Source organism: Chenopodium album, chromosome 24 (assembly GCF_948465745.1).
Source record: "Chenopodium album chromosome 24, dcCheAlbu1.1, whole genome shotgun sequence".
Classification (NCBI taxonomy): domain Eukaryota; kingdom Viridiplantae; phylum Streptophyta; class Magnoliopsida; order Caryophyllales; family Amaranthaceae; genus Chenopodium; species Chenopodium album.
In genome coordinates this window covers 201127-302741 of record NC_137857.1, presented here as the reverse complement: position 1 = coordinate 302741, position 101615 = coordinate 201127, and the positions used below count along the sequence as shown (strand labels likewise).

Genomic DNA, 101615 nt, shown 5'->3' with positions numbered 1-101615 from the left:
CTAAAATGAAAATGTCGCAATAGTTGCAACACGTAATAAAAGGAAGGTTTTTATGGTGAAAATTGTACTATTATCTTTAATTAAAGCACATGGCCCACTTGATTATACTCTTAACAACCTTTTAACTCCATTTTATGGGTAGTATAACATGTGAGGTCTACTTTTCTTAAATGCCGTGATAAAGTGTGTGTTGCAAGAAACAGAGGAAGTAATAGATATACTATTTCTCATTTCCCTAAGTCAAGAGCTAGGAGAACCCACCAGGTGTTGAGAAAGATGATTTTGAATTTTTTTTTTTTGCATAAAATTGCTCTTATGTTCTTCCTATTCTTCCAAAATGTCTGGCTTGCTAGTATGATATATCAACTTCCTTTAATTTTTTTTTTCTGAAATTAATCCTTCAGGTTATCTTTTGTTGACTGTTTCTCTACCGATGATAAAACAAGAATAATTGGATTTCATTATGAAAAGAAAAATCTGAAATCCTAAATATAATTAAACACATAAATTGAAATCCTAAACGTAGAGAATTAACAGACTATAAATTTGAAATCCTAAACATAACAAAATCTGTAAGAAAATCTTAAACAAATTAAATAATCTGAATTGAAATCCTAAACATAGAGAGTTAAGAAACTATAAGCTACAGATTAAAGCAAAGGACATATAGGAGCTCAATTATCTGATGCTTTCATTTTACTGGTCCTTGTGATTTTAAGACCAATTATTTGCTTAATAATAAACCCAATACCTTTTCTAGTTCGCGTATCAACATCTTTTCCTCTTTTAGACAACCCACAAAATTTTTAAAATTGGTGGTTTTTTGCAACATTTTTTTTAAAAGGTGGTTATTTGCAAAACACAAGATTTAAAAGAGGGTTTTTTTGCAAAATTTCCTACATTTGAAAAGTTATACTTTGTATAAAATTATGATCAATCTATCAATACCAATAATTATATGCAACAATAATGTCTAATATAATATATACTTACTTTCATGTAATTTGTTAATTTATAAATAATTATGATATAGTATAATTAATTTTAATTTAATTTGAAGCAATTTATTATAAAGGTTTTTCATTGCATGTACATCCAAAAAATATGATAGTATTGATGCAAGTTTGTTATTAATTTACATCATTTTTAACGATGCTCCTCGGTATTACGTATCATGGAACTATGGGTTTGAAGGTAACACCATATACTAGAGAACCCGAAAGGTCAAGTATCACTTATTGAAATACGGGGACTCTTGGGGGAGCTAAAGTTGGTTAAAGAGTTTGATTTCACTGGATTGCGTGTTTACAACGGCATTGGTACCCTAGACATTGATGAGAGAATCGGCAGACAGAAAGTCATGTTAGGCCCCATTCACTTTTTTTTTTATTTTATTTTTTTTAATGGAATAGGAAGGGGTGATTTCATTAAATAATAATAGCCATTTGACACTTATAATCATCCCTTAAGAGATCTAAATTCGCAATACAAGAGTTAAACACCCCTAAACTAATGTCATCGCTTCTGAACTGCTCTGGATAATTTTAGATGTCTTTGCATCATTTTTGGCGGAGCTCCATTGATGTATAGTCGCAAAATTGGTAAAACTTGATTGGTTATCAAGGCTCCATTCACTTCATCTTATTTTTGCTGAACTGAAATTATTTTTACTGAACTGAAATTATTTTTGCTGAACTGAAATTATATTTACTGATTTTATGTTATTTTTGTTCTTTGAGGTTACTGATTTTACTGAACTGAAATTATTTTTACTGAACTGAACTTATTTTTATTGAATTGAAATTATATTTGCTGAACCGAACTTATTTTTACCGAATTAATTTTTTTTATTTAATATTATTTTTACTGAAGTGAACAAGGGCCTTAATGTCAAAACTATTAAAAATACTATAGTTGTTTATACAAATATATACTCCCTCCGTTTTTAAGTAATTGCTCCATTTTTTCATGCGCGGAGTTTTAGGAGAAATTAGAGAAAGTAATAAAATATGGAGGTAGTGGGGAAGGTGGAAGAATAAAAAATTGTAAAAAACAAAAGTAGTTGAGAATTGGAGGATAAAAAAATATAAAACTAATAAAATATGATTTATGTTGTATCCATTATTAATAAGGTGGATTGAATTAAATTTTGTAAAATCTTTTCAAATAAGGAAATGGAGCAAGCATTTAAAAACGGCCGAAAATGGAAAGTAGAGCAAGTAATTAAAAATGTAGGGGGTAGTTGATATTCCCATTTAGGGCCTGTTCATATTTACTTAATTTCAGTTCAGTTCAGCTCATAATTTTCCTTTCTCATAAAATATTCATTTCAGCTCAATTCAATTCAGCTCCAATCAGTTCAGTTCAGCTCCAATCAGGTCAGTTCAGTTCAGCTTAGTTCAAAATGTGAACAACCTCTTAGTAGTCATACTGTTTAATTTTAATTATCAGATTTTTCACCATATATTCCTAAGCTTTTAGTTTATTCACCATATACTCCTAAACTTTTTAAAATTCATTATATATCCTTGAATTAAATTCACAAAAATACACCATGATACCTTGATGAATTATTACACGTGTACTGTGTAATGCGTCTATTGATTATGGAGATCCCTACACTCGTTTCTTGAATGTCTCATGTTCGTGCTTTCTAGGCAAGTATACATTAACCTGTTAAACTGTTTAAACTATAGGGCTTTCTTTGCTTTATTTCCAATATTTCATAAGCTAGATATACTTATTTTTCTCATTTCCCTGAGTCGACTCAAGAGCTAGGAGAACCAGCAAAATGTATGTTCAAAAAGACGCTTTTAAACAATATGTTCACTGTTCTTGATATTCTTCCATAGCATCAGGCTTGCTAGGTTATCTTTTGTTGATTTCTCTACAAATGGCTGAATCTTTGGAACCAATGCTGCCACTATTTGGATTTTGTAGCTACGTTGATAGTGTAATATGGAGTTTAAACTAGCAATTGCACGACACGGAGGGAGTAATCAACACTCTAGAACCTGCTACGTTCTTTAATAATCACTTCAAAGATCAATGCACACTGCCAACTTAAACTGGACGAAGTATGTAGTTCATTCAACTTACTGATTTTAAGTTGCTGCCAGTAGTATTAGAAGCCGGAATATAATGCATCAGAGAATGTACACAACTATATTTACCTTGTATCTGCATACTTAATGGATCAAGCTTAATTTTATGATTGACATTATGTTTTCCTATCACATGTGATCAAGCTTAGCTTTTTATTTCAAAATTAAAACTCTCATTTCTTTGACTGTCACATTGCAACTTCACTCTACTACAACATAAATAATAATCCCCGGAAGCTTGAAGCTATCAATCACTTATTCAGAGTCAATAGCAAATGATCCATGTTCTCCGCGTTTTTGTCCTTGAGCTAGTGATGTCATTTGATACCTCTTAATAGATGTTGGCTTGATCCTTATGTTAGCAAAGTAGACAAACTTCGACAAAACTGTTTCAGAACATATCAAATATAGCAGTTCAGGATTTTTCAAAGATTATCAAGTGATCCTGAGAATAGTTCACAGTTAGAATTCTGAAAATACCTCTTGATATAGTTCTGATTCTCCAGCAGGTTTTGATACTTCCACAACACAATCTGTTGGTGCCACTTCAACCACCTCTGCCAATAGATTAAAGAATGAACGGAATTTCGATTTTAGTTTTATTTGCATCCTGCTGTTATTCATCCTTTCAACTGAAAGACTTGCATTGCTTGCAGCCTCCTCTATCTTGTGTACAGTTTCAGTGATTGTATATTTAGATCCCAGCATTATTCTGTTCTCCTTGTCGCCCTGTATTTCGAGTTACCAGTTAGTATCACAAACATGATGATGGATGAAATATACAGTTAAGTGCTGAAAATTTTAACTACAATATATAATCCATTAAGCACATTTCATCTTTAGTTTAAAAAACAGCATGCTAACCTTCATTAACAGTTTTGCTCAATCAAAATCAACTTAATCAACAAAAAGCGGTTTGAATCAGTAAAAGAAGTTTCAGTTGAGTAAAATTAAGGGAAGAGAACAAGGCCTAAGACTGCTAATTTACAGTTTCTTTATGTTTTTTGAAGGATTTCTTGCCTACTTCAGCCAATAAGAAATATGCATTTTTTTTCGAATCATTTTCTTGCTCATAGTGTTAGTGTAGATGAACTTGCCTGCTCTTCAAACATTGCTGATAGATCAAGGTCACATGACATTGCTATTAGTTGGAAGGCATTGATAAATCCCTGAGTTTCAGCAATGGTTACATCTTCTGAGCTTTCCTGCAAGGTAGCATTGGCAATTAGCTAGTGTGTTCAATCTTATGATTATAATTAGCCAATCGTGTTTCTTGTATTGGCATAGTCATTACCTTTTGTGACTCGAAAAACTCTCGAACAACATCATCGGTGTTGTTCTTTCCTTGGAAGTCAATTCCTACAGTAGGCTGATAATCTTTCTGAAACCACTCATCTTCTAAGATTTCTGCTACTGTAATTCGCTGTAGATGACAGAAGACGAGGCTGATTAAATTGACCTTTTGTTTTCAGTGCTGATATATGAAAATAAATCCACTTACCTTCTTTGGACGCGGATTCAACAATCTTCCAATAAGGTTCTTATGACTTGGTGTGAACCATTTTGGACATTCGTACTCAGCTCTCAATATCTATGCAGAGGAAAATATGTCAGATGAAGATTTCTTATGTACTATATGTAAGAACTTTCATTCTTGCATTTCCTATTTTTCTTCTTTGTGAGGGAAAATACCTTTGTGTACAAATTCAGTAGATTGGCGTCAGTGAATGGTAGAAAACCAGCGCGCAGCTCAAATAAGATCACTCCACAAGCCCAGACATCTGCAGCTGCCCCGTCATAGGTTTTATGGTTCAGTAGCTGTCAATTAGACAATGTTAGAAATCGTTCTTTCATTCCCCTTTCTTTCTTTTCAACTTTGTTTGAACAATTTATCTTATCAGTCATCTTTTTGTCTGCTACGTACATTGATAATTGTAGTAGCTTGAGGGGTTCATCTCCTGAGAAGGGTTTCCTAATGTTTTTCCCTTATATTTGTTTGTTTGAAAAATTCTATCTTAGCATCAGAGGTATATGATATTTTGCTCTTACCTCAGGTGCAACATAGCTTGGAGAACCACATGCTGTTGATAGTAAGCTTCCAGGCTATCAGCATTAGTTAGAGCTTTAGTAAGTTGAACAACTCAAACTATAAATTCATAAATTCTAGAAAAAAAACTGACGAAATTCAAGTATATACCTTTTGCAAAGCACTAAGTCCAAAGTCTGATACTTTGAGGTTTCCTTGGCTATCCAAAAGCAGATTTTCTGGCTGCATAGTATATGAAGACATGTCAAACAGGTCGGTTAGGTTCGAGTACATATCAGGATCAGCTAATATAATTTTTGGGATTTTGACAGCATTATGTACAAACTTATGCTATTCTTTTCAGGTCAGTATCATATCAATCAATCTCAATTTCTGGTTTAACATGAATTTTCAATATATCTTTCATGGGAATTCAAGCTTTAAATCAGTTTGGCGAAATTTTTATTTGAAAATACTGATAGTTTTCAGAGTTCAGGATAAGGTACATCTTACAGCTATTCGCGTTACCTTTAAATCTCTGTGATATACCCCTCTGGAATGGCAATAGTCTACTGCATCAATCAACTGCTGGAAGTATTTTCGTGTTTCCTCCTCAGTCAAATTCTCCGCATAAGTCTTAACAATCAAGAACAGAATCAGATAACCTAAAAACAGTCGAACTGAGAACTAATATCCAAGTTAACTAAGAAGTATTCTCACCAATTTGTCTGAGAGCTGCCCTCCTGCAACATATTCCATGACTATGTAAATCTTTGTCTTTGAGCCAATAACCTGTGACAGATGGTTGGTGAGTTAAAGCTTTGTTCTTTTCTCCTAGGAAAAACACATGTAATTAATCATATGATATAGAGGGTGTGATCCAAACACTTGCCTCGTGTATTCTTACAATGTTCGGATGATTCAAGAGCTTCATCGTTCTAATTTCTCTCTGCACCTGTTGCAAACATGTTTAGAATATCATAACTAGTACTATAAACGTAACGATTCTTGTAGATATTATGCAAGATCCAAAACTTTGTTAGGAAATTCACCTGAGACATAAGTTTCTTTGACAGGACCATCTGCTTGTCAATGATTTTAACAGCAACAATTTGGTTATTTGTGCTGTTTCTACCAAGCTTGACCTTAGCAAAAGTTCCTTCCCCAATCGTTCGGCCAAGTTGGTACTTCCCTATAGTCTTTGAGACCACCATCTTCTGTTATGATACCGTGAATTTCTCTCCTTACACTTCCTCCTGCTCACTTTTCTGTTACAGTTTTTAAGCGCGATTTTCCCTCTTTGTTGAGTAGCTAATGTTCAATGTTATGACCCTTATATTTGAAAATTTTCTCTGTTGCATTGGCCTACTAACCATTTTAGAATTTTGGCTTTAAGTTGAAGTCTAATTAAGCTATTTTCTTGCAATTTCCTAGTCAATTTCATGATGTTTATGGTGGTAGGGACTATTTAAGGAAGTTTCCTATATAGGTGTAATGAGAGATTTTTGCATGAAAGTTGAAAGGCCGGTGACTTTGTTTGGCTCAGTGTTAGTTTGTCTTCACTGCATTGAATGGAAGGTAAGGGTAGCTTCTAGTTTTCGCCTCGTACCAAAATTTCCTCACACTGTTTTAACCAAAGTTATATTTCTTGTTTTTAGAGGTGGTTAACCAGTCGTTTGATTCTTCGAATTAGGTCAAATCTAGGTTAATTCAATTTGTGCCGTAATAAGGTGAAGAGGAGTACTCAAATTGAAATCATAAAAATATATGGCATTAGAAATTAAATTGGTAACTATATTTTTTATGTCATGTTTTATTTTTTTTGTAATAACTATATTTTTTATGTCATGTTTTATTTTTTTTGAAATACAAAATTAGATTTTATGTAGTAATAATTTCTTTCAACTAAGTTAGCTTTTATTTTTAACTTTCTTAACATACATTTTATATAAAATTATTTATTATGGAATACATTTCTTAAGATTATTGAAACAATTACGGAGTATATTATTTTATTATGGAATACAACCATAATCTAGATGATGTCCTAATATAAATGAATTTTTTATTCTTTCTAAATTCAGGATTCAAGATATTCGGAGTATTGATTTTGCTACAATTAGTCAATTTAGGTTATTTACATATAAGTTAATTTTTTGTTACGTCATTAATAATTTACTTGACAGATATAATTTACAAAGAGGTTTATTTACAATTAATTCAAGCATCTTTTTTTTTTTTTTTATAACTTTCCTATAGACAATTTCTCAAACATAATATAAAAATAATATAGAGTATAAATTTTTTTAATGTAGTATAAATGATATTTTCCTAATATTAGTGATTGCTATTTTATTCTTTCTAAAACTCGGGTTTTGACATTATTATTAAGGCTATTTACATTTAAATAATTAAAAAACATATAACTAATTAACGGAAGACTATCCAATAATTAACTATTTTGACATAATGACATTTACCATTGTCATTGCTACCATTTTTTTTTTTTTTTGAGAAAGTGAAGAATAAGGACACGTCTTTCACGACATGCATAAAATCGTAGTGTTGCTTTCGAAGTCTTATGTTTTTATTTATCTCTAAACGCACATAGATTAGGCTGTTGGAAGTTTGGAACAAGACCACCATGTATGGTCATATTATTTTAATATTTTATATTGCCCCTAAAGAGGATTGGGGGGGGGGGGGGGGGGGGAGGGGTGGGGTGATAAATAACAATTGGCTTTGAAATTTTCAAAACTTTTAAGGAATCTTCCTAATATTAAAATGAAAAATGATAATTATAGCTCTTACAAAAAGTCTAAAATGGATATCATAAAGATAAGTAAATAATATTACACTGATTTATGCGTATTATTATGAATTAACTTTATTCCGTCTTTAGAATTTTATTGAATGTTTATATGAATTCTTAAAGCAAATCTAATAGTTGTAGGCTTGTAGCTAAAAACGTGCTTGTAATTTTTAATAATTGTTAGCTACTAGTGTTGGACCTGAGTCACCGGCCTTATTGGGCCGCACGCACACTCAGCTCATCTCCACATTAATATGATATTGTCCGTTTTGGGCCTAATTATTGGGCCGTACGCACACTTAGCTCATCTCCACATTAGTATGATATTGTCGTTTTGGGCCTAACCTGCATGAATTTGTTTTTAGGTACCTTCCCAAAAACACCTCATAGTATTTAGAGAGCCACAAGGGCAGGGGGTGAGAATTTATCCTATAATCTCCTGGAATCTAGAAGGAAGCTCTAACCACTTGAGTTATCCCTCACCCTCAAAGACCTTATAGTAATTGGAGTGTGCACTCACTTATCAGGAACTCATTTCTTCCTTATTTTTTCCATGTAGACTTAGAGTTTGTTCCCATTTACTTAATTTCAGTTCAGTTCAAGTCCAATTAGTTCAGTTCAGCTCCAATCAGTTCACTTCAGTTCAGTTCAGTTCAACTCCTAATTTCCCTCTCTCATAAAATATTCATTTCAGCTCAGTTCAGTGCAGTTTAGCTCCAATCAATTTAGTTTAGTTTAGCTCTAATTCGTTCAGTTCAGTAAATGTGAATAGGCCCTTAGATTGTCACCCAACAACTAGCTTAACCATTGAAACTAAAAATGTAATTAGCTTGGTCAAGCAAATTGGGTTTGCCGAAAAAAAAACTTGCCAAAATAGCATAAATGAAATGAAATATAAAAAAATTAATTGAGGAAGTGGGGTTCTTTAAAATAGTTAGCTAATAGCTTACCCTTAGAGCTTAAAGTAGCTAAAATGACAATTAGCTTAAAAGGCTTATGTGGCATGTAGTTGCTCTAAGATCCTGTTTTCTTCACTTCATTATTGCTTATGAATCGAAATTATTTATTTATTTTTGAAAGAAAATTGAAATTATTTTTAATAAAGTGAAAATGTTTTTACTAAACTTAAAATTATTATTACTAAACTGAAATTATTTTTACTGAACTAGAATTGTTTTTACAGATTAAAACTTATTTTTGTTAATTCTCTATTATATTTATTCTTTAAAGTTCCCGATTTTTACAAATTAAAAATTATTTTTACTGAGTTGAAATTATTTTTGCTGAACTAAACTCATTTTATAAAACTGAAATTATTTTTATTAAATATTACTACTATTTTAAGATGAAGAGAATATGGTCTTATATGCTAAAGTTTATCTAAAGAGAGAACCAATAAGTCAATATATAAAGGAGGGTTTGATTCACAAAGTTAAATGAGGCTAGAACCATAAATGAAATCGTAATGGTACGAATGATAATTTATTCATATCATATTTTCATTTTAATATTGAAATATTTTTTTTTCCTTTTATTGAATACCTAAAAATATTGATAGGTTAAAAAAAAAAAAAAAGATGATTTAAGTCAAACCCATCTGCCCGTAAGAAATATTGAATCATACTTGTGAGTTCAATATAAGATAAAGCATTGTCATTTGTAATCATTTTTTTTTTAAACATTTGTAATTCTAAAAGATTCATATCAATCTTTCAATATAACTTTTAATAATTTCACCAATACATCATTAAAGAAAATAGTAAAAGGGTTGTTCAATATAATCGGTCCAAAACCTACTTGGGCTTGACAAAAAAGACAAGAATTATGATAATTCAAACTAAATTATGCTAGTATCAAAATCAAATTAGTTGTAGAATTAATATTTAGTGTTTCTATAATAATTAAAAAAATTATAGAAAAGTACTATAAAAGTTTTTTAACACATCAATGGAAAGCATAATTTTTTAATTTATTTATTTATTTTTTGAAACCAAGTTAAGTACGGAAAAGCGTAATTATATTAAAGTTAATGTGCATAATTTTTATACTAATATTAATTTCGAATCCAATTTAATTTTTTAAAAAGTTTTATGCTAGGCCGAATTGAAGATCAAAAATTAAAGTTTAAAGGCGAGCTTTATTAATTTCTTATTCAAAAAAAAAAATAATAATAAAAAAATAAAGAAAGGCAATGATAATCATTAATAAAATGGTATGAAATCTATGAATTTATCATCAAAGCTGCCGAAGGATATGTGTGAACTTATCCACGTTTGCATTAAGGGATAAACTCTGTTTTTTTTTTCTTTTTTATAAAAAAATGAAATAATTAAGAGTAATTGATAAACTTTCGGATTAATATAAAACTTTCGGATTGATATAAAACTATATATGCCTGATTAATTGGTTGAAACTGATAAACCATTTTTATCTTTATAAATTCTCTCTCTTTCTTCTCATAATCTCGTTTCATAATTTTGTTTCATAGTTGATTATACATTTAATTTTGCTGATTGGTAAGTTTTGCCATTTTTTTTGGTTAATTATTTCTATTATTGGATTGTAAATTTGATTTTGCAGTGGCTGATTCTTTGTGGGTTTATTTAATTTCTGTGTTTCTCCATGATTTATCTTTCCGGGTATTTGAAAATAGAAATTTCTGCAAACTTTATGAGTTGATTCCATAAAAAATTTAGTCTTTTTATTGAATTTTTATACCTTCTTGTTTCCTTTCAGCTTTTTCAGGTGGTTGATTTGATTAAAATCACCATCTTGTTCCCTGTCTAGTGTGTACATGTTCCCTCCCCCAGAATTAATAATAGTCACTTTGGTAGTATAATTTGAACTATTAACGTGATTATAGTCGTGTTGATAGTATAATTTGATCTAGTAACGTGATTATTTGATAGTATAATTTGATCTAATAATGTGACAATGTGACCGAGTATAGAACCATCTACTTCTTGTGGGGGTTTGTTAGGTTCAGTAAGCAATGTTTCTAATTTAAGGGTTTTAGAGATATTTCTTTGTTGTAATTGATTGGCATCATATCCAGTTATGAAGATTAAGGTAAAAAAGTATCTTTGTTTTTGAGAAAATCCAAGTTCATCTTTTTCATCCCTTTCTCTTTTCTCTTTCTAGGCTTTAGCTGCACTTTGATTGTGATTCAAGTACTATGGAGTAGTTGTTATTGGTTCTTATTTAGAATTGGACTGTTTTTTCGCTTTGCTTGATACCGTGACATTAACAATTCGAAAGCGAGTTTATTGGAATTATTGTATGAGTTCATTTTCATGGTATAAAGGATTATAGTCTGTAGTGCAGACTTACTCAATGCGGCTGAAATGTAGTTGTACCAACTTTTATACGTTCATAGTTTTGATCTTTTGATGTTATAGCTTTTATTATTTTCCTTTTTTGAATCATGAGGAACTGGTACACCTTTTTTCTTTTTAGCATACTGTTCTTAATTCACACTAAGGTCACCTAAGAGTGTAGGATTCTTGTCTTTGTCCAGTTCTTGTCACTATAATTTCCTGTTTACTGCAACTTAATTTGTGATAATTGTATTTTTCTGATGGATTCTTGTTGCTCTTATGGCAGAAGTGTGCAAAGCAATCAGAATGGGGTTGCGAATGAATTTATTGCTCCTATGTTGTTTAAATCTGGCTTTATCTGCAGTGGTAAACATGCTTTAAGCACTTTCACTTTAAACGTTTTATATGTTTTTCATTTTCAGATTGATTAGTATAGCTATCTTATTCGCCGTGTTTAAATTTGTATGTAGATGGCTGTTGGTCCACCAACTTGTCCTGCTGAAGGCAGTGGGTGTGATACTGATGAGTGGGTAGGGGAATTCTTCCCTGAAATTCCCAAGATTAAGTATGAGGTAAGTTGTTAGTATTTGTGTAAATGCAAAGCTTAGATATCATAATATGTCTATAAGTTGTTCTTCACTCACCTGTTATGATAAACAATGCCTTAAGCTCTTTGTATTTGCGCCACTTTTAGGGACCTAACAGCAAGAATTATCTGGCATTCAAATATTACAATGCTGAAGAGGTGATCCTAGGAAGGAAAATGAAGGTTGGTATGAACTATCTTCCAAATTTAGCTTTAGATGTTATAAAAAGAAAAATTTTATGTAAATTATGTGCTCCTGACTATTCTTTACTAATCAAATCACAGGACTGGTTTAGATTCAGTGTTGCATTTTGGCATACATTCCGTGGAACAGGAGGTGATCCATTCGGAGCTCCCACTAAACATTGGCCATGGGAAGATGGCACCAATTCTTTGGCCATGGCAAAGAGAAGAAGTAAGATTGATGCACTCTCCGCCTTCTAATTTAGATCCTAAATCAGAGGTGAAATTAGGTTAACAGGGCCGTCTTTCTTGCAGTGAGAGCTAATTTCGAGTTCATTGATAAGCTTGGAGTTGAGTTCTGGTGCTTCCACGATAGAGATATAGCTCCAGATGGTAAAACTTTGGAGGTATGCTAACTTTCTTAGACTTGGATATGAAGTTGAGTCTATGGCTTGATACTAAAAGGGTTGTAAGTGCTGTGCCTGGAGTGATACAGACCAAGTTTGATGTGCGATTTTCTAAGATCAATAATAAAAGCCTATATGCTAGTTAATTTGGAGTTGCTGTATTTTTTTTCTTCTGTTAGTTTCTCTGTTTCATTTGGAGATGTAAAGATTCAATTGCCTGTTGCAGGAAACTAACAAAAATATGGATGAAGTGGTAGCTTTAGCTAAGGAATTGCAGGTATGTTATATTGAGTCTCTGGCCCTCTTTTTCTGTATGCGAATAGTATATGAATCAGGGATAACTAATGTTATGCAAATTGGTTTTCAGGGTATCATGAGAAACATAAAATGACTTGAGGATACACATTATGGCAGACTAAAGGAAGTTAAACTTTTGAATCCTTTTGTCTGATGTCTTAGTCTGTCCATCATTGAACCCTGTACCAGTTTGCACATTCCAAAAGTGATTTACCTAGGGACTGGTAGTGTGTGAATGAATTAGATGACTAGGAGCTACAGTTGGCTCCTTTGTGTATTTCCCTACAATGTTATCTACCATCTTACAATCATTGATCCTCAGTGAAAGCAACAGGGTCTAGTAGTTTACTACTGTGCTGTAACATTAAATCCATCACCATGTGGAATTTTATTCACTGATTAATTCATCTAGGCATCTAGCATCCTAAACTTTGATGCGTATAGCTGTCCAGAATCCATAATTATAACAAATCTCTTTTCGACAATTTGATTTTTCATGCTGGTCTGCTACTACCAATCTCCTTACTTTATTAACAAGTTTTTGATATATTAGTTTCTTTGCATCATCAATCTTTGGCTCTTATATCTGTATTGGAACCATTAAAAAATGTGCGATCTAGCCAACAGCTTAGTAAATACATTCGGAGTGTTACATTTTTCGCTTGCTGATGGAGAATCGTATCAGTGCTTACTGTTGTTATACTGGTCTGTAAGTTCCCAATGATTTCAATGATCATTCCTAGCAGGGTCATTAAAATCTATAGCAATTAGTCTGTTTTGAAGATTCTTAAACACAGAATCTCATTTTATTTCTAATATGTCAAAGTATTACTTCGTATGTTATAGTCTTTGTTGTGCATGTCCTCAATATAATTTTGTTGTGTTAGAGTGAACTTTTCCTCATACTGTTGTCTTGTGCAAAATACCTGTATACTGTTATTCTTGATGATTAAATAGTAAGGGCTAGTTGGGGTGTCTAGTTGGAATTCAAAAGCTGTGGGTTCTGATTGACTTGTATCTGAAAAGCAGGGTTCCAAGATTCATCCCTTATGGGGTACAGCTCAATTGTTTCATCATCCTCGTTACATGCACGGAGGGGCTACTAGGTATGAATAACAATCTTCCTCGTTTATGTTTGTTAAAGATATTTTCTGCTACCTTTACAACTTTGAGCCTCCCTTTGCAGTCCTGAAGTTGGGGTATACGCATATGCTGCTGCTCAAGTAAAGAAGGCAATGGAGGTGAGTGATTGGTATTTATTGACAGGAGAAGTAGATAGGTTTCAATTTGGAGAATTGTGCTAATACTGCTTTACATAATACAGGTGACTCATTACTTGGGTGGTGAAAATTATGTTTTCTGGGGTGGTCGTGAGGGTTATCAGACACTTTTAAATACGGATATGGGAAGAGAACTTGATCATATGGTATGAGACATAATCTGATCATCAACTTTTGTTTCTACCCTCTTTAATGTCTGTTCTTTTATCTGCACATATTCTTCACCTTTTTTTTTTTTCATTCTTTTGTGTAATTTCATCAGCATCCTATTGTTTTTCCATTTTCAATTACTCACTGCGGGAATAGCCATTGATGCACAATAATCTCTGTTTGACAGGCAAGGTTTCTTGAAGCTGCTGCCAACTATAAGAAGAAGATAGGGTTTAATGGTAATGTTTTGTTTGTTTACATTTTTTAGTCTAGAACAAATGAAGGAGTTATGTTGGATAAATATATGTAATTAATATTTTTATCTGTACATCATGTCTTGCATTTGCTTTATCATCAATAATGATTTTCATGCTTGCCTTGATGCCATCTTTTTTGTTTTCTTTTCTGGCAGGAACTTTGCTTATTGAACCTAAACCTCAGGAGCCTACCAAGCATCAGTATGTTTTTCACCTAGACTTGTATATCTTTTTTTTCTTTCTTTCTTTTTTTTTCCCTGGCATCTAAACAAAGTTATTCTTTAGGTATGACTGGGATGCAGCAACTGCAGCTAATTTCTTGCGTAAATACGGCCTTATAGGTGATTTTAAGATTTTCTTTTCTTTCAATCTCTGGTCTTTTGGCTTCTTCTCATGCAGAAAACTAATATAAGGGTTCTGCTTTGCCATTGAAGATGAGAAATAATCGAATTTTTCTGCCAGTTTCTGTGCTTGTCTCTGAATCATACTTAACCTGTTGCTTTATACTTGAACTAGATTTCATCTCTATTTTTTCTTTGTTTCTGATGTCTGTCATGTCCTAATTTTTAAACAAAGAAGTAGGAAGTAGTGAAGTACTTGGTCAACTAATCTTAGAAAGTTTAATTTGGTTTGGATCTGGTTTTTTAGTGGTTTGATGGCAATGAAAATTACCATTGCATTTATGTACATGACTTGCCAATACTAATACACGGATAATATCATTTTTTGACAGATGAGTTCAAACTTAACATTGAATGCAATCATGCCACACTATCTGGTCACAGGTATTACATGATTTATTGATTGATTTTTTTCTGTAAGAGTGTAAAATTTTATTTGTCCTTGTGAACAGCACAAAGGCATCAATAGATTTCTTGCTCTAATATAATTGAATGTTTGCAGCTGTCATCATGACCTTGAGACCGCTAGAATCAATGGCTTGCTTGGAAATATTGATGCAAACTCTGGAGATCCTCAAACTGGTATAGCTTCTTTTTTTTTTTTTTTGATTGTTTGTGGGGGAGGAAGGATGTGAAGTGTGTTCTACCCAGCTACATATATATGTAAAGATAATTTTGTTGCTGCCTCACACTCTGCATTGGGTTGATACAGGCTGGGATACCGATGAGTTCATGACAGATATTGCAGAAGCTACCAAGGTTATGCTCACTGTTGTAAAAAATGTAAGTCAAATGCCTCCAAGACAAATTCATGTAGGAATTAAGACCTGTTAGTGATCTGACCTTTATTTTCTTCTGTAGGGTGGGTTGGCTCCTGGAGGATTCAACTTCGATGCTAAACTGTAAGTTATTCTTGTTTGTTTTTCAAAAGTGAACTTTTGTATACCCTTCTTTGTTGAATTCAAGACTATGTTGCACATAATAGAAACGTGAAGTAATTAAGATCTAAAACTGAACTGGAGGCGCATCATTTTCTAAATTTATAGGTGACGGAAAGTTCCTGAAATTGGTTAGTAGGGGAAATAAGGTTTATGCAGTACATTAATTGTATAATAATTTTTAAAATTGACTTTAGTAGTTATTATTATTATTATGACTAAGAAAAAGACAGAGAAGGAAAAAGTGAATACAGGAGATCAAGCGGTCCATGTAAAGAAAGATTTTCCGTGCATTGTTATGTTTTATATTTTGGCCCATCTTAATGATGCTTGATGATTTTTTGTATTTTCAGCCGAAGAGAGAGCACGGATGTAGAGGACTTGTTCATTGCGCATATTAGTGGAATGGATACAATGGCTCGTGGACTCCGAAATGCTGCTAAGTTAATTGAGGTAACTGTGAAATTTTGCATTCCACTAATTCCCTTGTTCATTTTCTCTCTTTACCTGCCACATTTGAGCAAAACTTGGTTCATATTTCATAATGAAGGATGGAACACTTGACAACTTTGTGAAGAAGAGATATCAGAGCTTCGACTCAGAGATTGGGGCTTTGATAGAGGTAATCTTTCTGCTATTATTGTTAAAATGGCACATATATTCTGTACTATGAATATGCATCATTCAGACATTAACTTGACAATCTCTCCACCAGGCTGGCAAGGCTGATTTTGAGTATCTTGAAAAGAAGGCCATTGAATGGGGCGAACCTAAAGTTCCATCTGGCAAACAGGTAACTAAGCCGTTACAGTACGGAGTGATATTTTTGTGGTTCTTTAATCAGTCATAACTTTTATTCTGACATGTTGCTCCTCTTTGTTATGTTGTCTGTTATGGCAGGAGTTCATTGAGATGATTTTCCATTCCGCGTTGTAGAGTGTATAGGAGAGGCCGAAAGAGCATTCTACACGTTGTCTATTTAGAATAACATATACGTAAGGATTAAGGATTTAGAAGAGGTAGGGAACTAGTTCTTGTCTGCATTCAGTGTAATGCATCGAATGTATTTTCAGAGTCTGAAAATTGTTTATGATGCTGAATAACATATACATAAGGATTAAGGATTAAGGGTTGATTAACATTGCTCTTGGCAGGGTACTGTGAAATAAATAATTATGTTTGCTGGTTTCAAAAAAAATATATTTATGTTTCAGCTCAAAATTGTTTATGATGCTGAACCTTCTCAGTTTTATCTTGATTTATAAACATAAATCGAGGGTCTCAGAACACAGAAGCAACAATTCATGCAACTCTTGAATTGGTGTTTAGTTGTTTACACATGTAAAGGGCACAAGGGTTTATAAAAAAGGCTAAAGTTGAGATAAGTTCATGTAAGTGAAAGTTGGGCAAATAGGATGCACCCTATAGGCTAATTAGACTACTTAGTCGTGACTACAAATTTTATAAGCATCAAAATATCAGATAAACTACTGGGTATAATTGAACCCACGAAAGTTACAATTCATAAATTTGATAAACAGCACAATATCAGTCAGATGTATGACTGATCAAAGACCTCTCATATAGCTAATGGCAAGTTATGGCCCGGATAATTTGGTTGGGTCATCCACTGGTACAAAGACCTCTCATAGTACACTACTACACTCATAGTACACTACTACACTCGAATACTTGGATGGACTTCAAGCTCCATTGCCAGCTCTGAAGAGAACTACGAAAACACACTACACACCTTATTTTGAGACTATATTAGATGATTCTGGACTAAACCATATATGATTGTGCACTTTGATAATACGACATGAAGGATACCAAGATCAATGAGCCAAGTTTCACAAAATTTCATACTTTTATTCTTTATTCAACACAGAGGAAACTGGGGAAAAGAGATCAAGCTCGCCAATGATCACAGTACATAGGCTTAAAAATAGCAACATAACGACTGAGAGAAAAAAAAGTTGCTCAAATCAGATATCTAAACTTCATTAATCCATATATATGTTATTTTTTTTTTTATCATCCCTATAGAAGAGCTGCTTGAGACGTTATAACAGATCTCTAGAAACCTAATGTCATCTGTATATAGAGCTCTGTATCAGTTTACAGTAATTTCATTCCGACTTCTCTCATATTATCAACCACTGCTTTGATCTTACCATGATACTTCTGTTTTCTCTTGAAGAATATTGAAACAGCAGGAATGTCGTTAACAAGCAAGCGCTCGCCAAGAATCTTCCCAATTTTTGCGGCAGCTGCCACATCACGTATATTTGATCTTAAGGCCTTTTCCTGTGAGCTTGCAGAAGCAGCCACTGTGGCTGTTGGAGAGTGAATGACTTGAGCATGAACAAATTTGTTCGTCAAGTGCATTTTTAGCATGTATGGCTTCAAATATTCTATAATTCTTGGAGCTCTGACCGGTGGCGGGATCACCATCTTTTCCTGCAATAAATTGTGCTACCCATTACCAGTATATTTTCTGGGAATTGAAAAGAGGATGTGACATTCCATGAATATGAAAAACTTGTGACTGTATCAACTATCAACACTAATGCTGCTACAGCAGTAGAGTAGTTAAAATACAGAATGTAGAACTCTCAAGTCTCAACTAGGCCTTTTCAATGAGACAGAACCGAGCCGGATCAAGTAAATGGCTGATCTAGGAGCTTTACTATTTCATTATTCATATGCCACGCTATGTTGCAGCAACAGAATACACTAATTACAGATTGAAGCGCTATTCTTGGAGTAAATAGCTAGTAATGGTGGCTCCACCAGAAGATGAGTGTAACTGGGTTGACTGAGAAATGGAAGAATCAAGGGTGCGTTTGGTTCGCATATCACAAAATAGATGCTAAATTGTACGCACGAGTAACTAGTAAAATTGTACGTAATAATTGACTAGTGATTAGTGATTAATTACCATAAACAAAGCAAGTACGAGACTACGATTAGATGCTAGAAATTTTATTAGTGTCGGTCATTTTGTGTAGTTATCACCGACGGTTATCGTTTAATTATTCTTCTTACCAATAGTCAACTAACCAAGCACTGCTTAGTGTAGAGATATAATTAGTTAGGAATTCACCAAAGTCAAATCCTTCCAACTACAACTGCGACACTTGGGGGGTGAAGACCCCTTATCCTTTCCTCTTACTTTTGATTTGTAATGGTGGATACCAATTTCTTTTAAAAAGATTAAATGTCACATTCTATTCCCTACTCTTAACATTTACGCACTTGTGTTTATTTCTTATATGATTTTTCTATTGATAGACAAACTAATAAAAATGAACTATGATTTCATAATCCAAGTTTTTTATATTGACATGATGTTGATCAACCAAAAGTCAAATAAGTAAGTTTCAACACGAGATTTATTATAATGAGGAATCCTACCCACCATTATCAAATAGCTTTTTACATTTTTTACCGAAAAAAAAAAATATTTGTAGTTGTTACATTGGGATGGATCGCGAGTATAATTATATATTATCCTTCGAAGTTCAAATATATTATCACCTATTATATATTATCATGCGAAGTTTAAATGTAATTCAAGCACGAATAGTCGAATAATGTATTTCGAATTATTTTATTTATTTATTTTTTTTTGAGAAGGGATTAAATTGAATATACCGGTTTAAAAACACATGTTAAAAAAAGGGAAAATAAATTAAAGAATTAAGAGAGGGGAATAGAATAGAATATAGAGGGAAAGGAAGAATTTGGCATTTTTCCACACTTCCTTCCATCTTCCGATTCTATTTTTCCTGCTGTGCGTCGAATTAATTTCTATGATTTGCAGACTTCTTCTGCCCAGATCACCAGTCGCTGTCTCTCACTCAGGCACACCCTTTCTCCTTCAACATTTTTCTCATGCAATTTTATTAATCTCCTTTATTCTTCATTCTCACTTGATTGCTTTCTATTGATTTTGTTGCAGTGGCAACAAGATAAGATACCCAAAAAATTCTGCAATTTCTTAGATCTATTCCCATTTGATGCACTGATTTTATACCTATTTACAAATGGGTATTTTGTTTACTCGCCTCTTTTCTTCTCTCTTCGGCAATAAAGAAGCTCGAATCCTCGTCCTTGGTCTTGATAATGCTGGCAAAACCACGATTCTATGTATGTTTTTTCTTAATTTTTTGCAATTTTGATTTCATCCCATGTTCTAATTTTCAATTTTGTGATCTGGGTAGTTTTTAATTGTTCATATTTTGATGTTTTGTGTTTGATCTCATAACCCCAGATCGGCTTCAGATGGGTGAGGTAGTTTCTACTATACCAAGTAAGTGTTCTGCTCTTAATTTATCATGATTCTTGCTTTGATTTGAGTGTTTAATCTTGTGATTAGAGTGTTTATTGAGATTTGGTTTTTTTTTTTTGGGGTTTGTCATTTTCAGCTATTGGATTCAATGTGGAAACAGTGCAGTACAAAAACATTAAATTCCAAGTGTGGGATCTGGGTATGTAACCTGCTCTATCTTATTATTATGTTATTATGCCTCGTATCGTTGCATTGTTTAAGATGGGTGATTATGGCTTATCAGTTCACAATTTGAAGTTCTTTGACCTGCCTTTAATCTTCATGTATGATTGATTTAACAAAGTAAAGGAATTGTAATCCGAAATCGTTATTTATTGGCTTCATGAATCATGTGTGTATCAGTGAAGTATTATGCTAGGGTAGTTATGTATAAGATGAAGCTATTGTTGTTCTTGCTGAGGTTTTGTCGTATTGATGAGAAGCTTTAAGTAGCTAACCGTGTAAGTTGTATACATTATGTAGTGACTGAGGAATAAGAATAAGAAGTATACATTCAATGGTATTTGATGAACATTTACAGCTCTTGTTTTTCTACCAACATACCAAGCAGTAGTTATAACCTTATTGCACTATTTATCTTGAATTCTTGAGTGTTTGAATCCAAACATTTACTCCTGTTTCGTTTTCCCTCTTTTTGAAACTTGTACAATTGTACCCTCCGATAATGTAATCTCAATGCCTCAAACATATTGAACCAGTATTTTTGGGATTAGTATGCTGCATAACAGTGGATGCAATATATGGTGTAGTAGGAGAATTGCGGAAAATATATCAGCTTGGTATATGGGATATTTTTCATATCTGGGATGTTAGCTGACACATTTTCAAGGATTAGTAGAAAATGACCACTCCTAAGTGAGGACTAATTTCAAAATCACCCTTAACTGAAATGTGTTCAAGTGGAGACAATAGTGGGTGATGTGGGATGGAAGTTGACTTTGGAGTAGATCGTCAAATTAATTGTTTTGGATGGAAACTATCATTCATTAAAAAGTTTCAGTGAAAATTTAGAAATTAATTACATTGTCATTAGAGATTTCCTCTGGTTTTGATCTTTTATTGGCCTGTCATTCTTTTTATTTCTAAACTAAGTTTCATCACCACCATAACTAACTTGGAACTTAGTCATAATTTAATCATGTATTTTGAACAACAGTGTTTCGATCCAATGACTTTTGCATTTTGCATTTTCAATTTAATTGTTCTCTTTGGGGATCCATATTATTAGTGTGCATTGGCATTTGTAAGCTGCCATGACTGAATGGTTTTTGGAGCTATAAAAAGTATAGGTAGGAGTGGTTATGATGTCTGTATCTATGGTGATTTTAGCATCATATATGGAAGCTTAACAGTAGGAGAAAATGAGGGAGCTATTTATAGAAGAGATCCTGACTAAAAATGATGGGAGAGGACGGATAGGAAGTTTTCATGTGGGGGACCGGGGTTCTTTTTTAATAACTCAAACTATGTGAGGATTATGGTGTTGAGAAAATTAGGTGTTAGGGTTGGGTGAATGACCATGGTGGATGATCAAAAGTTGAGTTGGTAAGGTTGATAGCTTCAAGGTTTGGCTATTTTGGAGTAACAAGAATTATTTTTTTTGACAATCATTCATGAAGCATATATATACAACCATGCCATCATAACATGGTTTTTATTATAAGCATGCTATGTCACTATTTGCAAAGAGAGTAGCCGTGTTAATTGGAGAGTGAAGGTAACAATCTATTTTTTATTTTTCCTTGGGGGGAGGAACATAGGCTATAAGGTAACAATCATGATGTTTGGATAGAAATTCAACGGAAAGATTTAATTGCTACTCCAAATTATAAATGGTGTTTTGGCCTATTGGGTTACCAAAATAAGTATTTGTGGAAGGGTTAATGAGTTTGTGGTTATTAGAGCTGGTATCTTAAGCTAATTTATGGTGTAGATGAAAAGGAATCGATGGAATTTGAGGGGAAAACCAGTATTAACCAAGCATTGCAGCTTTATTGTTTGAGGATCCTTTGATTCTTGGTTTGGAATACATGACCAGGCATGACTTTATAGATTGAGGGGTTTTGGTTTGAGAGACTTGTAAATGCGTTGAGGTCATTAATATTCTGATTCTAGTTCCCCTTGTGCATATGGTTGACAGTTGACACCGCCCTTGGTGTAATTGAATAATCTGTATAAGTCTTTTCCTTCCAAATTCTTGATATATAAGGAGGAAAATGGTGGGTATTGGTAGGTAATACCTTGGCAGTTTTTTTTAATCAGCACAAAACAAGCTCCAAGTATGTATCTATGAGGGTAAGTAATATGGAAGCACTCGGTACAAACATGAAAAATTATTAGAGCCTACCCCAACTTCTCGTAGTGATAATTGTTCAAGATCTTAGTAAATATTTTCTTTATTCTTTTCAAACACGACTTTAAGCCAAGTAAACTATATATTAGTCATAGCCTTGCACCATAGTGAACTAAAGTTACATTCTTTAGTATCAAAACCATGATCACCAAGATATAAGGGACTTCACCTGACTTCATATGATCTTGGTTGTTTCAAATCAGAGCAATAATACTTTTAATGCTTTTTGACATTTTAATTAAAGTTGAAAATAATGTGTTAATATAGCCACATTTGCCTCATGATGTCAAGGGTCGTTGTCTAATGTCTAATTAGCGTTTCGAATGAGCTAGTAGAATTGGGGAAATAATGATGTCTATTTTATTAGTCATTGATGAAAATTTGTGATGTGGCCATGTGGGTATAAATAAAAATTGCAAGGAAATTTGTTTCTCCTTTAGTTGGGGTATCATTTTCTAATTGGAATGTTAATTTGGTTTCTATGTCCGTGAATATTATCTACTAGAGTATACATTTTTCTGGATGGATTCAGAAACCTCATTCACGAATCAGATGGTCCTTAATATCTACCTTACTTTTGCACCTCCATGATTGGCACACACGCACAAGACATTAGATCTTTCTCCTTTGTGTTTGTGTCTTCCAAGACTTTCATTATGAACTTGATTTTTTTCCCTATCAGTGTGATATTGTGGTTTACTTGGCTTTTGCAAGAATGTCACATGGATTATTATTATTAATAACTCCGGGATCAAGTTTTTAACATAATCAACTTCATAGTACTATCCTAAATTCCTCGAAAAGCTAGTAGCCTTCAATTTTGGAATTTGGACTTTTTTTTGACCCAAAAATAAAAATTATCATGATGTTTACCATGGTCCCTAATATTCTCCGGGAGTCCAATTAGGTGGGTGGAACCATCCAATTTGCCTTTAAAGGGTCAAGTTACCCATTCGCAACTTGCACCGATTTCTTGAACTCAAGCCTACCACGGACATTTATGTCAACATACAATGGTCATATATGGTTACAAACGGCATTATATGACCGTAAGATGTATCCCCTAGGGTCTGAAGACTTTTCGCCACCGGGCCCCGTAACCTCCAATATTCCTCAAAAAGCGTGGATAATAAGTCTTCAATTATGGAATTTTTGGACCTTTTTTCGCTCAGATATAAAAATTGTCGAGATGTTTACCATGGTCCTTAATAGCCTCCGGGAGTCCATTTTGGTGGGTATAACCATCCAATTTCCCTTAAAACGACCAAGTTACCCATTCGCAACTTGCACCGATTTCGTGAACTCAAGCTTACCATGGACGATTATGACAACATATATTGGTCATATATGGTTCCAAACGATATTATATGACCCTAAGATGTATCCCCTAAGTTCTCAAGACTTTTCGCCACCGGACCCCGTAACTTCCAAAATTCCTCAAAAAGCGTGGATACTAATGCCTTAAATTATGGAATTTTTAGACCTTTTTTTGCCCGTGAATAAAAATTGCCAAGATGTTTATCATGGTGGGTGAAACCATCCAATTTGCCTTAAAACGACCAAGTTACCTATTCGCAACTTGCACCGATTTCGTGAACTCAAGCCTACCACGGAGATTTATGACAACATGTAATGGTCATATGGTTCCAAACGATATTATATGACCCTGAGATGCATCCCTAGGGACTAAAAACTTTTCACCACTAGGCCCTGTAACCTTCAAAATTCCTCAAAAACGTGAATATAATAGCCTTTAATTTTGATATTTGTAGACCTTTTTTCGCCTGGAAATAAAAATTGCCGACTTGTTTACCATGGTCCCTAATTCACTTTGGGAGTCCAATAAGGTGGGTGAAACCATCCAATTTGTCTTAAAACGGTCAAGTTACCCCATTCGCAACTTGCACCGATTTCGTGAACTCAAGCCTACCACAGACATTTATGAAAACATGTAATGGTCATATATGGTTCCAAACGGCATTATATGACCTTGAGATGTATCCTCTAGGGTCTCAAGAGTTTTCGCCACTTGGCCCCGTAACCTTCAAAATTCCTCAAAAAAACGTGGATAATAGCCTTCAGTTTTGGAATTTTTAGACCTTTTTTTTAATCCTGGATATAAAAATTGCCGAGATGTTTACCATGGTCCCTAATACCCTCCGAAAGTCCAATTGTGTGGGTGGAACCATCTAATTTGCCTTAAAACGGCTAAGTTACCCACTCGCAACTTGCAACGATTTCGTAAACTCAAGCATACCACGGACATTTATGACAACATATAATGGTCATATAGGTTCCAAACGGCATTACATGACCTTGAGATGTATCCCCTAGGGTCTCAAGAGTTTTCGCCTCCGGGCAATTCCTCAAAAAACGTGGATTATACCCTTTAATTTTAAAATTTTTGAACCTTTTTGGGTCCGAAACTAAAAATTGCCGAGATGTTTACCATGGTCCCTAATACCCTCCGGGAGTCCAATTGGGTGGGTGGAACCATACAATTTGCCTTAAAACAATGTAATTACCCATTCATTGCAACAATTTCGTAAACTCAAGCCTACCACGGACATTTATGACAACATTTAATGGTCATATATGGTTCCAAACGTCATTATATGACCCTGTGATGTATCCCCTAGGGTCTCAAGAATTTTCGCCACGGGGCCTCGTTACCTCCAAAATTACTCAAAAAATGTGGATTATAGCCTTCAAATTTGGAAATTTTGGACTTTTTTGGGTCCGAAACTAAAAGTTGCCGAGATGTTTACCATGGTCCCTAATACCCTCCGGGAGTCCAATTAGGTGGGTGGAACCATCCAATTTGCCTTAAAATAGTCAATACGGAGTACTCTTTTTATCCTAAAAATTCCTAAATCCTAAAGTTCGGGTTAGTAATAGGTCGAGTTTAAATTCGGGTCGGGTCAATAACTAGTCGGGTTGAATTTGGGTCGGGTCAATAACAAGTCGGGTTGATTTCAGGTCGGGTCTGTAATAGGTCGGGTTTAAATTCGGGTCGGGTTAGGAACGGGTCGGGTTGAACTCGGGTCGGGTTAGTAATAGCTCGGGTTGAATTCGGGTTTTGACGGGTTAAATCGGGTTTGGGTCATTCTCGGGTTTGAGTCGGGTTTGGTTCAGGTCAATAATTTACGGGTCACATTCGGGTCGGGTCATCTGTAGGTCGGTTCATGGTCGGGTTCGGGTCTCAAATACTCGGGTCAACTCGGGTCTAGGGTTGGTTTCAGGTCGGGTTAGGTCGGGTTCGGGTCACCATTTTTTTCGGGTTCGGGTCACCATTTTTTTCGGGTTCAGACGGGTTAGGGTTAGGGTCGGTATTTCGGGTCGGGTCAACTTTTGACTCATATAGGTTCCAAACGGCATTATATGACCTTGAGATGTATCCCCTAGGGTCTCAAGAGTTTTCGCCTCCGGACCCGTAATCTTTAAAGTTCCTCAAAAAACGTGGATTATAACCTTTAATTTGGAAGTTTTGAACCTTTTTGGGTCCGAAACTAAAAATTGCCGAGATGTTTACCATGGTCCCTAATCCCCTCCGGGAGTCCAATTGGGTGGGTGGAACCATACAATTTGCCTTAAAACAGTCTAATTACCCATTCACAACTTGCAATAATTTCGTAAACTCAAGCCTACCACGGACATTTATAACAACATTTAATGGTCATATATGGTTCCAAACGTCATTATATGACCCTGTGATGTATCCCCTAGGGTCTCAAGAATTTTCGCCACGGGGCCCCGTTACCTCCAAAATTACTCAAAAAACGTGAATTATAGCCTTAAACTTTGGAAATTTTGGACCTTTTTGGGTGCGAAATTAAAAATTGCTGAGATGTTTACCATGGTCACTAATACCCTCCGGGAGTCCAATTGGGTGGCTGGAACCATATAATTTGCCTTGAAACGGTCGAGTTACCCAATCGTAATTTATACCGATTTCATGAATTCAAGTTTACCACGGACATTTATGACAACATATAATGGTCATATATGGCTCCAAACGACATTATATGACCCTATGATGTATCCCCTAGGGTTTAAGAGTTTTCGCCACTGGGCTCCGTAACCTTCAAAATTCCTCAAAAAGCGTGGATAATAGTCTTCAATTTTGGAATTTTTATACCTTTTATCGCCCGGAAATAAAGATTGCCGAGATGTTTACCATGGTCTTTAATATCCTCCGGGAGTCCAATTGGGTGGGTGGAACCATCCAATTTGCCATAAAACGGTCAAGTTACCCAATCGCAACTTGGACCGATTTCGTGAACTGAATCCTATCACGGACATTTATGACAAACTATAATGGTCATTTATGGTTCCAAACGTTATTATATGACCCTGAGTTGTATCCTCTAGGGTCTCAATACTTTTCGCTACTAGGCCCCGTAACATTCGAAATACCTCAAAAAGCGTAAATACTTTAATTTTGGCATTTTTAGACATTTTTTCGCCCGGAATTAATGCCAAGATGTTTACCATGGTCCCTAATACCATCTAGGAGTTCAATTGGGTGGGTGGAACCATCTAATTTGCCTTAAAACGGTCTAGTTACCCATTCGCAACTTGCACCAATTTCGTGAACTGAAGCTTTCCACGGACATTTATGATACTATATAATGGTCATATATTGTTCCAAACAGCAGATGTATCCCCTATGGCCTCAAGAGATTTTTTATTTAGCCCCGTAACCTTCAAAATTCCTCAAAAGGCGTGGATTATAGCCTTCAATTTTGGGATTTTTAGATCATTTTTCACCCGGAAATAAAAATTGCCGATATGGTTACCCTGGTCCCTAATACCCTCCGAGATTCCAATCGGGTGGGTGGAACCATCCAATTTGCCATTAAACGGTCAAGTTACCCAATCGCAATTTGCACCGATTTCGTAAACTCAAGCCTACCGCGGACATTTATGACAACGTATAATGGTCATTAATGGTTCCAAACGGTATTATATGACCCTAAGTTGTATCTTCTAGAATCTCAAGATTTTTCGCCACTAGGTCCGTAACCTTCAAAATTCCTCAAAAAGCGTAGATAATTGCCTTTAATTTTGGAATTTTTAGACCTTTTTCGCCTAGATAAAAAAATTGCCGAGATGTTTTCCATGGTCCCTAATACCGTCCGGGAGTCCATTTTGGTTGGTGAAAACACCTAATTTGCCTTAAAACGGTCAAGTTACCCATTCGCAATTTGCATCGATTTCGTGAACTTAAGCTTACCACGGACATGTATGAATCCATATAAGGGTCATCTATGGTTCCCCCTAGGGTCTCAAGAGTTCCACTTTACCATTTAACATTCAAAATTCCTCAAAAGCGAGGATAATAGCCTTTAATTTTTGAATTTTTAGACCTTTTTAAGCCCGGAAATAAAAATTGCCGAGATGTTTACAATGGTTCCTAATACCTTCTAGGAGTCCAATTGTGTGATAGAACCATCCAATTTGCCTTAAAACGGCCAAGTTACTCATTGGCAACTGTCACCGTTTTCGTAAACTCAAGCCTACCATGGATATTTATAACAACATATAATGGTCATATATGGTTCCAAATGACATTATATGACTCTAAGATGTATCCCATAGGGTTTCAAGAGTTTTCTCCACTGGGCCCTGTAACCTCCAAAATTCCTCAAAAAGCGTGGATAATTGCTTTCAAATTTGGAATTTTTAGACCTTTTTTCGCCCGGAAATATAAATTGCCGAGTTGTTTACTGTGGTCCCTAATTCCCCCCGGGAGTCGAGTAAGGTGCGTGGAACCATCCAATTTGCCTTAAAACGGTCAAGTTACCCATTTACAATTTGCATCGATTTCATGAACTCAAGCCAACCACGGACATTTGTGACAACATATAATGGTCTTATATGGTTCCAAACGGCATTATATGACAGTGAGATGTATCCCCTAGGGTATCAAGACTTTTTGCCATCGGGCCCTGTAAGCTTTAAAATTCCTCAAAAAGTGTGGTTCCAAACGACATTATATGACACTGAGATGTATCTTTAAGGGTCTTAAGACTTTTTGTCACCAGGTAACCCCCAAAATTCCTCAAAAAGCGTGGATATTAATAGACTTCAATTTTGGATTTTTTTGCCTTTTTTGCCGGAAAATAAAAATTGCCGAGATATTTTATTATGGTCCCCAATACACTCCGGGAGTCCAATTGGTTAGGTAGAACCATCTAATTTGCCTTGAAACGGTCAAGTTACCCATTCGCAACTTGCACCAATTTCGTGAACTCAAACCATCCACAGATATTTATGACAACATATAATGGTCATATGTGGTTCTAAATGGCATTATATGTCCTTGAGATGTATCCCTTAGGTCTCAAGAGTTTTCGCCACTGGGCTCTGTAACTTTCAAAGTTTCTCAAAAAGCGTGGATAATAGCCTTCTTTTTTAAAATTTTTAAACCTTTTTTCTCTCGGGAATAAAAATTGCGGAGATATTTACCATGGTCCCTAATATCTTTAGGGAGTCCAATTGGGTGGTCGGAACCATCCAATTTGCCATAAAATGGTCAAGTGACCCATTCACAACTTGCACTGATTTCGTTAACTCAAGTCTACCACGGACATTTATGACAACATATAATGGTCATATATGGTTTCAAACGGCATTATATGACCGTGTGATGTATTCCCTAGGGTCTAAAGAGTTTTCGCCACTCGGCCACATAACCTCCAAAATTTCTGATAAATCTTGGACCTTTTTTCGCCTTCAATTTTGGAATTTTTAGACCTTTTTTCTTCGGAAATAAAAATTGCCGAGATGTTTATCATGGTCCTTAATACCCTCCGCGAGTCTATTGGGTAGGTGGAACCATCCAATTTGCCTTGAAACGGTCAAGTTACCCATTCGCAACTTGCACCGAATTCGTGAACTAAAGCTTGCCACAGACTATGGCATTATATAATGGTCATATATGGTTCTAGACGACATTATAGGACTCAGAGATATATCCCCTAGGGTCTCAAGACTTTTCGCCATTGTGCCCCGTAACCTTCAAAATTCTTTAACAAGCGAGGATAATAGCTTTTAATTTTGGAATTTTTAGACCGTTTTACGGCCGGAAATAAAAATTGACGAGATGTTTACCATGGTTCATAATATCATCCAGGTTTCTTCATTAAGTGGGTAGAACCATCTAATTTGCCTTGAAACGGTCAAATTACCCATTCGTAACTTGCACCGATTTCATGAACTCAAGCCTACCACGAACATTTATGATAGCATATAATGGTCATATATGGTTCCAAACGACATTATATGACCCTGACGGATCTCAAGACTTTTCGCCGCTGGGCCTTGTAACCTTTAAAATTCCTCAAAAAGCGTGGATAATAGACTTCAATTTTGGAATTTTTAAACCTTTTGTTTCCCAGAAATAAAAATTGTCGAGATGTTTACCATGGTCCCTAATATTCTCCGAGAGTCCTAATTGGATGGGTGGAACCATCTAATTTGCCTTAAAACGGTCCAAGTTACCCATTCGCAACTTGCACCGATTTCGTGAACTCAAGCCTACCACGAACATTTATGACGACATATAATAGTCATATATGGTTTCAAACGGTATTATATGACCCTGTGATGTATTCCCTAGGGTCTAAAGAGTTTTCGCCATTGGTCCTCGTAACCTCCAAAATTCCTCTAAAAGCGTGGATAATAGCTTTTAATTTTGGAATTTTTAGACCTTTTTTGGCCCGAAAATAAAGTTGTCGATACGTTTACCATGGTCCCGAATACCCTCCAGGAGTCTAATTTGCTGGGTGAAACATCGGATTTGCCTTAAAACCATCAAATTGCCCATTCGCAATTTGCACTGATTTGGTGAACTCAAGCCTACCGCGGACATTTATGACAACAAAGAAATGGTCATATATGGTTCCAAACTGCATATTATGACCCTAAGATGTATCTCCTAGGGTCTCAAGACTTTAGGCTCGTAACCTTCAAAATTCCTCAAAAAGCGTGGATAATAGCCTTCAATTTTTGAATTGTTAGACCTTTTTTTCTCGAAAATAAAAATTGCCGAGATGCTTACCATTTTACCTAATACCCTTCATGAGTCCAATTGGGTAGGTGGAACCATCTAATTTGCCTTAAAACGGTTAAGTTACACATTCGCAACTTGCACCGATTTCGTGAACTCAATCCTACCATGGATATTTATGGCAACATATATTGGTTATATATGGTTCGAAACGGCATTATATGATTCTGAGATGTATCCCCTAAGGTCTTAAGACTTTTCGCCACTAGGCCTCGTAACCTTCTAAATTCCTCAAAAAGCGTGGATAATAACCTTCAAGTTTGGAATTTTTAGATCATTTTTCGCCCAGAAATAAAAATTTCCGAGTTGTTTACCATGGTCCCTTATACCCTTCGGGAGTCCAATTGGGTGGGTGGAACCATCTAATTTGCCTTAAAACGGTCAAGTTACCTATTCGCAACTTGCATCGATTTCATGAACTCAAACCTACCACGGACATTTATGATAATATATAATGGTTGTATATGGTTCTAAACGGCATTGCATTATATGACCCTGAGATGTATGCCCTAAGGTTTCAAGACTTTTCGCCACTAGGCCCCGTAACCTTCAAAATTCCTCAAAAAGCGTGGATAAAAGCCTTCCATTTTGGAATTTTTAAATCTTTTTTCTCCCGGAAATAAAAATTGCCGAGATGTTTACCATGGTCCCTAATACCCTTTTGAAGTCTAATTGGGTGGGTGGAACCATCAAATTTGTCTAAAAACGGTCAAGTTACCCATTCGCAACTTGCACCGATTTTGTGAACTCAAGTCTACTACGGACGATTATGACAGCATTTAATGGTCATATATGGTTCCAAAAGACATTATATTACCCTGAGATGTATCCCCTAGGGTCTCAAGACTTTTCGCCATCGGGCCTGTAACCTTCAAAATTCCTCAATAAGTGTTGATAATAGCCTTTAATTTTGGAATATTTTTGACCTTTTTTCGCTAGGAAATAAAAATTGTTGAGATGTTTACCATGATCCTGAATACCCTTCGGGAATCAAATTGGGTGGGTGGAACCATCCAATTTGTCTTAAAACAGTCAAGTTACCCATTCGCAGCTTGTACCGATTTCGTGAACTCAGGGCTACCAAAAACGATTATGACAATATATAATGGTCATATATGGTTCCAAACGACATTATATGACCCTGAAGGTCTCAAGATGTTTCGCCATCCAGCCCCGTAACCTTCTATATTCCTCAATAAACGTAGATAATAGCCTTCAATTTTGGAATTTTCGGACCTTTTCGAGATGTTTACCACGGTCCCTTATAACCTCCGAGAGTCCAATTGGGCGGGTGGAACCATCCAATTTGCCTTAAAACAGTCAAGTTACCCATATCGGCAATTTTTATTTTCGGGCAAAAAAATGTTCAAAAATTCTATAATTGAAGGCGCTATTATCCACGCTTTTTAAATAATTTTGGAAGTTACGGGGCCTGATGTCGAAAAATCTTGAGACCCTAGGGGGACGGAGGTCCTACGGTAGGTAACAGCAAGCACAAGCAACTTGCACCGGTTTCGTGAACTCAAGCCTACCACGGACATTTATGACAATATAAAATGGTCATATATGTGCTAAACGACATTATTTATATGACTATGAGATGTATCTCCTAGGGCTCAAAACTTTTCGCCACCGGGCCCTATAACCTCCAAAATTCCTTAAAAAGCGTGGATATTATCTTTCAATTTTGGAATTTTTGGACTTTTTTTCGCTCGTAAATTAAAATTGCCAAGACGTTTTCCATGATCCCTTATACTCGCTCATTCACACACACAGTGCTTATCCAAAATACACGTTACTTGTAAAACATACCCTTACATACTCATTACTTTGGAATACCCATCTTTTCTTCTTTTAGTGCTACATGGATATCAATTTGAAACTTTTATTGTTTTTTTTGGAAAGATTGACAGGAATATTATGAGCTTTGCCTAGTCTGCCATAAATAAAATCACCTTTTGATAATCCCCAATAAAACGACCTTTGCACTTGATCTTCCATATATAGGATAAAAAGCTGGTAACCTGTGTTTCATAGGTTAAGGAAGGACACGTGTCACATTTTGATTGGTTAGATTTTTTTGTTTTTTCATTTTTAACATATTTCTTTTTTAAAAAATAATTAATTTATAAAAATAATTAATTAAAAAAACCCTCCTTCCCCTGTAAATTCCGACCACCGCACCCCCTTTTCTTTTCCCCTTCCTTTTCCATGGCAGGCTGCTCTGTCTAACAAATGCGCCACCAATGACAACAAAATCCCACAAATCTCAATTGAAAAGAAAAACATAGGAAAAGAGCCAAAATTCAGAGATCCAAAGCAGCAACAAATTTCTTTTGGGGTTGAATATAGTGAATGGTGAACAAAGCAGCAACAAATTTCTATTGGGGTTGAATATGGTGAATGGTGAAAGAGTTGGTGCCTGATTGTTATTGGTGGTGATTACGGTGGTTGTGATGGGGTTGCGACGGTGGATGTATGGTAGGTCGTCGTCAGTGATAAGTGTGTTGATGAGGAGAGAGAAAGTGAGGTCGGAGTTTGGGCGGGAGAGGTGGAGTTTGCGGCATAAGGTGGTGGGGGTGAGTGGAGAGTGCAGTTTAGGGAGGAGAGAGAATGTGGCAGCAACGGTAGTTAACGGCGGTGGAGGGTTTCGTTGGGGAATTTTCATCGGTGGTGGTTAGTGCGGTGATTCATGGGGATATGTGGGGGGTTCACGGGGTGAGGCTGTGGGGGGAATTTTGTTTTTTTTTTGTTTTTAATTAAAATCATTTAAAAAAAAAACAAAAAAAAAAACAATTAACTAACCAATTACAAAGGGACAAGTGTTATACTAACCCATTAAACCAGTTACCAACAGGTTTCGCCCCATTTATGGAAGATAATGTACAAAGGTCGTTTTATTGGGGGATTATCAAAAGTTGGTTTTATTTATGGCAGACCGAGCAAAGGGCATAATTTCCTGTCAATTTTTCCTTGATTTTTCCCAAATATATGAATGGTATCATCCTTTATTTTTGGCTTTTTGGATCATATGTGATGTTTGTGGTAGAATTAGTTTCTTGTCTTTCTACTTTGAGAATTCAAATAAGTTTCTTGTGATTCGAGACAACTACAGTACCCGGGGCCTAAGTAAATGGTTCCAGGCTTTACTATAGCATCTTACCTAGGTCCCGTTCCACTCATGTGCTCTATAATTGCCCAAATTTTTTTCAGATACCGACAACTGCAGAACTTCTGTTTTATTTCTTGATGATGTCTTTAATAGCCCCCTTGAGTAGAGTTTGCTTCCTTTAGCTGACATGCAGTAATATTTATGTCGCATTGAATATCAATTCTTATCTTATCGTAATAATACTCTTATTTTTCACTTTCTTGAGGGCTCACATTCCTGTAAGCTTTCAGACTATGACTCTATGGCTTGCGTTTGCTGAACCACTTTTGAGCAAATTTGGCAGTTAAAGCCAGGATGAATTTCTCTTTTCACTATTAGATTCGACATTTGCTTTATTAAGTGAGTTTCTTCTGTCTGGTGAGATACTGGAATATGTAGAACCAAATCATCTTTTTCGATAATTCTTGGCAGAGTTTTGTCCACACCTGTCCTGCATAGAATGTACAATTCAAGAAGTTTCTTAAAGTGCGTATTCTGGAACATGTTAATAGCTTCTTGGTGGACCTCTTTTTGTTAGTCAGAAGATGCAGTAGTACTTTTACAGTATGTGATTTATGCATGTATTTTGGTATATCATACATTTTGTTGGTCAGAAGCCTATATATTTTGCTGAACTTCACCTGATATTTGTTGTTTTTCCTGTTGACTCAGGTGGGCAGACAAGTATAAGGTACCTCCTAAACCCAATCTCTATGTCATAAAGCTAAAGGATTTAGTTTAGTATTTTGGTGATATTGACTCCTGTTTGTCTTTATGCATTGAGTAATAAGCCCTTTTATGGTGGCGCTGGAGATCAGTTTCTGATGTTGCTGCTAAATCAGTCAACTTGTTAGTTTTTCCTTGTTGACGGCTAACTAAATGAAAGCTTCATACATGTCTCTGTGTTTTTATAAGAGCATGCTTTCTTGATTTTATATGCTATCTATATCTTTGAACTTCAAATCATCTTAAAACCAAAAATGAAAAATTACAATGATAGTTATTAGGCTCTAAGGTGTCAAATGTTTATATAGAAACTTGACAGTATATTTTATTACCAATTAAAGGGTAAATTTTTCTATAAAAAGGCTGAGTTTGACCCCTTGGAGACTCGTATCTGTAATTGACACTACCAGCTGACTTTGAACAACATAGCCTCCACTCAAGTTATCACTGTCATTAGTGCTTTCTTCAATGGCAGTGCCACTTCTGGCTCCCATTGGTCTCTTTGCATATTCACCAAGTGAAGCACCACCATGTTCTCATATTTCCAAAACTGCCATGTAATCTGTCACTGACACTGGGACAGTGGCACATCTATTTGCACTTGTGTTCCAATGGAAATTCTGCCATCATTACAATCATGTTTAAACTGATTGAATTTTGTTGTTGGCTTTGAGGATGAGATAAACAAGGAACCTTGATCTAAAACGATTTGGGAATGGGCCAATTTAAGTTCTGTGAGAAAGACGGAAAGTGGATTTTCAAACTGGACAAACTCTGAGCTTCTCTACAGTTCCACCCCCTTATTTTACTAACCTGGGATTAGGATGTGTCTTGTTAAATCAAAAGTAAAGGACATTTGTGCCATTCAATTTTGTAATTGGAATGGTGATTGGGCCTACATTTACGTATGTGATGTCTTTTTTCTGCTGCAGAATATATGGCTCCTCTCTAGTGTAATGGCATTTACTTGTTAGGCTATCTATATTTGAAACCATATTATGTGCCGTAGGTGGGAGCCTCTGTATAGGCATTCTGGTAATATTATGATATACTTGGCAGTCTTAAGTTATAATGTATTAGAGTTGGTAGAACCTTGTCGAAAGTTGGTTGCCCAGTTAGGCTTCAAGAGTCACGTCTCTTTCAAAGTTTAACCTTGCACTCAATACCAAAGGATAGTAAATTGGAAATTTCTGGTCCTCATTTTTTCATAAATCATAACCTGCTGCTTACTCAGTCTTGTGCCACCTTCTGGTCTGTATGTAAGGTGTTATGGATTTGATGGGAAATTTGAAAAGCTATAATAAAAAACGTATGCTCTATGCATACCACAGCTTGTAGCTTGTACCCTTCAATTTATCATCATATTAATCCTGCATTATTTGACAAAAGTCATCATGAAGATTTTAATCCATCCAAACAAAAACCTAGTTTGAAGTCCTTTCATCACTTTTTTTGATTCAGTCATTGTCTCATTATTCCAATTTAGAAGATAGGAGTAGATATATATAGAAGAAATTAACAAGGAAATAACTTGCTATAAGGGCATTGATTGTGCCCATCTTGCTGGAAGCCCTAGATACATCAGTTTTAGCATGCATTGGAAAGAGGGAATGCACTTTATCGTCTCATGTTAAGCAATTTTGTGTTTTGAAGAAATGGGCATGGATAATGAAATTCTTAATGCTTTCTTTTGTACCACCCTGTCCAGATTAGTTTATACATCACCTGCTTAACTAACGCCACCTTACTGACTGATATTTTTAGAAGGTAGTATATTTTTTAGAATCCCCTCCAGAAATATCTCCTTCTGTGCGCAGGCGTTAAAATATTTACTGAGATTTGATTGGACACTATCCCGAAATTGTTTGGTTTGTTTTAAATGCTGTATTATTTTACACTAAGTTTTTACAGGAGCCAAAAGAAATTGGGTTTTTGCATTTTCAGTTTTATTTACTTTTAGAGCGTCACAATGTCACATATGCTTACCTATTATTATTTTTTTTTTTTATTTTGCCCCTATTTGCCCTTGTTAAACCAGGCCTTACTGGAGGTGTTATTTTCCAAACACTCAAGCCATAATCTACGTGGTGGACTCAAGTGATACTGATCGACTTGCAATAGCCAAGGATGAGTTTCATGCAATTTTGGAGGTATTGTCTCTAGTTATTCAATTCTATGTACATTGCTGCTGCTTTCATTTATATACTTAAGAGGATGTAAAGTTGAAACTGATGGGATTGTGTAGTCTTGTTTTGATTTATATCAAGCTGCTACACATCTCAGATGTAATATTTTTTTGATTCATTTCTGATATTGAAGTGAATTGATGAAGATTTTTAAATGCAAATCATGAGCTCCATTCCTTTTCAGGAGGAAGAACTGAAGGGTGCCGTGGTCCTAATTTTTGCTAACAAGCAGGTTGGTTGTGTTACCCTGCTCTTGATTATCAATAATGTGTCATTTAATCGCCTTTAAATGCTTTATTTCTCTGTAGAGATTGCATAGTAGTTATTGTAACTAAATTGAGATGACTAATTTGTACAGTGTATGATTCTACCAGCACTAATGTTGCTTTGAGTATCTGCTATAATTCAGTGGCCTCAAATTTACTTTAATTTATAAATCACCAGCCACTTATCTAAGTTTTGCTTCCCAAATTTCTTTTGCATAACAGGATCTGCCGGGTGCACTTGACGATGCTGCTGTTACTGAGGCATTGGAGCTTCACAAGATCAAAAGTCGACAATGGGCAATCTTCAAGACTTCTGCTACCAAAGGAGAAGGCCTTTTTGAGGGTTTAGACTGGTATACTTGTGCTTTTTCCCTTACTGAACTCTTCCTTTTTCAACTCTCAACACAATATTTCTGATTGTAAATATTCTCTCGACTGTTTTTAGGTTGAGTAATACACTGAAATCTGGAAGTGGTTAACTTCTCTTTGAAGAGGCTAACGGAAAATCATGTAGCTGTTGAGGAGCTAAAATGAGATTATATTTGATAGGGAGTGTTACTTTGTGATCGAAATTTGAGACTGGAGGAAACCACTATTTTTCATCTTTGGTGAATTTCACCACCAATAGACGTGTATAATTTTTTTGTCACTTATATAATAGAAAAATATTGGAGATTCCATCATTGATAGCGGTCCATAACCCGAATTCATAGTTTCCATGCTTGTTGCTTGGCCTTAAATGTTGGTCTAATGGTGCATTGCTCTAATGAAGCTACACATTATTCCAGCATCTTGCCACCTAGTTCATCAACATAAGTTGCCAATATTGCCGTATCATGTAGGCCCACAAACATGACCTTCTCACAGTAACAAACAGAAGCTCACCAGCACGGCCTGTGCAGAAGCAACGTGTCTTAGCTCAATTAACTAACTAACAACTGACAAACTCCAACAGACAGCCTCCACTAAACCCAGCAAGAAGAAAAGATCACCCTTTACAGCTTATACTCAGTACAATGCTAACATTGGGCCAATAATTGAGCAATGTTTGGCCTAATAGATGAGGTTTAATGTGAAATTGTGCGACCAAACTCCATTATAGGGATTTTTAAATTGGGAATTCCATTATAGTGTGCGACCCCCTCCCCACACTTTCAAGGGACCTCAACTACTATTATCAAGGTTTCAACTCAATATTACGTACTACCTTTGTTTCTTTTTATTTGCAATGAGTTTTTGACATAATAAACTCATTTGTTGTAAATAAAAAGAAACGGATGTAGTATTATTTTGCAAATCAATTAGCCAAGTTATCCGGCTAAGTAATAGTCCATAGCTCACTTCAAGTGGTAAATATAACCAAACAAAATAAATTTTATTCAATATAAAATTGTCCTAAAATAGTACTGTAGTAATTAAATCAATTAAAAACAAGTTTAATTAATAACAATCATGAATTTAATCATTATGAACAAGGTGAATTGAACCGAGTCCAATCTAATTAGACTTATCCCTTATGAGTTATGACAATAACAATAATAATACAATAGTAATAATGAAGATAATAATACAATAATACATCCAAAGTTTAGAGTCTTAAAACGTTATCAAACTCACCTATATCAAGGGTTGGATTTGGAAAGAATAGAAAAATAAATTTAAAAAAGCAAACAATTTACGAGATGAAGAATGGGGTAGAAGAGGCAAAACCCCATAAAGGCACCTAACTTAAAGAGAAAGTTGAGTTGTAATACTTCAACGGCTTCAAAAGGCAGTTGTATTATCACGATTATCTAAAGCAAGTCAAGTAGAATATGCCCATTTTCGTGATTCACTTCATTTTTTTAATTGCTTTACTAAATTGGTAACAAGACATGCATCTACTTCCTTTATGCACCCAATTATCCTTTCTTTCAAGGGAAAGTCTATCTTTTTCTGGAACCTTCCTTACTTAATTAGCTTAATCACACTTACTTTAAGGGGTAATCATATGATTAGTTTGTGTATTAAACATATAATATATATTTCTTAAACTGTGATTCGTTCGCATATTAAACATTCATTACTTTTTTTTTTTTTTTTTTTTTGAAACATCATTACATTTTGTAAACTATGAATAATGCTTGATTTAATAAATAATATTCCAGTTGTTGAGTTTTTATATGCATGTCGCCTTAACGCTTGTTAGATGTGATTAGTGTAATTTATGTCATTGTATTTGATCTTAGTTTGAAGTTGGTGTTATTGTACACACCTATGTTAAGTTGTGTTCTACACGCACTTTGATTATAGTTGCCTAATTACTAATTAGTGTTGTAACCAATTTTGTTAATTAAAAATGAAGCCATTCCCTATTATCAAATTATCTTTTTATAAATTTAACTTAAAAATTAAAGAATATACTCCATCCATTCTTATTTATCTAACACACTTTGACAGGCACAAAAGTTTAGGTAATAGTACTAAACTTTTCTAAAGGAAGTACAATCTCTCACGTCATAGTCATAATAGTAACCGTATAGAAAATATACTACAAGTAGTATTTTTATTTTAAAAATGAGCATTTGAGACAAATTAAATCTAATATATGCTCTCTCTTTTTTTTTTAATTGCATTGCTTAAAATTTAGTATATTATTATGTGGGATTTTATTAGATTCGTCTTGACTTATAATTTTGAATTATCAATTTTTTTTCACTATATTGATAATTAAAAATATTAGTCATTGAATTATTAACAAGTGTGAAATAAGAAATATTACAAGCAAAAACTAAAGAATAGAGGAAGTATTTGCCTTTGTATATAAGTATACTAGTTGAAAATATGGTCAATGCAAGACCAAAGATAGAGGCACGCAGTAGCGCAGTACCATATAAGGTGGAAAATTAGTTTGCTGTGGAATTTATAGTAAAAATTAGTTGATGTTGTAATCCTTTATGCTAGCTATTAGGGCTTAATTTTAGAAGTTAGCAGTCAAAATATGTTTTAAATGCGAGTTCTGCGCAACTAGTTGTTCAACTATTGAAATTTATACGGTTAGTAGTCTTGTAATGCTTTTGATGTATCAATCCTTCTCTCTTTTCCATTTTGGAAAGATGATTTTTTCCTCTTATTTTATTTTAAATCCTAATCATCTTGAAAGCTAATTTTTGTATTTTTTGACGATACATCATCCAAAAATAGTCAAAAGCTAGTGCTCACTTAGTTTCTCCTTTGCCAAACGTTCTATACAATAATTGATACATACCTTTTTTCTTTTAACAAAACAACTAAACTTTGTTGAACACATTTTATAACAAGTATACAAACCTATAAGTTATTGTTGTCGAACACGCCTTGTAACAGATGTTTGATTGAGTGAGAAAAGTATTAGTAGTTGTGAAAGATTTCAAAAGTTACCAATATCTTGAAACAAGAAAACATAGCCTTACCTTCAAATAAAGTTCTCACTTGTTACAAACAATAATTGAAGTTTTTTAAGCTTCATGATTGATTTGAATAATGCTTTCAGCAACAGTAACCTTATCTTGGTTAGTCGACATAAATTAAATATATTTAATTTAAAAAAGAATATACACCTATTAAGTCTAATACATCATCATCATATAATAAAGACAATATGAAAATAACAACTGCCCAAAAAAGCAGGTATCAGCCAATAAGAATCCAGCAATAGATCCACCCTCTCTCGATTAAGTACAGCCAAGAAATTAAAGAGCAATTTTTTTTTTTTTTTAATTATTAGTATTATTAATAATTAATATTATTACAAGAAATTCCGTCATTGTCCCTTTACATTTCGAAGGGACAATTTTTAATTACATTTAATTTAATTTCTTTCCGATGTGGAGCAACTTATCGTCTTTATACTGCTCCTCCAATCCAATCAACAGCGAAAAAACCCGCCATTGATTAAATACAACATTTTTTTTTGAGGGAATGATTAAATACAACATTAATTAACCTAACATGAAAATTAATAAAACTAAAATTATATTTCATGAAAAGAAAAGAAAAAATTCAGAGAAATATAGAGTTACAAAGAAGATTAGAAGGGTCGAGAACTTTCTTTTCATACTTTCCTTTGTCTAATTAAGAAGAATTAACACATTTCTCTTTTATAAACGTTCTTTTTTTTTTTAACAATTAGTACTTGTATGATAAAATTAAAGATCAAAACGCTGGAACGACGCCGTATCCAGCATTATCAACGGCGAAATCAATCTCCGACGATTCGTTAGAATCATTACGTTTGGCGAAACGTCCTTTGACTCTAGGACGCGTTTCGGCGTACGCCTTTCTAGAAGCGTAGCGAATCGTCTTCTCGAACTTTCTGTTCTTCCTCTTCTCTCTGTATCTCAACACCCTCGCTTCTCTATCCATCGCCGGAGCTCCGTCCGCCGCCGCCGTGGATTTCGCAAAACTATACGAAAGGTCCGACGACATCGACGTTGCGCTCCCGTCTGGAACGACACCAATATCCGATGACGAAACCTATAATCAATAAAACCATAAGATTACGATCCATTGACCATCAATATTAAATAGAACAAACATCTTGATAGATTTATATATAATTACCGAGTAATTGAAGGAAGGCGAAAGGAGGTGGGAATCGTTGTTGTGGTTCTTCTTGTGGTGTTTGTTTGGCTGAGTGAAATCGATGTTGAAGCAATTATCGAACAAACTATCAGAATTCACATAATTAATACTATTGTTATTAATAGCAAAGTTGTTGTTGGTGTTTCCCTGCGATTGAGAAGGGACAACACTATCTGCAAACGCGTAATTACGAGCATCGTCATCAACGATGATTTGCGGCTTAGTATCATTGTTTGGCTGAAACTGGAATTTCGAACAACCCGAGTTATAATTAAGAATATCGGATTCGTTGTATAGGAAGCTGTTATTCGGATTCGGAATCAACCACGCGTCCGCATCATCACTGCTGCTGTCATTCGTCACGCCCGTGTTGCTCATGTTGTTGTTGTTGTTGATTATGATATCGCGACTCGGGATAACCGTCGCCTCGAGGTTGTCGGGGACGAGGAAGGCGGAGGAACGAGCAGTTACAGCGTCGATGGGTGAGTCGAGAAAGGGGATTACAGCAACACGCTCATGGCGGCGGGCCAAGGGGTTAGCCGAGTGGATATCATGGTCACAAGAAGAGCAGAGGTTAGCTCCATCCGCCTTACAAAAGACGACAGCAGGTTGTGACTCGCAGACCTCGCAAACCCAAACACGTTCGTGACGAGGGTATCTGCTTGTGGGGTGAATTTTGGCATCGCACGGGCCGCACAAGAAAGCCGAGTCCGTGTTGCAATACAACAATGAATTGGCGACATTGCAATTGTCGCACGGCTTGCCCGTGAAAGTCAGGCCCCACCCAGTTAGCAACCCCTTCATGCTGTTGTTGTCGTCTATACTCGGAGTCGCTGCCATAAGTGGTGGTTTTAGAGAGAGAAACAAGTAGAGAGAGAAACTATATTAGTGAAAGAATTATTTTAAAGAAGGGGGTGTTCAAATGAGAAAATAATGTTAATAGTGTTGTATTGTTGTAGTACTAGTACAATTTTACCAAAAAATGGGGGGAAGGTGATGACGAGGTCAGAAGGACACGTGGATCAATAATGGCCAAGTATCATGATTTGGGGAAATCAATTTCTTGGTTTTAGTTTAATTCTCATTAAATTAATTTAATTGTAAGACTTAATTTTTAATGAATTTATAAATTGGGAATTTAACTACTTGGGAGAGAGGGAGGAGGGGTTGTAGCTAGGGCTGTGCAAAAATAGGTCCAGACCGTATTTTGGACCTGAACCGGACTGGACCTGGATCAGCCCGGACCGGACCTGCTAATTCCGGGCCGGTCTTCGGTCCAAGGAAAAAGTGGATTCCGGGTTTCAGGTCCGGTCCGGTCTAAACCCGGAATAATCAGGTCTGGACCTGAAACCCGGATTTTATTAAAAAAAGCAATTTAATTATAAATTTTTTGGGAATTTTCTCACTTACTGACTTACCCATTATTACCCTAACCCTAACATTTGCAAACTCAAACTTTTCTCTACTCTCACGCAGTCACACACTCACACCCTCACACTGTCACACATACTCCATTTTTTCCGGCGACTTTGAGCATCTCCGATTCACCGTGTGCCGCCTCTTCTACATCGGATTTCTGAAAGTCGAGTTAAAGGTATGTATTGAATTGCTAAACTTTTAAATCTGCTTGTTCGACATCTATTGTGTAATTGTGTTTAATTACTTTCTGCATTGCAATTTTACAAGTTAAATATACAAAGTATCTATTAAATGGCCCATTAATGGCGAATTCAGAGAAGAAATTCATGGACTTTTAATTATTAAGGCTCGAATTGTATTGTTGTTGTTTGCTGCTGCTAATACTTCAATTGGTTAAGTAAATAATACAAAGCATCATACAATTATCATCTTTGCATTAAAATATAGTAGATCTGAAGATATGATTATATAATAAGCTTTGTTATTTCTACAAAATGCATAAAGATATTCACCAGAGTACTAGACTATAGCACTAACCACCAAGATTAGCAGTAACGTTGCTCTTGTAATTTATAAATTGATGGACTTTTGTAATTTTTAAGTAGTACTTAAATAGTTAAATGTATTCTAAACGTGTAGTAAGACTTGTTGACTTGTAGTACTTATAGACCTTTGACTTGTAGTTTGTAACTTAAGATATATGCCTTCTTAATTAACAGGTTGTTATTTAATTATTTTTTCAAGGGTAAAAACATCAAAATTGCTCAAACAGGTCTAACAGGTCTTAAAACCGGACCGGACCTGAATATTCAGGTCCGGACAGGTCTGGACCTGATTTTTTCAGGTCCGGTCCTCGGTCCTCAAAAATTCCATATTCAGGTCTTCAGGTCCAAGGGGTCCCGGTCCGGTCCGGTTCTGGACCTGTGCACAACCCTAGTTGTAGCTATCATGGATTCATGGGGCTGTGCCGACATAAGACATAATGGGTCCCACAAAAGCTTAGCATGCAATTTGAGCTAAGATTGGGATGTTGTCAATTTCTTGTGCTATTTGGTTGGTAATAATATTGGGGTTTTAGGAATTTGAGTAACTTAATTTTGTTGATTATGAATTTTGATATTGATGGTAAGTTGGAAAGAAAATTAGATTGGGATTAATAGAATGTAAATGAGTTAGACTTGTAGATAATTGTGCTAATCGGAACTTGTTTGTTAATTAAATTACTATATATGGTAAAGTAACAAATATTTCGGAAAGAAAAAAGACTGTTGTGCGCGTGATGTAAAGTTACTTTTGGTTTAATAATAAAGGGTAATTGAGTTCTATATTTAAGTAAGGAAATGAGCATTATTTGAATAAGATCTCACATAAATAATTAACCCAATTGAATTAGCAAGTAAGGCTTGGAGAGAGGAAGCAGAAAGGTAAGGAAATGACCACCCAGAAGTATTCTCAGTGGCATCTGATCACACAATCTCCCGTAGATTTGTTTGAAAAATTGTTAGTGTTATGGTGATTGACCTAACGTTATGACTGTGATTTATGTTCCCATTAATGTATAAACAAATTATTAATATGCACTTTGAAGGAATCTCTAAAATCTCTAAATGTAATCATGCCAGATTTGGGCACGTGCTAAGCCGATGTGAGGGTTGATCAAGCATGTTAAGAAATTGACCTGATTCAACACGAGGCCATCATGATAAGATAGCGAGGCATGCTTGTGGGTTGTGCATGGACATTATTTTTCCAAATTTGATACGAGCACAAAGAGTCATGATACTTATATTATACAACTTAACCTAAAGCATAAATATTACTCGCAAGAACTCTTTTTAATGATCTACCGTACCCAAGTTGACATCACATTATGACTTTTACTTGAATCATTCTAAGCACGACCCGCATGAACGCGTGGCATGCTGGCCTAACCTGTGCTCGAATTTAATCATGCTACAATAAAGTGAAAACTCTTAATGTTTGAATACATCCAATTCTATATGATGATGATATATAAATTTTCCATTGTCCCATTACATTTCATTTTTTTTTTTCTAAATCTACATAGATAAATCCTTAACAAGTTATACAAGTAATAACTAATAACTCTGTGTTATAAAATTAGGAAATTTTGACATTTGCCACCACTAAAAACACCATGTTTCACATTTGCTATCTGTTTAATTTTTTTTTTCCTTTTACTTTACTACCACCTAAATCAGAGTTTGTAAAAAATCATTTATCACATGCCTTAACCTGTTACTGTTTCCGTTAGTGAGGCCCAACCACCGTCCAGCCACCTTCTAGCCACCCTTGCTCCCTGCTACACCAACAATCAACCACCGACACCACGTACCTTCCTCCATTAGCAGCAGCACCGCACCTATTTTGGTAATTATTTCCCGATCTCAATTTAGAAATTTGTATATTTCTTCATATTTTAATCTCACTTGTTTGAATTCTTTAGAGAGAGGATAAATATATTAAGAGAGAAATAGAAAATTTATAGAGAAAAAGAAATTCTACGAATAGAAGACCATGGTTGCGCATTTAGATCAAGTTTTGTGGTGCTTTTGATCATTATTTTGTTAATGGAGTGATTGTTAATGAAGGTGAATATGTGGAATTGTTAATCAAAGATCGAAGGTAATTTTGAATGAAATTTTGTATTTATTTTTCATTAATTGTGTTATTTTAGATTTGAATTAGAATATTTTGTAATAATAAAATTCATTGTTTATTTTTCTTTTTGAAATTCGATGAATTTGGATGTTGAATTTGAGAATAATATGACAAAGGTTGAAGATGATGTTCTTTATAAAATAGTGTTATGTTTAATTTATTGTTATAAATAGCTCTATGTTCTTTTTTTTTTTATATCTTCTTATGTTCTTTTATTATATTTGTTCTTCATGTTCTTTTAAAATAGACGCTTAAAAATTATCACGTTCATTACATTTTAATAATATAGTTCTAACTTAATTACAATGATTTGATCATTCAAATGTGAAATAAATTTCAAAAGTAAAATAAAAAGGTTATCATACATTCATACGTCAACAAATTTAGATGGGTACGTCAGTAACGAAATAAGGTGCACTTCAACAGATTGTTAGGCAAATGATGTTTATATGAATCATTTTAGACCTAGTATTTAAGATAATGCATTGCCTAATGTTCCCCTAAAAAAATTTAAATAAAATAATTATGATTACATTGCCTAATGCCTGTTATAAACGAGCTATGTCCTTATTCTTTTTTAAGCAAACAGAAAATCATGTCACTACTTAGGCATTAATTATGATAATAACCAAGTCAAAATATACACATGAAGGCACGATAATACGATATTAGAAAGCCATACCGTTGTCCTTTCTCAAATACGAAGTACAAATTAGTAAATTACTTGTGAAATTGGTAGTGTGCTTGTGTTCCTAAACAAGAAAATTAAAAAATAAAAATAATAAATAAAATTATGACATATTGTAGATGACACATGATTGTATTACGTAGATAAAGATGGTAAATTAGACCAGACTTTAGTCCCTAAGTCGATACAGATAATTGGGTCAAGTTCGTTTGAGTTAATAAGAACGACTCAGGTCTAGTTGGATTTTGAGTCTTATTAAATCAATTTGCCCATAGAAGTTGAAATCTGAATTGAGTTACTTCCGAATCAGGTTAGGCTGGATTAAATTTTTAACACATTTAGGGTCTGTTCACATTAAGTGAACTGAGCTGAAATGAACTGAACTGATTGGAGCTTAACTGAACTGAGATGAAATGAATATTTTATAAGAGAAGGAAAATAGGAGCTGAACTGAACTGAACTAAACTGAACTGATTGGAGCTGAACTGAACTGAAATTAAGCTGAAGTGTACATGCCCTTAATCTCACTAGCTTAAATAACTTGTCATATGTGTTAGCCCAAGCATATGACTATTGGCAGGATCAACCAGGTAGCACTCCTCGTTCGACACCAGCACGCATGAGCTCTCCCTTTTAACGGGGATAGTCAACTTGTACACGAACGTCATTCGTGCTTAGCTTAAAACGCTGAATTAGGTATGTGACGAACGAACGCCCATTCATCCTCAACATTTTGCATCCCAGGGCACAACTAGAGACCGTACACCTGACAAACAACGCTTGGTTTTCGCCGCCGAGGTTGGAGGATGGACCCAGCTACAAGGTCCACCAATCACCTAAAAGGATGTTAGGCGGAAACAAAAGATTTACATGGACATCAATACCGTCATTAGGAATAAAACACAGAAAACCATACCTCGCCCAAGGTTTACCGTATTGGAGAAAACACTGAAGAGGTTTATTAGCGTGTGGTTCAATTCGATGCACAAGCATGGAGCCCGCCAACCAAAAAATTAAAACCGATCACTACTCACACGTGTTCCGTACCACTATGTCAAGAAATCCCGAGCATACAAACCACAACCACAAATATGATTGCAAGAATTCTTCAGAATCCCTCAACTAGCACCGTAAGACGTGAAAACAGCATTTCCAATCGTTAACTCGGGCTAGACTCGCTACTACGATTATTTCATGTCACAAAATGTCAAGAATTGGACTAATCAATAATACTAATCGTCCTCGCTCGTATTTGATTATAGTCCGTGTCAAGCCACCCTAAACATTACTTCCTCATCGTTTCGCGGATACCATATGTAGACGACTGAAATAAGGCAACAGATGGTGTTCCTTTAGTTCGCCAAGGTTTCCCGACGGTAACAAAAGCTGGAACCCCCAAACTCACATAGGTTCTCCATCAACAAATATTTGTCGCGTTGTACCACTGCTTCGCCGAGTGAATCCCCGAACTACGAGTCATGCAACAACAAAAAGTTATTACAAAAAATATACTCCCTCTGTGTTTTAATAAGTGTTACACTTACCAAATTCGGCCGGGTTTTTGTTACACTTTCTTTTTTGGAAAAAAGCTACATTAAAATATTATATCTCTCTCCTCTCATGGTCCCCACCTAAACACACTACTACTTTTTATTATCTCATTCCTCTCACATTCATTACTTTTCAATAAACTATTAACCTCACTATCTTTCTTTTACAAATTTTTAATACTCTAATTACCCCACTTACCTCTTATTTTATTTGAGTCAATTAAATTGCCAAAAAATATGTGCCGGTCAAACTGTAACACTTTAAAAAAAACACGGAGGGAGTAGTTGAAAACACCCAAAACTAACATAAAGTACAACGTCAACGGTGGGACAATTAGTCGAAGGCAAGACGAACAATATCAGCTTCATAGATTCGAGGTCGCGTCTGCATCGTTCCAAGAATATGGCCGGGTCGACATTCCCGGCCTCGAAGCTATGACACCGTCATATTTTCCTTGCCCCCGGTGAGATTTTTGTGTGCATTCTTCCTAGCGTCTGGCAATGCACACAACCTACCTCAGGTCCGGAATTAAATAACTATATTATAGCTATTCAACATTGAGTTGCCCACCTTCCCCTATAGAGCCCTATAGTGTACCTCTTGTAAAATCTTAGTGAACACCCGACAGACAGTAACACAATAATTGGTCAAATTTGTGAAAATGTCATAATAACACCCCCTTTTTTTGGTGGAATCCAAAGACTGGGTATAAATCTACATTTTGGCACTTTTATTTTTACAAAATATATTTTTTGTGGGCCCCAAAAAGGGAAAATACATGAAAAAAAGGCGGTTCAAATATATCAATAACATCATATCACATCATATCAATAACACACATGCGAATAGTAACATGGTTATTCATAGTTACTATTATCAAATCAATCATCATATCATATAATGTGTTCATTTTCATCATTATTGTCAAACCACATCAATATTTTACCCATATTACATCACTTATAAAGCATAATTATACTTTTATGACATCACTATTGTCAAGTCACGTCATATTATGACATTATAACATCACATCATTAAATAATTACTTTCATGACATCATTATAGTCAAGTCACATCACTTCATATATACTTTCATGACATCATTTAAGTCAAGTCACATCACTTCAATTTACTTATATGACATCATTATAGTCAAGTCACATCACTTCAATATACTTATATGACATCATTATAAATATATGACATCGTTATAAATAAGTCACATCACATTATTACACTTATATGACATCACTGTATTTCATAAATTTCAAAATAGAGTCAAAACTCATTTTTGGTACTTTATAGACATCTTTAACGGTGTCTAATGGTTTCAAACATCCATATATGACCTCACGAGTCATCCAACACATTCAGTTCATTTTTCAAAAAAATGTCAAAATCTAACCCGAAATCGTGTATAGCCTTTAATTTTGGCCATTTTAAACTTATTTTGACTTGGAAATAAAAATTTCTAAGATGCTTACCATTGACCCTGATACAACCCGATAGTCTATTTGGGTGGGTGCAACCATCCAATATGCCTTTAAACGGTCAATTTACCCGTTCGCAACTTGCACCGATTTCGTGAACTCAAGCCTACCATGGACATTTATGACAACATGAAATGGTCATACATGGTTCCAAACGGCATTATATGACCTAAAGATGTATCCCCTACGATCTCAACACTTTCTGCCACCGGACCCCGTAACCTCCAAAATTCCTCAAAAAGCGTGAATAATAGCCTTCAATTTTGATTTTTTTGGTATTTTTTCGCCCGCAAATAAAAATTGCCGAGATATTAACCATGGTCCCTGATATCCTTCGGGAGCCCATTTGGGTGGATAAAACCATCCAATATGTCTTTAAACAGTCAATTTATCCGATTACAACTTGCATTGATTTCATAAAATAAAGCTACACCACGGTTATTTATGAGAATATGTAATGGTCATATATGGTTCCAAACATCATTATACAATCCCGAGGTGTATCCCTTAGGATCTCAACACTTTCGCCACCGGGCCCCGTAACCTCCGAAATTCCTCAAAAAGCGAGGATAATAGCCATTAATTTTGTAATGTTTTGACCTTTTTTCGCCCAGAAATAAAATTTTTCGAGATGTTTACCATGGTCCCAACATCCTCCAGCGCCTATTAGGGTGGATAAAACCATCCAATACGCCTTTAAACAGTCAATTTACACGATTACAACTTCACTGATTTCATAAAATCAAGCTACACCACGGACATTTATGACAACATATAATGGTCATATATGGTTCCAAACGGCATTATATGACTTTGAGATCTATCCCCAAAGATCTAAACACTGTTCGCCACCAGGCCTGCAACCTCCGAAATTCCTCAAAAAGCGTGGATAATAGCCTTCAATTTTGTAATTTTTTGACCTTTTTTCGCCAAAAAATTGAAATTGCCGAGATGTTTACCAGGGACACTAATACCCTCCGGAGCCCATTTGGGTGGATGAAACCATCCAACATGCCTTTAAACAATCAATTTACCCGATTACAACTTGCACTAAATTCATAAAATCAAGTTACACTACGGACATTTATGACAACATATAATGGTCATATATGGTTCCAGACGGCATTATATGACCTTGAGATGTATCCCCTAGGATCTGAACACTTTTCGCCACCGGTCCCGGTAACCTCCGAAATTCCTTAAAAGCGTGGATTACAGCCTTCAATTTTGTAATTTTTTTGACTTTTTTTCGCCCGGAAATAAAAATTTTCGAGATGTTTATCATGGTCCCTAACAACCTTCGGGAGCCCATTTAGGTGGATAAAACCATCCAATATGCCTTTAAACAGTCAATTTACCCGATTACAACTTGCACTAATTTCATAAAATCAAGCAACACCACGGACATTTATGACAATATATAATGGTCATATATTGGTCCAAGCGTCATTATATATATGACCCCGAGATGTATCCCCTAAAATCTAAAGACTTTCCGCCACCAGGCCCCGTAATCTCTAAAATTCCTTAAAAAGCATAGATAATAGCCTTCAATTTTGGAATTTTTTGACCTTTTTTCGCTCGGAAACGAAAATCGCCGAGATGTCCACCATGGTCTCTAATAGCCTCCGAAGCCCATTTGGGTGGATAAAGCCATCCAATATACCTTTAAACAATCAATTTACCAGATTACAACTTGCATTAATTTCATAAAATCAAGCTACACAACGGACATTTATGACAACATATAATGGTCATATATGGTTCCAAACGTCATTACATGACCCCTAGATGGATCCCCTAGCATCTCAAGACTTTCTGCCACCGAGCTCCAAAACCTCCAAAATTTATTAAAAAGCGTGGATAATAGCCTTCAATTTTGACAATTTTTGACTTTTTTAATGCCAGAAATAACAATTGTCGAGATGATTAGCATGGACCCTAATACCCTCCGGGAGCCCATTTGGGTGGATAAAACCATCCAATATGCCTTTGAATAGTCAATTTACCCGATTACAACTTGCACTAATTTCATAAAATCAAACTAAACCACGAACATTTTGGACAACATATAATGGTCATATATGGTTCCAAACGACATTATATTACCTTGAGATGTATCCCCTAGGATCTCAACACTTTTCGCCACTATGCACATAACCTCCAAGATTCCTCAAAAAGCGTAGATAATAGCCATCAATTTTGGATTTTTTGACCTTTTTTTCGCTCGGAATTAAAAATTGCTGAGATGTTTACCATGGTCGTAATACCCTCTGGGAGCCCAATTGGGTGGAAAAAGCCATCCAATTTGACTTTAAACAATTAATTTACCCGATTACAATTTGCACTAATTTCATAAAATCAAGCTACACCACGGACATTTATGACGATATTTACAATGGTAATATATGGTTCCAAACGTCAATATATGACCCCGAGATGTATCCCCTAAAATCTCAAGACTTTCCGTCACCAGGTCCCGTAACCTCTAAAATTCCTCAAAAAGCATGGATAATAGCCTTCAATTTTCAAATTTTTTGACCTTTTTTTTGCTCAGAAATAAAAATTGCCGAGATGTTCACCATGGTCTCTAATACCTTTTGAGAGCTCATTTGGGTGGATAAAGCCATCCAATTTGCCTTTAAACAATCAATTTACCCGATTACAACTTGCAGTGATTTTATAAAATTAAGCTACACAACGGACAATTATGACAACATATAATGGTCATATATGGTTCTAAACGTTATTACATGACCCCGAGAGCTATCCCCTAACATCTAAATACTTTTTGCCACCAGGCCTCGAAACCTCCAAAATTCCTCAAAAAGCGTGGATATATAGCCTTCAATTTTGACAATTTTTTACTTTTCTAAGGCCAGAAGCAACAGTTGTCGAGATGATTACCATGGACCCTAATACCCTTCGGGAGCCCATTAGGGTGGATAAAACCATCAAACATGCTTTTAAATAGTCAAATTACCCGATCACAACATGCACTGATTTCATAAAATCAAGCTACACCACGAACATTTATGACAACATAAGATGGTCATATATGGTTCCAAACGGCATTATATGACTTTGAGATCTATCCCCAAGGATCTAAACATTGTTTGCCACCGGGCCTGTAACCTCCGAAATTCCTCAAAAAGCGTGGATAATAGCCTTCAATTTTGTAATTTTTTGACCTTTTTTCGCCCGAAAATTAAAATTGCCAAGATGTTTTCCAAGGACACTAATACCCTCCGGGAGCCCATTTGGGTGGATGAAACCATCCAATACGCCTCTAAACAATCAATTTACCCGATTACAACTTGCACTAATTTCATAAAATCAAGTTACACCACGGACATTTATGACAACATTTAATGGTCATATATGGTTCCATACGGCATTACATGACCTTGAGATGTATCCCCTAGGATCTCAACACTTTTCGCCACCGGGCCCCGTAACCTTCAAAATCCCTCAAAAAACGTGGATAATAGCCTTCAATTTTGTAATTTTTTGACCTTTTTTCGCCCCGAAATAAAAATTGCCGAGATGTTTACCGTGGTACCTAATTCCCTCTATGAACCCATTTGGGTGGATAAAACCTTCCAATATGCCTTTTAGCTGATTACAACTTGAACTGATTTCATAAAATCAAGCTACACCATGGAAATTTATGACAACATATTATGGTCATATATGGTTCCAAACGACATTATATGAATTAGAGATGTATTCCCTAGGATCTCCACACATTTCGCCACCAGGCCCTGTAACCTCCAAAATTCCTCAAAATCGTGGATAATAGCCTTCAATTTTGTAATTTTTTGACCTTTTTATGCCCGGAAATAAATATTGCCGAGATTTTTACCATGGTCCCTAATACTCTCTGGGAGCCCATTTGGGTGGATAAAACCATCCAATATTCCTTTAAACAGTCTATTTACCCGATTACAACTTGCACTGATTTCAACAATCTACACCTTGGACATTTATGACAACATATAATGGTCATATATGGTTCCAAACGTCATTATATGACCCCAAGATGTATCTCCAGGCATCTCAAGACTTTCCGATACCAGGTCCCGAAACTTCCAAAATTCTTCAAAAAGCATGGATAATAAGCCTTCAATTTTGACTATTTTTGACTTTTTTTTTTTTATGCAGAGCCGGGGCAAGAAATTAGATTAAAAATTTAGCAAAGCTACATAAGGGTTTGGGAGGTTTATCCTCCAATATTACATCTCGAATTAAGTCAGGAGGATCGTTTAAACTTAATAAAGTTAAATCATGATTTGGGGAAGATTTACAACACTTTGCTAAAAGATCAACTGCCCTGTTAGCACTTCTACCTTCAAAATTCAATCTGACTTCCTGCATACACTCAAGCTGGATCCTGCAATATTTCAGAATATTTGAATTAGCATCCTTGACAGTCATGGCATTTGTGATGAGATCTACAGCTTGATTTGAGTCTGAACAAACTTTCACTTTCTCCCTACCTCTGTCCCGGCCCTAATCAAACTTAGGCAAGCAGAGATATCAATCATCTCTCCCATGATAACAAATTTGATCCTGCACTTTTGAAAAAAACCCAGCACCTAAGCATCTGTATAATCACGAATCACACCAGCTATACCAGCCCAAGAGTCAGCAGAGCTAAAGGAGGCATCACAATTCAGCTTTAGGAAAGTGGGGGCAGGAGGGTTCGGGTTTACATAAGGGGTGACAGGAGACAACAACCCGAAGAAATCTTCAGAGAGGATTTGAATTCCCAAGCTAAAACTAAGGCCTCTCTAAGGGATGAAACTGGGAGTTGGTTTTTCGGCTGAAAATCTGGTTGTTCCTCCTAAGCCATAACTTCCATTTGACATAAGAGAAGTTGGGTTAGGGATGATGGGGGGGGGAAGGGATAGGTTAGTGTGAATCCAAGATTGAAGGTCTTAAGAGAAGAAAGAGACAGCCAGACAGGCATGTGGAGCAGATCCCACAACTCTCTAGCTTGGTCACAACCCCTGAGAATCTTAAGAGCATTCTCAAAAGCATTATGACAAGAAGCAGAAACTCTGAGGTGGTGATATTTCTCCTACACAAGGTTACCTTGTGAGGGAGTCTATCCAAGTAGCGAAGCCAAAGAAATTACTCCCTACAAATGATTACCATTTTTGACTTTTTTTGGTCGAAAATCACAATTGCCAAGATAATTACCATGGACCCTAATACCCTCTGAGAGCCCATTAGGGTGGATAAAACATCCAATATGCCTTTAAACAATCATTTTACCCGATTAAAACTTTCACTGATTTCATAAAATCAAGCTACACCACAGACATTTATGACAACATATAATGGTCATATATGGTTCCAAACAACATTATATGACCTTGAGATGTATCCCCTAGGATCTCAACACTTTTCGCCACTAGGCCCTATAACCTCCAAAATTTCTCAAAAAACGTGGATAATAGCATTCAATTTTGGAATTTTTTGACCTTTTTTTGCCCGAAAATAAAAATTACCGAGATGTTTACCACGGTCCATAATACCCTTCGAGAGCCCATTTGGGTTGATAAACCATCCAATATGCCTTTAAACAGTTAATTTACCTAATTACAACTTGCATTGATTTCAAAAAATCAAGCTATACCACGGACATTTATGACAACATATAATGGTCATATATGGTTCCAAACGTCATTATATGACCCCGAGAAGTATCCCCAAGAATCTCAAAACTTTCCGATAACTGGTCCCGAAACCTCCAAAATTCCTCAAAAAGCGTGGAGAATGGCCTTCAATTTTAACAATTTTTAACTTTTTTGGGCCGGAAAAAACAATTGTCGAGATAATTACCATGGACCCTAATATCCTCCGGGAGCCCCTTTGGGTGGATAAAACCATCCATTATGCCTTTAAACATTTAATTTATCCGATTACAACTTGCACTGATTTCATAAAATCAAGCTACACCACGGACGTTTATGAAAACATATAATGGTCATATATGGTTCCATACGTCATTATGTGACCCCGAGATGTGTCCCCTAGCAACTCAAGACTTTCCGATATCGGGTCCTGAAACCTCCCAAATTCCTCAAAAAGCGTGGATAATAGCCTTCAATTTTGACAATTTTTTATTTTTTTTGGACCAGAAGTAACAATTGCCGAGATGATTACCATCGACCCTAGCTCTCTCCGGGAGCCCATTAGGGTGGATAAAACCATCCAATATGCCTTTAAACAAGCAATTTACCCGATTACAATTTACACTAATTTCATAAAATAAATTAAGCTACACCACGGACATTTATGACAACATATATTGGTCATATATAGTTCCAAACGGCATTATATGACCTTGAGATGCATCCTCTACGATCTCAACACTTTTCGCCACCAGTCCCTGTAACCTCTAAAATTCCTCAAAAAACGTGGATAATAGCCTTCAATTTTGGGAATTTTTGACCTTTTTCGCCCGAAAATAAAAATTGCCATAATGTTTACCATGGTCCCTTATACCCTCCGGGAGCCCATTTGGGTGGATATTACGAAGTATAACTGTTCGAGTTTACGATTCAAATTCAATACCACATTATTCAAATAATACTACTAAAATCAAATCTAACTACATTAATTCCAACTACTAGTTAATTCGGCAAATACTCCAGAATTCCAGATGCAAATTGAACTGAAATTCAAAATATGAATCAACAAATACTGATAAACAGATTATAATCAAGAGGAATTCTCAGACAATCAGTAGAATGTGACTGAAAGTGAACTCCTCAATTTTCAGATTTTGTTCAACAGTCATAAAATTTTTTTAGACCATTATAAGCTAATTTCTGACGATTAAGACCTAATATCTGACAATTATGATCTAATACACGATAAGTATAATCTAATATAAGACCATTATTATCTAATTTCTGATATTTATGATATAATATCTAATATTTATAATGTAATACCTGATAAATATAATCTAATATATAACCATTATTATCTAATTTCTGACACTTATAACCTAATATCTGATATTTATAATCTAATATCTGATTATTATTACTCCCTCCGTGTTTTTTTAAGTGATACATATTGACCGGCACATAGTTTTAGGCAATTTAATTGACTTAAATAAAATAAGAGGTAAGTGGGGTAGTGGAGTATTAAAAAATTGTTAAAGAAAGATAGTGGGGTTAATAGTTTATTGAAAAGTAATGAATGTGAGAGGAAAGATATAATAAAAAAATAGTAGTGGGTTTGGGTGGGGACCGTGAAAGGAGAGAGATATAATATTTTAATGTATTGTTTTGCCAAAAAAGGAAATGTATCACTTAAAAAAACACGGCCGAACACTACTACAAAATTGGCCAAAGAGATCATATCAAAACGGCCTAAGAGACTACCTTAAGGGTGGTCTCTAGCTCACAGGTCTCTTTGGCCTAAGAGACCACTTCATCAGAAGTGATCTCTCATTTTAAAAAGAGAGACCACTTATTTAGAATAAATGATCTCAGTTTTTCCGGAAACTAAGACCACCTATTTGAAATAGATGGTCTCAGTTTTTGTTAAACTGAGACCACCTATTTTAAATGTATAGTCTCAGTTCACAAAAACTGAGACCGCCTAATTCAAATAGACGGTCTTTGTTTTTTTAAAAAAAAAAAAATATTCGTATTTCAATATATATACTGTCAATTATACAAAAATCAATTCCTTTACTTGTAACATTTTCAACAAAATACGAATACTAGTTTATGAATTATACTTGCAAGAAATTTATACAAAATACATACTTACAAATATTACAATCAATATTCTTAAAATAAAATTATACAAAAACCCAGGCCACCTAAATCTACACAACTCCCCTCACCTAATCCTACACTACGCTACTGCCACCACCGCAAGCCCCCTACCGCAAGCCATGCCACCGCCACCTTGAAATCAATAAAAGCATAGCCTGGAAGTCTCCGAGCAACATAAACACTGCAAATCAACCCAATTTTCAAGGAATTAGAAAACAACTAGTTGGTATCACACAAAATCAACAAAAGAAATCCGAATAAAAAGCTGAATGGGAATTAAAATTCTGGCTTACCTTCGAATTACTCCGAAAACGTGAAACGCATCTTCAAGATCTCGCTCAGTGACCCGTGGATCCAAGTATCCAACATATACACGCGACATTGTGCAGTATTCAACACCTAAAAACAACATATATGATACATTAAGATCAATATTGAAAAGATAAAGAAATTCAGCCAAATTAAGAGAAAACGATTAATAAGGGTTCGAAAAAACTATGAAGGAAATCTTGGAATTGGATTTGGAGAAAAGATGAAATTTAACAAATTAAATTAACAACAGCGAGTAAGGCAAAATCAAAGTCTTGTTTTCTCTGAAGAAAATTCGAAACCCAGAAGAATGGAGAAAGATCGGACGGCGGCGCTCGGCAGCGGCGTGAAGTGAGGCTTGAACTCTTGGGAAGAGAAAGAGATGAGAGAGAAAGAGGCTGAGAGGAGATTGTGAAAGTGGGAAAGAAGGAAATTAGAGGTGCATTACATAGAAGGGAAACACAGAGATAACAGGAGAGATAAAGAGGCGAAGATGAGAGTGTGAAAGAGGGGAAAATGGTGATATGAAGGGGGTGACAGCCAAGCTTATCAACTTAGGGTTTTGGTTTACAAAAATAAAAGATAGACCATTTATTTAACAAAAACGGTCTTTTTTTTTAAAGTTAAATAATGAAAAAAAGACCATATATGTAAGAGAAGTGGTCTCTCTTTTTTATTAATTTAATAAATAAATAAAAGAGAGACTATGTATGTAAGAGAAGTGGTCTCTCCTATTTTATTAATTTAATAAATAGATAAAAGAGAGACCATTTATTCAAAAGAAGTGATCTCTCCTATTTTATTAACTAAATAAATAAATAAAAGAGAGACCATTTATTCAAAAGAAGTGATCTCTCCTTTTTTTTTTAATTAAATAAATAAAAGAGAGACCATTTATCTAAAAGAAGTGGTCTCTCCTTTTTTTTAATTGAATAAATTAAAAAAAAAAAAGACCATTTATTTTCAAAAAGTGGTCTTTCCTTTATTTCATCTCCCTAAGATCGTACCTAAGAGACCATTTATTTAAAATATTTGGTCTCTTATTTAAGGTCTCTTTGGGCATTTTTGTAGTAGTAGAAAATGAAATATGTATCACTTAAAAAAATACGGAGGGAGTATCTAATTTCTGATAATTAAGTTTTTTTTCTCAAAAATGTTTTTCCAGTTATATGATTGGACTCACGTCGTGAGTCCATTCTACACAATACTTTGTGTTTCGTAAAATCAAGCTACACCACGAACATTTATGACAACATATAATGGTCATATATGGTTCAAAACGACATTATATAACCTTGAGATGTATCCCCTAGGATCTCAACACTTTTCGCCACCAGGCCTGTAACCTCAAAATTTCCACAAAAAGCGTGGATAATAACCTTCAATTTTGGAATTTTAAGACCTTTTTGCGCCTGGAAATAAAAATTGCTTAGATTTTTACCATGGTCCCTAATACCCTCTCGGAGCCCATTTGAGTGGATAAAGTCATCCAATATGCCTTTAAACATTCAATTTACCCGATTACAACTTGCACCGAATTCATAAAACCAAGCTACACCACGAACATTTATGACAACATATAATGGTCATATATGGTTCCAAACGTCATTATATGACCCCGAGATGTATCCCCTAGAATCTCATAGCTTTCCTCAACCAGGCCCCGTAACCTCCGAAATTCCTCAAAAAGCATGGATAATAGCCTTGAATTTTGGAATTTTTAGACATTTTTCGCACGGAAATAAAATTTCCGAGATGTTCACCATGGTCTCTAATACCCTCCGGAAGCCCATTTGTGTGGATAAAGTCATCCAATATGCCTTTAAACAGTCAATTTACCCGATTACAACTTGCACTGATTTCATAAAACCAAGCTACACCACGAACATTTATGACAGCATATATTGGTCATATATAGTTCAAAACGGCATTATATGACCTTGAGATGTATCCACTAGGATCTCAACACTTTTCGCCATCGGGTCCATAACCCCAAAATTTCCTCAAAAACCGTGGATTATTTCAATTTTGGAATTTTTAGACCTTTTTTCGATTGGAAATAAAAATTGCTGAGATGTTAACCATGGTCCCTAATACCCTCTGGGAGCCCATTTGGATGGACAAAGCCATCCAATAAGCCTTTAAACATTCAATTAACCCAATTACAACTTGCATTGATTTTATAAAACCAAGCTACACCACGAACATTTATGACAACATATAATGGTCATATATGGTTCCAAACGTCATTTTATGATCCCGAGATGTATCCCCTAGCATCTCAAGACTTTCCGCCACCGGGACTCCTAACCTCCAAAATTCCCCAAAAAACATGGATAATAGCCTTCAATTTTGGAATTTTTTGACCTTTTTCGTCCGAAAATAAAAGTTGCTGAAATGTTCACCATGGTCTGTAATACCCTCCGGGAGCCCATTTGTGTGGATAAAGCCATCCAATTCGCCTTTAAACAGTCAATTTACCCGATTACAACTTACACTGATTTCATAAAATCAAGCTAAACCACGGACATTTATGACAACATATAATGGTCATATATAGTTCCAAACGTCATTATAGGACCCCGAGACATATTCCCTAGCACATCAAGACTTTCCGCCACAGGGACTCGTAACCTCCAAAATTCTCAAAAAGCATGGATAATAGCCTTTAATTTTGGAATTTTTTGAACTTTTTTCGCCCGGAAATTAAAAATTGCCGCGATGTTCACCATGGTCTCTAATATCCTCTGAGAGCCCATTTGTGTGGATAAATCCATCCAATATATCTTTAAACAGTCAATTTACCTAATTACAGCTTGCACCGATTTCATAAAATCAAGCTACACCACGGACATTTATGACAATATATATATGGTTCCAAACATCATTATAGGACCCCGAAATGTATCCCCTATCATCTCAAGACTTTCCGCCACAAGGACTCATAACCTTCAAAATTCCTCAAAAACCATGGATAATAGCCTTCAATTTTGGAATTTTTTTGACATTTTTTCGCCTGCAAATAAAAATTGCTGAGATATTTACCATGGTCAATAATTTAGGGAGCCCATCCGAGTGGATAAAACCATCCAATATGCTTTTAAACATTCAATTTACCCGATTACAACTTGCACCGAATTCATAAAACCAAGCTACACCACGAACATTTATGACAACATATAATGGTCATATATGGTTCCAAACGTCATTATATGACCCTGAGATGTATCCCCTAGAATCTCATAGATTTCCTCAACCAGGCCCCGTAACCTCCAAAATTCCTCAAAAAGCATGGATAATAGCCTTCAATTTTGGAATTTTTAACCTTTTTTCGCCTGGAAATAATAATTGCCAAGATGTTCACCATGGTCTCTAATATCGTCTGGGAGCGAATTTATGTGGATAAAGCCATCCAATATGCCTTTAAATAGTTAATTTACCCAATTACAACTTGCACTGAATTCATAAAATCAAGCTACACCACGGACATTTATGACAACATATAATGGTCATATATGGTTCTAAACATTATTATATGACCTTGAGATGTATCCCCTATGATCTCAACACTTTTCGCCACCGGGCCCCGTAACCTTCAAAATTCCTCAAAAATCGTGGATAATAGCCTTTAATTTTGAAATTTTTTGACCTTTTTTCGCTTGGAAAAAAAATTGTAGAGATGTTTACCATGGTCACTAATACCCTCCGGGAGCCCATTTGGGTGGATAAAACCATTCAATATGTCTTTAAACAGTCAATTTTCCCGATTACAACTTGCACGAGATTAGTATATCGCACGTCCCCTTGTACCATCCAACATCCTAACACTTAGGTTTGTGACTTGTCTTAATCCCGTACTTAGCATTTTTTTAGTATACGAGATGCATCGCTAACCTCGTTTTCCAAAATTTTGGTGTTTTTAGGGAATAGGGTAAGGGGGAGGGGACGAATCGAAGCGACATATGGTTGAATTTCGATAGTGGATCGTGGCAGCAAGGCCACTCTACCATTTTCAATACCCCGTCGCGTATTTAAGTCGTCTGAAGTGAAATTAAGCTGAGGTGAATTAAGCTATCATTGTTTCTATTGTGTGCAAACTAACATATGAACATAAACAGAAGTTAGAGCACATATATTATACACCGAAAAATATCCCTTCATGCTATTTCTAACCAATATAGATATTTCTAACATTTTTTCCCATTCATAGGAAACCTCTGAATTGATCAATTAGTAATATTAAGTGGGCCATAAAATTAATGGTTTAAATCTAGGCGTAAGACACTATGATCAGGACAATTGATCCAATTACATTAACCAATAATGTGGGGCATTTATAGAAATATTATAATTGTAGCAAAATGGGACAGTAGTACGATAGGAATTGACTAGGAATACTACTATACTAGAGCTAGCTGCCAAACAGCCTACAAAACTTCATTTACGTTCTATTCTTTCTCTTGTTTTGGCTGTCCTAAAATTACATGTATCAATCCTTTTCACTACTTTAGATATTAAATAAAGACGCGTTTTATTGTGTCATGCATTAAACTTAGATTAGACCTTACTTTTTTTTTTTTTTTTTTGTTAAAGTCTAAAACATATTAAATACGACACAAAATTAACTCGACGTGATTTATTCAACAACGAACACTAAATATGGAGTAGAAATTTAAAATTTCAGTAGTGTAAATGATTTTAAGAACATCAGATTTCAATAGAAAACATAATATTAATACAGTAAGTAACAATTGATTCACTTGAGTATTGTGTGAACAACAAGATTGTACACATAATAGTAGAAAAGAGAAAAAAAAACCCTAGCCTCCTCTCTCTCTCTAGATCGATCTCTCTCCTCTCTCCTAAACTCTAGCCTCCATTGGCAATCTTGAAGGGGCTTCCATCGGATTTCACCGGTGAAAAGCCCCAATCTTTGTTTTCTTTTAAACTTTTTGTTTCTTAGGTTACAATAATGTCTCCCTCGAAAGAAAGGGTTTATCTCCTTCAAAAGACAAGGCTTTTTCGATCTCCTTCGAAAGACAAGGTTTTTCATATTCCTTCAAAAGATAAGGTTTTTTGGACTCCTTCAAAAGACAAAGTTTTATTTGTGTTTAGTTTGGTCTCCAGTTGTGCGGGGCTACGATTGATTATAGCTCGGATTCGGGTTACAAAATCAGTACAAGAATTTACTTTCTCACAAAATTGCAAAGCGACGACGGATCCACTCAAAAAGTTGTATGTGACAACGAATCGAGAATGTACCAAATTGTTATACTTCCTCTATTATTTTTTACTTGACCTGTTTCTTTTATCACGCTTGCCAATGCAAAACATTAACGAACAATAACTTTAATTCTCCATAACTAAAAATTGTAAAATTTACATATTATGATAGTACTTATTGAGACGAATTCAAAAAGATCTTACATGAATATGGTTTTCCTTGCAAATTATTAACAAAAGACGGTCAAAAGAGGGGTGATGAATAGTGTAAAAGTCAAAGCAGGTCAAGTAAAAAAGAACGGAGGAAGTATTTACTTATTTGGATTATTAGCCCTTCCTCGATTAATTCTTATTTAATTTTGTTAAATTCGTTTTCATTATCGTTCAATTGTAGATTTAGAGAACAAGGCCTAAATTGAAGTATATAATTTTCCTGATGTAAAATAATGATATAAATCAATTTTTAAGTAAGATCATGTGCTTGAGGAATAGTCGTCATCTCTTGTTACTCTTCGAAGAAGTGGGATATCATTCATGTATATGCCAGTTCTTTGATTTGGGTAAGATTGTTGGTTTGAAGATCTTGATAAAACATCCTTTAATATTTAAGTATAAAAAGGTGTACATAACATGATTAGGATTAATTAGTGTGGATTTCATTGCAAAAAAATTGGCCTTTTCTTGCCAGATTTCATGCACCCGGCCATGAGGGTTAGTATATAGTGCAAATTCTTAAATGGACCTGGTTCACACTAATTTATTGTGGACTACTAACATTAGAGAAACTATGCTTGTTTTATTAATACAAAAAAAAGTCACTATAATAAAATAAAGGTCACTATGTTGAAAATAAAAGTCATTTTGGTAATATATAGGCTATAAGAGGTTAATTTTTTTAATAAAATATTTTATAAGATCAATATTAATAATAAAGGTTACTATGTTAAAATAAGGGTCATAACGTCGTACTTCAAGTTCACAATTGTATTAAACACTATGCAACTTTTAATAAAGGTTACTATGTTAAAAATAAAATTACTATGTTAAAAATAAAGGTCACTATGTTCAATATTATGTCAGTTGCGTGTGTATAAACCTCGGGTCCACAATAATATTATTGTGAACCAGGTCCACACAAGTATTTCTGAGTATATAGCTGCCATTTGCCATGCTTGCCACCTAAGCACGTACGTAATCTTTAAGGGTTAGTTTAGTCCATATTCAACGTAATAAGTTGGTAATTAATACTGTTACGTATAAAACATCTTTAACCAAGCAAAGCTTAACCTAATAATAATAAGGGTTCTCCTCAAAACTTTGTCAACTCGAAGATATTAGTGGTGTCCCTCACTTTGAAGGAGCTCACCCAGCCACCAATCTAATTAGATATCAATTAAGTCAACTTGGGTCAATCATCTACTTACTCTATTATATTCCTTTTTGTTTATTACGCTTTTAACATTTTTTCTAAAAAAAATTCAAAATATTATAATTACAATAAGCAGAAGCGGAAAGAGTATTATGTCGATTGCATGACCTTGCCACCTTCTATATATACGAAAATGCATTTCTCACAATCATTAAAATTTTCTCATTTTTCCTTTAAAGTTTCCCCAAACTTCAATACTAACAAGACGCTATGAGGTACATTCATAAGTAATAAGTGCAAGGGTAATTATATGTATAAAAGAATAATATGAAATACAAAATAAAATGAGGACACTGTGCTATGTTTCTATTTTTATGTTATTCAATCTATAAATTTTAATTACTAAAAGCAATACTCATCTCACATGACCATATACTGAAATTAGTATAATAGATCATCAAATATAATACTCCGTAATATACAAGTATACATAAATAAGACATGTAAATTATATACTACCTCCGTTACATATTATTTACAACGATTAGACATTTTTCCTCTCAACTTTATGTCAAATCGTTGCAAATAATATGTAACGGAGGTAATATATGTAAAAGTTACAGCGTCATGACTAAAAATAATTGAAGGAATGATACAAGGGTTGAATTTTCAACAGTAGGCCTGGGATCGGATAAGGGACGTGGGGAAAATTCATAAGAGTAAGTAAAGAAAAAAAATAAAGACGAAAAAAAGGTGTAATTAATAATGGGGGCAACGAAAATAAGCTGGCGACAATGAGAGTGATGTGTCAATTGAAGATTTGTTGGTATTTTGCTACTTGCATTTTGCAGATCCATCAATTTAATTATTACTCGTATGTCCTCGATATATGTATGCATGTGAAATTAATGAAGAAGAAGAGATAGATATTATTGGGATATATTTTAGGAAATAGGATATTTGTAAATATTGTGTAAATATTTCCTAGAATATTTTGTGCTTATCTTAGGATACTTGGCCTTGCCCTCCAAGTATACCTAGCTATATATATTGTAGCGGCCGTATTATTGTGAATGGAAATTACAGAGAACAAATTACATACAAACGTTTAACATGGTATCAAGAGCGTAGGTTTTGATCCAAATTTTTTTTTTCCTTGTACGTGATATTCATTATTCTCGTGCAATTTCCTGTGAGTGTGAGAGTTCACATATATATATTTTTTTCTTCCTGTGCGTGTAATTGGTGTTCACCATGCCTGGTGGAAGCGAAAATAATGGTGGTAATGGTGAGGGTAATGGTGGTAATGACAATCCTGTGAAGCCTAAGGTGGATTTGACATACTATTTAAGCTCGAGTGATGCTCCTGGCAGCATCATCACTCCTATTCAGCTTCGTGGTGAGAACTACGATGAATGGGCGAGGGCTATCAAGACCTCGTTGAAGGCGAAACGAAAGTTCGACTTCATTGATGGATCGGTTTCAAAGCCGACAACTAATGAGAAGATGGAGGATTGGGTTGCGGTTCAATCAATGTTGGTTTCGTGGCTCACAAATACCTTGGACCCTGTGGTTCGCTCTACAATTGGGGATTATGATGATGCTCAATTGCTATGGACAAATCTGAAAAACAGATTTTGTGTTGTAAGTGGCACAAGAATCTGTCAATTGAAGTTTTCTTTAGGTTCTTGCAAACAGGAACCGACGGAGGCAGTGGCTACTTATTTTGGACGACTTTCCAAAATATGGGATGAATTGAATACATGCGTTTCGGTTCCTTCTTGCTCTTGTGGTCAGTGTTCGTGCAATATTGTTGCTCAAGTGGAGAAATTGCGTGAACAAGACTATGTGCATCACTTCTTGATTGGTTTAGATGATAAATATGCCTCAATTAGAGGTTAACTCTTGGCTCAGGATCCTTTACCGGGGGTAGATAAGGCCTATCAACAAGTGATACAAGCTGAACATTTGCGAGGTGATGAGATTTCTAAAAATCGTGATGCTGCTGTTGCTTTCAAATTGCAATATGATTCGACCACAAGGCCTCGTTCTAATGACAGCGGTGACAAATTTTGCACTCATTGCAATAGGGAGGGTCATGTTGAGTCCGGATGTTTCCAAATACATGGTTTTCCGGAGTGGTGGGGTGATAGACCCCGTGGAGGACGAGGACCAGATCGTGGTGGGTCTCGCAGTGGCCGTGGAGGTGGCAGAGCAGGTGCAGGCAGCCGTGGGAAAGGAGAGGCTCCTCCTACTGTCCGTGCTAACAAAACTGGAGGACACGGCACATCACAGTCCACGGGCAGCAGTTCCAGCAATACAACAGATGGCAATGCACTTGTGGGGGTGACTTCGGCCCAGATACAACAACTCTTGGATCACTTGAATTCTATCAAGCCCAAGCTCCATGGTAAGAACGATTTGGGGTGATTATAGATACCGGCGCCTCGAATCATGCTACTTGTGACTTATCACTTTTGACTAATGTGGTAAACATGACTAGTTGTCCGGTGGGATTGCCGGATGGGAAAAATGCCAATGCAACAAAAATTGGCTCGGTGATTTTGCAAGGGGGTTTGAAACTTGACAATGTTCTTTTTGTACCCCAACTAAATTGCAATTTAATTTCTGTGACTCAATTAAGTCATGAATCTAATTGCATTATGCAATTTACTAACAAACTTTGTGTTATTCAGGACCTAACGACGAGGAAGGTGATTGGAGCGGGTGAGCGACATGATGGACTTTATTATTTCCGTGGTGTTCCTATGGTGAAGGCTTTGGTTGTGGATGGGAAGTCATCGGTTCAACTTTGGCATCAACGTATGGGACATCCTTTGGCAAAAGTTATGCAATCTCTTCCGGTTGTTAGTTTCTCTAGTAATATTTTTAAAAATAAAGCATGTGATGTATGCCCTCGGGCAAAACAACATAGAAGTAGTTTCCCTAATAGCTATCATAAAGCTAGTCGTAGTTTTGAACTTGTTCATGTGGATTTATGGGGGCCTTACAAGACTCCATCGTCTTGTGGTGCTCGATATTTCCTTACTATCGTAGATGATTTTTCTAGGGGTGTTTGGACCTATTTGATTAATAATAAAACGGAAGTTGAATATATGTTTCTCAATTTTGTTTCTATGGTTAGACGTCAATTCAATCAAGAAATTAAAATTGTTAGAAGTGATAATGGAATGGAGTTCTTCTCCTTGAAAGATTATTTTTTTGACAATGGGATATTATTTGAGATCTCTTGTGTAGACACACCTCAACAAAATGGGAGGGTTGAGCGAAAACATCAACACATATTGAATGTAGCAAGGGCCTTACGATTTCAAGCTAATCTTCCTTTGAGATTTTGGGGTGAATGTGTGCAAACGGCTTGTCACTTGATAAATAGAACACCTTCTAGATTGCTCAACTATAAGACCCCTATTGATGTTCTATTTGACAAAAATCCTTCATATGATTATATTCGCGTCTTTGGATGTTTGTGTTATGTGTATAATCAACGTAGCAAAGGTGATAAATTTGCTAGTAGAAGTCGGAGGTGTATTTTCTTGGGATACCCCTTTGGAAAGAAAGGTTGGAGAGTGTATGATTTGGAGACTAAAGAGTTTTTTGTCTCTCGTGATGTGCTATTTCATGAGCACATATTCCCGTTTGCTAGTTCGAATGATGAAATTCCGGAACAAAGGTGTGAAGTGAATGAGTATCATAGTGATGATGAGTGGTGGGAGCATGAGTGTGCTCATGAGATTGCGGGCAGAGAACATGAGGTCGACGAGGGGGAGGATGCCCAGGCAGGCTGCTCCGCGACCAGCCCGCGGTCAGAGGCAGGCAGCCGCAGGCAGCCTGCGGAGTATGCTGCCAGCAGCAACCCAGCTTCTGGACAGCATGCTGGGTTGCCTGCGGGCGCTGGTGTGAGTGTGCCAGCAGCAGGGCAGCAGGCAGGGGCTGCTGTGGCCGTGAATGGGCAGCAGGCAGAGGCCATTTTGGCCGTGAATGAGCAGCAAGTAGAGGATGTTTTGAGGGTGAATGAGCAACTGCAGAATATGGGTAAAGGGATGAGAGAAAAGAAGGCATCGGTGAAGCTTCGTGACTTCGTTACCCACACCATACGGAATAAAAGTTCATCATCACCCGTGACATCGACTTCCTCAGGTACTGAATTTACATTAACACATTTTGTTAGTCCTCATTGTTTTTCTGTACAACATAGAAAATATGTAGCTGCTGTTACAGGAGGCAATGAACCGAGAAATTTTAAAGAGTCAATGAAGAATGAGGGGTGGCGCAAAGCCATGGCTGATGAAATTCGGGCTCTAGAAGAACAAGGTACTTGGACTCTAGAGAAGTTGCCACCCGGGAAGAAAGCACTTGGGAGTAAATGGGTCTACAAAGAAAAATATGATGAACACAGAAATTTGCAGAGATTGAAGGTGAGGCTTGTCATATTTGGTAATCATCAAGTAGAGGGTCTAGACTACAATGAGACTTTCGCCCCGATAGCAAAGATGACAACAGTACGAACTTTTCTTGTTGTTGCTGCTGTGAAAAATTGGGAGGTTCATCAAATGGACGTCCACAATGCTTTTCTTCATGGTGATCTGGAGGAAGAGGTATACATGAAAATCCCTCCTGGTTTTGCAAATGATAACTCTGACAAAGTTTGCAGGATGAATAAGTCTTTATATGGCTTGAAACAGGCTCCTCGGTGTTGGTTTGCGAAACTAACCACCGCATTGAAAAATTATGGCTTTAAACAGTCATACTCTGATTATTCGTTATTTACTTTGACGAAAGGGAATTTACAGGTGAATGTGTGTGGTGTATGTTGATGATTTGATCATTGCAAGCAATGACAAAGCTGCTTTGATTAATTTTAAAGCATACTTAGGGAACTGTTTCAAGATGAAAGACTTGGGAAATTTAAAATATTTTTTGGGGCTAGAGGTAGCCCGAAACAAGCAGGGATTTTTTTATTTGTCAGAAAAAGTATGCCATGGATATTATTGCAGAGTCAATATCTTCTGATGCAAAGCCCGCAGATTTTCCTATGGAGCAACATCACAGGTTGGCTCTAGCAACGGGTGAATTATTACAGGATGTTGAGAAATATCGCAGACTTGTAGGTCGTTTGATATATTTGTCTGTGACAAGACCTGATTTGACTTACTCTGTTCATATTTTAGCTCAGTTTATGCAAAATCCTAGAATAGAGCTTTGGTATGCAGCTATGCGAGTTGTGCGGTATTTGAAGAAAAATCCAGGTCAAGGTATTCTTTTGAGGTCCGACAGTGCTTTACAGTTGGATGGTTGGTGTGATTCGGATTGGGCGAGTTGTCCATTGTCTCGACGATCCTTAACTGGTTGGCTAGTCTTGCTTGGTTTCTCTCCTGTGTCATGGAAGACCAAGAAGCAACCCACGGTGGCTAAAAGCTCGTCGAAAGCGGAATATCGTTCAATGAACGGTGTTTATTGTGAATTAAAGTGGTTGAAACAACTACTTCGTGACTTAGGCGTACGTCATGAGAGTGGGATGCGCCTATTTTGTGATAGTCAATCTGCTTTGTACATTGCTCAGAATCCGGTGTTCCATGAGTGCACAAAGCATATTGAGGCAGATTGTCATTTTATACGAGATGCGATAATGGATGGTACTATATCTCCTTCTTATGTTCCTACAACACTACAGTTGGCGGATATATTCACCAAGGCCTTGGGAAAGGTAAAATTTGAGTTTCTTCTTCGCAAGTTGGGCATTGGAGATTTGGGTGCTCCAACTTGAGGGGGGGTATTGGGATATATTTTAGGAAATAGGATATTTGTGAATATTGTGTAAATAATTCCTAGAATATTTTGTGCTTATCTTAGGATACTTGGCCTTGCCCTCTAAGTATACCTAGCTATATATATTGTAGCGACCGTATTATTGTGAATGGGAATTACAGAGAACAAATTACATACAAACGTTTAACAGATATCAATGTACTTCTCATCCATTTGCCCTTCTTTGTTAGGCTACGACAACAACTATGATAGCAATTTGTCATGTAATTTTATTTAATTTATAGTACTCCTATCATTTTGGTTTGTAACATTATTCATATCCAACTCAATTTGATTGAACGATATCTCAATTTTAAGTTTTAAAACCTAAACTAGAAAAACTCAAACTTGACTCAAAACAGAATTATTAGTCCTAATGGTGACTCTCTTGATTGACGACGGTCAGTTCAAGACGATATTTACATCAAACCAAACTAAATTTGATTATGAAGGTTAAGTATATTGTTGAATAACTGTAATATGACATGACTCCAAAAAATCATAACGGAGCACCAAATTAGCATTATTAGTACCAACTACCAAGTATATGTTGAACTTAAACATTTCCAAATTATGGAATTGACTTATGGCCTGGTAAAAATGAACAAATGGGCTTAATTATGCTCACAATCCAGTGAAGAGGAGCCATCCATGGATAAGAGTTCACAAACCCAAAAGAGATTGAATCCCCAAATAATTTAATATGAGAGATCGAGTCGAACTTTTAGATTAAGAGGTTATATATTAGAACCTTTTTCAACCAGATGATCAAATTAAAAGCTATAACAAATCCTTAATTTACTTCTATTAGAGTATTTTAATCTAATACTATTAGAGTATCGGACGCCTCAAATAAGTATCTTAAGACGACAAATAGAGTTTACTATTCACTTTTAGTAGTTTTTCATTAAAGTTCTTACTAAATGAAAGTCTTTAATTGACCAATTAAGAAAAACCCAAAGTTGAAATGCGAATATGCGACCTCTAAAATGAATTATTCACATCTATCAATTCAATCATCTTTTGCGGAATCACGGGATTTGCTTATGCTCGTGCATTTTACGTTACATCTTTTTTTCTTTCCATAAATAGTATCCTTACTACTGACGTCTTTGCTTAAAATATTATGGAGTATCTTTTAATAAAATTAAAAAACAATTGCCATTTTAAGTAAGTTATCTTATCAAGATTGATTCACTGTATATGTCAAAGCCAAGTCCACGTCTACATTTGATCTATTTCCTGCAACCCAAGTCCGTTACGTGTCTGCCCTAATTATATAATAATGATATAATACTGTATATGTATAATTTTTTAATTGGATTGCAGCAAAAACCTAACTGTAATTGTGGTTGTGTACTTGTGTGGCACATGCATCATGCCAAGATGTACCAAAATACCAAATTAGACTCAATGCTTTAAGAAGATACTCTCTCCGTTTTTAAATACTTGCTCCATTTCTCCATGCACGGAGTTTTAGGAGAAATTGGAGAAAGTAATAAAATATGAAGGTAGTGGGGTTGGTGGAAGAATAAATAATTGTAAAAAATAAAAATAGTGGAGAAATTGGAGGAGAGAGAATATGAAATTAATAAAATATGACATTTGTTGGGTCCACTAGATGAGAGAAATGAATTAAATATTATAAAAGCTTTCCAAATAAGGAAATGGAACAAATTTTTAAAAACGGCCGAAAAAGGAAAGTGGAGCAAGTATTTAAAAACGGAGGGAGTAACAATAATGAGTAATCCATATATTGGATGTGTATTTAATACGAAGTAGTTTTAAATATCTTATCACTCTTGTTATAAATATTACGGTTTAATAAATAGTCAACATGTCAATCATTTGTAATGTTGACTTTCATATGAAGTAATTCGTATAGTTTTTTTGCTGTAAATCTTATGTGATGTATATAAGTTTTTGCTAAAGTACTTGTTTTGCCTTCAAAAATAATAATCTTCTTAATTGTTTATGGATGATGGATCAAAATAAATCATTACACATCCAAAGTAAGTATGTGAATTTGAGGCGTAGAATCACAGGAATGCTTTATTTATTTTCAATCAAGTATTGAGTGAATTATCATACTTTTAAATCGTATTGCTTTACCAAATAAAACAAATTTTGTCTTTTAATTTTTTTTAATTCAAATGAGACATCGAATACCAAGAAGAAGTTTTTTTTTCTAATGTGTGTGTTTTCCTAACAAACCTACTTATTTAATTCGAAATGTATGTGTTTTTCTAAATCAGCAAAGGTAACTTTGACTCCATAAAATTAACCACAATCGAAACTTGGAATAAAAATTTAGAATGGGTTAGGCTAGAGACTAGGTTAATGTTCCATCTCATGCCTTTGAATGTAACTTTGATGATAAGCACAACTGATAAACTGATTTGGGCTAGCTAATCAGGCAGCTAGGTTTGTAAATTGTAATAAGGATAATAAAAAGCTCTAAATTGGAGATTAGTTTATAATTTATTGAAAATCCCAAATAAACTGTAAATTGTGATTGTAATTTAGCTAAGCTTAAACATTAAAACAAGGATTAGGAAACAATCTAACGACTATAATGATTAAACTTTGCAAGGTAAATGGTCCGCACTTAAATAACCAAAAATAAATAAGCTTAACACAAAAGCTCAACGGTCTAAAAGATCAAAGATACAAGTTATAAACTATAAAGGGTTGGCATCAAAAGTTGGATAATTACCGGGCCTAAAGCCCATATTTTTAAGCTGTTATAAAGAAAGCCCAACTCTACAACCGGCCCAAGTAAAACATTTTGGGTTTGGATGTGCTTTTGATAGGCAGCCCTTGCGTTTTGCCCAACGAAATTGCTTATACAAAACTAACAGCAATCAAAATTAGCCTATGGTAGTAATTCATGTACTGCATTATTCTAGTTATGTAATTCGTACAAAATAATTTGTCATAGGGCCAGGTTAAAGAATTCAAGGATTACGTTAAAAATCAAAATGTTAAATGGATGGTTAGAGTTTTAAAATTAATTTAATGTTCTATCAAAATTAGATAAAAGGGGGATGTGGTATATCATTCCAAATTAAGAAAATACAATAATTTGAGTATGTGTAGTTCCTTTCCAAAATCAAAAACAACTTGCGAAGGTAATAATCATTGACTCATTGTTACCATTTCTCCCCTACAAGACTACAACTCTTTCTATTTTCTTCGTGCCTTTAACATTATAAATTTGTCGTAAAATTACAAAAATGTCATTAATAACATGAGGAACATGTAGATGATCATCTTATTACGTTGATCCAAACGACCATAACGGCAATTATGTAACAAGTATTAAGCTAAAAATCCTACACTAATTTATTACGAATACAAAAGATAACTAGAACACCCATTAAAGGGACAAGTCATCCCTACAATAAAAAAGAAAGTCACCGTACCCTATCTCACCAAAAAAAAAATTATTGTAACATCTCATGCGATATTTTGCCCATAATGCATTTCATAGGTAAAATAGTCACAACGGTCTTTGACACATAACCATTGCCTATAATCCCCTAAAAACAATAAGTTTATTTACTGAAGTATATCATAATTAGAGTTTATATATCTTCTAAATTTCAAGTTCTGCTATTGCCTTTTCTAATTCTTTATCAACGGGGACATTATAACCAAAAACCATAGAATAATCATCTATTTCGTCCGATGAACTCTTTTGAACACCCCAAATTCGAGCAATCTCAGAGTCTTGACCTTCCGATAACAACTCCAACACCTACGTACACACATACACAAAAGAACCAAATTAAGATTTAATTTGACTTATATTATGTTACGCGTAATTTAATTGGTTTTTGATCTTTGTGATAGATTTAATGTATTGTTGCTATATTTACCTCATTCATCGACGGGCGCCATGTAGAGGAATGTCTCACACAACAAGAAGCTGTAAGTACAATTTTTTGTAATTGGTCCGTGTCATATTTACCCTCTAGTCTTGTATCAACTAGCTCCGAGATTTTCCCATTCTCCATTAATGGCATAGCCTAGAAGAGAGACACAAACATAAGATGATAATAATAAATTAAAAAAAACATCTTTGGGTTTAACAAATCAACAAAATATTGTACTAGTCTTGTCTGACAATCAATTTAATACCGACTCATTCACTTGACTTGTTTGACCAATTAACAATGTTATTAAGTTCTATATATTGACTTTTAAAGTGAGTAGACGAAATTAGTTGTTACTCATATGCATAATAACAACTTATTAACTATATATTAGGGGAAACAATCAACGAAAATAAAAAATCACTCTAGTCGAAACCTTTAATTTTAGTGAAAAACTTTTCACCAAATATATTATTCGATTTAATTAGACATGTGAAACAAAAATAAGTAAAACTCAAAAGACATTATAAACTCGCAAAAAGCTAATTACCAAACATCAAACAAAACCATTGCTTAGTGTTAATAATAATTAGTAAAATATAATTATGCTTACGTCAAAAAATAAAAAACAAAAAAATGCTACTGTAGATTATAATTACCCATAATAGAAGACTTTGTGTGGAAGAATCAATAGGTCTTCGACCGGTGATAATCTCAAGTAGAAGAATGCCAAATGCAAAAACATCGGTCTTCTCATCCACAATCCCATGCAAGAAATATTCTGGTGCTAAGTATCCAAATGTGCCTTCTATTGGTAAAAATGCATTTTGGTAACTTGATTTATTGCTAGGGACCCACTTTGCTAGTCCAAAATCTGTAATCTAAAAAAAATACAGACATGATTATTATATTGTACAGTATTTATTAATAAACTTTGCTTTTTAAACAATTTAAATTGTGGTTGGTAATATAATCTTACTTGTGGCTCATAATCTGGTCCAAGGAGGACATTGGAAGCTTTGATATCACGGTGTATGATCCGATGTTTGCAACACTTGTGCAAATAATGGAGTCCTTTTGCTATACCTATTGCTATTTTGTACCGGACTGCCCATTCTAGTGACTTGCTTTCGTCACCTAATATGAAGAAAGTAAATTTTTTTTAAAAAATGTCTAAAAATGGTTGTCGCATTTTTTAGTAAAGTCGAAATAATCATGCAAATATTATCGAATTTTGAAATATGTTATCCTTCAAACAAATTTATTCTACAACAGCTAAACCGTAATTGTATTATAATTATAATGAGTTTAGACAACGTGACTATAAAAGAGTTGAAAGGTGAAATTACCGTGGAGGGCATCAAAGAGGTTGCCATTAGAGGAGAAAGGGAAAATGAGGTAGAGACCATGTTCGATGCAATAACCAATTAAGGAAGCCGTGTTAGGATGAGAAACTTGAGTAATAATACCCAATTCAATAAGAAATTCCTTCTCTTTGTGTGGATTAGTGTTGTCTTTGGCTAATCTTTTAATTGCTATGCTCTTTCCATCTTGCATATCTCCTCTATATACCTCCGAGTATCCACCTTGTCCTATCATGTTGTCTGCATCAATTTTTTTTACGAACTAAGATTAGAAACTACAATATTTAAACATTAGTAAACACTACATGTGAGCTTGATGTTATTATTGTTATTAAACAACCCTTGTCTATGATTCACTCAAATGGACATAAGATTGCATCCAATATACTAGAACGACCAAAATTAAATCCCTTTTTAAATTCATCGATTTTTTTATGTATGCAACTTTAATGGGAACCTATAAACTACATATATACAGATATTTCGTTTGTTCTATATCGATATTAGCTTAAGAATATATGACAAAATTATGCGTTGATTGATGTTTACGTACTTTTGTTGTTTGTAATGCTTAATCTTTTAATTCTATTTTTAGCATCTTATATGCTATTATTTCAATAATAATAATTAAAAAAATATTAAAAAAAAAAAAGACACATAAATTAGAGGTCTCTGTTACTTTATTATGGCATAATTTAGAGGTCATAGTTGTAGATTAAGACATCAATTGACTTTTTGCTAAAGTGTACAAGGAGTTTTCTATTTTCTAGTATAGTGGTCAATGTTTATAAATGTCGGTAACACATTAAATTAATGAACCATTAAAAATTGCATCACGTCCTAATCGATCTAATTTTGTTGTAATGATGCATTATTTTTTTAAGGTACAGTGGGAGAATTAAGAGTCCCTTAAACATCTAAAATGACGAAGACATTCTTGCCAATGATAAATGTACTTCTTCGATATATTACTTTGAGAGATACGTACAACGTACGTAGCATACATTTAATTTTGTGTATTGTCACTATTAGTTAGTGTGACATGCATTCGTGTTTTATTAAACCGATAATTCTTAGAGAGCCTAATATAATTTTATGTCATAAGTTGTATAAAACGGTTCAAAATCACCATATTATTTAATTTAGAAAAAGTATGTATTACTTCATTCAATTCTTATAGTTTTTTTCCTAAAAAAAAGTTCATATTTGAGGGTGTAACATAGATATATAGTATAGTTGTATCATGTAAGAGACGGTAATCCTAATCATGTTATTCCTGTATAGAGAAATAATTATTCCAACTTGTGAAGCCAATGCAAATATAAGAAAATAAAAGCAGAAAGATTGAAACAAAAAATGATTGCTTAAAAAGAGAGAAAAGGCTAAAAATTGATCTATGATTTTACCTGGATGAAAATCTTTGGTAGCTTGGGAGATCTCATCATAGCTAAAGTATTTTAAAGAAGGTTTTGGGAGCTTTTCTACCCCACCAATGCTACATTTCTCATTATTTCTTCTCCTACTTGACGTGTTCTTCAAGAAAAATGACGCTACACGTCTCAAAGGCGACTCCTTATACTTGGTCGTAGTTGTTGTTTTTGTTTTTACTATTTTTGTCGTCGTTGGTGGTAGTGGTAGTGGTGGTGGTGATACTGGTAAAGATGATTCGGAGTTGCTACTCGAATCATCAAAACTAGAGTTATCATCTTCGGTGGTACTAGGAGCACTTTCCCCTTCAACTCCATTCAAAACTGTCCTGGGAGACTTCTCTTCTAATGAACCTTCCTTTAAAATTGATGATGAATCCAATGTTGCTTCATTTTCTAGTTGCTCAATTGAGATAATTGAGCATCCTTTTGGTGCATATTTCATGCAATACTTTGTAATTTCCCCTGCTGTTCTGTTCATTATGTAGAACCCAAAAAAATCATTAGTAACATATGTAGATGATATATATAAATATGATACCGTGTATATGTGATCAATAAAATAATATTTCTTCCATCTATCCAACTGATTCAATTATCATATTGTCCGAACTTCACATAACAAAGTATTTCCTAAAAAAAATCAATTACAAAAATACTCTTTTACACAAGTACATTACATCTCATGTCTCACAATAAATTTAGATAATTAAAAAGTCCACATAATTAAAAATTCAAAATCCAATAAAATCAGTATTTTGTTCATATGTTTACCTTTTTGGTTCAAGCTTTGATCCTTTAAGAACTAGAAATTCCGCTTTTGTTCTCTTAGCCTCGTCGATTAAACCACTCCCTGTACTCGAGCTATACATAACTCTAGCCTCCAAATGCACCTACAACATATCATTCAACACGATATAATCGAAAATGGGGAAAAAAAACACACACACACACACACACATGAAGTACATATATAGAACAATAAGAGAGCCATATCATCTAGGATGATTTTAAGCAATTGGCAAAGTATGTACCTGTTTACATTGGCATGTCTCGGCAAACTCTCCCATGACAGAAAGAACTAATGATTTAGCTCGTCGAAAACGTCTATAATCTCTTGATTTAGGCACAAGTTTCTTAGGCTCCTTCCCTACTGTTACATATATGCATACATTTCATTATAACAAGCAAAGAGATCAATTTTAAACTAATTAATGAAATTAAACAATTTCACATTCAACTACTTCATACAAGTAACAAGATAAGACAGATAACAAAAAATTTCCATGAACTCAGCAAATAAATTATAAGAAATACACTTAAACTTAAACATAATTAATCTAATAAACAAACCTATAACATGTAGTGCTATAATGGTGTCGTTGGGATGAGAAAGAATGTTGATAGCCCAAGAAAGAAGATCTTTTGCATCATCAAATTCTAATGAAGTTGCAACTATTATTGTTGCTGGAGCTGTTGAACAAGGGATCATCACAATTTGATTATTAATAATATAATGATGAAATTAAAGGGTGTTTATTTGAATTTGTTTTTACTTTCTTTTTGAAATTAACTTGGATTAAAATTATGAGAAGTACACGAGTGGAAAAGAATGAAGTTTGAAATTTTATTTATGTGCATGAAAAAGAGTAGATTAGGTATAGTGGGGAGGAGTGAGACCACCACCTTATTTGCTTGCCTCACTTACTAGTCATTCTTCTCATACAAGCATGTTTTTTTTGTTTTTTTTTTCTTTTTTTTGTTATGTATTTTAATAATGAAAAAAAAAAGAAGGGAAATTTACTCAATTGATTTCTAATTAAGAATGAATGAAAAACTAACAAGAAGGGTTATAACCACTTTTGATGATCATAATCATGTTTGATATAAATGACTAATTTTGGAAGTTTAAATACATCAGATAGAAAATGGATTGTACTTCATGTACAATCATTTTTGCCTTTGAAGACTTAAGTAATTGTATTAGAAGTAGTATTGTTTGTGTTATTTTTTTTCCTTCAATGTCGTTAATTAAAGATTTTTTATACTTTTGGAGACATCATATATTTGTTGATCATAAAATTAATAAGGATATATCTTATCTTAATGAGAAAATAGATCCTTAGATCAATAGTAGTAGTAGTATATATACTGTATGTCATATCACATATGTAGAGTTTATGGCTTGATAAGTTATAGAGAATTTTATAGTTCAAAATTGGTTGAAAAAGTGTTCATATAATTAAAGGAAAAAAAAATACATATAAATAATTTTACAATGAATTTTAGAAATGCTCACTTTATATAGATATAAATTGGCTTCATTTAACAACTACAAAGGTATCCATTGAAAAAATAACAAGTTTACACCCGTCCATCTTATAATAATTTGTAGAAGGCTGGCCTCTATTTCTAAAAGCATGCAGATTGTAGCAATGTAGCACATAATAAAATGAAAAGTTCATCACCATACAATACTGTGCTATATTATGTTTTTTACCAAAATTTTCTATAACGTGTAAAATTTACTAATCGAATTAATAGTCGTGAATATAAAAGATGATATAGTTGGCTAGCTAATAAAATATGATCAATTTATATATATTTTTGAGAGATGGTTAAGTGTTACAGGTAGGGTGCTTTAAGGGGTAAGCAAAGGTGGTGGGATTACATTGCAATTGCATTTTTATTTGATTATTTTTTCTTGCTATGAAAGCGATAAATTTGAGAAAAAGCCTCATATCTTACTGGCTACAAATTAAATGTGCGTAATTTTACTATTCTTTTCTAGGGTTTGGTAGAAGAAGAGCAGATTGATGATATGGCACTCCAAAAAAAATTTTAAAAAGGAAAGAAAAATAAACTTTTTTCAAAAAAAGAGAAATTACAATTTTTTGATGAATGAACGGTTGGAAATAGGATGTAACTGACGCATATGATGAAGACTTTAGTTAATTAGTTAGATTGAGAGATAAATTAAATTAAATAAAGAAGGAAGATATATAGGGGTGATTTATTTTAGTATGATAAGGTAAATGATTGCTCTTGGAAATTGTTTGTCTTAGACTACATGTTAAGTGTTGCACCAACACATCATCATTATTCTTCTTGTTATTATAATTATTATCATCTATTGAATATAGATTGCTATTGTTACTATACAGATCGATTTGCCAAATGTTCATATTGGATTCTCTAAGTATTGATATTGAATTCTCTTTTTCAAAGGACTTAATCAATAAGGGAGATATGATTCATAAACATTCGATATTGAGGGCATTTTGGTAATTTACGAGGGTGAATTACAAGGGTCTGCATTGACGAATGTACTAATGTGATCAGGCTTTCACGTTATTCTAGTATCACTTAACATTTAATATATGTATACGTACTCAAATACTCATGTTGTGCTAAATTAATAACTACTTATGGGTCATTCTAGTCGAAGTTTTTTCATACTATTGTTAGGTACATTACTACTCTGTCAACAATACGCACAACCTGGGTTTTTAAGTGATTTACTGATTCTAACTATAACCTGGGTTTTTAAGCTGAAGAGAAAAAGTCATTAGCCTAGAGTTGTCACAACACAAATTCAAACTAATGACTTTTTCTCTTCAGCTTAATTTCAATTCAGTTCAGTTCAGTTCCTAATTTCCTTCTCTCATATACAATTCATTTTAGTTCAATATAGCTCTAATCAATTAAGTTGTTTATCAGAACAGGCACTAAAGTGGAAAGTAACAAAATTATAAAAACATAAAAACTTATTATAATTGATAATGGGCTCGGTCAGGAAGCCCGTGGTAGGCCTCGTCTATCATATAAGTCCATTTTGATAATGGTATTAGTGTTACTTGTTTCGGGCCAATAATTTTGGCACGGTTCTATGACTCTATTTAGACTGCTTGTGAATACACCACATAAAATACTTGTATATCAAGGTTGAATTTTGAAATAGATAATGCATTAACCTAATTGTACTTGGTGGTTAATATGGAGTCGTTTAGCAACTCTTACAAGAAATTATAAGTTGTAGGGGGCTAAATTCAATAATTTATAAAGCTCATTACATTAAATCGTCATTCTTATACTAGTTTATTGAGTAGCAGAAAAAAAATGTTGTCTACCACAATGGACTCCGAATTATTGCTAGTAATAACAATCGTAAACTTGTGCATTGAATGAGAAAGTTTGGTTAGGTCGAGTCTAGAGTAATGGAAGTTCCAAACTCTTGTTGAAGACATCAATCGTCTTTTGGCTTTTAGCAAGCGTTTACAAAATGTCTGGTGATTCAAGTTATCAAGTATGGGAAGATTAGTATATCTATTTCCATTTTGCAATTTGGATCATATTGTTCTTCTAGATAAATTGGAATTATAACTCGAGAGAAAACAACTTTTATTTCCTTATACTATTATCATGTATTCAGACTGTCTTATGCCTAGTCTCATAATTTCTTGGTGAAAAGAACTCTACAAACAACGTATTATTAAAGTAATTGAAATCAATTTGCTCTTGATAAATTTACTTCATATTTCCCCATTGTTCTTGTAATTTCATTGTGTTTAGATTGAGCTCCTCGAGATCTGAATTTCGAAGTGTTCAATCATTCAACATGTTGACAACCTACATGCAATATACTTGGGCTCTACAATCTTACGTACCTTATCCGCTTATCACATGTAGTTCCTCTTTGATGTGAATTATTGTGTCCAAAACATTAATTCCAAACCATTTACTATCTGAAATCAAAACAATTATTGAATATAGAATGAAATTAATGACAAACTGACCATTGGAATTGAAAATCGATTAGACAATATATTTTTATTCAATGGTTTAGAAGAAACTCTAGATTGAAATTGTTCAATTGATCTCCACATGGCTCTATTTAAAATTCTATATTTAGTAAAAATCAACCTGAATACTTGAACATTTCCGGAATAACATAATAAATACTCCCTCCGTTTTTAAATACTTGCTCCATTTCTCTTGGACACGCATGCCAATGCTAATCTTTGATTACTAATATCTTTAATTATCAATAAACATAAATTCTAACAATTGAAAATTAATAATCTATTCATTGAGATGATTCCAACAAGTACTCACAAGACCATATTTTTTCTTATGTATAAATCACAAACATTAGTCAAAGTAGAACAAATTAATAGTGCAAAAAATAGAAATGGAGCAAGTATTTAAAAACGAAGGGAGTACTTAATATGTATGTATATTCATTGATTCCTTTAGTACATACTAAAATAGTACTCGTATGACATTTGACTTAAAGATGTTTATTAAATTAGTCTTAGATTCTTAATGTACTTTATAGATCAAACTATCTATGGATGGAGCATGTTCAAGCTAATGATAAGTCTTAGAAAGATATGGATATACATAATCATCATATTGATGTTCATGACTTCAAGAAGAGTGTGTTATGATTTCAAGTCGTTTTATGGTTAAGTCATTTTCAATCAATGATATTTGTTTCAATTCTTTAATTTTCTAGCAGATTCTAATGAGATTTTTATCATGGGAAAAATATAGTCTTATTCTTAGACAAATAGCAGTACTTTGTAAAAAAAATTGTGGGGGCAATAGTCATGGGATGGACTCCATCAACTTTATAAAAAATCAATCAAGAACTAACAAAACAAAAACATATAATTTGTGCATGATCAATATATGAATAAAATGGTCATTTACAGCCTAATCATGTAGTACAATCGTACAAAACTATGCTTACAAAAAAAAAAAAAAAAGTGAGTGGGCTCGTGAACTTGGGTTATTTTGCAAAGGTATGGAATATTTTTAGCTGTATTTAAACTTTATCATGCATACAAATAATAAAAATGGACCTATCTATGTATAATTTTCAATCTTTAACCTTTTTAAAATAAATGGAAAGCTACAATTGCTTGAGTCCCTTAACTTTATCTATTCAATTTCTTCCTAATTTCTCTCACCTCTTTTTTGTTTTGAAATAGTTTGATTACATTATTTACATTTTTGTATTGTCTAATGAGCATGATGTGACGAAGATAATGTTAGACCGTAAATATATGTGTATTATTGATATTTATTTGCTTGTTCGTTCCACTGTTTTTTTTTTTTACATAAAAAATCATTGACTTTTTTTTTGGGCACAACAATTAAAATCATTGTAGGAGATAGGTTTTTATCATATGTCCGCTTCAATTGAAAGAATTGCGAAAAGGGTGATTTATATCAAATAATAAGACAATTTTTTATGAGTAAATACATACTTCATGTAGTATAAGTATCAATTCTTGTACTTCGTATTTATCTGCAAGATTAATGTGTATGTTTATCTTTGGAGAAGGTATTGCTTGCGGACGGGCGCACAAACTGTTTGGTGCTGGAGGATTGGCTGGTATGTTTTACTCGTTAGCTGATATGTTTCATTTGTTAGCTGATATAGTTTTCCTTTTGTGGCTGATATATTTTTTTTTCCTTTTGTTGGCTAATATCAGACATAATTATTTGGCTTATATATTTCTGTAGTTGGCTGATATATTTATTTTGTTGGCTGATATGTATATACTTCCTCCGTTTCTATTTAGTTGACGCGTTTAATTTGGCACATATATTAAGGAGAGGATGGAGAGAGAGTGACAGAGAATGAAAAAATAAGTGGGGTAGCTTTTAAATGCAAGGTAAAAAATTTACCCAAAAAGGAAACGTGTCAACTAAAAAGAAATTTCCTAAAAGGAATACGTGTCAACTAAAAAGAAACGGAGGTAGTATATTTTAATTGTTGGCTTATATGTTTCATTTTGTTGGCTGATATGTTTATTTTGTTGGCTTGTCTGTTGCTTTTGTTTCCTGATTTCATCCTTTAGTTGGCTGATATGCATCCTTTAATTTGTTAGCTGATATGTTCCTTCTATTGGCTTACATATTCTTTCTGTCTGCTGATATACTCTTCTTGTTGGCTGATATACTCCTCTTGTTGGATGATATGTATTTTTTGTTGACTAATACGTTTTTATTAATGTCTTTAATGTTGACTGATACAAAATATTAATTGGCTACATATTACTTGTATTAGCTAAAATGTAGAAAGTATATACAAGTACAAACTACTCCGTATTTCAGTTTCATTCTCTCTCCTCTTTACCCCTCTTCCTCGCGCTTGCGCTCGCTCTCTCTCTCTCTGTCTCTCTCTCTCTCTCTCTCCTGTTAGCACCTTCTCAAACACGCCCCTCACTTCATCTCCTTCCCCTTCAACCACCGAACCCAAGTCACCGCACCCACAAACCACCGAACCCACAAACCATCAAACTAGGCCACCACACCCACAAACCACCCAATTAACCACCAATCACAAGCAGACCAGCCCCTTCATTTTTGGCCACCAAAACCCGCATTCCCACAACAACCACCTGCAACCAATCTTCCGGTTCACGGTGGCACGATCTTCCATGTCCATTATCGCCGAACGTCTTGACCTAGAATTCACGGTGGCCCAATCTTCCATGTCAGAGGGGGCATTATTCGACTTCAATCTGTTTGCAAGTGTACAAAATTCACGGTGTCCAGAGCTCACGAGGGGCATTCGACTTCGATCTGTTTGCAAGTGGTGGCAGAGGAGAGAGAAAGGTTCACTTTTCTTATGAAATAGCGATAATGGAGTTTGGCCGCACAAACTATTAGGTGCGAGTGGACGCACCCAATAGTTTGTGTTATCTTTGGAATACACTCGTCTTTCTAGAGTTGTAATTTGCCACATTTTATGGTTTTATCAATTAACAGAGTTTCTCAATTAAACGTTATTCAATTTTAATGGAAAATTTGAAGCTCGCCCTTCAATTGATTATGCAAAGCTCATGAAGTCATGAGTATCTTCAATGAAGGAAGACGACAAACCCTGGCCATTTGGGGTATTAATAATTATAATAATGGAAAATTAATTGTTAATAGATCATTGAAATTCATTTTGTATTAACCAATTAAACTTGATATTTTTCACCATATAATCTTGTTTCGTTTGAAAAATGAGATCCAACAAAACTCAACATAACTTTAGGTAATCTAAGACTATATTCTCTTCAATTAATTTATTACAAAATATATTTTAAAATTTTGTAATAAATTTTTAATAGTGAATTATTTAGCCTGTCAGGCCACACCATTAAAATTTCTATTGCAATAGCGAATGGATCTATCCCATGGAATCAACGACAACACACTTTATTTCTTTCTTTAATTTATTACTCGTATTTTATGTTTTGAGTTCGTTATTGTTCCATCCATCAACAACAATATAATGATTCCAAACTTCTAAAAGATAACAAAGATGAAGTCACGCGAAGAATCCAAGCAACAATGTCATAAATATAATAAGTACTGTATATGATTCTTTATCATGTTCTTAATTATCTACGGTATATATGCATGAATTAAATATATCAATTACAAATAATAATAATCAACTAAGGTGGCCTAACGCCCAAGTGCGCTTGATTCCTTAATCTAAAGTGCTCCGTACAATTAATTTCATGTATAGAAGGCGTGGAGGTAATCAGTTTTTTTTTTTTTTTTTTTTTTTTTTTTTTGGGGTGTGATTTTCTTATGTTAATATACTCGCTTCTACAGCATTAATAAATGTTAATTTAAAAATTGAAGAACAAGGACATTATTTAATAGTGAGGACGAGTATTACCTCGACATTGACATAAACAAAATGCGAAGTATTAGTAATACATCTTTATAAAATTACATATAAAATCATTTACGAGTACATTTTAAAGCAAATATCTATAACTAATTAAAGTAGAATACCCTAGGTAAAAGGCTAGGGGTACACTAAGTGTACAAGATTCCTTTTGTACACCACCAATAAAAAAACGCCAACTCATCAATGTAATAATGGAAACTAAAAAAAGAAGAGGGAAAGGAAAAAAAAGAAGAGGGAAAGATGAGAGCCAAAATTTTCAGCCTAGGCGCCATTGTGAGAAGGTGAGCGGCAAAATTTTCAGTGGGCGGCAACAATTAATGGATAATACACCATTAATTTCCCAATTAAGCATCAAAATTTCCCATCTTCTCCCCCAAAATTTCATCTTTTCCCCCAAAATTCCTTGGCGAAAAACACATCCAATTTGAATAAGGGAAGAATTGTGAAGAAATTATTCAAGTGTGGATATTAATTTCGTCAATCAGTTACAAATATTCGCAGGTAATCTTGTTAGTTGCTGAATTATTTCGTTTAAAATTCCTAGTTTGATGATTTTGATAATTTAGGGTTTTCATTGTTTGATTTTAAAGTAGATGATTTTTGGGTAAAAATTAGGTTTTTAAAAAGATTGAATTGAAAGGGTAAATCGTTTAGATTAATAGATTGATTTGTATGTTGTCTTTGGTTTTGTTTCTTGTGAGATGTTATTTAATTGAAGGAGTTTTCTGGGTTCCATTGTAATGGAAGCAATTGTTAAATGGAATCGAGGTTTATTTGCTGTCAATAATTTTATAGTATCTGTTTTTTATACGTAGGATCATTTTGTCAATATTAAATTAAAATATAATTTTATAGTATCTTTTTTTATTTTGTTGAATCTGAAATAAATAACAGTAGTGTGTTTGACATTGTGGCAGTGAAATGGAATGCAAAAACATGTCCCCTCGTTTGAACATTAATCTTAATGAAGTGATAAACGATGTGATTAGCTCAATCGAAGATGCAGATCGAATCAAACGATGTAACAGAAGAAGAAGCAACAGTGCATGCCATTCGATTATTAATGAAGAAGCTGAGGTTACTAACATTAGTAATGAAGAGATTAAGGTTGAGGTTAATAACAATATAAATGAACATGATTCTCATTATCGGTAAAACGGAAAAGAACAATTCAGTCATACTCCGGCTGTGGGTATGTATTTTGCAAGCGGTGAAGAATTTACAAGGTTTTGCCATATGTATGTCTTTGAGAAAATGTTTGTATTTGTATGAATTAGATATGAATCAGTAAGCCAATATTTAAATTGATCCTGTTAATACCATTTTGATGCTGTTTAAATTCAAAAAGATGTTGTTTTATGGAATTTGATGCTCAGAAATGCGGAAAGGTTTTGGGTTTGTAGTAGGAGTTTTATAATTTCAGATTTAAAGAAACTAGACCTCGAACTGTTTTATTGACGATTCGTAACATTAGCATTTAAAAGTACTAATTTATATTAGGATGTTACTATTTATGGGTAATAGGTGAATGAAATATAAAATGCAAACAAAAATAATAATATAATTGGTATATTGAATTTAAATTAATCATGATTCGAATTGTTTTATTGATAATTAGTATCATTGGTATTTAAAAGTCTAATTTAAAATGGGAAACATTAGTATTTATGGCTATTATGAAAATGAAAACTAAAAATAAAACCCAAAAAAAAAATGGAGTAGTTTGGATTCGAACACGGATCACTTATACATAATAGGAAAGCATTCACCAACTACACCAAGGGGTATCAGCACATATATTATCGTATTATTTATTTATTTGTACTATTTAATTATATTTATGTCAAATATATTGGATGATTCTATTAAAGACAATATGATTCCTTAAATGGTAATAATACGCTTATTAATATATTATAATGATTATTGTATGTTGTTGTTTGGTTTAATAATGTGTTTCAACAAAAAAAAAATTAAATATATTAATCAAAGTGAGATATTTTAATAGGCGGTCAAATTTAAAACTATTTCAATTGCACACCGTCATTCGCTAAGGGTTTGTTCTCTTCACCTTATAAAAATAATTTTTAGGTCTAATAAGTTCAGATTAGTTCAGATAAGTTATAATAATGTCCAATAAGTTAAATAAGGTCTAATAAGTTACATTAGGTTAAATAAGGTCTAATAAATTTCAATAAGTTCTAATCAAGTCTAATAATAAGGTCTAATAATAAGTAGGAGTGTCCATTCGATTTTTGGTTTGAATTTAGCCCAAATCCAATCCGATCCGAAATAATTTTAATTTTCAATTATAAAATCCAACCCGTTCTGAATTCCTCACCAAATCCACTCTAATTCAAACCGATTTAAAATTCGGTTATTTGGATTCGATATGAGAGTGCAAATTAAAATACGTTTCAAATATTTTGGGCCTAATGCGAAAATAAAAATTAAAATACAATAATAAAAAATTAATTCTTGAAAGTATAGTTGTACACGATTAATAAAAGTATTGAAAACGTAAGTAGGTTACATGATCAATAGTAATAATTATAATAATAGCTTAGCATGATTATATTAACAATACTTATTCATAAACTAACGATTTCATATTTAATTTATTTCGGTTTTTTTGGATTCAAACAAGGTCAATCCAATCCAATTCGAACGTCCAAATTTTAAAAAAAAATCAATCCAATCCAATTCGATTTAAAGTTCAAATCCGATCCGAATTAATAATTCAGTTTTGATTTGATTAAATTTCGAATTTTAATCCGAATGATGGATACTTGTACTTATAAGGTCCAATAAGGAACAATAAGTTCAAATAAGTTCAAATTAGTTTAGTAAGGTCTGATAAGTTCAATAAGGTATAATAAGTTTGATAAGGTATTACAAAGTTCCAATAAGTTTCATGACTTTGAAATACGGTGTAAGTTTTGATTTTACAAATACAAATATGATTCCTTTAAAATTAATATAAATTATTTTTGAGTTTTTAAATACAAAAATGATACTTAAAATGAAAATTTATAAAAAAAAATAAAAGATCAAAACGTGTTTCTTTATACCTCCATAAAAATTCGAACATAAGACAACTAGTTTTAGGTCATTCAAGGGGTTTGTTTATTACTAGACTAAGGGGTATCAACACATACATTGGATGAAAACAAATTAATTTTTATAGTATATCTATTAGACTAAATTTCCTGACTTATGCCCATAAATAATTGATTAGACACATTATACAAATATTTTACGTGCAAAACATTTAAATTAAAAAGAGTTTTTTGATTTTTTTTTCACTTTGAAATATGGTGTATGTTTTGACTTTATATATACAAATATGATTTCCTTAATATTATATTAATAACAATTAGTTATGATTTTTTAAATACAAAAATGATTCTTAAAATGAAAATTTATAAAAAATAAAAAGCAACATGTGTTTCTTTTGTACCTCCACAAGATTCGAACACAAGATGACTATCCATCATAACTCAAGGGGTTTGTTTATTAGACCATTGGAAAATATTTTTTTTAGAAAAAAAATAGTTATTAAAGATTAGTTATACATCTAAAAGTATATCTTTGTTCCCTTCAAAGAAATAAAAAAAAATTATGTTTTGTTAACAACAAGGTGTTCTTCATCTTTGTACTTCAACTTAGGATAATATACAAGCCTCTGACCATGTCAGATTATACACCTTATGGAATTTGAACATGCCATTCTGATCTTTAAAATGCATGTACTAAAAATGGATCTAAGAAAGAGGAAAAAAAAATGTGTAAAAGGGAAAAATAGGGCAAAGTGGATTGGGAGGTGATGGCGGGCTGGATGTCTGGTCCACATATTCCACAACACATACCATTAGTTTTATTAATTCATTTCAAACTATAGTGTGTACTAGCATTTTAAACATGTTGTACGGAGATCTCATAGTGACACGTTTATCAATCAAGATTTTATTAAAAGAAGAATGATTCTTTAAAATAAAAAATGTTTTTAGGGGACATAAAATAATTAAAAACTAAATAAAAGATATACGTAAAACATTGTTTCATTCACTAACTTTTATGTTATTCTGATATTTTAAAATTAGATATGATTCTGTAAACTTAAAAATAATTAAAACCAGAAAAAAAAAAATACAATTTATGCCATCACAGTGTTCGAACAGTGGTTTGATGTATGCACAAGCAGCTTTCAAAGTTAACCATTGGACTAAGGGGTATCAGCACGTTCATTTTGTGGGAAAAAACTATATATTACATTGTTTGTAAAATCATCCCACCAAATCGTTCTCTTGGAGTCGAATCAAATTCCGAATAGTGCTATTTTGGGTGAATTGTAAAACATAATCTTTAACCAATTTTGCACCTAATAATTCTAAATCTGATTTTGTTTTTCACACCTTCCCCAAACTTTTAATCAAATTAGTTTATTCTTCAAATATATAATCACTACAATTCATTTTAAAGATAGTAAGCCACATCGCGACGGGCCGGAATGTACATGAACATTAAAATGGAAGTCTACATGTACTACAGGCTGCTGTGTGCCTTGTGGATGTTCGCAAAAAGGCTCATGTACTAAAGGCTGCTGCTGTTTGTAATGTTCACAGCGTTCGCAATTTTACCGACTACATATCGCACCGCCAGTACATTTGTATACTGTTTCACGGTGAAATTAGTTTCACGATGAAATTAGTTTCACGCCATTTGAAACAAATTAGTTTCAAGCTGAAATTCAGAAACTCATTTTTGTATATTGTTCTTCAAAAGTTATTTGTACCCAGATACATTAGAGGGGAAACTATAGAAGAGAGAAAAAAATTTAGGAGAGAGAAAAAAAATGGGAAAAAAAATCTGATTTTTTTTTTTGGGACTATATACTACATTAATATGAAATAATAGAAAAATTTGAAATTCAAAAGTTGAAAATTTAAATTACAAGTTTGAATTTCAAATGAAAATGAAGTTGACCCACATAAAAGGAATATTCCAATGCAACCAATACGAAACTTGTGTACAAGATTTCTTTTGTACACCATGTGTACCTTAAACTGCTCCCATATCCTAGTGTTGTTTATAACAAAATGCAAAAAAAGACAAGGTAATTAAAGTAGGAAAAATCATCTTTCTTTGTATACTACTATTAGCCGTTTTTTTGTAGCTTTGTTTATAATTAGTGGGATGACATGTAAAAGCACTATAAAACGTCCTTTAGCCAATGATTGTATTTTGATAACATTATTAGGCCTTACTTTAATTTAATGGAATGTTACTCATATTAAGGATATTAACAATTGGAAGATAGTGATTAATTACCTGCTAATCTAACTAACTTCATTATATATGGGCCTTTCTTTAAATGTAAAAATTTAACACTTTGTAGTAAGTCATATTTTTATTTGTTGGTTGATCAATTAGAGGAAATTTTTTAAAGCAACTATACTTATTCGACATATAAGACAAATTAAGCTAACAAGTTAATGTCACAAACTATCATTTATATCGAATTGGGTAAAATTTCATGGAACGCTTTTAATCTTTATGAGGGTACCTAGGGGAAGTTGAGAAAATTGATTGACTCAAAGCTATTGCAATATCTAATTTCGATCCCACACTCAAATTGTATCTTACGACCCCTAATTATGCTTTTTCACACGTGTACTGTGTGCGAATATGTCTATAGTGTACGACTGTAAAATAGACGCAATGCAAAACTAGTATGAAATACTCCATATTTTATTACCGAATAGTTTTATAGCTGTAAATCTAGACCATAATGTGAATATGATGTGCGTATTTTATAATTTTTATTGTATTTTTTAAAGTTTAAAACAAAAGAGATTTACGAAAATATGGTTAAATTAAAACTTATTTAATTGATTGTTGGTAGAAAATAGAAATACAACATTACATTATTAATGGTAGGCTCACATCTCTAGGGTGGCGGATACATGATACCCGGAGATGAGAATATGCAATAAGTGAAGTGCAAGACTGCAAGGCAGTCTCGGCTCGCCGCGGAAAACATTGGAACTCTCAACGCCTTAACAACTGAAAAACAATGTTCCTCGTTTTATTTTTTGGGTAATGCTATACATAGCCCTTAGGGCTATATATAAGCATTGAATTTACTCTTGAAAAATATATAAAGTTGGGAATTCATGACAAAAACACGCGCAAATCGGTGTAATTAGTGTGTTTTTGTCATGATTTTATAAATTTAAACAAATTTCAAGAGTAAATTAAATGCTTATATGTAGCCCTTAGGGCTATGTATAGCATTTTCCTTATTTTTTTACTATAAAAATTAAAAATAATTTTCTAAATTGTCACTTTTGCCTTAACAACTGAAAAACAATGTTTCTAAATGATAGTCACTTTTGTCATTTTTGGTGACCTAAAATGTTAGTCATATTTGCTTTTTTCAAGTACCATTAATATTATTTTTTTACTAAAATTCTCACCCATTTGCAAAAATATTTGTGTAAATTTAATTTTTTCATGTAAATTTTACTTTCCCATGTACTTTAATTACTTTCTCTCTCTACTTTTTTCCACACCCAATATAAATTTACTTTTTTAATGTGCTTTTGCTACTTCTTATTTAGGGCATGTTCATATTTACTGAATTGAGCTGAACTGAACTGAACTGATTGGAACTGAACTGAACTGAACTAAACTGAATTGAGCTGAAATGAATATTTTATGTGAGAGGGAAATTAAGAGCTGAACTGAACTGAACTGAACTGATTGGAACTGAACTGAACTGAACTGATTGGAACTGAACTGAACTGATTGGAGCTGAACTGAACTGAAATTAAGTAAATGTGAACAGGCCCTTATATTTATTAATTTCCGTAATTTTCTACCAAAAGTGACTATCAATCGGGGACGGAGGGAGTATAAATTTTAAGACTAAAATATTTTTCTAAATTGATAATCTTAAGAATTGGTGATTCTTGATTTTTTTTTTTAATTTTTTTTTTTTATGTTTTTTACAAGCTTCTTATATATAGCATTTTTTTTTTCCTAAATTTTTTCGAGTTTCTTCTTTTTTATTACTTGTAATTACTTTCATGTGTGTGTCATAAGGATCTTACCATAAATCATCCATTACTAATGCACATCATTCACATTTATTCTAAATCTAAATATCATTATTGAAGTTATTATGATTTTTTAGTTTCAACGAAATTTGTCTCATTTCGTAACCAACTCAACTGATCGTAATATCCGACATAAATTAAAAGAAAAACGGATAAAGCATGCTAAATTTTTGCACAATTTCATGAAATATCTCCCTTTCACTTCAATCTCTATATAGCAATTTGCAATCACTTCAACAACACAAAACCGAAAAAGTTACCTATATCCCTGAAAAAATCCTTCAATAATAATCAAATCTAACCACTATCTTTATCATCAGCAACTAAAAAGAAACGAAATTACTCCGATCCCTCCATATGATTAATTTGTTACATAACTCTTAATTTCGACCGAAAAAGTAACTAAAAAATAAAGTTACCTAGCTACCTAAATCACTTCTACATATGTACCTAATCCTCTCATCCCAAACCTAATTACCTTTACTAATTCCACCATACAATTTCTTTTTCTTAATTTTCTCTTTTTTTTCCTCCAAAAAGTTTATTATTTTTTTTTTTTGGAATTTAATTTTTGCATGGGGTCCAATCTTACTATATCCCATGACATACCTGAGCAATAACAATAATTGACAAATATTGACCCACCACAACATACACCCTCACTACACCTTCCACCAACATACTCAGGTTGTCCTTTCTCTACTTTTCTCTTCTTCACCACCCATTTTCTCTTCACCACCACTGCCTTCGCTTTCGCCACCACTTCCGTTTGTTCCTCCGCTACTACAACTCGCTAACGAAGAAGCCTTACTAGTCGCCGGCATGGCCAAGAACGTAGGTTTCGCCTCTCCCGCCATGATCACCAATACACTACTCGGAATCGACGTGGCGGCGACATTATTTTCCTTGAGTTTCTCATCGCCGGTGACCTCGCCGGAATCCTCGCCGGCGTCAAGGTAGCCGGAGAGTTTCCAATAGGAACAAGCGAGGATAAGCAATGCAAAGGCGATTAAGCCGAGCATGGCGGCTAGGCCTCCGAATAGGTATGGTACCGGGGACTTCCACGCGGCCGAGGGCGGTGTTACATGATGGTGGTGTTGTAGTGTTGGTGTGTGTTGTTGTGGACCAAAGGAACCTCCTAGATGAACTATTGTAACCCCTGGCCTCATTTTTGTTATATTTTAGAGAGAGAAAGTGGAGGGAAAATAAAAGATGAGAGTTGGTTGAGAGGTGATTAATGAGTGAAAGTTGTTATTTATAGAGAAAAATAAAATAATAAGGGTGTTTTTCGTGAATCTCGTCTTTTCATTTTATATTATTGCTAGTGTCTCTCATAAGCTAAGATTTGTTTCTTTGGTTTAGGATACTTAGCTTAGGAGTATGTATGTACATGCGTAGGGAAAAGCTATTAGTTTTTTTTTTTTTTTTTTTTTTAGTGGGTACTTGTATAACAGATTATTTGTTGATTGACATATCGATAATGATATATTCAAACCTCACGCCTCTTTTGGTAGGGGATAATAAATGTATGTAATTTAAGTGTGATGAAGCTGATTGTAGTTATAAACTCATACTTCGTATGAGATTTTCTAATATTATTAATAAAATTATTCTATATAAAATGAGAAAAAACTTACAATTAATTAATCTAAGTTTATGATTTTTTTAGGATATACCATTCCCATATTTACTCCCTTTTCTATAGATTTTTCCTTTTAATTTGGCAGCTTAGTGATTACGTTCGACAAACCGGAATTATATTACTATGTACATTTGTCATATTAGGAAATCTTATGTTTGAAGGATGTTGTTTCTCCTTTAATTTGTTTGTAGGACTCGCATTGAGGGTAGCTAAGGGATGAATTAATTAAAATATTATAGCAGGATATATTGGATTGTTAAGAATTAATTGTCTATAGATAAATGAAAATTATTGAAAACTATAAGGGCTTGTTCGCATTTATTGAACTGAGCTGAACTTAATTAAACTAAACTAATTGGAGCTAATTGAACTGAACAAAACTGATTAGAGCTAACTGAACCGAACTAAATAGAGCTAAAATGAATATTTTATAGCTGAACTGAACTAAAATGAAATGAAGTGAAGTGAACTGAAATTAAGCTAAGTGAACAGGCCAGTGTTGAGGTATGGTTGGAGACACCTTCTCCTTACCCTTTAAAATATGATATAAAACAAAAGAAATAATAATGATAATAATAATAATAATAATAATAATAATAATAATAATAATAATAATAATAATAATAATAATAATAATAGTAAAAAACAATATTTGAAGTAATAGTTATAAGTTTATAACTAAGTTTCTAGACTTCTTATAGTTAACTCTTAACTGTACAATAGATGGGATTACACATTCATTAGAGATCAACATTATTTCAAATTTTACTATAGATTCTTCGCATCGTAATTAATTACAGGATAATCATGGTATAAGCTGATAATTTAGGAATATTGAATAGATAAAGAGAAGAAAGGATGTAAAAAATGTCACGTCACCAAGTTTTACCAAAGAGGAGTTGTGTACTGAATTTAGTACTTGTGTTATACGCATCGAGGCACACAGAATTGTATAGCTACTTTTTCTTTTTCTCTCTTTGTTTGTTGCTCTTTTTATCTATTTTTTTTTCTCTCTTTGTTTGTTGCTCTTTTTATCTATTGTACTACGGAACAGTACATTTTATTAGCTTTTTTTACCTACCTGTAGATTTATATCCAATGTATAGCATGGTTTTAAAGCAACTTTGTACTCTTTATTAGCGTATTGTATACACGGATTTAATGTCTTTTTTAGCCTTCGACATCAAAATTTTATCTCAATCTTTTCCTAATACTTTCAAATATACATACGTCGTTTGGGTACTAATTTAGGTCTGTTCATATTTACTGAATAATTGGAGCTGAACTGAAATGAACTGAACTGAGCTGAAATGAATATTTTATGAGAGAAGGAAATTAAGAGCTGAACTGAACTGATTGAAACTGAACTAAACTGAATTGAAATTAAGCTGAAGAGAACATGCCCTTAATTAGTTTGAATATCTTAAGATTTACTTTAATTTCTCATACTTTTAGAGACTTCCATCATTTTGTAGGCTTCATAGATGACTCTAATTCAAGACCGGACGAGTCAACACACTCATCAAGGCTCCCCTAAGGCCCTAATCGTCTTAAATTGGAAACAAGATATTTATTATTCCTTACTTCTTATTGTAAAATTTAATACGTAGGACATCCTCCAATAATATAAAAGATGATACCCTTTCTTTGCACAAATAAATTAAGTGTAAAGAGTACTATACAATAATAATTCTTTAAAAAAGATGAAAGTAGCTCAACATCATGATGCTACGTCGTACTAGTTAATAGTTACTATTATATGGCTTACATTATTAATGTGTTCCGTTTTTGGATAAAATTAAAAATTTCTTCAGTAGTTGGTGGATGATTGCCTTTGTTTATTATCTCAGTCTTAACTAATAAAGTTAAGGAATGGTTCACCTTTAATTTTAATTTATTTATTCCTTTGGATAATCTTCCCTTTTTTTAAATCTAATTTTCAACAAGGTATGGTATGGTATAGTACTTGAAGAATTGGTTCAGGTGATTCCAACAGCCAATTAGTGGGTGATGGTATCGAGCCTAACACTATTATTCCCAACTTGAGTAGCAGATGCTTTTGTAATGTGTGTCCAAATAGATTATTAAATAGAAGGATGAAGGATAGTATGACACGACTCAACATATTTTAGGTCTAATATAAAAGACGGTCATAGTTACAATTTTAAGGCCCTTTCATCACAAGTGAGCTAGTAATCCAATTTCTAACTTTCAAAATCATGGAAATACTTTTAGGAAGATAAGAAATTCATTTTATTACATTTGGTCATTTTTTGAATCGTCAGTACGTAGCATTTAACTTTCTTCATTTTAGGTTTGAATTGAATTCCACATTTCACTGTAACTTTATTAAATGTTTACTCAAAGCAAATGAATCCAAGTACCTCAAATCATATGGAAAGAAATTTCGTAACTAGCTTTCGAACCTAAGCTTTTATATGATGAAAAAAATGCCAACTTTTATGTATTATAAATATAAAAATTATTATTATCTCCTAAAAAAAAATAATATAAAATGTTATTAGAAGTTTATATTTTCTTTATTGATAGCGGACGTAGCAAAATAAGAGCATGCTAGCTAAGCTAATCGGAAAGTTGAAAATTAATTAATTTCATGCCTCCAAAAAGTCAACTAATTCATGAACCTCTATATTCAGTTGATAAACATGACGAAAGGTAGGATAAAAACAAGGTAAAGCTAGTTGAATACGTATAGTATTACATTTCAATTTATTATTGTGGCAGGAAGGAAAAAAATAAAGGATATCACCAAATTTTCCACAATCGAAAACTACAACAATAGGGGTGCGCAAAAGGAAAATTTGAAAAAATATGTGTTCATTTATTTGTTTATTTTTTTTAGTTCGTTTATGGTTTTCTCTTGTGAAAAATGAAGAGCTTAAAAGTAAAAGAAAGGAGTAATTGTTAAAATGCACCCATAAATAATATTAAGTCAAGGGATATGAAGTAACCATTAAATACGTATATTAAATTAAGATTACCACGGAGTATTATTATATTTTTATTTGTAAAAGTAAATTCAAAAAATAAACAAGGAATGGGGAGAGGGAGAGATGACACTTGTGGTTTGTATTATTATATACTCCACTAATTAAGTACATATATATGGTTATGTGAGAAACTTAAAATACACGCACATTTAATACTTTATTGTATATACTTAAAATTTAAAGAGCAATGATATAAATGAGATGTGATCTTAGTTTGGAATATTTGTGTTTATAATAAATAAAATGCAAAAGCTAACAAAAGCCTCCGGGATATTGGATAAGATGATTAAAAGTAGAAATATTAAAAAAATAATAAATAGACGTTAATTACACTATACCATTTTAAAAATTATTATAAATATAATGGTAATCTAACGCCCTAAGGGCACTCATTAGCAAGATCCATAATAAAATAGATAATGGTATAATACTTACGTTCAGCTAATCCAAAGTAATTATAGTACTCATTAGTAAAAATGATTGGTTTGATTGAATGCAAGGAATTAAAGTATCTTTAGTTTGTGGATTTATGGGGTGCGCATCTTTGATAACTTTAGATTTGTTGTTTCTCTAATCAGTAGTGCTTACGTGAAGTTTGGGATTAACATGTTACATGTTGTTCATTAATTAGTGAATATGGAATAATAGAACACTTTTTAATTAACTAAATAAACTATTATAATGCTCTTCCCAAATCTACTAATAGCAATAGGTGTAGAAAAGAAAATGAATTGTATATTATGAAGTGTACAACTTTGATTGCAGTAAATATCATTTTCACTAAACCAAAGACAATTACAAATTTTCCAATCCACAAAAGCAAGACACCCAATAAGACTGATGTATTATTTAATTACAAACTAGTGGCCATTATAAGTTGCTTAGTTCTTGTCATTAACTTTAATTTATTTTACTTGTATTAAAAAGTTTAACAGTTGTAGAGTTGATCATATAATTACATCAACTTTAATTTTTTTGTCCCCCAAATAGAATTTTACAAAGTATTGGGTTGTAAACAATATACTTGTATACACAATCAAATTACCTACAATATTTATGTACTAAAGAGGTAAGATAATATGGAATAAAGTATTTTTATTGAATATGAATTTTTGGTGCTAGGTAGGCAATGAGTCCAAAGTCTCCTAAAATTTTATACTTCTAATGACTTGTTCAATTTCAACATACATGTATGGACTTGAAAGAAAATTAAATTTTCCAAATCGGACCTTTCTTTTTCAAATTGGCTTAAATTAGATAGATGATAAGGCTCAAATAATTGTTTTTTTTTTTAAAAAAAAATGATAATCTCTTTAGTATTAATGTTGGATTTAATTTCTTATTGAAGAATATATTATTATAAAATTCTTGTTTATAGATTAAGCTTAAAGTATTGCAAATTATTGATGTTGAAGACATGAACCTCATCATTAAATTTCTAAACTACATGATATTGTTAAATACAATAATGCATATATAAGCATGCATCATCATAATTCATAATGACATTATATGAATGAAAGGTACAAAAGTACTTAATCATGTGCTGAGACTATGAAAAAAATGATTATGTTGTATATACTCTATAAAAACAAAAAAGGAATAATGCAAATAATCATTTGAAACACCCTATCCTCCAAAATTCACATTATTATATAAATTCTTATATTTATTTCAAAGAGATCGACATACGGAGTATATAAGTGGAGAGCTAGCTAGGAAAAGCTTGACCCACCTAGAGCTGTTAATTCGGATATTCAAGTCGGTTTTGGGTCGATCAAATTAGGTCTCGGGTTAAATCAGGATCAAATTATGCCGGGTCAATCTAGCTTCAGATCAGGTTCAGGTTCAGGTCGGGTCAATTTCAGTTCAAGTTATAACGGTTCGTTCACCTTTTCGAATATAGGTCGGGTTTAATTCGAGTTAAAATAAGATTCGGGTTCAAATTTAGGTTCGGGTTGTGTTGAGTCGGGTTTAGATGGGTTAACAAGATGGTACATTCGGGTTCGGGTTAGTGTTGAGTCGGGTTCTAGTTCAAGTTCAATTCTAATAAATATCGATGTGGCCAAGTTGAATTATATAATTACGCCTTCATAATTTGATCAAGCATCATCAAGATTTTTTATTAAACCTATATACGAGTAATAGAGAACAAAATTTATATAAGCTGAACAAAAGATTTTAATAAATCGGATTGAAGGTTTACAGAATTATACCAGTATATAAGCTAAATAAAAGGTATATAAAATTTTATTAAACCTTCCATGACTCAAGTTCATGTTTTAATTAAGTCGGGTACTAGTTCAGTTCGGTTTGTTTTTAGGTCAGATTAAATCGGTTGACGGTTACGATCAGGTCGGGGCAAGTTCGGGTTCAGGTCATAAAGTATTGGATCAAATGGGTTTTCGGTTAAGATCAAGTCAGGTTCAAGTCAGGTTAAAAGTCACTAATTTCACCCCATTGTTCGAGTACATGCTAGGTTCAGTCGGGTTCTCGGGTCGGGTCAGTTTTTGACAACTCTAGCTATAATCCATACTTTTGGAGAAAATTTTGAGGTTTCGGGGCTCAGAGGTGGCAAAAAGTGTGGAGACCCTAGAGGATGTATCTCGGGGTCATATAATGCCGTTTGAAACCATGTATATATGTTGTCATAAACGTATGTGGTAGGACTCACTACTACATTTTTGACCTATTGCAACCCCTAATTCCGTTGCATTATGTGTCAAAATCCGTGGCATTAGGCCTATTGCAACGGCCATGTACCGTGGCATCTGCTGGCGTTGCAGTAGGTCTAATGCCACGGCATATGACACCTAATGCCATGGTATCTATGTTCCGTTGCATTAGCTCAATACCTAATGCAACGACATAAATTATCCGTGGCAATAGATTACCGACTAATAATTATGATGAAATTGGTACCTATTGCAACGGTTGTTGTATATAACGATATATGGAGAGTGTATCTATTACAACGGCATTATTATTATTATTATTATTATTATATTATTATTATTATTTTTTTTTAATGGAACGCTAAAATAATATTATATGAGTTAGTTAAATTAGTTGTAAATTAAATCACTAATTATATATATTAGTCACTACAAATCTAAATATACTAACAAGCTAAGAGAAACAAAAATTCATTAAATTTATATACAATAATTATAATGCTAAATACGTACATTACAAAAAATTACTTACTTGTTTTCGGTATGACACCCTTCTAATAAACTAAAGTTATATAATTAATTTGATCGTCCAAAATACAAATTCCAACATATATATAAGCCGGAATTTTCAATTCTTCACAACTTGAACTAATAGATAGGAGTCGCCAAAATATTTGCACCATTTGTTGGATGACTAGCTAGTCATGTAGTCACTATACTTCATCTCCATTTTGCTCACCATGCACCTACACGTAAAAAAGAATAAAATAATAGAACTAAACAATAGAAAAATAATGTGACTAAATAATTTAACTAAATAATAGAACCGAATTAAGGAAACTCATAAAAGCACAACAAAATTGTAGTATTCATAAAGCACAACAATAAAAATAAACAACTATAGCTTTTGACATATTATTATAAGAAAGTGGTGTAATGAATCAAGAGCACAGACCCACCATTGGGTTCAAAAATGGACAATTTCTGTCCAGAAACTATGCAAAAATCCTCTATTTTAATTTACTTGGTACTATTATTTCTTTGGAAAGAAAATGAGCTTTCATAACTCAAAATCAGCAAAATCTGAGGTTTTTACATAACTCAAAATCTGAGGTTTTTGCAGACTCTGGGAGCTCTGAGTCAGATCAGGTCCTCCGGGGTTTGAGCAAGAACAGGACAATCAGCAGGCCTTTAATTCAGATATATGCAATGTTGTCAACACATAGACAATATACAATTGGTTACAGGAGCTGGGGTTTGCAGCACTATCACATTAGGTATTTCTCACAATCAAAGGAATGGGAAGAAAAGAAAATGGGACTGGCTCCTGAATTCTGATGGTGTCACTTTAGGGGAAAATCAGCAGCAACAACTGAACTGTGAAGCTGAAATTTTGAGTGTGATTCTCAGAGGCCTAGAAGAAGCTCAAAGACTGCAGCTTTTATGTGATAACTACTTAACTGTGGGTTATTTCCATTGTTGAGTCATGTTGGCCAGGGAGGTATTTGTGATGTTTCACAGAACAATGTTTAAATATGAGAATTTTTATGAATATTGGAATAATAAGAGGTTGCAGACAGGAGACTTCTCAAGTGGGTGCAAAGTGATCATATTAGTATGCTAGGAGATAGGATGATAAAAAAAAAAATTGATGACATTGTACCCTATTTTCATTGTATATTTCTGTTAGATTCACTAAGTTTAGGGATTAACCTTCCTTTCCTAGTTGTAAAGAAAAAAAAAATTCTTGGTACAAATAAATCATCAAGAATTATTAGAGATTACAACAGGTTTACAACACTCAACACCAACTGATGATATAAGAGATTCAGTATCAGCATCATCAACACCAAAAAAAATAATATATGGTTGTACACTTGACCGATCAACACCAAAAAAATAATAAATGCTTATGCTTATGATCGTGCAGCCTATAAATTCTG

General features: G+C 33.9%; 7 protein-coding genes across 8 annotated transcripts; 3 read left to right on the top strand and 4 right to left on the bottom strand.

The window, feature by feature from the left end:
• Positions 1 to 3118: 3118 nt before the first annotated feature.
• On the bottom strand, positions 3119 to 6459 carry LOC145611766 (CBL-interacting serine/threonine-protein kinase 21-like). Its single transcript, XM_081667131.1, has 12 exons — positions 6183 to 6459; positions 6023 to 6085; positions 5851 to 5922; positions 5659 to 5766; positions 5302 to 5373; positions 5154 to 5207; positions 4797 to 4922; positions 4606 to 4695; positions 4399 to 4527; positions 4202 to 4309; positions 3585 to 3833; positions 3119 to 3490 (listed from the first exon to the last, which is right to left on the bottom strand). The coding sequence occupies exons 1-12, from the start codon at positions 6342 to 6344 to the stop codon at positions 3458 to 3460; spliced, it is 1266 nt and encodes a 421-aa protein (XP_081523257.1). The 5' UTR covers positions 6345 to 6459; the 3' UTR covers positions 3119 to 3457.
• A 3743-nt stretch (positions 6460 to 10202) lies between these two features.
• On the top strand, positions 10203 to 16956 carry LOC145610369 (xylose isomerase-like). Its single transcript, XM_081665713.1, has 21 exons — positions 10203 to 10458; positions 11546 to 11625; positions 11730 to 11831; positions 11954 to 12028; positions 12131 to 12260; positions 12344 to 12435; positions 12662 to 12712; positions 13762 to 13838; positions 13919 to 13973; positions 14057 to 14158; positions 14350 to 14401; positions 14575 to 14620; positions 14705 to 14760; positions 15153 to 15204; positions 15323 to 15402; positions 15533 to 15603; positions 15682 to 15722; positions 16112 to 16211; positions 16309 to 16380; positions 16474 to 16551; positions 16659 to 16956. The coding sequence occupies exons 2-21, from the start codon at positions 11566 to 11568 to the stop codon at positions 16692 to 16694; spliced, it is 1428 nt and encodes a 475-aa protein (XP_081521839.1). The 5' UTR covers positions 10203 to 10458; positions 11546 to 11565; the 3' UTR covers positions 16695 to 16956.
• A 923-nt stretch (positions 16957 to 17879) lies between these two features.
• On the bottom strand, positions 17880 to 18215 carry LOC145612668 (uncharacterized). Its single transcript, XM_081667991.1, has one exon. The coding sequence runs from the start codon at positions 18213 to 18215 to the stop codon at positions 17880 to 17882; it is 336 nt and encodes a 111-aa protein (XP_081524117.1).
• Positions 18216 to 19475: 1260 nt separating this feature from the next.
• Positions 19476 to 37554, top strand: LOC145610128 (ADP-ribosylation factor 1). Its single transcript, XM_081665396.1, has 9 exons — positions 19476 to 19628; positions 19726 to 19913; positions 20038 to 20076; positions 20192 to 20254; positions 34366 to 34384; positions 36458 to 36569; positions 36790 to 36837; positions 37094 to 37224; positions 37317 to 37554. The coding sequence occupies exons 2-9, from the start codon at positions 19811 to 19813 to the stop codon at positions 37348 to 37350; spliced, it is 549 nt and encodes a 182-aa protein (XP_081521522.1). The 5' UTR covers positions 19476 to 19628; positions 19726 to 19810; the 3' UTR covers positions 37351 to 37554.
• Positions 37555 to 40998: 3444 nt separating this feature from the next.
• LOC145611184 (zinc finger protein CONSTANS-LIKE 3-like) lies at positions 40999 to 42527 on the bottom strand. The gene is made up of 2 exons (XM_081666475.1): positions 41453 to 42527; positions 40999 to 41365 (listed from the first exon to the last, which is right to left on the bottom strand). Exons 1-2 carry the CDS (start codon positions 42311 to 42313, stop codon positions 41045 to 41047), a joined length of 1182 nt encoding a protein of 393 aa, XP_081522601.1. The 5' UTR covers positions 42314 to 42527; the 3' UTR covers positions 40999 to 41044.
• A 22449-nt stretch (positions 42528 to 64976) lies between these two features.
• On the top strand, positions 64977 to 67114 carry LOC145612150 (uncharacterized). The gene is made up of 2 exons (XM_081667523.1): positions 64977 to 66425; positions 66712 to 67114. The coding sequence occupies exon 1, from the start codon at positions 65270 to 65272 to the stop codon at positions 65915 to 65917; it is 648 nt and encodes a 215-aa protein (XP_081523649.1). The 5' UTR covers positions 64977 to 65269; the 3' UTR covers positions 65918 to 66425; positions 66712 to 67114.
• A 6132-nt stretch (positions 67115 to 73246) lies between these two features.
• LOC145611870 (putative receptor-like serine/threonine-protein kinase At5g57670) lies at positions 73247 to 78092 on the bottom strand. 2 transcript variants are annotated; one of them, XM_081667250.1, is made up of 9 exons: positions 77867 to 78092; positions 77548 to 77666; positions 77288 to 77406; positions 76493 to 76986; positions 75072 to 75326; positions 74702 to 74859; positions 74382 to 74603; positions 73726 to 73875; positions 73247 to 73604 (listed from the first exon to the last, which is right to left on the bottom strand). In XM_081667250.1, the coding sequence occupies exons 1-9, from the start codon at positions 78003 to 78005 to the stop codon at positions 73443 to 73445; spliced, it is 1818 nt and encodes a 605-aa protein (XP_081523376.1). In that variant the 5' UTR covers positions 78006 to 78092; the 3' UTR covers positions 73247 to 73442. The 2 variants fall into 2 exon arrangements, with proteins under 2 accessions (XP_081523376.1, XP_081523377.1); XM_081667251.1 differs by having other exon boundaries at positions 77548 to 77663.
• Between the last annotated feature and the right edge of the window lie 23523 nt (positions 78093 to 101615).

Bases quoted from the DNA above. Each gene is read 5' to 3' on its own strand.
- LOC145611766 (XM_081667131.1), bottom strand. From the start codon at position 6,344: ATGGTGGTCTCAAAGACTATAGGGAAGTACCAACTTGGCCGAACGATT. The intron at 6,086-6,182 runs GTGAATTTCCTA...TGTTTGCAACAG, and splicing joins CAAAGAAACTTATGTCTCAG to GTGCAGAGAGAAATTAGAAC. The intron at 3,491-3,584 runs GTATTTTCAGAA...GTTCTGAAACAG, and splicing joins AATCAGAACTATATCAAGAG to TTTTGTCGAAGTTTGTCTAC.
- LOC145610369 (XM_081665713.1), top strand. From the start codon at position 11,566: ATGGGGTTGCGAATGAATTTATTGCTCCTATGTTGTTTAAATCTGGCT. The intron at 12,029-12,130 runs GTTGGTATGAAC...ATCAAATCACAG, and splicing joins TCCTAGGAAGGAAAATGAAG to GACTGGTTTAGATTCAGTGT. The intron at 16,552-16,658 runs GTAACTAAGCCG...CTGTTATGGCAG, and splicing joins AAGTTCCATCTGGCAAACAG to GAGTTCATTGAGATGATTTT.
- LOC145612668 (XM_081667991.1), bottom strand. From the start codon at position 18,215: ATGGTGATCCCGCCACCGGTCAGAGCTCCAAGAATTATAGAATATTTG.
- LOC145610128 (XM_081665396.1), top strand. From the start codon at position 19,811: ATGGGTATTTTGTTTACTCGCCTCTTTTCTTCTCTCTTCGGCAATAAA. The intron at 36,570-36,789 runs GTATTGTCTCTA...ATTCCTTTTCAG, and splicing joins AGTTTCATGCAATTTTGGAG to GAGGAAGAACTGAAGGGTGC. The intron at 36,838-37,093 runs GTTGGTTGTGTT...TTTGCATAACAG, and splicing joins TAATTTTTGCTAACAAGCAG to GATCTGCCGGGTGCACTTGA.
- LOC145611184 (XM_081666475.1), bottom strand. From the start codon at position 42,313: ATGGCAGCGACTCCGAGTATAGACGACAACAACAGCATGAAGGGGTTG. The intron at 41,366-41,452 runs GTAATTATATAT...TATTGATTATAG, and splicing joins CGCCTTCCTTCAATTACTCG to GTTTCGTCATCGGATATTGG.
- LOC145612150 (XM_081667523.1), top strand. From the start codon at position 65,270: ATGCCTGGTGGAAGCGAAAATAATGGTGGTAATGGTGAGGGTAATGGT.
- LOC145611870 (XM_081667250.1), bottom strand. From the start codon at position 78,005: ATGATCCCTTGTTCAACAGCTCCAGCAACAATAATAGTTGCAACTTCA. The intron at 77,407-77,547 runs GTACATACTTTG...GATATGTTGTAG, and splicing joins AGACATGCCAATGTAAACAG to GTGCATTTGGAGGCTAGAGT. The intron at 76,987-77,287 runs GTAAACATATGA...CATAATGAACAG, and splicing joins TCAAAGCTTGAACCAAAAAG to AACAGCAGGGGAAATTACAA.